At 41.5% G+C, this 117,747-nt stretch overlaps 3 protein-coding genes across 6 annotated transcripts; 1 reads left to right on the top strand and 2 right to left on the bottom strand.

Moving 5' to 3' along the window:
- Positions 1-2,147: 2,147 nt before the first annotated feature.
- On the bottom strand, positions 2,148-5,802 carry igfbp6b (insulin-like growth factor binding protein 6b). Its single transcript, XM_085444212.1, has 4 exons — positions 5,201-5,802; positions 4,314-4,348; positions 3,447-3,566; positions 2,148-3,094 (listed from the first exon to the last, which is right to left on the bottom strand). Exons 1-4 carry the CDS (start codon positions 5,535-5,537, stop codon positions 2,981-2,983), a joined length of 606 nt encoding a protein of 201 aa, XP_085300338.1. The 5' UTR covers positions 5,538-5,802; the 3' UTR covers positions 2,148-2,980.
- Positions 5,803-8,245: 2,443 nt separating this feature from the next.
- Positions 8,246-93,250, top strand: spryd3 (SPRY domain containing 3). Of its 3 annotated transcripts, none has more exons than XM_085444887.1 (11): positions 8,246-8,317; positions 13,631-13,758; positions 15,144-15,219; positions 19,524-19,648; positions 20,374-20,509; positions 20,601-20,789; positions 42,452-42,601; positions 55,585-55,642; positions 79,416-79,535; positions 80,734-80,882; positions 91,939-93,250. In XM_085444887.1, the coding sequence occupies exons 2-11, from the start codon at positions 13,631-13,633 to the stop codon at positions 92,062-92,064; spliced, it is 1,257 nt and encodes a 418-aa protein (XP_085301013.1). In that variant the 5' UTR covers positions 8,246-8,317; the 3' UTR covers positions 92,065-93,250. The 3 variants fall into 3 exon arrangements, with proteins under 3 accessions (XP_085301013.1, XP_085301012.1, XP_085301014.1); XM_085444886.1 differs by lacking the exon at positions 91,939-93,250 and adding an exon at positions 88,313-90,016; XM_085444888.1 differs by lacking the exons at positions 42,452-42,601; positions 91,939-93,250 and adding an exon at positions 88,313-90,016.
- On the bottom strand, positions 93,184-116,982 carry lima1a (LIM domain and actin binding 1a). Of its 2 annotated transcripts, XM_085444884.1 has the most exons (11): positions 116,803-116,982; positions 114,212-114,398; positions 111,979-112,024; positions 107,303-107,722; positions 99,465-99,522; positions 97,456-97,550; positions 96,408-96,473; positions 96,219-96,270; positions 95,951-96,015; positions 95,631-95,764; positions 93,184-95,268 (listed from the first exon to the last, which is right to left on the bottom strand). In XM_085444884.1, the coding sequence occupies exons 2-11, from the start codon at positions 114,334-114,336 to the stop codon at positions 94,209-94,211; spliced, it is 2,121 nt and encodes a 706-aa protein (XP_085301010.1). In that variant the 5' UTR covers positions 114,337-114,398; positions 116,803-116,982; the 3' UTR covers positions 93,184-94,208. The 2 variants fall into 2 exon arrangements, with proteins under 2 accessions (XP_085301010.1, XP_085301011.1); XM_085444885.1 differs by lacking the exons at positions 111,979-112,024; positions 114,212-114,398; positions 116,803-116,982 and adding an exon at positions 108,541-109,336.
- Between the last annotated feature and the right edge of the window lie 765 nt (positions 116,983-117,747).

The following is a 117,747-nucleotide window of genomic DNA, read 5'->3' as shown; positions in this document are numbered from 1 at the left end:
TTTCAGTTAGTTTTAGTCCTCAGTGTGTATACTCACTGAGTACTTTATTACATACACCTTTCTAACACTTTTTTCTTCAGAACTGCCTTAGTTCTTCATGGCATAGATTCAACAGATTCAACTGCTGGAAACATTCCTCTGAGATTTTACTCCATATTGACATGGTAGCATCACAGTGTTGATGCATTTGTTTGCTTCTTGTGAACTGTTGGGGCCATTAGAGTACAGTGAACTCAAAAAATTGGTACCTATGGTTATGGAAAACTTGGGCCCTCTCGCTACATTTGCCAAACCTTCTATCAGGACCCTTGGTGTAAATTTTGACTCATCTCTGACTTTGGACACTCATGCTAACTTACTGGTTCACTCCTGTTTTTATCATTTAAAAAATATTGCTAAGCTGAGTCCCATTGTATCACGCTCAGAACTAGAAATGGTCATCCATGCATTTGTCTCATCTCGTTTGGATTATTGTAATTCTTTGTTCACGTGTTGTGTGAAGGCTCTGTGGATCGTCCGCAAGTTGTTCAGAACGCTGCCGCAAAGCTTCTGACCAAGTCTTCTAAATACTCTCACGTTACACCTCTTACTTTATGTTCAAGAAATCATTTTAAGATGATTAGAGTTTTGTGAAATGCTGGAAGCATGCATGTTGTATATGCCAAAGTCTGTTCTTAGCTGACAAGAGTGGGACCTGGTGTGGTCTCTGCTACTATAGTCCATCTACATTAAGGTTTGACATTGTACTTTCAGAGATATTCTTCTGCATATCTTTGTTGCAACGAGGGGTTATTTGAATTACTGCAGCCTTCCAACCAACTTGAAGCAGTCTATTTACTCCCTTCTGACTTCAGTCATCAACAACGTATTTTTACCCAGAGATCTGCTGCTCACTAGAAATTTTCTCTTCTTCAGACCACCTTCTGTAAACCCCAGAGATGGCTGTGTAGGAAAATCCCAGTTGTTCAGCAGCTTCTGAAACACTAACACCAACAACCATCCCATGTTCAAAGACACTTAAATCATCTTTCTGCTCAATTTTGATGTTCAATTTGGATAATAAACCTAAGATGTTTGTGCAATGTGATTGGCTGATTTGATATTTCCATTGATAAGTAGTTGAACAAGTGTACCTAATTAAGTCTTGATATACACAGCACTGGCTCTAGCTATTATCAGTAAACAAATGTTGGTCCAAACACACATTTGGCTTTAGCGCTAATTAGTCTTAGTTTTGCATTTAAATGCTACAAACACTGGCATTATGCAGTCATACATCTATGTATAATTTATAGTACACATAGTGTATTATTATTTCTTATAGCTTGAGACTTAACTTCAGTCTACTGTAAAGTGTTTTAATCAGTGTAGCTACGTCCTTTTTAATTACATAATTGCTTGTTCTTGTTGTGAAAATTTGAGCCTAAAGAAATGATCTTTACAGCTGTTTTCTTCTCTTGGTCACTCCCTGGGTGATTAAAATTGCTCTCAAATGACATATTTCACAAAAGAAACAGACACAACACCAGTTGTTATATTAATATATGTTTTATTCTTCTCTATTTTTTATTATCATTATGTTTTATTTTCATATTTGCAAATCTTACAGGTCCTTTGTGCATGGACCTTTCATCACGGCACACACATTGGCACAACAAGATTGGTCAGAAATAGATAAATTCTAATCACACTTTAATAGCACACAATTTCATGACTTTTGCAAGGACTCGGGAAAGACATACTATAACAATAACAAATTTGATCTTTTTTTTCTGTACTGAAATCATAATTTTAAAAGTAGGATGTGCCAAAAGAAAACATAATAGTAACATGGACATTCTTAAATTCTCAAATGAACAAAGCATAAATAAACAAAAAGGAAAATTAAAAACATGAGATCTAACCATAAGATGTACAGCAGTTGAATAGAGCTCTGATGAATGTGATGAGTTTTGCCATAAAAGTGCCTCTAAAGCACAACACTTCCCCTAACATGAAATAAAATAATCTCTGTCTTTAAATAAGAAACTGCTGACAATATAAAAATACATGGCATTGTACTGTAGTTCATTAAATAAACCAACAATTCATATATAAAATATTATATTGACGTGTATAAAAATATGCCTTACAACTTTTTGAAAAGGGTAACAGCCGTAAGCTTTTTGTCTGCCACTTCAGAACACACAGTCGACCACAAAAATCCAACATATGTACAAACAATCAACCAATAAGCAGTCAGAACGCTATTTTGACAAAGAAAGTGAACAGAAGCTTCCAGTATCATATTAGTATGACTTTTTTTTTCTCTCTGACTTGACATATATATATAAGATACTGTGAGATTCAAGCAGTACTTGATGGAAATACTCAAAAAAAATAAATTAATAGAAAAGAAATATTCTGTCAATTATAAGTATGTTGATGTCAGTGTATCTTTGGAGAGAGGGAGAGAGGACGGTGAGGGAGACACTTTTTTTTCGAACGTTTGTGTCACATCACCTGCGTAACAGTATTTCAGCCCACTGAGATCAGAACAAACACAGGCAGTGTCAGCTATCCTAAAGTGAAAAGGGAAAATAAAAATCTACCAGAAAGCCAGGACAAGAGCCAGGGAATATAGAGATCATTCGGAGAGATACAGCTTGGATCACTGAGGCAGTTCACGGAGCAATAATGTGAGCATGCAGCGCGCCACCACACGACGCAGAGGACATTGCTGCAACTGTTGAACATTCAGGCAGATGTTACTGTTGCTACTGCTGGACTGTGAGAGTGTGTTTGTCTTGCTTATAGAGAGGACATTAACTGGTGTGTATTTTCCATAGGAAGTGGTTTATCCCTGCTCCCTCCTGTCCAGGCAGTGTCTAGCACAAGCTAAAGCCACCCCCTCTCCCCGTGCTCCTGCTCCTCCACCTCCTCCTCGCCCTCCTCCTTCTCCACCTCCTCCAGGCTGAGAGCAACCAGGCGGACTTGTCCCTCACTCGCCATCGCATGGTATGGTACCATCTTCGCTGGCACGTGAAGGCACGGGCGTGCCGAGCTCGTCTACGCACCAGCAGTGGCCACGCTGCATGCCCTTGGAGGAGCGGCACTGTGTGAAATTAAAGGAAAGAGAGGGAGATTTTTATAGGGAAAGAGCGCCGAGATAGAGGGTAGGAAAGGTGGTGAGGGAGGCAGAGAGAGAAAATGATATGTCATCATAGCGCAGTAGTGATTCTCTGAGCCCACAGCTGAGAGGCTCAGAGAGAGGTGTCAGTTATTCTCAGCCCCTGTGGTCACACACTAATCTGTGGATGCACTGAACAGAAAGCTGCAGTGGAGTGCAGCTCTGACACATGTACAGTAACACCAAGTCAGTGCAGCAACGAGACATTTTCCCATCACATAAGCTCAACAAAGTTCCACTGTCATGCCTCACGATAGCTCTACTGATAATGCTCTACCTGCTTTTTCCTGTAGAAGCCACGAGTGTCACAGTTGGGTATATAGATGTCGCGGTCAGACTGGAAGATTGTCAGCTCAAGACCCCTCAGGACGCTATTGAGCAGCTTGCGACAGGGTGCCTGAAAACAGCAACGCAGAGTGTGACTTCAAACACCGCCAGAGGCAAACAGAGAGAACCTGCCTTAATATGAAGAGTGGCAGTGGCAAGCTGCTATCCCCCCTCAGGTGATTGTGTTGGCAGAAATCCTCTTTGCAGAACACATGTCGATGTGAATCACTAAGGATTAGCTACGGTGATGCAGCATTCCAGCCAGAAGCAGAGAAAATGCACATTTCTATATATATAGATCAGATGTCACATATTGTATATCATTATATAACCATATTGTTATACAATGCTTTTGATTTTCAGGTCACTGAATGGTTTGAAGTGACTCTGCGTTTTTGTGTCACTTTGAGAAATTGAACTGTGCAATAGCCACCTAAATATGACCATTTAGGTGGCTATCGCATTCTACTTATAGCATCCATACTGGCTCAGACACTGCACAGCAAACCAGCTCACTAACTGAGAAATCTGTAGCGGCAGCGGCCGGCTCGAAACTTTCCTGATTCACATCATGCTCAATTAGTTCTGCCGCATAGCAGCACACACATCATGCACCATAATGCATGGCTTCAGAGCAGTGTGTGCGTGTGTGTGTGTGTGTACATGCCACTGCAACACCCCAAACGACAGAGAATCTATGGGAAGAACTGTGTAGATGCAGCTCAACATACAGCCATAACAGGGTTAGAAATGTCAGATTTTTAATGATTTAGGTGAAGATGGAGTAGCTTATCTCACAATAAGAGGATGAACTTACTTTTTCAATGTCACCACTGTGTGAAGGATGTGGACCTGAGAGGAAATGACACGCCGACATGAGAACATTGAAGCATGATACCGGTAAAACAGCACCCATTGTCAGATCATACACTATATACTTAAAATAATGCACTCACACTTTGTGATATAGCTTTGCTTCTTTTAGCGTAGTACATTAATGAACCTTCAGTAAGAGGACATGCATGTGTGCTGGCCATTTAATGAGAGACCTAATTTCTGTCAGTACGGCTCCTTTTCAGATAGTTAATCGCAGTATCTCAGTTTGAACAGTAGATGGAGATCACTGCAATAAAAAGCAGCTTGATCAGAATGTAGGTGACACTGTTACAGTTTTCACATTCATTCTAAATTCTCTACAGAGAAGCCGGCTTGTTGGACAGATCATTGTCATGCACCCTGTCACTGAAATGGATGGTAACAATAACACTTCATGGGTGCATATCTTCACTTACAGATCCCCCAAAATTGAAGAAAGCTCACACAAGGTGTAGTTTTCTCTTTGTTAATGTGATTGTGGTGATTTTCCACCATAAAAGGAACTGACATTTTCATCAACAGCGAAGCCAGAGGTGCTGCGGAACAGATGCCAGAGGTCTGCAAATTCATTAGTGGTGCACAAAATGCAACCAGGCTTAAATGCCACATACTAATTGTCCCTTCTTGTGCTGGTAAGTGACACAGCATCACATGCAATTTATAGCAATACTGGGGGAGGCACACTGTATATACACTAATGTGTGGCTGTCGCCATATATCCCCTTCAAATCAAGCCTATATGCAGTTGCCGTGCAAGCCCCTGTTTGCATCTGTAGGTGCGTGCCTATGTGATTTCATGCACGTGTGTGTGTAAATACAGTATCTTACCTGTGGGGTGGGGCCTCTCGGTGGGACTAGTCTTGCTGTACTTGGCGCAAATGCCCCTTCCCTGCAACAGAGCCTGGAGGGGGCTGTGCTCCCTTGGTGGGGGAACACAACGGAGCCCCTTGGCACAGGTCAGGGTGTACACACCACAGGGCTCTCCTTGGGCCAGCACTGACGTGCTGCCAGCAGCATTATGGTCCCTGGGGGGCCGACCTGCCCCCAGTGGATCCTTGCAGGAAGGGCAGACCTTGAAGGGACCCAAGCGGTTCGCCCCGGTCCATGATCCGCAGTGAGCAATGAGCAACAATACAACGGTTGTTAAGTTAGAAAGGATAGGCATTTTCTGTCCAGGTCTCAGGTTCTCCACACTGTCACTCTCTGTCAGTTAAATGTAGCTGATGCTATTTCTGGATGTATATTTCTCTCTCACTCTTACTCTCTTTCCCTTTCTCTCCTCTTTCCTCAGTCTTCCTCCCGCTTCTATACAGTAGCTCTCCTTGGTGCTTTGCCGGTCGAGAGTCCCCTGCAGTGCCAGATGAGACAAATGGAGATCGTGAGAGACACGGCAAAGCACCAGCTTTTAAAGATCTGAAAGGCGGTGATAGAGAGAGAGAGTGAGAGAGAGAGAGCACAGTTATGACACCTTCAGGGGCTGGGACTCAGAGAGAGAGAGGGAGAAAGAGAGAGAGAGAGGGAGGTGGCAGGGAGGGAGACAGAGCAAGTGGGGGGTGGATTATGTTCCTTTCAGAAATTATCAAAATCTCCCCACCCTTTCCTGGTATATACGAACACATTCATCTAGTCCTTCTTCTTCCACTTATGTTCAACATCACCCATGCATAAACAGTAGAAGTCACGTTCAGCCATTTGCACTTTTTCCAATGTCAGAGACCTTTCTGGAAGAACATTTGCCATGGTAACAAACACAAATGTATAGTATGAGCTTCCATCGGCGGCGCTGCCACTGCATTGTCATTCGCCACGACAAATGCACAGCTGTGTGTTCGCTCCTGCTCGAGTTCGGTTTGAGGTTATGACAGAATGTTTCCTGAGCAAACATGTAATCCTAAAACTGAGCTACACACCTGTAATACTCCGTCTTTCTGTCACACGTGTCAAAGTTCACAGAATGAGCTGGATTCAGAAGAAATACACCAAGAAATCCAGCGTGCTCATACACTGATGTAAGTTTACTCCACGCACCAACTGCGTGCATCAGCCTAATCACTGCCATGTCGGATATTGCATTACATCTAATCCAGTCTTTCATAAGCTGTTAAACCTCTAGATTATATTTCAGTAGCTATCAGATATTAAATGGCAGTTGGAGCTTTTGCTTGCCAGGTGTTTGACTTGGAAGAGTAATCATCTGGATAATTAGAGGGAGGAGGAGAGGGACAAATGCACAAGACCAAACTGAATTATGCTCCACTCAGTGAGGATTTTCTTCAGCTACTGATTCCTCTGCGCTTCTTCTCAATGTACAACACTTGACCGTGGCATAATAAAATGGACACCTCAGCCCAGTTATGTTAAATATTCTCATGTGATTCAGATTATTCAGTGTATCTAAATGATGTTTTTACAGCGCACAAAACTGTAAAAGGCACAAGTCTTGTTTTCTTACAGGCATATGCAAAAAGTAACTTTGCAACTACTGCAGTTGAGAGAGTGAAGTGGTTAGATCAGACCTCTCATTCTTAGTCAAAGCTGCACTTTTGTGTATAGTCATTTAGTTAGAAAAAGCATTTATGTTTTGGGAGCAGTTCTTTCTGTTTTGTTTTTTTTTGCCACTCTTGTCACTTATGCCCAACTATCCCTGCAACATATCACAGGATTACAACATCACTGGTAGAGGTTGGCCTAATATTGATTGAGTCTGCCAAAACAGCTCTTATCCATCAGGGCATGGACACGGGAACTCTCTGGATGTCCATTCAGCTGATCCTTTGGGTGCTGTGAGTTACAGGGGTGGGACCTCTGTGGTTTTGGCTTGTTCTGGCACATCATTGGGATGTTTGATCAGACTGGGGGAGGCCAAAACTCAACACCTTAGGCCCTTTATTGTGTTCCTTTCAGGTTTTGTAGTCTGGTAGGAGCTTTGTCCTGCTGGGGGAGTCTGCAGCCGTCAGGGAGTGCTGTTTCTCAAACAGTGCTTATGCGTGATAATAATCAAGGTTATAACTTTACCTTGCCTTTCACTGGTCCGCATACAGATGTAAAAGCAAACAAACAGGGCATAAATATTTATATTAAGCCAACAACGCTGAGTGGTAATGACATTTCTCACTAGCTTTTTTTTTTTAATACAGTGCCTGACCTTAAGACATTTAGTTGTTAAAACGTGTGCCTGGCTCCCGCAGTAGCAGCTCAGACTCTGCAGAGCATACAGACATACCCACCGGCCTGTACTGGCTGGAATTCAGGGCTACATGAGGCCAATTTCGGCCTTGCCATCAGCCGCCTGCTGTTCTGATTAATCTTGGCAAGAAGGGCAGAAATCACCTGCCATCTTGTGTTCCCATCAGCTTGCAAGCCGCAGCACTTCTAGTCCTTTTCCACATATTAGGAGAATGTTCCAAGACACTTGCCAGACCGACGGGGGCTCTGTTTTCCACAGTGCCCTGGATTATTCATTTTTCCTCCTTCGGGCAGGCTAAATACAATTTCTTCCTTCTCTTGATTCCTCCATAAAAGTTCAGATCTGTCCCAACTGGCTCAGAAAGTTTCTCTCTCTGCTGCCACTTCTTCTTCTACACAAACCCTGTGGTGGGGAGTGGGTCAAATCCCCTCTGGACCCCTACTGAGGTAGCCAACTGCCTAATTCATATTTATAGTAATGTTTCAGTTTGGGATAATGAAACAGAACCTGTGAACAGAAGGCGAGGTTTACAGAGTGTAAAGTGTGTGGTGAGGGATTCATGAACATAATGAATGGTGCCAAATACATGGCTGATATATACATCGCAGAAGCGGGATTGGCCAAGTGGCTTCTCACCACTTCTCAAACCTCGCTGCAATTGGCCCGTTCAGCGGAATGGGGCGTGACGTCACTGGGAAGCGCCGTTCCCAAAGTTTACACAAGTGTGCCGCTGATGGATGGATAGCTGATGGACGAAAGTGAGTTTCTGCCTCATTTACTGCCTAGATAGCAGGTTAGCGAGTGAGTTATCGGAAATGACGGCTACACTGACGCAAAACTCGGCTCTCCGGCTTTAGGGAACAGTCTCTCGTTGTTCTCTTTGCTTTGCGCTGAAGCATAAAGAGGCTATCGCATTAGCCGCTAATGACGCTAACCTGCGTTTAGCTCCCTGGCCAAATTCAACCGCTTTCTCCCCCTCTTCGTCTGGTGAGCTGATGTTTGTAATTTTGGAGGCTCGTTTAATCATCCCTTAACTGTAACCTTCAGCTAACAATACACAAGTTACCTGTTTGACCATCACCTGAACTTAAAACTAGCATCTTCGTTAGCACGGCAGCTGGATGACAGATGTAAACATCGGCACGCCCCCTTCTTGCGACTGTGACGGCGAAAGCTTTACGTTTGTATTTCTAGTGTACCGTTTCTCTTATGCCTTGGGGTCATTGGAAGCAAGAATTTTATAGAATTTAAAACTTTAATAAATGTCAATAACTATCATAACTATGATTTATTCTGGCTAGCTTCAGTGTGTGTGCGCCACCTGTTTCTTCGTGCTGATACATGTTTAATAGTTCATAAAATGGTTATAGAAAGTAGGTGACGATTAAGACTGAGATTTATTTAGGAACTCATCTGTATGATTGACTGGCGGTTTATACATGTTATTAAGTGTATACAGTTCTCTGAAAAAGCAGAAAGGCTATTTAAACCTACCTGGCCCTGTGTGAAAAATAAATTCCCCCTCGTTAAATCACGAATGAACTGCAATTAATCACATTCATTTTCAACTGAAGTTCACTATATTTGCCATATTACTGATTGCTGCCAGACTTTTTGTCTCAAGAATTCTGTTAAATAGAATCTGTCTGATGAAGTGAAACAGGATAAAAGCAACACATCATGCCACAATCGAAAGAAAGAACAGATGAGAAACAAAGTCATGGAAAGGATTAGAGAGGCATTCTTGAGGGTTTGGGACTGCAGTGAACCACGGTGAGAGCCATTATCTGCAAATAGAGAAAATTTGGAGCAGTAGTGCTCTTTCCCAGGAGTGTCCGGCCTTCCAAAATTACTCCAAGAGCGCATCTACGACTCTTGCAGGAGATCACAAAAGAACACAGAACAACATCTACAGAACTGAAGGCCTCAGTTAAGATTCAGTGTTCATGATTCAAAAATAAGAAAGAGACTGCATGTCATCTATGGGAGTGTACCAAGGTGAAAACTACTCTTAACCAAAAAGAACATAAAGGCTTGCCTTACATTTGCCAACAACATCTTGATGATTCCAAAGACTTTGGGAGAAAAAAGTCTGGGAACTGATGACAGAAAAGTTTGCGTCTTGTTACATTTGGCGTAAAACTAACACAGCATTTCATAAGAAGAGCGACAGCTTTTGGTCTGAAGTTGCTTTGTTGCTTCAGCGTGACTTGCTGTAACTGATGGAAACATGAATACTGCTCTCTACCAGAAATTCCTGAAGGTGAATGTCTGGCTGTTAGTTCATACCCCAAAGGTCAAAGTATGTCTTTGTGCCCCCTTCTCCCTGTTAATGCCCTATCGGCCCCCCTGGCTAAACTTTGCTAGATCCGCCCCTGCACAGTTACCAGCTGTCAGCTATGTAGAAAAGGATCCTGGTCTAGAAAGTAATATTAAATAAATTCTAACAAAAGATTATCAAGCTTAAACGTGCTGCTGTTGTTCAGCCGCTGGTTTCCTCTTTCTGGCGCGAAGTGGGCGATAAACAAAGAAGAGAGACGGACTTGCGACAGAAAAGCCAATCAGCTGATCATTGATCAGTTTCACGTTTTAAGTAGCAGCAGGAGAGGGAGGAAGAGAGAAGAGGCAGTCGCTCCATATATCGGTTGTTAAGCTTAACGTGGGAATGCTTTACAAACATTCAGAGATGAACTTACACACTTGCTTTACTTCTCTCTGGGATCACTTCCTCGGAGATAAAATGCTGGTTTGGTAGCGAGGCTACAAATACACACAGCCGCTCTATCACGTGACACATACTGCTCCGACGTGCTACGGTTATGAACCGAGTTACGCCGTGTCGCAAGTTTTGCGAGGTGCTTTTTTGATATTTAATGGATCGGATTACATTTTTTATTTCTCTCCGATATCTGATCCAGGAATTTACGTCAGTATCGGACCGATACGTAATATCGGATCGGTCCATCTCTATTAACTACTAAATTGTTGGACAGACCCCTCAGAATCCTCTCCCAGAGTTCTGGGAGCCTCTGGAAGAGGATTTATATAATTTGAGAGGTCTGTCTGACTTCCTCGACTTCTCTTAGACTGTTTCTCAGCTATTTTCTTTCCAGTTACTCCAAGGAATAAATAAGATAAACAGTCAAACTGTTGCATTCGTCAGTGTGAGAAGGGGCTTAACTGAAAATGGGAGGCTAGAGTTGATCAAATAAGCCTTCAAGCTGATGTCTGTTAGCTCTGTAGTGTAGTGGTTTACATATTTGCCTAACCAGCGAAAGATCCCTGGTTCAATCCTGGGAGGAGACAGGGCAGGGCAGGGATAGCTCAGTAGGTAAAGTGGTCGCCCCATGATCGGAAGGTCGGCGGTTCGAATCCACTTAACGGCTACCCTGAGGTACCCCTGAGCAAGGTACCGTCCCTACACACTGCTCCCTGGGCGCCTGCTTAGTGGGCTGCCCACTGCTTCACTGAGTGAATGGGTCAAATGCAGAGAAAAACAAGTAATTTCCCCATGGGGATCAATAAAGTATCCATTATTATTATTATTATTATTAGAGCAGGGCGATATGGCCAAAAATATTTATCACGATATATATTTGAAAATTTGCGATAACGATATAACTGACGATATAATTGATGCGAGACAAAATACAACTCCACAACATTACTAGCGCAAAAAGACAACCTTCCATTTATTTTCACTTAAACAAGAAGCTGGTTTTTATGTACATTAAAGCTTTATAAAAATGTAACAGTGCAAATGCAAATTCCTTGCTGAAAGTTTAACCAAAAGGCATTTCCAGTAGAAATGGGCTGACATATCCTGAGCATAACCATGTATAATATCCACTGAAGTTAAAAAGAGGTGCTTTGCAACATTAAACTGCAGTGTGCAGTACGTATTTTTCGGACCATAAGGTGCACGGGATTATAAGGCACATTAAGCGAAACAAAGCAGTCAGATAAATCAAACTTTATTAAACTCATTCTTCTTGCTTCCTCCACTTCTGTACCATTGATTCTTTAATGTTGAATTCTCTGGCAGCTGCTCTATTCCCATGTTGTTGCAGTATATTAATGACTAACCTCGTATTGTGGATGGATTATCTCAGTTGTTCTCCTGACTGAAGATTGGTCCTTTTACAGCATCCTGCCATGCGATTGCATTTGTCTCTAACCATGAGGAACCTTAACGTTAACTTTTATAAGTGGAAAAGTGTTAGTGTTCGTCCTCCAGCTTCACTGTTTATGTTATGCTAACATAGCTGTGTCGCTAGCGATCACGTAGCACATCATTATATACTAGCTAGCCCAACTTCAGTAACCCTACAAACGTCACTGCTGTTTAGTTTCCTGTCTTCATTTATGTTGGAAGTGATAGCAGAGCTGTACGTTTGATTTTTTTCAGAAATCTCTCAGTCAGAACATGCAATATCATGCTTAGGTAACTAGCGAAACTAGCGAGCTAACTTCCGCTAGCTTCCTGCTAGCTTCTAACTCCGTTAAATGTAATACATTTTGTTTTCATGGATGCCTGGAAGTTAAACTTCATAGTTACACCTGGTAAAGCAGCAATGCTGATCGTTTTATTAAAGATGAAAGAATTTAGACAGTTTTTAACTCTTAGTGATGCTGCAGTGTTCGTTTGACCTGAAGTTTACGGAGTTTAGGACCCAGATTACTCCCAGATTTAAGGGCATCTTAGTCCGACGGCCGCTTGCATGTTCTGCAAAAAAATGTGCTTTGTCGTGTATCTGACGGACAAACACCAAACCAGTTCCACATCACTGAAGTTGCACCATTTTTACAAACCAATTCTGGTTCATCTGTTTCACTCAACAATCGGCCATGTGCGTATGAAAACAAAGGCACTGCGCATGCGCGTTTTACTCATATTCTATCGCGATATTTCATTTTCCTATCGTAGCCTAACATTATACCGGTATTACCGTGAACGGTATAATATGGCCCAGCCCTAGTAGCAACTAAGGCTACGTTCACACTGCAGGCGAAAGCGCATCAAATCCAATTTTTTTGACCCTATGCGACCCATATCCGATCATGGTATGAAAGTGTGAACGGCACAAATCCGATATTTTCAAATCCGATCTGGGTCACTTTCGTATGTGGTACTGAATCCGATACATATCCGATGTTTCAGAAAGCGACTGCTGTTTGAACGGTCATGTCGCATTAAATCCGTCTTTTACGTCACTGACACAAGACAGACGCCAATTATCAGCGCCAGAGAAGACATCGTGAACGCTTCCTGGCCATCCGGTGAAACTGCTGGGAAGACAACGTTGGAGAAACGTTAACATTTTATTTGTACTGCATAACCTGCAGGTTCTGACAGAAATCTGCAACTATCCTTTGAAGCACCGCTCCTCTAAAACAGCAATAAGGATCATTATTAGGTTATCTACATTATTATGTAAATAACAAAATAACTTAAAGCAAAAATCGGGAAACATGAAGTCCGAAGTCTTTATATTAAGGCCATCAGTCAAACAACAACAGTTTGTTCTGGGTCTAAACAGAGCGCGTTGTGTATGACGTCTTCTTTTGCGCATGCGGGCCGCTTTGAGGGTTCACACTAGAGAGCGTTTGCTGTCGCATTTTATTTGTAGTGTGAACGAGCAGACAAAAAAATTGGATTTGATCAAAAAATCGGAATTGAGCATTAAGACCTGCAGTGTGAACGTAGCCTATTGAGCAGTGCTTAGGTCAAGTGCAGAAGGGTGAGACATAAATTGTCCTCACTCTTAGATTTGTTTGACCAGGCACATGTAAACATCACTCCAGGTTGTGGCTATGAAGAACAAAGAGTTTGGAATAATTTGTGGAGAACATAAAGAATTACATGTCTCAGAATGAAGTCAATTCATCATTAACCGGAAACCGGACATGCCCCCCCCCCCCCCCCCCCCCCCCCCCCCAAAAAAAAAAGAAAAGAAGAGAGATTAGACAACAGATTGGCCTGTGTGATTTGATAGTAAAGATTACAGAGCCTGCTGTACATGATCATAAAGTGCTTATTTTGTTTTAACAGTTCCATTTTCTTTACTCAGATGGATGACATCAACGTACTACACCACAGATGCCTCCTGAATCTGAGGCGTCGTGTCAGAGACATCGGTGATGGTCGACCAGCACAGGAGCGATATATGAGGCTGCAGAAGGATGGAGACACACTCAGGTCAGCCTGTTCTTAAATGCCACTGTTTGGGGATTCACTTGAAGAGATCATTTGGCTTTGTTGAACAGGGTGAAGAGAGGACTGTTTTGTTTTGTATTGCTTAGACCTTTGGAGCCTCTTGTAATTACTGATGCACATTAGGAACAGTTATCAGTGCCATGATAAATATTTTCATTTCCAGTAACAGTCAGTTTGGCAATTTATTTTTTTGTCAGTTTATTTATGTAGAACATAATCCTGGGAAAGGTTCCATCTCCCGTGTGACTCTAAGATGGATAAGTAGGGAAGAATATGGGCCAGTACAACCATCATCAAAGCAACACTGGTGATGGTAGAAATTTCTTGACATGAAGGTTTAACAGGCTTGGAAGTTCACACACTAAAGATGTACAGGAGGTTTTCTGGTTGAAATCTCTAAACACAGGGTTTTTCTATACAAAATAAAGTCACCAGACACTTCAGTAGATACAGAGGCCACTACTGCCACGAGCTCACCAAAATTGGACAGTTGAAGATTGGAAAAAACGTTGCCTGGTCTGATGAGTCTCCATTTCTGCTGAAGCATTTGGATAATAGGATCAGAATTTTGGGTAAGCAACAAGGAAAGCATGGATCCATCCTGCCTTGTATTAACAGTTGAGGCTGGTGGTGGTGCTGTAATGGTGTGGAGGATATTTTCCTGGCACACTTTTTTCCCCCTTAGCACTAATTGAGCATAATTTCAAAGTCACAGCCTATCTGAGTATTGTTGCTCACCATGTACATCCCTTTCTGACCACTGCGTACCCATCTATCATCTTATGGCGGCTTCCAGCAGGATAATGCACCATGTCTGGAAGCTCACTCCTTGCCTTAACTACTGTATATGTGGCCCCATTGTGCTTATGTGTGCTATTTGAGCCAGGAATAGCGACATGTCTAATTTATTTGCATAGCTTAACATTTTTGTTCTCAACAAATTCTTCTTATTTCCAAAGAGAATTGATTTGAGTCTGCACAAATGTATAGCTGTCTGCAGAGACATTTCATCATGGATATATTTATTTATTAATTTTCAAAATTGAATGGCAAAGGAAATAAAGCAGCAGTGATCTGCTCCCCCGATCAAACACGCAGCAGACAACAGTCTCAAAAGAAAGTCCACAAAGGGCAGAAACAATTGCAATCATTACACGTGTGTGGTTTATTTGAATTATATAAATCTGCTTTTGTTATTATTAGCATTTTAATGTCCATCTTATTTCTCACATCTGTTGCTGTGTCGGTGTGTGCCTATTGATCAAAATCAAGAGGACTTTGTGTGAGATGAGATGTATTCTTTCTGACTGTGCATACAGCAATTACTAGAAATCACCCATTGTTAACCTGTAATTTCTCCTCTTTAGTTACCAAGGGAACTCTGAAGAAGTGGGATGCTATGTGGCTGGCCGGCCTTTATCAAAGGGAAATTGCTACTTTGAGGTAAGGCACATCGATAGTGATGCTGCATGTCAGCATTGTTTTATTGTATTCCAAGTACCAGGATTTATTTGTTCTCTTGCTTCCTCTTTGTAATGTTTAAGTCCAGCAGAAGTGGATGAACAATATGAAATCAGTGGATCGTTATTCATTATATGATAGCCCACATACCACCATCCTTGGTTGTGCCCGCGATTGCTTTTCCATCCAGCCATTTTATCCCCTGGAATCCAGTTGCTGACAATTTTCTCAACTTCATATTAAATTCTCGGTGCCCCCCTACAGCCTCAGTTCACCAGTGCAAAACCACTACCTCAAAAATGTCCCAGCTGCTTTGGAATGAGGGATGGGGTGTCGGTTAGGTGGTTATCTGTAAGCGCAGAGATTAGTCTACCACACCAGTGTTTTTCAGCAGACAGGAAGGCATTCAGACTAGCAGCAGGAGAGGTTATTATACATTTATATAGCAAAGCTGATGCGTCAGTTCCTTCTGATAGTTGTTATCCTTACGGACACGGGCGGAGCCAAGGGGTAGCCTGGGGTGGACACAGTCACCACAGATTATAGTCTGAACATCCTTCTCACTACCGCACACAGCACTGTTGTAGCCAGTTAGGCAGTGTCCAATGTTTTCCCCTACCAACCCACAAAAAGCAAATTTTCATCACTACATATATATACTGGGAATCTTAATCTTTAATAATAAAACATATTTTATTAGTAGATTAGATTTAACATTAATACTCACACGTATCTATACTCCTAAATCCAGCATCCACATGGGTAAGTTAGACAAAAAAAAATCACCCTTGAGGGACTGTAGTTCTTCAGGGAACTACTGAGCTGGTAGTCACCTTGAGGCCGTTCCAAGAATTTGCTGGTCTGAAGTTACTGGTCCTGTTTGAATACATGTGGTAACCAGAGACCATGAAATGTCAAAGAATCTCAATGGCCTGTAGTGAGGTGAAAAAACTGGATTTACAAGCCCCGAGTGAACCTTAAAATCAGCTTTTAGATGAGGCATTGATGCAGCGACCGATTCACTAGTAGGATACCGATGATTGGCATGTGAGGGGGGTGGTACATATGTTACAGGGTTACTGACGCAATGGGGAGCCTGGAATGTCCACTAGCAACCAAACATCAGCCACAAAGCGATGCATTACGAGCAAATCGTTTTGAACGGGGCTTGATATCTACTGAACCAGTCTCTTTCTGCTGGGCTGCAAATATACTAAGACAGGACCCTCCAGCAATACCATACTTCTTCAAATGATTCACTTCTTCTAGTTTTCTTTTCACATCTTTTCTTCTTGACATGAGAAGCATCATTTCAGATATATGTTAAAATATTCCTCTACTGAGACTCTATGCAGGCTGGCAGCATGCTTTGACATTATTTCTTATAGCTGTGAGGTGTCCCTGATATGTGCCAGAGTTGACATTTCTCTTAAATCTGATGTCAAACTCACATATGACCTCTCTTCTCTCCCCTGCAAGGAAAATCTTCACAATAATAATGTTTATACTGAAACAAGAATCACATTTGGAGGATGGATTTCTTTGACATTTAGTGGATTTTACGTTGGTCATTACCCAGTGGTTTGCGCTACATTATTCTCCACTCTGTGACGCACATGCTGTCAGTTCCCAGGATATCTCAAAATTCGGAAGAATTTATTCTGATAAAGGTCGGGGTTCTGTGCGCGTCTGCGTCACCGCTATCCTCGTGTTTCCCCATCTTTCAGCTTTCACAAAGAATCCATTTCAGCTCCGTTGTCAGTACCGCTGCTCGCTCTCCACTTCTCCTCCTCATCGCTTCTTTCAGCCCAGACTGAACATCTGCAACATTCCACTTGTTTTAATAGATTTATTTGAAAAAGTCAAAACTATCATAACTTAGTTGTCACACATGTTTTTGTAACTTTTATTTATATCATACAGACACAAATGATATTTCAACAGCACAGAAGTGGTATTGTGCCTCGGCCAAGAATGTACTTTTTTACAAACCAGTGATCTACACTATAATCTCTCAAATGCCAGATTGGAAAGGAATCAGACCAGAAATCTTTAGTAAGGGAAACCCAAGAAGTTTGGTTTCACATGTTGATATACTTAGAGAGACAGGTGGGATGAAGGAAACCTAGAGAGGTGAGAAATAACTTGGAGTGTTCGCCAATAACATAACGGAGCTGATACAGATTTAAACCGGATGGGGCCATTTTCCTGTACAGGATTAGGATTGCATAACCTCTGACTAGTGCTGGGCAATATCAGCAAATCGTTGTAGTCATATGAAAAGAAACTTTTATTAATGATTTTTTTTTACAAGACTGCATCGAGTTCTGTGAAAAACTAAGTATACCTTTACTGTTTCAACACCAGTTGGAAAAAAGCAGGTTTTTTTTGCATTTTGCAGGTTTGAACATTCAGGTGTGTGTTAAACAAAACCACAGTCTTCCCAGGATTAAAAGTCCCAGCAAATTCTCTCCAACAGCAGACTGTGCAATGCTCAGAGAACGTGCAAAAACCCCAAAAGCTGATTCTGCTGAGCCCAGTTAGCGTGTTATCCCTTTATACCCAAATACAAATGTATTCTAATGTTCCAGATTCCTGAACAAAAACAGAATGTATCAGTTATCAGTTATATCAGTTTTTTAAAAACTATACATAACCATTTAAGATTTGTACATTTATATTTTCATCAGTTTTTCCTCCTCCTGTTATCTCTTCCCTCATCTTCACCTATCCTCTTCCTCTTTTATCACAAGCCTCATCTTCTGAGCTCAAGGCAGGGATCTAATGCAAAAAACTGCACATAAATATGCTTATGTAATTACTAATACCATCAGCAGAACAGACATGCAACTCTCTCGTCTCTGGATAGCTGCTACATAGAATATATATAAGCTATATAACAGACATAGCTGTTGTTGTTATAGCTGGCTAACATTATGCTAGCTAATGTTAGGCTCGAGTGTTTAAACATCACACTGTTTTGATAAACAGCTTCATTACATTCTCATTTCGAAATAGAGCTTATTTGCTATGCTTGAGCCTGACAATGTTAGATCTAAAGAATTCAAAGAAAGCTTCAGTAACACCAGTTAACAGTGGCTAACATTGGCAAAATATTGCAATTAACCTGTAATTTTTGTGAAGTGTTGATATTCAGAAGTGTTGAGGTATAGTGTGTACAGAAGTGTTTTGTACACAAACAGTAACAGTAGAAAATGTCAACGGCCATTGTGGGGGAAACGAAAAGCAGCTGGCTATGGCTGTTATGGTGTAAACAACGTTAAGTGTTGAAGCTTGTGACTGAAAAAGACTGAACAAGTATGGTTTGTTTGGAAAGATTGCAAGGAGAAAGCCTCTTCTATCTAAAAAGGTCATGGCAGCATGGTTTACATTTGCAAAGTTGGGTCATGATTGGGTGATGGGTGATGTGGGGTGAATGTGATAAACTGAAAAATGAAGAGCCAAGCTTTTGCAATGGCTCCAAGTCCAGACCTCAACACGATTGAAATGCTGTGGTGGGACCTTAAGATAGCTCTGCATAAATGGATGCCCACAAACCTCAATGAACTGAAGTGACATTTTAAAGAAGTGTAGGACAAAATTCCTTAACAAAGATGTGAGAGACTGATAAAGTCATACAGGAAACAATTACTTCAAGCTAGTTATTCTTGCTAAATCCCCGGTTCGAGACACAAACGTAGCTGGTCCCTAGTGCCAGTCCCAAGGCTGGCTAAATGGGAGGGTTGCGTCAGAAAGGGCATCCGGTGTAAAATCTGTGCCAAATCAAACATGTGGTCCATCCACGGTGCTGACCCCTTGGGAAAATAGGGAGCATATGAAAGTACCTTTGTATTTTTTGAGAGTATATGGAATATAATATCCCAATGCAACACAGCAAGTTACTTGTATATCAGAATCAGAATCAGAATACTTTATTGATCCCTGGGGGAAATTATTTTTTGGAGGACAGCGTGCAAACACCATCTCCATTGGTTTCGTACTAACAGTTCTTTGCTCTACATAGCCAACTACCTCTGCCAGCAGACACTGCAGACCACCAAGAGACGTGGTGGCACTGAATTAATTTAATGTGATTGTAAATGACCTGGATACAGTTAGTTCAGGCTGTGGATTTCATATCTGAATATTATACCCTTACCCTTGCTTCTGGCATTAGACACTGACTTTTATCGATGTTTTAGGCATTATTGGCACTGTGGCTTAAATGAACTGTAACTGATGCCACTGTAGTGTGTTTTCAATATAATGTGTGTGTCTTTGTGTAGGTGACCATAGTGGACACAGGAGTGAGAGGGACCATTGCTGTGGGCCTGGTGCCTAAGTTCTACAGGCTGGACCACCAGCCGGGCTGGCTGCCATACTCTGTAGCTTATCACGCTGACAACGGCAAGTAAGTCAAACTGGAGTTGCCTATACGCTACAGGGCAGTGGTGGTTTCTTGCATGGTTTGGCTGCTGCATTTATATATTGGTTCGGTAGTGTTAACTTGCTCATTTCCTCATTTCTTGGTTTGTTGATATTTTGTTTTGTGTGACTATTTTAATAGTAGCAAAAAGGAAATTTAACAGAAGTAGTTTAAGGTTACTTTTTCAGAGTATTTTTTTCTTTTTGTTTGATGAACAAGTAAATAACCAGTTCATCAACAGTTAAATATTTTACCTTCCAGTTTTGCTTGCTTCATCCTATGAATACTGTGTGTTGGATTTATACACGTGACTTACTTTTCAAAGCAATACATTCTGCCTCAGGAACTGATTCATATGTCAGCATCTAATTTCACTTGATGATACCAAATTTCAGCACCAGACAGATGTGTGGCCAATTATCAAGCCAAAGTGAGCTGTAATTATGCGCTTCAAAGTAATTGTGTTTACATATTTTTAATTTCCTTTCACGTTAAGTGAGATAATGGAACGTTTCGTCTTGTCTGGCTGCGTTTACTGAATATTTGAAATAATTTTTGCATTCTTTTACTTGTTTTGTGGTAGAGTGCGACAGCTGTAGCAACACAAGGTTTACGTAGTGAAAGCTGTACAAGATTACAAAGTATGCGGTTGTAGTTCAAAGAAGCTTGGACTTTTCTTAAAAGGATTTTTATCTCCTCTTTCCATTTAGGTTGTATAATGGCACAGGGATAGGGAAGCAGTTTGGCCCGAAATGTGCTCGTGGTGACCGCATGGGCTGTGGAATACACTCAGAAAATATAGAAGCAGGTATCACAACAGTCTTTTTCACCAAAAACGGGAAAGAGGTAGGTATTTTTGTTTTAATAATAACACGCTCATTTCAAATGGGCATGCAGGGTTGTTTATTCAGGATTTTTACATCCGCTTTCTCTCCAGGTGGGTTCAGTAGAGGTTCCTGTGTCGGCAGAGGGGCTGTTCCCCGCTGTGGGGATGCACTCTATGGGGGAGGAGGTGAAGGTCGACCTGCAAGCTGAGTGGTTCCTGGAGGAGGATGATAGTATGATGATGGTTGACAGCCACGAGGACGACTGGGGACGACTTTATGACGTCAGGGTGAGCGGCACGGTAAGAGCAGGTTCTTTTTTTCCTTCTTTGCTTGATTAAAAGGGATGTTTGGAAACATTGGAAGTTCAGTGCTTTTGGTTATATATTAGTGGAAAAAGGTTATCGTAGGTGTTAATTAATTTGCTTGGGCTGCCTCCTAAACATTACTGATCAGTCACTCAAGCCACATCGAGAAGGTGAAGGAACTCGTGTGCTGCTTCTCCGACTCTCTCAGCTCTGATGTTTAATGTTAGTGAAGATTTTGTAAAACCTCTTTTTTTTTACTTAATTTCTGTGTAATTTTTGTTGTTATATCACAGTTGAAGAGCAAAGCCATTAATTATGGGATGAACAGTGTCAGAAGAGTCCATTATGGGATGGCTGCCCTGCATTTTTTTTTGTGTTTGTGAGACGTAGTGAAGAAGAAATGTTAACCACCAGACCTAAAATCAATTAGTTGAAAATATTTAGTAAAATATTTGTTCAGTTCAGTGGTTCTTTAATTTTATAAGGACGATAATTATGAAATCCCCTTTATAATCCTTTATAATAATAGGATAGCTTATGTTAAAGCATATGTTAAATGCATTTGTCCTATTACCTCAGAAGACTTCAGTGTCAGTGTGCCTGTGGTGTCACGTTTTTTCGGTTGTGTTTTGACCCTCAAATGACAGGAGGAGTAGAGCATATAGGTCAGCATGTGACTTAAAATCATGAAACTTTACCTGATTCTCTGTGCTGTGGATGCCTGCAATGTGGCTTGATGCAGATTCTATTGACAGAAAATAGACCTGGAACTTTTTATGTTGATACAAAGGGATGTTTCTTTGTATCAACATCTTTCTTGGATGTTTCTTCAAATTAAGAGCAACTTACAACCAAATCACAGAGACACCAAGTTTGTGTTAGTAGTCCCAGGTTTGGTGCCTGTCCAACTCTGGCTATTGTTAGCTTACCTGTCTTTTGAATGGGACAGATTATAGTGTGGCTTTTCTGCAGCTTGCTCTTCTGTGCAGTTGTTGACATTCCACCATGTTTGTTCTGTACTCTTACAAGATCCTTCAACTGCCTGTTCTTTACCAAATCCCTCTTTGTTGACAGCTGTGCTTAATGCTCTCTAAAGTTCGGGGAAAGCTCCAGACACAACCACTTCAGTTTGAATTATTTTGTCTCAGCCATTGTATCATCTTGCCGTGACGGGATTTGGGTCACCTTTGGAGGGGTTTTGCAGATTGCTTCATGACATCCGCTCAGGAATTTTCCTTTGAGTCCTGCACACATCACTTTCATTAACAAGATAAACAGCCGACTTACAGTAAAGGAGTCGTGTCTGCTGTGCTTTCTCTGCCTTTCTGCTGTATCAGAGTCTGGGGTGATGCAACAGTTTGCCATTTGTACCCTCAGAGCTTAAGCATGCAAGCAGGGCCGTATACCAACTTTTTATCTGCACATGAATCTGAACAGGATCTACCAAACTTCCATTAGGTTGCTGGATGTGGCAGAACGCTTTCCACATGGTAATCATTTAACTGCCATCATAATAAGCAGACATAATAGTACTGTGTTAGCGGTCTAACGAAATAAAAAAAACAAAACCCACTCATACAACACTCACAAAACATTTGGTGTTCACATTTTCACTCAGGTTTACAGTCACAAAAAAAAAAAAAATTAAGGCTGCTTAAAGTTCAGACTTCTTTTTAATTCTTGGATTCAACCACCCCAGCTTTGAATGACTTACCGTTTAAAAGTAGCCCTTATTTATCTTACACACGGCTACTCAATTCATCCACCATCTGAAACAAGCCATCTATTGCTGCCTGAAGTTGATCTATTATGCTAATTTTTAGCTCTGTGTTTTTATTCTAGCTTTGCATCATTTATTATTCCAAAGTCCTACTTTATCTTACCCTGGGCCTCGCTGCAGATCGGCCAGTTATTCGCTGTCTGATATAATCAGTTTTAGGTTTTATGCCTTTTAGACGTTAAAGCTTAAAAAACAAAACAAAAACGTGAGGGCTATTCTAAAACTTTGATGTTTTATGATGTTTTTTTTTTATTACTGACATCAGCCTGTTATGGCGTCACACTGTGACATCATAGGGCGAGGTATTGAAAAATTAAAAAGGGGGTTTACAGCTCTCTCCATGGATTACTCGATATGGTTTCTTTACATTTTTTTCAAGGTCAACTTTGACCTCGGGTGCTAACAGTGAAGGTGAAGGTCAAATGCTTAGCCAACCTACATACTCATGTCCCCCGAGGCCTAGTATATTGTTTGAAGGTAATCCATAAAAAATTGCAGGTAATGATATTTGGTTAACAATAATATTTGACATGACTGATTTTCACAAGATTAAATCATATATATAACGATATATATCGGATGACGATATAAAAACATCTATCGTTTCCTATCACGCTATCGTTTGTTTCGTGGTGTTGCAAAATAAACTGTTTACAGCAATATTTTTTCATAATTTTGATGGTCACTGTAGTGGCTATATTAATTTCTTAAAGTTCTCTCTTTCTCTTATATTTAATATAACCACACTACGGACGGACAAGCGCCTGTTTTTACGTGTTGTCGTTAGCAAAAATGATGGTAAAACCATTGCCTGTCTCCGCTGTCCGCTTGTTTATTTTCCACGTAAACATTTCACAATAAAGCTCTTATTTTGAAAAGATCATGTTGAGGCTTTTCAAAATAAACTAAAATCATGTGAATGAGTATGCCGAGTGTTTGCGAATGAGAAGCAAAAAAGAGCTGTCAGGTGCTAAAAAATAAATGAACAGCCTTTTCCCCACAGCATGCCGTGTAATAAATACAAAGAAAACGGCGGCTGTTACAACTTATGTCTAAAAATGTATAGTTAAACGACGCCCAGCTGGAAACACTAAACGCAAGTCGAGCTGCCCGAGATTCACAGAATTTACAGAAAAATGTTAAACTTTTGTGATTTATATTGTTGTCTTATATCGGGATATGAGATTTTGGTCATATCGCACAGCCCTACCAACCATCATACAGAAGTGATTGAAAATGATATCTTGACGACTCTGAACGTTAAACTGCTAACAAACAGACAGACAAACAAACAAAACTGAGTACTACACGATGAAGACTTAATTGTTAAAAAGAATATGTTTAAAGCATTACAAAGCATGTTGACAGTCTGATATGTGGCAGCTAACTTATTAGTCTGGATCCTGTTGGGCTTAAATTAGATTATTGGCTGCTTTAAGATAAGGTGAGGTAGGGTAGTTAGTGCCTCAGATTGGTAAAGTGAAATTGTTTTATTTTCTTAGCCAGGTACGTGTATGTCTGTGTTTCAGCCATAAAGTTTGTGATGCATCTTTATAACCAACCGTGCTAATGTTATCTGATAACTTGGTACTCCACACCCTCTCAGATACGGTAACTTCTGGCTGCAAAGAGGGTGACGTTAATGTGGCTACCTCTTATATACAATCTGATTATGATTCAACAGTTCGTGGTGGCGGCTTGAATGGAACTCATTGTTGGCTCAACTGTGTCATCAGAGGTATCACAGATCTTTATTCCCACCTGTTTACAGTGGAGGTCTATAACACCTTTGTTCTCCTTCAGCAAGTAGCCACAGGGCTACAGGTAGGTCTGTCATTGGCACAGGGGAGATGAAGGCCAGTGTGTGGGTGAGGAGGATGATTCAGCCAGCCGTCTTGCTCATTGTCTCTCTTTTCTGTTTTTCTGGACCGCAGAGTGGCAGTGGCACAAAAAGTGTTTTTGGAGCCAAGTGCCTGGCAGCACACCAGGTTGTAAAAATTCAATAAGTGCAGGAATGGGACTCTAAGGAATCTTTTACTTTTTCTCATGTGGTTGGAGGTTTTCACAGCTGGGCTGGCCTGGCCTGGCAGTGTGGGCTGCTCGGCAGTCCGGCAATAATTTTTTTTCTTTATTCTTCCTCCCTTTCTTAGTCTCTTTCATGAAGAAACAGACATTAGCCTTAAAGGGACAGTTCACCCAAAAGTCAGATGTATGTAGATTCCTGGAGTATGGAGTGCTGTTTTTCCCTTTACATTATTTTTGGCGTGTCTTGCCCGGTTTTGGAGATATGAGCTGCATTGATTTTTACCTTTTATTGATTATACTGCAACTTAATTGCACTTGACTGATGGTGAGGTTTTTTGGATATATCCTGGGAACAGATTCTTGGAACACTCAAGACATGCTGGGGAGATTATGTCTCTGGTCTGACAGAGCTGCAGGTTGGGCCAGGGAGGTCTGAGTAGACCTGGATAAGTAACTTCTGGTATCCATATTGATGTTGGGTTGTTGGTCCTTCAGTTTAGCTTGGGCCAAGGAAAAAAAAAGACTGTCATCGTAATAATAAAAAAACGTATTTGTAGTAAAGTGGAATGGAATGGTAAAACAACTGAAAGTGTCGCCTCCAGCTATTGTTTCCATTGTGTGCTTTTTTTCCTTCTTCATCATTGTTGTTTCCTGCCTGCTCAAGATTTAGAATATCCATAATTCTTCTCCTTTCTCTCTCCCTAACACAAGAATTATACAAAGGACACAAACACAGGATCTTAAATATGGCTTCCCGAAAAGAAAGAGCCCTTTCATCCATGAAGACTTGCCTTACTGTGGCAGGTCTCTGTAATATTAGCTAGCTGTATTCTTCTTTTGGTTGTATCTCTCCATCCAGCCAGCCACCTTCTTCTTCTTATCCAATTCAAGGTTGCAGGAGGGTTTTAGCCTATTCCAGCTGCCATGAGTTAGACGTCGGATACACTCTGGTCTGGCCAGTCTGCTGCATGGCTAACACAGAGAGACAGATAACCATTAGAGTCACCAGTAACCCAAACATGAAAGTCTTTGAACTGTGGGAGTAAGCCGGAGGGCCCACAGACGACACATACAGGCACACAAACAATGTGGAAGCTCTACACATAAAGGCCCCAGCTGGTGGATTCAAACCCGGGATCTTTTTTCTATGACGCACAGAAAGGAAACTAGCTCCTACGTGAAGGTGGTCACAGCAATTTGCGAATTATTTTTAACTGGAATGGTCTAATTTTTGGGATGAGCTGTACCTTTAAAATCCATTATGTGATCACCGTTGTGAGGGTTTAAGTGAGTGCTAATACTCAGACTGATAACGCTGTCAGGTTCTGACATATACAAGGATTTTGTGTACACAGTGAAGACAGTGAAAATTTTGGTTTAAGGGGGAAGCAAGCAAGAGAGAGAAAGGGAAAGTGTGACAGAGGAAATGAAAAGCTCGTCGGAGAAGTGCAAAGTTTTGTCTTGATCATTGGAACTCTTTGCGTAACAGGATTATGCTTCAAAATTATGTCAGCCACAAGGTGGTCTCATTTAATCTCTTTGTTGGTTTTGACTTTTAATTCACTTCATTGTGCGGTTTTAACCAGTCTCAGTGTGCCTCAACTTTTCCAGCTGTCTTTGGACCTGCTTTTCTCTTCTCTACCCTTCTTCTTTATTCTGCTGTAGTCAGTCTGCTTTTACTCTTGTCCATCTCCTCTTTTCATGTTTTTTCCACTTTCCTTTTTATCTCTCCTCCTGTCATCTGCCCTCATTTTTCTCCTCTACCATCAACTCCTTTCCTGTCTCCTTGTTGTTCCTTCTCTTATCTCCTCCATACATGTCTCCTGTCCTCTCCCTATTCACTCATTTTTCACCTACTGTACCGCATACCCCCCTCTATCCTTGTCTCCTGTCCTTGCCTTTACTTTTATCTCCTCTTTACTGCCCTGTGTGTCCTCTTTCCTTGTTCCATGTCCTCCTTTCTTCTCGTAGTTTCTCATCCTAGTCTCCTTTACTTCTCCCATCTCTCCTCTACTCTTGCCTGCTTTGTTTCTCCTCTTCCTGTTTATTCCATTTTTATTATAGTCATGTAGATTTTAAGTGCAGCCTAAAGCTGTGAGGTAAATTTTAAATGTCATGGGATTTTTTCTTTTCTTTTTTGTACATGTGGCTATGCAACAGACATTTCCAGTGTCTGTGGTTTCTGAAGACTTGCGGATCTACCGTTACGTTGCCATAGATGAATTAGGCATCAACACCTCACCAACATTTAGTCAAAACGGTGGAATAGTTTTTACATGTTAACTATTTAGCAAGTATGGATAATCACTGTTCTGGAGGATGGTCATCCTTGGTGGGTGGATGGGTGGCGGGGCAGGATGATGGAAAAGACTGCTGCAAGATAAATGAGTTATTTGGCTGGTATGCTTTTGATGAGAAGTGCAAAGCCGCAGAATGCACAGAACACAATGGCGATGGTAGTGACTTGTCTGCAGCTAAGTCTTTGCCTTTGTGAACTGTTTATTTTACAGTAGGGGGATGGCCACTCCTGTTTAAATAGGTGGGTTTCTCATCCTAGAGCACTCTTCATACCTACCTTGCCAAATATGTAGACCTCTTGCTCTCTTTGATGCAGTCACGTGTTTCTCGCTGTCTCTCTCTATCTCTCTTTTATAACTCTTTCCATTTTATGTCTTTTCACCAAATATTACACTTGCATAATTCATCTTGCATGTCCTTGAAATGGCTCAGATGTAGCTGGTATAAAAGATATTACTGCTTTGGCTCTGGCCTCTTTCTTTCTGTTTTGAATAATCTTTATTTTGATGCAATCTTTGTTCCTTTCAAACTTTTTATCACTCATCTGAAGGCCATTTGTTGAGGGTAATAAATGCTCTCAACTCATGCTTCTCTTTTAATGGAAAAAATGAAGTAAATCAAGTGACTTATAGTTTAATGGCTGTGTCCTTGTGGACATGAATTTAGCTTTAAGGAGTTTCAGTGAAAGCTTCATGTGGCGAAAATAGCTTTGTCATTAAGCAAAATGTAAACTTGGAATGTTTTCAACAGATGCAATTGTTTCAGTTTAGGAAATATAACAAAGACCTCTCTTTGCTACAAGCCTTTTTATGCACAGTGTGATCATAAAATTCTGCTTACAAGGAATGAAAAACGTTTCTTTTTTTTAAGCCTTTTAGGATCAAAACCACAGAATGTGTAAAACACAGACAAATCCATTGTGGTATCACAGGAGATCATAGACACTGACACTTTTTTTTGGTACCTGTAAGTTACCATGTTTGAACTAGAAGGCGTAGTGCTAATTTATTAGCTAACATTTGCTAGCTATGTCTATAAACTATGGGTGTAGCACTCAAACCTGCGAATAGATGCTAAAGCTTCAGTCACACAGGCCCAGAGACCAGTTGGAAACCCTTTGGGAGCCAGTAGCTGCAAGGGAAAATTGTGGTTAGTTGCTGAAGATCGCTGCCAGTCTCTGTGAAACCCATACTTGGATAACATTCGAGGACCGCTTGGTAACCGCAGAGAGGTATAAAACTTTGCTATTGATTTGGTTGGTAGCAGGTAGCCAGGTGGTTTGTACCACACGATAAACCATAATATTAGTCAGATAATGCCATTAAAAATGCTCCAGAAAGCACCAACATCACAAAAATAGTCCAGAAATCCAGTCCAGTGACTCCTGTTAGTGGAAGTGAGGCCTTGCAGACAGTGCCTGTGATGGGACCGCACTGACTCAACTTGAGCCAGACCTGAAACTTTAGAGTCCAGTGGGTTATTGGTTTTGAGATGTATGGTACCTCCTTCAACATTGGAACTGCAAACCTCTGCAGATTGAAGTTGTAGCCAGGGACCAAGCTCTAATTACCAGTGATGATCCCCAGTCCCAAAACTTTGAAATCAATGGTGATATTGCCAATGAGCATGTGTTTCTGTTAAGAACGGGGAGTTTACAGATTATGGAACCTTCTAAAAATAACAACTTTGGAAGTGGGACAGAGGTGCTTAAGGAGGCAGACTTCAGCTTTTTAGTTGGTTACAAAAACATTGATCTCAAACTAGAAAAGATTTCATGCACTTGATTTAGCAACCAGTTTACATCTGTAGACTCTGGAAAGGTATGTGCAAGATTAAATAAGCTATAAAATAGAATTACATGTGCAATACAGAAGGTACAAGTTGAGTAAGTACATAGTAAATATGCTTACAAAGCTTAAAAACCCTCCTGACTCACTCACTCTAACAATTTAAAAACATCCATCCATCCATCCATCTTCATCCGCTTTGTCCGGGGCCGGGTCGCGGGGGCAGCAGCCTAAGCAAAGAGGCCCAGACCTTCCTCTCCCCAGCCACCTCCTCCAGCTTATCCGGGGGAATACCAAGGCGTTCCCAGGCCAGCCGAGAGATATAATCTCTCCAGCGTGTCCTGGGTCTGCCCCGGGGCCTCCTCCCGGTGGGACATGCCTGGAACACCTCACCCAGGAGGCGCCCAGGGGGCATCCTTGTCAGATGCCCGAACCACCTCAGCTGGCTCCTTTCGATGTGGAGCAGCAGCTGCTCTACTCTGAGCCCCTCCCGGATGGCCGAACTTCTCACCCTATCTCTAAGGGAGAGGCCAGCCACCCTTCGGAGGAAGCTCATTTCTGCCGCTTGTATCCGCGATCTCGTTCTTTCGGTCACTACCCACAGCTCGTGGCCATAGGTGAGGGTAGGGATGTAGATCGACCGGTAAATTGAGAGCTTCGCTTTTACACTCAGCTCCCTCTTCACCACGACGGACCGGTGCAGCGTCCGCATTACTGCAGCTGCAGCCCCAATCCGTCTATCGATCTCCGGCTCCCTTCTCCCATCACTCGCGAACAAGACCCCGAGATACTTGAACTCCTCCACTTGGGGCAGGAACTCATCCCCGACCCGGAGTGGGCACTCCACCCTTTTCCGGCTGAGAACCATGGCCTCAGATTTGGAGGTGCTGATCCTCATTCCCGCTGCTTCACACTCGGCTGCAATTAAAAACAATACAATCATATTCTTGGTATGTGAGCTATTTAACTATAGTATAAATCACGATGCTCAAGGGCAAAACAACACCAGATTTGAAAATGTTGACATGATTGGTTTCTTAGAATCTGTTTTATTTGTACCCTGAGAAAAATTATTGAAAAAGTACAAAAAACAAAATCTAAGGAGAATTTAAATCAACAGTTGGTTTTAATAGTTACGTATTGGAAATCAAGTTCAGTTATTATTTAGATTGTTTCAAATTACAGAAAGAGTACAAATCATGACATTTATAGTGTTAATAATCTTATCAGTTTCTGGGAATTAAAACATACCAGTGGCACGACGTACATTCTAACATCTGAAAAAAGAGAAATGTGTCATTGACAGTTATTTTATTGAATATGGACGTTGCAACCCACAAAGGGTTTTTTGCAAGTGAGCCTTGTCCTTACTATGATGACAACTGTCTTAAACTGACAGAGCTTTCACTAACAAAGCTGCAACTTAGAAACGTGTTCTAATAAACAAGAACAGATGTGTGAAAATGCCAGTCACTCAGGTGTGCTGATGTTGTGACAACCCTCTTTCTGTATTTTTGCGATGGGGCGTGCAGCGCACTTACAAACGAGGCGATATTAACCGGTATCTCAAGGACTAGAATGGCCGACAATGTTACCACCTGTCCTCGGCTTTTTCGTTCATTATCTTTCTTATGTCAAAAAACCTTCAGTTCTTCTTTGGGAAGCAAATGATGTGCCTTAGTTCAGCAGATGTTACCTTTTCAGTTGAGGTTATGTACATCTTTAAGGATCATTTGCCTGATGGATAGCTTTAGCTTTCATACAAAAGATATCTAGGCTTTCAATAAAATGCAAAGACAAAACAAAAACTGCAGCATGTACTGGTAAAACTATGACTCAAACACGTGATAAGTTTTTGGCTTTACATGGTTACACGTACTTTTAAATGTAACACATTTCATTCACTGTTGTTTGGGGAATTTGTCTGCTTTACTGTTTGACTAAAGATGTTTTCATGGCATTTGTCTTTATCAGTAAGCACATATCTGATGTTTATACTGTACATGCAGGGTGCAACATATACAGTGCAACCCTTTTGATAAATAATGTAATGAAAACTTGTAGAGTTTACAGTTTTCCTTTAATGCCTTGACTGAAAGTACTCCCTATTTAAACCTATATTTTAAACCACTAGCAGGTGACGTGAATAATATTGGTCATCTCTAACCCACAGAACTAGCTGGTTATCAGGGAGCTTTTAAAATAAAAGCAAAGGTTGCTAGTAAACTGATTGCAGAGGGTATTTTTCTTTTAGCAAGATGAGAAATAAAATTGAAAAAAAAAAAAAGCCAAATATATCTGTTCAACCTGTTCAAGTAAAAGTTAATATGGGAACAATGAAATAGAAAAGTGTTGCCTCCAGTACCAGATAATTAATATTAATAAAATAATAATATTTTTTATACATGTCAGATTTCTGATTTACTGTGAAAGGTAGTGAGTCTCTACATTTTCTCTTCTTCTCTCAAATAATATAATATTTACTTGATTCATTCTTAATTCTCATAACTTTGTTTAATGATGGTCTTCTGTCACGACTAAATCGTATTATGAGACAAACATTCAGCATAAACCTTTTAGTTTCTTTTCCCTGTGGGTTAATGAAGGTGTGAAAGTGATTGGATTACCTGACATTAACAAATGAAAACAGCTGTTTCAAGCACCGGCTCGGGCCCTTACCGCTGTTGAGAAAAGGCTTGATTGATTGTTTAGCTTCAGGGTTCCTGTTTTACACTGGTAAATTTAATGTACCTTTGAAAGTGATCTCAAGTTCTCACACATACATCGGGAGATTTATTTTTTTCTACCTTTCTCTTGACTGTCAGCAGCTGGTGTCTTAGGCAAACACAACATGTTTAATACTCTACATGAATGATGTTTTTTCGCTCGCCACCATGCTTCTGCTCTGCTGTTTTTTCTTGAGAGGAGGCATTTGGCTGGCTTTCCACTGCGTACGTGCGGCTCAATGCGAACATGAGCCTCCAATCCCCTGCCTCCTGTTGTCACAGCAGTCACTGTGCCCACCAGCTTAATCCCCTCAGCTGCGGATGAGCGGGCCGACAAGTAAGTGGACAGCACCTGAGTCTACAGTTATCGGTTTTCCCAAGTGTACCGTCACCCCCTCACAGCCCATATCTCCCTCCACCACTCCCCGACATGTAGAAATTGGAAAAATATTCAGGCCGGCATTTTTTTGCGCTGTATTAGTGCACAGAAGTTTTTCAAAAGCAAACAAACTTGTCGACAAACTGCAGTATCCTCACAGGAGCATCTCCTCGTCTGCCACGCAGCAAAGTGTATGTGAATGTGAACCACTGTCCTCCATCGCTGCTCCATTCCTTGTTTTACCTTTTCCACTTGCCAGAGCCAGCTGTAATACCAACGCCCCTCAAAGGTTGCCTGCTTCCTTCCTTCCTTCCTCTGGGAACAATAGTCATGAATCGCCACCATGACACTGCTCCTGGATGAAAGTTCACAACTTTCCCATCAAGTTGTTGTAGTTGCAACCTGATGATGGCACCATCATGATCGCCTCCCATTCTTTGAACTGATCAGCGTGAGAAAAGAGGAAACTATGAATAACTTAATCCAGGCTGGGCAGAGTGAAGCCTCTTCACACAAGATAACCCAGCTGGATTTATAGCTGACCCACAGGATGTTGTAGATGATTATGAGTTAGAGATGGGTGTCAAATGGAAGGAAAAGCCAACAAAAGATGTCTTAGTAAGGCGTTGGTCCGTCAAATGTTGCCAGAACAGCTTCAGTGCGGCACTGATTTTCTGAATCTATGAAACTCTTCTAGCGGGATGGGATCCTTCTTTCAAAAGGTCGTTCTTCATCTGTTTTACAAGGCAGTGCTACATCCCTGAACCCAATGTTTTGACCTGGCCTCGAAAACTCTTGAAATCTTTATCTGATCATGAACCTGCCGGAAGTGCCACAAAGCCAGATCAGTATCCCACCCCACCACACCTTAAAGTCCTGGTTCCAGACTTTACAGAACACTGCAGAAATCCCACATCAGTGTCCTGAAGAGTCTGTTTTTGGCACAAAGAGGGATGTGCGCATTATTAGGCAGGTTATTTTAATGTTGTGGCTGGCCAGTCATCACCATATTCACAACGGTCGTCTCAAAGCGCTTTATAATGTAAGGTAAGAACACTGTAGTGCTACAGAGAAAACTCCAACAACCAAACAATTCACTGTGAGCAAAAAAATTGCCAACAATGGGAAAGAGGATTTTGTTGTAACAGGAAAACACCACCAGCAGATCCATTTTCAGGAAGGCACAGCCATATGCTGCAGCTGGTTGGATGGTAAGGGAAAGCGAAGACAAAGGGAGAGAACAGAGAGAGAAGAACAAAACTCTGATCAAATCTGATAGCATGTGGTATATAAACATATGAGATGAAACAAGATATATACAGAAGGTGCATCATGGGAAATTCTCCAGTAGCTTGAGCCTATAGCAGCATAACTAAGGAATGGTTCATGTTCTAATGAGAGACCTTTATCAAAATGTAAAGTTTAGAGCTTTACCTTAAAATTAGAGGTAGTCTCTGTCTCCTGAATCCAAAGTAGGAGCTGATGCGACAGCTTGAAGGGTCTGCCTGCTGTTGTAGTTTTGGATATGTTAGGAACCACGTGTAAGCCTGCAGTCTGAGAGTCAAGTGCTCTATCGGGGCAATATAATACTGTAACGTCTTGAGGATAATTCAGAACATTACGCATGAGGAGAAGGATTTTAAAATCAATAGTTTATTTAATGAAAAGATGTAACAAAACATACATAGCATATCTCGCTTGATCTAAATGCTGTACAATTCACGTCATTTTCACATCAATCAAACCATTCAATGACCCCTTGTGTCCTTTAGATGGGGATATTTCCATCCTGCGGTGGCTTTTGTAGTCATCACATCTTAAACCCACTTAAACACCTGTGCTTTGTTCTGCACTGATGTTTTAAACAGTGCTTTCCATCACATCATCAACGCACCAGATCAGGAGATATCTTTTGGACAGGTGGTGTTAATCCCGGTAGTTGAGCTCCAGAGACGTGCCAAATTCCACTAAAGATTGTGGAGGTGTCTTGTGCCTTGTCACATGGCCTGGGCAATTTACGTTGGTTTTTCTTTAAATTTTTCACTCATCTGAAAGTAATGAAGTTTAGCTGAACTAAACTCATAAGCGAGAAAATGTGTTTGAATGTTTGCATTTGCAAGTATTGCTTTGCAGTAATGCTTCTGTACTTACTGATAACCTAAAAATATGAAATGTACCTAGAGGGCAGCCTAACGCATTTGCAGATTTCAAGTGCAAATGTTTCCTATATATGCATTTATGTTAGTAAATCTATTTCTCTTGAAATATTCTTGGGGAATACAGTTTGGCTTAGACCTTGAAAAGGTGTAGTCTTTGGACAATAGTGTTGACTTGGATCCTCATCCTGTTATAAAACACCTTCCTCATTGCTCTGAATTGTGCTCTTGTTTCAAACATACAGCAGCAGTCTGGCAGCATGAAGTGTTAGCACTAAGAATTCATTATTCTAAACCTATATGTGTTGCCATCTTTTCATGGCATCCTCTCTCGGGCGCTATTTATTCCTTACCCAAGAGTAATGTTGAGGGTTTTTTTGGGGGGAGGGGGAGGGGGGGGGGTTCTGGCAGTGGCAACCATCCTGTGAAACTGTTAACTTTTTACGACTTTGTCCAAATAAATCAGCACTGGTGGCAATACCTGCTGGCACTGGAGCCCCGAGTTAATTTGGGCAACATCTTCTCAGCAGTGGTAATGGTGATAATAAATGGAGTGTATTAAAAGGTGACGAAAAGCTCCGCGTGGCCAGTGAGCAATGAGGTGTCAGTGAAGGGCAACAATGTGGGTCTTTGCTCGCAAAGGTTTCAGCTGAATATTCTCAGGGATGACTGATTGATTGAACCGTCAAATCACTGCGTGTGCCTATTGTTTTCCTGTCTTGTTTCATGAAATAACTTGTGGTTTGTGTTCAGGTTTCATGCGTACTCTCTCACTGTCTTGGGTGTTACTGCAGGTGGGCATGTTGCCTTTAGGCATTCTGCATGCACCCAGGCAAATATCATCTTGTCTTCTGACGGTAAATGTTCACATTTCTTCACCTCGCTTGTTGTCAGTTTTGTGGTAATTATAGGTTGCGTTTAGATTTTGCGTATAGTTGGTGCCAAGTGAACTTCTGAAGGCGGTTTGAAAAAAAAGAAAAAAAGTTTGTCCTAAAGGAACATTCATGAGATGTTTTTCTGCAAAAATGCAAACAAGATATTTTTTCAGATTGAGCGGGAAACCTGCTCTAAGCGTTGTTTGGGCATGTTTGCAGTGCTTTCTAATGAGTAGGTTGTAGTACGTTGTAGTAATTTTGTTCAGGTAATTTATTCCTAGGTAAAGTGGTGCGTTGTGCTTGTAATGTAAACAGAGTCATGACATGAAGAAGACAGAGTATCTTTTAACTGTTCCGTATCAGTGGCTGCATTCAGTACTCATAATCTGTTGGCTGGAAGCCCATTAAAAAGCAGCAATGACAGAGTGGCTGTGACCAGCTGCAGCATAATGGCAGTAGTTTTCATCTGGGATACCTCATGCATTAAAAAAGTGACTGATGGACAAGTCAGATTTAGCTACTGGAGGCCATCCAACCCAAGTGAGAGATGAATTAGAGCAGGGAATCACAGCCTCTGTTCCAAGGACAAGGCCAGCTCATATATTTTCCAAACCAGGGTGCCACTTTTGGCCTGGATCAGTCAACTTTCTATGTCCATATTTTTTTAGTTTTTAAGCACACAAATGGCGAGGATTTATTTTAAGAAGGATCATGAACAGAAGAAGAGAGTAAGAGGGCACAAAAAAGAAGGTGAAACAATGAGAAATGGAGATGCTCAGATATTGATAATGTTTTAAAATAACAATTTAGCTGATTCCAAATGATTTATATGTATTTATTGTAATTGCCCCTTGTATATGTGCCACCGTAATTAAATCTTCATTATAAATAAAAATGGAACTAACCTAAGCTTTTAGCCTTTTATCATATTACACTGTTTCCAACTAAATTTATTGAAGTAATGCAAGCAGGACTTTCCAGCCTCGGTGTAGTGGCATATGAATGGGTTCTCTGCCTGTAGCACGCTTCGGTTAGCATGCTGCAGAACTTCCATTGCTACCTGCAGTCCAAGAGGGTGCAATGGGAGTTACATGTCACTTTCTGGGAAGACCCGATCATCTGGTCACCCTACATTCATATAGGTGACAGTACTAAACACTGCACCATCGTGATGTCCATAAGTTAGCGCATATGCAATAAAAAGAAAAGCAAACAAATCCAGGAAAAACATGTTCAGAATGAAAAGAATAAAATACATAAATGCAGTGAAAACCCAAAGAAGTAGTAAGGATGTTTCAGCAGGTGATCAAACTGTGTTGACAGTATCAGGGCTGTTTTAACTTTTTGTAGCAGTTAACAACATCACAGAGCATTGCTTTGGTGATTAAAGTGTTTTACCCAACAGAGCTCTTCTTTGAAGAGTCTTGATGCATGCTCAATCATTAAGGTAAGGAAATCCCAAAGAGTTGATTCTGTTCATCTGGACGTAGCGTTTTCAGTGGGAGAAAAAGAAGTCACTTGGATGAGTGAGCAGTTTGAAGCGAAAAATCAAATCTTACTTTAAATATCACTGACATATGTGGAATATTGCAGTATTGTTAGGCTTACCAATCCTCTCATCTGCAGACTTCTGTTCTCAAACTCAGGGAGTCGTGAATCGCTTTTGTTGACTGTGTATTTCTGTTTTGCTCTGACAGCCTACATAAAACCACTAAGTAAAGTAAAAACATGGCAGAAGTGTGCTGGTTTGTCGGTCTGTCATCTGCTTTGCTTTCTATTTTGACGGATACTGAGATCACACAGGTGTTGTGTTTAATCGGGTTAAAATTTGGTCTTCAGATTTGATTCACATGATAAAGAAGCAGTCTCCTAATTTCATTTTCACCTTCTACTTAAGTTTCCCTGTTAGCTGTGACAGGAAGCTGGCAAGACCAATGTCTGGGTGTTACATCTGTTTCCCAGGCAGCAACTCAACAAAACATGGCCTTGCACACCAACATTACCATTCTCACCGCTTAGAATTATAGGAGTGAGATAGCAAGAAAAAAGAAAGGGAGAGGGAGGCTGTCAGCTGTCTCAGTGAGGCATGCTTTGCTCAAGGCTACATCTCTCTTTTTCTGCCCGCTTGTCTCTCTCCTCCTTCCATTACTCAGCAGCAAGAAGCAAAAAGAGGTGTGACTGAGTGCTCATCACACCGAAACTCTTTCCTCCTCTCCCAAAGGAGAAGCAGCTGTCCAGGCATGAACTGCAGCAGGTTAAGGTGGAGGCTAATGTTGAAAGCTATCCATGAACAATTAATCAAGACGGTATTACAAAGACTAAACAAATGAGGCTTTGGCACCGGTTACTGTGGAGATTTCCTTTGTGAAAGGGAGAAGAAACTATTCAGCCTTTAATACGGCGAACAATCTGCAGTTACTGCTTCTCTGTTGATTGCAAATCACTCAAAAGTATAAAAACTTATAGATGTTAAGCAGAAAAAGTAGCACTACAGATTAAGTTTGCGTTTAATCTTAATATTTTCTGCTACTCAGGCACATACTGTGCTGTTAAAATGTTGACAAACACACATTACACACACATTTCTGCAGACAGTTACAGTTAGCGCTTAACAGTATTGTCAAACTATAAGCAGACATTTCAGTTCAGTTCAGTTCAGTTCATTTTTATTTCAAACATTTCAAACATGTGCCTTCACAATCATTACAAAATATCATTCCATTATTTGTTTGAAAAGGAGTAGGCTGAAGTATTTACTTATTTGTCCCTACCCCCTCAACATTAGTTAATAATGAGTATTAAAGCATACAAAAATATGTTTTTTGTGCAACAATATTTCCAGAATATAAGAATAACATAAAAAGGTAATTGCTGGGCACAAAAGATGATGTTTGACCATAATTGGTATCCACTGTATTTGTGATGTCAGAAATCCTGTTTGTTGATCACTTAAAAGCAGATTTTTTTTTTTTTAAAAATAATTTTTTTTAGTGAAGACAGAACATGTACACTTTAATTGGTGATGTCGAAAATTGCACCAAGTGTCAGACTCTGCATTTAAAAATCTAATCGAATTTAAAAACACTAGATGGTAAAATTCAGATCTAGTGCTGGTGGCGTTTTGATTGCTGTGGAACATGCGTTAGAGTGAATAATTTATTTATTTTTCTTAATAGTACACAACAGTGCATTAATGAAAGAAACAAAGTAAATGTACCTGGAAGGTTAGAGATGAGAAATTTTCAGTTGCGATAACTGTTGTTGTTGTTACCCTCATTTTTGTGTCTGGACATAGACTTTATATAAAAATGGTCACTGTCACCCATTTGGTTTGTGGACTCTACATTTTGAAGCTTCAGCGTGAGCATCTTGGCTCCTGCCTTGTTAGATTTTTTTGGGCCTAGAAGTGACCATATTTAAATGAAACAAAAAAAAGGAAATAACAAAATTAATAAAGAGATTTTTATGACGATAGAGACCATCAACAGAGAGCCAAAACCATTAATCGTACCAGACTGTTAGCGTAAATTTTAGTGATGCAAAGTTGGACATTTTCAAATTGGAGTCGTTTTTTGGAGCTAGCCTCTGGTGGCTTTTAAAGGAACTGCAGATTTTGGTGTTGGCTTTATCTTTCAGCACAAGAGGAACTTGGACAACAAAAACAACAACAAACACAAGTTGGAAATACTAGGACTGGGATGGTGACCCTATCAATGAAACAACAAAAAATAGCCTTAAAGTCTAAATACTAGTTAACATTTCCATGTATGTAATATAGTAACTTTAAAAAATTGGCATAAAACCAAGCAAATATCACTTGATGCTGATTCTGCAGAACAAAAGAGGAAATATTTGTTGCCACTACTAGGCATCTATCACACAGCAAAGCAATATGGAGAAGACTGCAAGAAATAAAAGACAAGAAGATGATGGGATGTTACATTACCAACTGCTGGCTGGCTATTAAATCACTTCAGATTTTCTGCATACAGAAAAACTCATGGAAGGTATGTCAGGGTTTTTCCTGACTCAAAATAGGCCTTTGGCGGATTGACTAAGCACGTAGGGGCGATTGGCCCAAAGATTGTCTGTATTAGCTCACTTAGGGCAAATTCATCCCCAGTTGTTTAACTTGTTTAAAATCACAGTCCTGGTAATTTTCCTTTGGGGGACGGCCAAAACGTCTTTGGTGGGCAGCACATTTATCCAATATATAGGAAAAACCTTGTGTGCAGGACTTCTGCAGTGGGTATTTATCCCCAGGTAGCCCCCAAAACTGAATGCTTGCTGTGGCTGTCCTTGTGTATGGCAGTGGGGACCAAAAATTTATTTCAGCTTGTGGCTGGGCTTCAGGCACAGGTCTGTGAGCAGGTTGGTCTCCACTGGCATTTTTACATCCTACATCAGAGAGAGCGAGTGCTGGGATTCCCAGATGGCACAGGGGGAAATTGCTGCAGCAGTTGGAAAACATGGGTTCTGCATAAAACTGTGGAAAAATCTTCACTACTGATATTTTTTTGTCCTGTTTCTGCTTGTTCGATTCCTCTCCCATCATTGAATCTGTGATTTCTATAACTTTTTCTGAGCAGCCAGGAAAAGACTGCAGCGAATGAAGTGTAAATGTTCATGGCACTATGCTGATATCACAGTCCTCAACCAGTGATCGATGTGTCCACTGACTGGTCGAATCATGAGGTGTACTTAGTTTTTTTGGCAGAGAGTCGACTGTATGTCCCATAAGAAAAGTAAGTCCTAGGTAGTGATCGTTAGCACTATAAAAAGATCTTGAAATCAATATCCTGCAATCTATTACATTGGTTATCTCATATAACAATCTGATATTGGTTGTGTGGTTTCCTTAGTCTCTGCATACTTGGAATGCTGCAATAACTCTTGGTTTTTATGTCTGTTAATAAAATGCGTGTAACTACATGAACTACACAAGTACAGTCCTATTCAACCAGTTTAATCGCCTTCGATTGCCTCAGCTCCATTTCTGAATCATTTTCAGTTTGACAGATCGCTAAGCAACAGCAAATAACACAGAGAAAAAAATTGTAATAACTTAATTGAGACACTTGACTTTTTTGACATACATGTTGAATAGCTTTTCCCACCAGGTGTGTCGTTTTAAGTGGCTGGCTACTGAATCGTAGCACACCCAGGTGGTGTTGCACGCTCAGAATCACAGAGGCTTAATGCAGAAGTAATTTTGTCCACCCCCACCTCATCTGTCATCCTAGCCTTTCAGCCTGGGGGTGTATTCTTCATTGCGCACATGCTCACACATTCACTCACATGACATGGAAACTCCGCTCAGACTAAAGGCTTTGTCCACCTACTCACCTGTTCCCACCCATCTTCACCTGTTTAGATGCTTAAGACCAAAATAGAATTGAAAGTAATTGTATTACCATCAAGTAATGGATCTTCAGTCTGGAGTGGCTGTTCGTACTTGTAGGATAGTCCCTGTGGGCGATTCAGTGAGGGTTTGACTGGGTTTGGAAGTGTCAATCTATCATAATGCCCACTCACTTAGGATACACTTGTAACAGCTAGTTGCGTGGTTAATTAAGTCCCTGGCCTCTATAACAACACTGGGTCCTGCCCAAGCTTGATCAGCTGTGTTTCCTATCCATCCTGCCTTCACAGAAACAGGTGAGACATTTTTGAACGGTGTCTCCTCTAAGGCATTCATGGTTTTGTTTGTCAGCCCTACCAGTGGAAAGTCTAGGGGATAAGTAGAGTTTTTATTTATCTTGAGGGAAAGATGAATACCTGTTGGGATTTCATGCTTATCCATTTTAAAGTTAATTCATTTAGAAGCCGAAAGCTGCACAAACAACAAGAGCTGGTACAGTTGAGGATTATATGGACATTCAGATTCAGATTGCAGAGACATTTCCAGTGAAGTGCAAAATGAAACTCCCACGGGTCTTGATCATCTGCCCTTTCCGCACCTGCAAAATCTTTCAGCAGAACTTCCAATGAAACTTTCACAGCGGAAACGGGATGTTACTACACGATCTTGGGCATCTTACGGTGATTCTTTCGCAATGAACGATGAAGTTCACTAGACCAGTGGTCCCCAACCCCTGGGCCACCGGTACCGGTCCGTGAGTCGTTTGGTACCGGGCCGCGAGAGTGTGAAATTCATAGTTTTCAGGGTTTTATCAGTTTTTTGCGTTATTTTGTTAATCGTTTTTATTGTTAACTCGATTTCCATGGTTTTTTTCCCCGTGTGTTATGAATAAATTGTATTTTTTTTGGTACCGGTACTGGTTTTATTTTGTTGTATTTATCCGCGACACCTCATAGGCCGGTGAGTGAAATTATTGTCGGACATAAACCGGTCTGTGGTGCAAAAAAGGTTGGGGACTGCTGCACTAGACCACTGAAGAACGCAAAGGTTTATTTGAAGATCAGTGAGGAGAAGAAAACTCTCGTAAGATCTGAAGGACTCACCAAAACCATCTAACAATGAACCGTCCAGGAACAGTGGCACAGGTGAAAACAAAGAAAACAATTCTCTAACAACACTAAAGACTGGACAGGAGGGACCTTAACAGAAATTCACCTAACACCCAAAACCTGGAGTAAACTGGTGTCCTCTTTGTAAAATCTGGATATTTAATATCAAAGGGATTCATTGGTGTGGAATCAAGAATATTTGTACCATATTTCAATGCATGTATATAGATGATATTTAGGATGAAGCAGACAATTATAGTGCCAATAGCAAGTTATGGGATCAAATATGTTGCCAGTTTGACACGATGGATATTCAGTACCAAATTTCATGGCAGTCACCAATAATTGCTGCGATATTTAAAAAAAACAAAAACCTTGATAACCTCTTTGTACTGCCAGAGAAAACCTCAGAAGATGACCAAACACTTCATTATACAGTGGCCATGAATGCTTACCCAAACATTATTTGAAATACATCCAGGGTGGACATTATATTGCACGTTCACCAAATATGGTGAAATTTGAAAACCACAAAAGAGCATTGGTTACACTAAACTATATATGATGCCTGTGACTCATGCCGAATAGGTGTCTAAAATCTTGTGCCTTTTGGTCAATGTTCATTAAGAACAAGTTAGTGTTTTGTCCAAAAAATGACCCAGTGGTGTGGTTTAAGAAACGTAAACGATTGAAGCTAAAAGTCTGTATAAATTCAAAGAGGCTGAAGTGGTCCTCTGCAAGGACTTGGTCATTAATACAAACTCTTAAAGAGTTGAGAAAGTAAGAGAAACACAATGACAGCAGTGGCTGAGCTGAACAAACAACGGGTGCCCGTTTTCATGGAGATTACATGTATGTGCTTTGAAAACATTACCACAGTTCCCTGCTTGCCTGCAGCTGTACCTTTGACAACCATTACAAAAGTAATGGTAGACCTCAGCTGCATATTTCTTTATATTTTTCCCCCTAGTTGCACCGCTACAATGATTCAGGGGCTAATACTTGTGTCATAAATACAGTTAGTTGCAGAACGGAGCCAATCACGCGGAGTCTGAAACCCTGCAGTCTTTTGTTGGTAATGTGAGTCTGTTGTTTATTTCTCAGCATATTAACCTCCATTCTTCTTCTTCTTCTCTGCATGTTTTTTTTTCTTTCTCAGCTTTTGGAGTATGTTGGCAAAGGAAAGAGTATTATGGATGTGGGTTTGGCCCAGGCCCGACAGCCACTCACCACCCGCTGTCATTACTATGAAGTGGAGATAGTCGATGCTGGGGAGAAATGCTACATTGCCCTGGGCTTGGCAAGAAGGGTGAGCTTTCTAAGAAAAGAACAGCTTTTGACATTTTTACACCTACATTCACTTTTTTTTCTTTTTTCTTTGGGGGAGGGGGTGTTCAGCATTTAGCCACCATGCCTATTTTTCCACATTGTAATATATTAAAAAGCATAGCTTAATGGTTTCAGAGCATGTGGACTGCATGAACACGTCTCCCACTGACTTATTCTTGGATTCTACTCACTCATACGCGCCCTTTCCGTTCCCCATAGTTCGACAAGTGGTCGAGGTAAAAACATGCTAATGATGGAAAACTTTGACAAAAGCCTGAATTGGGAACTAGGCAGATAATTACCATGTACAAAATGTTCCTCAGGCCCTGTCTTGGGAATGTTGTAATGTTGGCCTGATGGAAGAGCAGCGGCACTCTTGTCCTTTTATAAGTTCTTTCACATACATGCAGATCCCAGTGAATTGAGAAAATAGGATGAGTTGCTAAGCTGGTAAAACTGTTTTTAGATTTTGGAGCATAGTTCAGTAGTAAATGTATTGGTACTGTGCCTTTATAATTGATTTTTATTCCCATTATCCAGCAGTTTACCCATTCTTTAATGGCCTACTTTGGGGAGATGAAACACCTTTAAGAGGAAAATACAATTAACGAAATTTTAACACTCTCGTTTGAACCCCTATTTCTTTTTCCAAAGTATGCACATGCGGTTCCAATTTCAGCATTAGCACCGCCACTTCGAGTGCTGGCCGGCTTTAAAGAACAAAACAGGCAGAATATAGTGAAACTGATAGACAAGAGATGCTGAAATTGAATAAATCTACGATCAATATGTCAAGACCTTTCAATACACACCTGCAGAGATTTAAAATAAAAGGAGTAATAGGTTCAAGAGAGCTGTTTTAACCCTCCTCATGAAAGACAAGATTAAACTCCGATGACTCAGGAACTATTTCTTCATCTATGTGGGTTAATGATTTGTGAGTTTTTTCCCCACCCTTTAAGTGTAGCCTTGAGTGTTATGGATGTGAAATATTAGTAAGTGCCAAAGCCAAGGCCTACAGAGAGCTGCCAGCACTGTCTCTCCCAGGGTCAAAACTCGGCTCCTTTTAATAACAAAAACAAAAGATGAAACTTCTATAACATCTTTCAAGGTTTCACAGGGAATTTATATAGAAGAGAAACGAGGGGATGCATAGGTCACCTTACTGGATGACGGGAAGATATAGAGCTATACAGATGTATAGGAGAAGGTGAGTGGAAAAAATAGACTTGGACAGCATATGCGTGCTCCACTTACACGTTTCCTTCGTAGCTATGGAATTCTTTAAAATTGGCAAATTAATAAAATTGTTTAAATGGACTACGTTGTGATATTAGCAGAGTTTCTGCACATGTACTGCAAGCCTATCAGCCTGTCAGGTGAAAGCATTGGGGAATTTTATAAGTTAAAGATATTTTTTAGACACAAGCTGCAACTATTTGTTTAGTTGGCCTGTCTTATGGCCTACTGTTACTGTTAAGCTGTTGTTTACTCACAAAAGAAAGGCATAGGACAACTCGAAAGAAGTTAAAAAGTTGACTTCATGACTCAGTTGTTTATCCAGTGCCTTTCCCTAATGATATTTCAACCAAAGGCATCAGGTATGCAGTGTAAGACAATGGGTAAAATGCCTTAAATCTACATTCTTTGTAATCTCCAGCAGGGGGAAGATCATAAAAATGATATGGGAAAATGATGCTACTTTTCTCCATGACCTCTTTAAACACTTTTCTGATGGGTTTATAGTTACTGAACATGATGCTCATTTTGTAAATTATGATCTCCAGTAGAGTGTAAAAGAGGGATAAAGCAGGGTATGTGTTAGGTCGGGCCTGCCTTGTGACTGGAAAGGTAAGAGCGTGGAGTATCACAGTTTATTGCTTTCATTCATTCGTTTCACAATCAGTGCAATAAGTAGTTCTGTAACAGTTTCTACAATACTCAGTGAAAGTAACTAATGTTTTGATCCAAGGAGTAACAAAATAAGTAATTATAATTTTCATTTTAGTAGCATTTCAGAATCCACAAATGATGATAAGAACTCTTTTTTTGTTTCAGCCAACACTGATTTTGCAACAAATACACATGTCAAAAATGTTAGTTGACATTATTGTTATATTTTCAGAATTATTTTATATGCAGAAAAAGATAAAACCAGACAAATGTCGGGTTTCACACATGTAAGTAAACACATACAGACAGTGCTGGGTGAGGAAGCGGTTGAGCGGCGATTACTTAAGTCAGTTTGCTTGCTTTCAGGTTCCCTCACCTTTTTTAAAATGGCTGCATTACTTTTGTTTGTTGGGTTTAATCAGGGTTTTTGGTATAAAAGCTTTAAGCCTAAGTTCAGGAGCGATGCCAAAGCAGCTTTTCCCTTTTTAATACACGTTACGGTATCAACAGCAGCCCCAAGAATCCTGTATTATCCATTATTATGACTTTTACTTGAGCATCACTATCCGAGCAGATTTTCAGAATACCCCTGAAGCTAATAACATTCCTATTAGCCTGCGTTGCACTCTGTGTTAAATGCAAATTAGTGAAAGTTAGCATGCAAATGTGCTAAACAAGCACACGTTGGCTCAAAAATGAAGCCAGCATGGAAGTGCCAAAAACTGCAGTTCCTCCAGTGGCCACTGAAGGATGGCTCCAAAAGTGAACCAGTCTCCGTAGACTCATATGTTAACATTGCCAAAATTTAACAGAAGATAAAAACATGTTTATAGCCTGGCATTTCTCGCTTTTTTAAACCTTATTAAGCGTTACGTTTAGGGAATTTTTTTAAGCTTTAAAAAAACACTTAACAAATCAAAAGAAAAGACGAAAAAGGAGGCGGGGGTGGAGTTAATTTTTCAATCCCCTAAGCCACTATTGCCAGTTTCCTGCAAAAGGGAAAGTCTGAAGAATTTGGGCTATGTGATAAGTCTGAGTTCTTTGTGTGTAAAGTAAATGCTGTTGTTTAGCGTGTTTCATAATCTAAGATCTGTTTTGACCCCGCTGCCATTCCTAGACCTGTCATGACCCCCTTGCTTTCTCTCTCATTCCTCTGAAGACGGAAGATAAGGGTCTTTATGAATGTACAGCATGCATACGCTTGGTAGCACAGTTGTTTTTCATCCGGTACACACAGCGGTTGCTAGGCTGTGGGACAAAGAGATCTAGGATTAATTATGGGGTGGAAGAGTGTAGAGAGTAGATGGCAAGGTGGGGAAGCTAGGTAAAACGTCAAGAGCTAGAAAAATCAAGGGAAAGGGAAAAACACAGGTGAAAAAAAACGAAGCAGGAAAGCCCTCATGTTTTAAAAAACAAACAACCGCCATCTGCTTAAAATCCTACAAAAAATGACGGTAACCCTGTGGGAGTATAGATGCAGCTGGGAGAGAAAAATGGATATGACAGAGGAGTGAACGGAAAGTATTTGATTGAGTAGCCATCAGTGTTTAAAAAAGACAGATGGTTTTCTCAGTTCACCCTTGACCCTCTTGTATTGAGTCTCTGGTAATGTACAGCAGCCCAGTCATAAAGCTACACACACACAGCAAAGCCTACACGCTCGTACACACAAACAAGAAATAAAACGGTTTCCTCTGTCCTGGTGTGCCCCGGGAACAGGTCCTGGGAACAGCGCTCTTCCTTTTCCTCTTGTGATGCAGCAGTCCTTCTAACGGGTTTTTTGTGCTGCTCCAAGAATCTCTTTCTAGCAGGGTCAACTTAGGATAAAACAAAGGATCAGTTACTGTGCCAAGGCCTCTGATCACAACCAGTGCAACAACAGTGTCAGGGATGCTACTTAGTATAAATTCCGTTTTAAAGAATCATTCGTTTATAATGCAACAATGCTAAAACAATCACTACTTCCACTTTCTAAAACTTGACTATTTTATGCTTTCATAAATCTACTACTTATCTGGGTCTAAGCTGTGGCCACCCAGCTTTTCCGATGGGACAACAAGGCATTGCTAAGCCAGCCAAGCTCCGTCATCTCACAGCATCTTCTGGGTTTGTTGTGGGGTCTCCTCCAAGTTCAGCATGCCCAAAACATCTCAACAAAGAGTTGCACAGGATGCATCCCCGGCAGCTCGACTCTGAGTCCCTCCTCAATGAACAGGTTCCTCACCCTATCTCTAAGGCTGAGCCTAGACAGCCTTGGGAGGAATCTCATTTCCACTACTTTTATCCAAGATCTCATTCTTTCGGTCACTACCCGCAGTGTTTGGCTTTAGTTGAGGGTTGAAGTGTAAATTGAAAGCTTCACTTTCACTCTCAGCTCTCTCTTTACAACAGCAGATCAGTACAGCGTCCACGTCAACACAGATGACAATCCATCTTCAGCCTCCTGCTCTACTTTCCCCTTTCTCGTAAACAAGTCTCAGACATACTGGGCAGCAGCTCCTTCATGAATGTGGATTAAACTGTGTATCTTTTGGGTTTTGGACGGTGCCTAGATGTAAAAAGATGTAAATGATGTCTGAAGATGTTAACTTGAACTATGAAAAGGTATTATTTAAAATGGATAGATTTAAAGATGAAGAACATCATATTCTTTCAGTCTGTCCTTTTCTTTTGTACATTGGCATGTGGAATAGTTTCTTGGCCACTGGACAGAAACAGGAAGCTCTTAGGCTGGGAGTCAGCTGATTGATGAGCAGTGTAAGTTGGATAACTAAAGCAGAAAGAGAAGTGGAAGACGTCAGAGCAGAACTGGACATGAAGACAAGCATAAATACAAGTTGAGAAGCAGGTTGTAAACCCAACAAATGGTACACATAAAACCCAAACTGGAACTTGTTTATGAAAACCGCTGTATGAAAGCTTTTTTTAAAAAAAATCTTCTTATAACAGCACAGTGATTGCAAGCTGTACCAACATGAGCAGTTTGACTTTGAACGCATGAAACTGCATTAGGTAGTACAGAAGTGATGGCTCCTGAAAGTGGGCCTATGTAGATACTCCACTAAAAATCACTAACTAACTTATGAACATTTCTGATAATAAGACAATAACTGCTCTAAGTGACCCCAAACTTTTAATGCAGTAGTCTAAAACATAGGTTTTCAAACTTTGTCCCCAAGGTACACCAGAAGGCAAGTCTGAATGCATTCCTGCAGAACATTTCCTCTGTTATCTGTGTAGTGGCATAGCGGGAGCTCTGATTGTATTGACAAATAAAGGTGCTTTTAAGTACGATATCTGTAATTTATTTGCTTTGCAATAAGCTCCACTAACATATAATTCTGTCCCCTTATCAGCTGCTTTCACACAAACCAACAGGTCTGCTGCCTCTGACTTATATCTGGTTTTCTATTCTCTCAGAGGAGATGTTTTGGTTTCCTGGTGCCTCCTTGGCACCATTTGCAGTAGTTTCCAGTAGTATTTGTAAATAGACTTTTACCTCTGCCTCAGTCAGAGGCTTTAGTGTATTGTACTATTTGGTATTTCTTTGGAAAATAGCTATAAATTTTGCGACACACTCCTGTCTTAAATGAAAAATACGCTGCCACGCTAAACATCAGCTATGCACTCTCTCTGGCACTCGTTCAATAACAGAGCTAATTTAGCAATTTATCTGATTTCATCTTGCATTTGAACTTGCATCCATAAAAAGTGATGGACATGCCCAAACAAATACACACAGATAGGCTGTTGTTCTCTTCTCTCGAGTCACATCAATGGCTAATGACAGACAGTTGCTGTTATGTGGGCAGCTGGAGGTTTTAGCCTGATGACATGGGGTTAAACAAACAGACCTGCATTAGTTCCCTACACAGCCTGTGTCCAACCCCTATAGGTGAGGCACGTACAAACAGAAACAGTACTTTCCCTTCCCGCAAACTGTGACTTCTTCACACACGTATGCACGCAAACACTCGTACATGCACATCTGCGGCACTTCATGGCTTGAGTTATATTTTTAGACAGTGCTGTGATATGTCAGTGCGATAGCAGCAGTAGGTGATGGGTATCTGCTTCCACATGGTTTTCCTTTCTGCCCGCACCTTCCCAGTCATACTTTTTCAGACTTGTTTACTCTGCCACAGTGTGGAAATGCAGGCTGCTCTGATAGCAGCTGTGGATCTGATATCGAAGGCTTTTGCTCTTCCATGCTGTGGATTCAAGTCTACCGTTTATTATTCTTTCCAGGAGCTTACAGTTCTTTGCATTGCTCTAGGCAAACAGGGGTAGTGACCATGTTTCAAAAGTTTGGGTTTTGTGAGAGTAAACCACCTGGTTAATTAATCCAGTCATCAATAGAGGAGTGTACATGTGATTACTGGCACTATCACTTATTGAATACCAAAATTGCAGCACTGCAGAGAGAGTACATATCTATGGATGGTTTCTAACTGGGGATAAAAACATGTAAGAATGCAAACGCTGTAGGAGAATATTAACACAGGAAGTTAAATAGTTTATTAATTTACACTAAAAAGTGCAGTAAACAACTTTTAAATATATCTGTATGTCGTATTCTAGACTGGCTCTGATGTTGATATCAAGGCTCAGCGTGAGGCCAAACCAGCTACTCCAGGACTCCCTGTTGTTATATGTTTAGAGCATTTTCATGTATTCATATATATAGGATGGTTTTAATGAAACTTGGAGAAGTGGGGCATCCTCAAGAGAATAATGCTTATCTCTTGGCTAAGTTTGAATTATACAAAGACTGTGACTAAAATCATTCATTTATCACTCATCGCCAAAATGAAGGGGAACTAAACACTATCAGGCTCTGCTCAGATTGTTTTCTTGGCACAGGTTAAATGTGACACCAAGGTGCAATCCAAGAAATAAATGTGAAGCAGGAAATGGGGCGAATACAGCCCACTGTCACGCTAAGAGATCCAGGCTAAAGTTGCATGACCAAACAAAAATTCAGCACCCTTCTAAAGGAAATAAAAATATTCCTATTATCATAAATTTGTGATTATTTTTTAAAACATTACATTGCATGTAAAAGGCTGCCAGAATATGGAGTGTTTGGCCAGCTTAACACTGTTTCTGGATAACCAAACATCAACCTTCAGGGCTAAAAAAAATGATTGGGGAGATGCCAAAAACTGGTTGGTTGAGGCTGACTTCAAAAACAAATCAATCCACAATGACTCCCATATTAAAACGCTTTTCGTTACATAATTTTATAACTCATACACCTTAATGTGGTCTAGTTTGAGTCTTTAAAAGTATTTGTGCTGTTGGTACCTTCTAATAGATTATCTAGAGGGAGCAACCAAAATAAGTTTTTATCTGACTAATATGATTTGATAGAGACTTCCCAATCAGTCTCTAATACAGTTTTTATTATTGAATTCATCCATTCAGTTGATGGCTACAGTTTACTAACTAATCTTCCAAGCATTAGTTGATCACTCATCCCAAATATGGTCACTTCGAGCTAAAACAATTGCACTAAAACAATAATTTTCTTTAGGGGTCACCACAGCGAATCATCTGCCTCCATCTCACTCTGTTCCTAGTATCCTCGTCTGTCACACCAACCCTCTGCAAGTCCTCCTTCACGACATCCTTGAAGTCTCTCTATGTTCTTACTCTTTTCTTCTTGCCTGGAAGCTCCCTATTCAACATCCTTTGTCCGCTTTATACCCACTTTCCCTCCTCAGCACGTCCAAACCACCTCAGCCTTGATAACTTTGCCTCTAAAGCGCTTGGTCTGAGCTGCCCATCTGATTATAATGAATCCACGGTAGACCCGACCATATTTTAATGCTTTTCAGCATACTTTCTTTATTCCTGGTTGCTGTGTCTTACAGACATGGCTGCAGCTTTTCAGCCGCCAAACGAACACACACCAACAACTTTCAATTAAATTCAATTGAGTTTATTTATATAGCGCCAAATCACAACAACAGTCACCTCAAGGCGCTGACGTCAGTCTTTAAGTCTGACGTCATTAGCCGTGCCTGGGCCCAAACTCTGCTGCAGGTCCCTAAGTCCAACGATCACTGCAGCATCACTGAGAGTTAAAAACTGTCTCTTTCCTTTCATCTGTAATAAAATGATCAGCGTTGCTGCTTTACCAGGCATAACACTTAAGTTTAACATCCAGGCATCCACAAAAAACGAATTTATGAAGTTTAACGGCGTTAGAAGTTAGCAGGAAGTTAGCTCGCTATAAATATAATATACCATGTTCTGACTGAGAGAGTTCTGAACCAAATTAAGACGTACAGCCCTGCTATCATTTCCAACATAAATGAAGATAGGAAACTAAACAGCAGTGACGTTTGTAGGGTTACTGAAGTTTGGCTAGCTGGTATATAGTGATGTGCTACGTGATCCTTCCGATCACAAGACGAGCTGCCAACTCTTGAGCCACGATCGCCCTAGCTATGTTAGCATAATATAAACAGTGAAGCTGGAGGATGAACGCTAACTTTTTTCCACTCAATAAAAGTTAACGTGAGGGTTCCCGAAGGTTCGGTACAATTGCAATCGCATTGCAGGATGCTGTAAACGGGCTGAAATTCAGTCAGGACAACAACTGAGAAAATCCATCCACAATACAAGGTTAGTTATCAATATACTGCTTTAAAATGATTAGCGGTAATAAAAACTGAGAGAGGCCGACAGTGATCACTGACTGTTTTTAGGGGCTTTCAATAGAACAAGATACAAAGCATTAAAACATGTAAAAAACACAAAAGCCTTATTAAACACAGAGTAGTTTGGGCCCGGAAGCAGGATTCATCATGTCATCACTTAAAGACCGAATATTGTAAGGTAGACCCTACAATAATGAACCAGGCTCAGGGAGGGGCGGGGCCATCTGGTGCGACCGGTTGCGGTGAGAGACGGAAGACAGGATAAAGACATGCTGTGGAATAGAGCCAGAGATTAATAACAAGTATGATTCAATGCGAGAGGTCTGTTAACACATGTTGAGTGAGAAAGTTGACTGAAAAGGAAATACTCAATGCATCATGGGAATCCCCCAGCTAATCCCCCCTAAATGACAGACAGAACCCAGTTCAGACTTTAAGCCGGCGAGGCGTGATTGCAGATGCCGCTCAGGTGCGTCCGCCTCCCCTGCAGCGGCACCGCAGACCTTTCACTCCACACTGATATGCTCATTTCTAATCCAGTCCATCCTAGCACCTCCAGTGTCACTGTCTCCAAACCTTACACCACAGTGAGCCTCACTAGCATCTTGTAAACTTTACCTTTCACTCTTTCAATGCAAAGTCCAGAAACCAGTGGATGATGTCACAGTGGCTACATCTATTTTTCATATGCAGTCTATGTGGATGACATCAGTTGAGGTTGCTTTTTCTGTGCACGTGTATGTGCAAACTTTTCCACATGTCAAAGGTTTTTGATTATAAACCAAAGTGTTGGATTAATTAAATCTTTGACCTAACAAATTATGATCAGTCGAGCCACCTGAGTTCACAAAGATGACAAATGTCTTTATTGAATTCCCTGATAATCCATCCAACAGCTGTTGAGACCTTTTACTCTAAAAAGTATAATTTTTTTATCCCGTGCGGATAATTTTCATCGATGAATAAAATGTGTGGTAGTCTAGCCAATAGGCATTATTAAATCAGAGTTAGTTAAATCAGTAGGTTGTGGAAGGGACACCATATTTATTTTGATGGATGGAATACACTGAGGACATGTTTTGAATTAGAAATGATGGACACAACAATTACCACAAAGACATCTATGAGAACAAGCATTTGGTTGATCCAGTTATCAGACACATGTCTGCGGTTTACATTAGAAACTCTAAATCTTCCCCTTATTTGCTTAGCTGTTCCTAATAGGGCCTTATTTTAGAAATCACTGATCAGGCTCATCAATCAGGGAGAAAACACCCAGACGTTCCTTTCCTTCTCGGGGAACCCACATGCCAGTCAGCTGGAGGAATCCTCAGGCTTGTGGTTGAGACGAGGGGGAAGAGGAGCAGACTTGGCGGATCAAGGGGTTTCAGGCTTGGAGCGGTAGCTGCATTCCTCCATGTCTCTCTCTTCTTCTGCTGATGTCTCACTCTCGTCTTCTCTCGCTTTCCCCCCCTCCATCCATCTCCATTTCCTGTTCCTCCAGCCCCAATGGGGTTGTCAGATGGGATCGTTGATGTTTCCCTGATGTCGTGGCCTCCGAATGCCTGTCCTGGCCAAGCTGTCTGTCTGCACTGTCCCCGTTGTTCACCTCTCATCCCACACAGGTGCTAATAGTAATAATTTCATCTGGCTTATATTGCTTTGGGTAATGTATTACCTATTCAGTCTGCATCAGTCATCAGTCAGAGCCTGTTTGAATAAAAGCACAGCTCCCTTCACAGCGTCTTGCTAAAGGCTGATTTGTTTTTCTTTTCTGGACGTCATCCTCGTCATATTTGGATTTCTTTGACAAGATGAAAATGAAAGGTCTTCAGGTTGCCTTTTGTGTGCTAATACTATATGAAAAGAAGTGCAGTGGGAAGAATTTACTTTAGGGAAAAAGAGAGGATGTACAAGTAAGCATTTAGAAGATGTTGCCCACTGAGAGATAAAAGAAAACCATAATGTCATTGTGGCTCTTTTCTCTCTTGCTCAGTAGTGTGTTTCTACAGTAATGGATGTGCAGCCTAGAAAACAGATAAAAATCTTTAGTAATTACCTCTGAGTCATTCTGTGATCTTATCCAAAAGTTGGCCTGATAGTTATTACCGTTGGCATGGTGAAACCTGGAGAAAGGCGCACACACTGTACATGCAGACAGATGGAAAGAGAGAGAGAGAGAGAACACAACACACCCTCAGCAGACGCTGACAGGTATCCAAAACAGATGATCCTCACACCCATTAGCATGTTAACATGGATAAAGAACCCATTTCAAACTCCTCTGGAAATCTGAAGGCTGGCTTTGCAGAGCTGCCTAGATCTAAATCTGCCACTGTGTGTGACGTGCACGCTACCTGCCAGCCTGTTTAGCATAAATGAATTATAAACGGACATAAAAAACTAGGATTTGCAGCCTATTAAATCATTTTAACCTTGTTATTATAAAGTGAAATCATTTTTTTTCTGTCTTGGTGAGAGACGAAGCTTCACATCCAGCTCAGTCTGAGTGGAGCTGCTGTTTCGACACAGGATGGAGCCGGTGAAGCTGTGGCTGAATGCCATTTAAAAACTCCTATTTGAGAAACATATACCAGTTCTGATGTGCTCATGCCATAGATGATATATAAAAATAGACGAGTGGAAACTCTGCATTTACGACGCCGTCCTTAAGCACGCCTTCTTTCTAATGACCAGCAGGAGGCGACTCTTCTAGCTTGAAAAAGAAGTCCAGTTGGGTAGAATTGGGAAAACAATCCTTGGTTCTGCTCCTCTTTGGCCTCTGCACACACTTTCCTGTTGAATTATAGTCTCATTTGTTACTTTGAAGTCTTACTTAAAACAACATGATGTTTAGTGTTTTTAAATGTAATGAGGCATGAAAAAAGTCGGACAAAGACGCAGACTAACAGCCCCAGCTATGCACAAAAACAGCAGAGCATTCATGCAGTCGAGAACAACCGGACTCTTCAATATTTCCAATGTTTTTCATTGTCTCTGCTGTCTGAAAAAGTATGACCAAAATGGGTTTTGTCGAGCAGTTTCTGGAGCATAAATGGCAAATAAAGTACGCACTGTTTTACCTCAAACCCTTATTGAACAAACCTCTCAGCTCTGAGGGGATAAGTGACACTGGAGGCATTTCTGTCATTGGCCCGTGGCGATAGCAGTATCTAGGTGGTGACTGATAGGCGGCTGCTTATAAACCGAGTGGTGTTTTTTCCCCCTCAGAAGTTTCATTGTTTGAGTTAAGTGAGCTGCAATAATTCAAAGAACGGAGACAGTTTGACATTTTCAAGTTAAGAATTCATAGATAATTACCAGATGGATAGATTAAATCTGTTTTTTGCTTGGTAATGTAAACGTTTGGAAATTTTAGGATATTAAAAAATAAACCATTTTAAATTTTGACTTTAAAACTGATCCACTTTAGAGTCACGTTTACAAGGGAGGTAATCATACCTTATACAGTCTAGAGTTCGTAGTCAAAGCTTAAGCAAAAGTCTTTCAAGTATTTGAGCTGTGCAAATACATGAAAAGTGGTCTGTTAGTTTGGAGCTGACACAGAGTAAAAGTTCATTAAATGTAAACATTTAATAAACATCACCAGAGTGTCACAGCACCGAGGCCTTCCCAAGACAGCCCAGACATGTGATCTTTCCAGCATGTCCCGGGTCTGCCCCAGGGTCTCCTTCTGGTTGGAAATACCCACACACCTAACCTAGCAGGCACCCAAGAGGCGTCCTTGTCAGATTCTTAACAATATCAACTGGCTCCTTTCACTGTTGAGTGATTGCTGCGCTACTCTGAGCTCTTCCCGAATGACCTATCTGCTCATCAAATCTCTCCGGCTGAGCACACCCTTTGGAGGAAGCTCATTTCCGCTTTTTGTATCAGTGATCTTATTTTTTTGGTCGCTACACAGAGCTTGTGGCTGCAACTGGCGATAAGGACATAGATGGAGCATTAAATTAACGCCCAGCTCTCTCTTTACTGCAACAGCTTTGTCATGACTGCAGACAGTGCAGTTCATCAGTCAGTTCCTCCCAAATGCCTCAATTTATTCCCAACCTTGAGCACTTCATTCTGTTGTAAATGAGAACCGTAGCTCTTAAGTTCTGAGATGCAAATTCTTATCCTAGCCCGCAGGTGATGAGGCCAGCAGGACTTCGTTTAACAGACTCAGCCCATGAGTCTGTTTTACCTTTATTACTTTGAAGTCTGTGTATCTATCTGTTTTTCTGACCGCTTGAAACTCCAACTGTCAAAAAAAACACATGTTTATGTCGATGTGAAGCTGTTTGTGCCGTTCATTAGCTCGTCTGTTAATCTGTTATCTGTTAGTCACTGAAGCTACCTGGTGCAGATATCTATTGTGACCGGTGTGTCTGTGTTTGTGCAGGACTACCCCAAGAACAGACATCCGGGGTGGAGCCGAGGATCAGTGGCCTACCATGCAGGTGAGAGATTTTAACTCAGTTTCCTCTTTTTTTCTTATTTCCCCTTAGAGGGTTGGGTTTCACAGAAAGAAAGTCATGTGTTGATTGTTTGTCTTGTTTTTTTTCCTCTCGGTGTGGAATTACCCCCGTAGAATACATAAATTGGATTTACTTCCTCTGAAGCATCTTTTGCTGCCTTTAGATGCCAACATCACAGAGGGACAACTCAGCTTAATGTTTAAGGTGCCTAACACAAACAGAGATCAAGGAGGATTGTAGACACAAAGGCTGATAAAAAATACGGTGACAGCATCAGAGAGATAAAACGGACCAAATCTCTGTTTCTCTTTATCTGCTTTTCTGTGGGAGTTCGGTCAACTTTGTAAGTGATGAACCAAAACCCGAGTTTAGTTAAAGTTATCTTTATCTCCCTTTGCTTCCACACACACACGTTCAGTCTTGATTGTTTGTGACAACAAGCCTGTGAACATTATCTATCCAGGCATCTGCACAAACCCCCACAGTTCCCATTCCAGGCCTCACTAACAGCGCTAAGAGATTAGCTATCAAACGCTTGTGCCATGATATGGGAATAGAAGCAGCTAGGTAGGTGGTTGTTATTACTTGGTGAAGCTACTGTGGGTAGCCAGCTCTTTATCTGAAAATCCAGTGTCACAATTCAGATCTTGTTAGTCCTTATCTGACCAAAGCAGTTACGAGCTAGCTGGCTTTTATCTGCTTTATTTTGTTCTGAAGCATCCCATTGTTATTCTTTCTCAAAGGGGGGTTTCTGCTGCTCTTATTCTGAATGATTCACCATAACACACTATAAATGTCACTTTCCGTTCATGTTTTTCCACCACAAAAAGGGTAGGATTTTATTTTTAGAGGAATGTTTATATACTTTATTCCATTTGACCTCCAAATAAGCTATCAAAACACATTTTCTTGTTCAGTCCGCACATTCCATTTATGTTTTGAGTTAATGTTTATAATCTTAAATCCCCATATCCCTTTGCAGATTCCATTTATACTTAGGATTTATTAATAATAATAACAGTTGATGCTATGCATCCTGCCGGGGTCTGTGGATGATGCCTCATTGCTGAGTGACAGACGAGGCCTGTCTTTCACAGAGGCTCACTGTGCCAGTCCCAGAGGTCTTGCGCTGCGGTCTGCCTGGTTTGGCTGCTGTGCATTGAACACCACAGCAATGTGCACGCCCCAGTAGAGCTCGCATTAATCTTATTTGTTACAGACTAAAATGATGTATGTGGTTTTCCACGCTGTGCATATGAGGTTTGCTTTCCATGCTTCGGTTAATGTGTAGACTCTGATCCAGCAATTCAAAATCAACAGTCAGAGCCTTTTCTTCATGTCTCCACGCATCCAGGATTTTCACTGAAAGGCTCGTCAGTCTCAAGAATTGTACATGGATGCGCTTTGGCAGGGTGACAAAAGTAAAAAAGCAATATTTTTTAGAGTACGTTGACGGTTTTTCGAACATTTTGTTTCTTAGGGATACCAAACTACTCTTACTAGCATTCTTTGCTAAATGTGAGACATAAAGCTGCAAATGTTTGACCTTCATCATCCGCTCTAGTTGTTTGTGGTCTGCCTTTCTTCCTCTTCCTGATTGTGTCCATCTCAGGGCACACTCTTGGTCTGAAGATGTTGCATATTCAGTGAAGACACCCATTGCAGAAGACCTTGATTGGTTGGTAGAACTTCACATCGCTGTTGTAGAGGCTTAGATTTGTGTTCTGTGTAAGCTGTCTAGATTTCCAAATGGAGCTGAGCCTTCTGAAAGCATCCTGTGCTTTATCTAACCTATCCTCGATAATAAGTTCCACCTTAAAGTTCAGGGTACACCTGTATTCATACGTGAACAGTTCTTCCTTTAACTGTCAGATGACACGTTACAACAGCCTGACTTGGCCTAGCATGAACCTTCAGTGAGTGTGTCACCACTGCTTCAGCATATGCCATACTACGATCAACTTATTAAACTCATAGTTTTGTCTCAGTTTCAGATCAAGTGATCATGTAAAGAGATCTTTGGTTTCCTGTTGTCCTTTTCCAACATCGGAGTGCTGGTGGCCAATGCAGGGCCAGTTGCATACATTGCAGTTTTTCATTGGACATTGGCTGCTTGTCCACTCATTTCAGTTCAGCCCTGACCATTTTCAGAGGAGTTTTTCCCCCTTTCTTAAGCAACTTAACACTGAACTATGAATCATACATAAAAAACAAAATATTAAACATAAAAATGCATCTAGCTTTGTGGAGTCACCCGTATTGTGTATTCACATAACAGCTCGACAACTTAGGAAAGAGCAAATTTTAAATTGTATCTTTTGGCACTTTGCTACTAACAGCCTGTCACAAAAAACAGAATTTGCTCCAATTTCTTTTGTTGAATCTATGAAAAATGCCAAAGATAACCAAAGTTTTATGGGCATAAAATAGTATTTTTGCAACAACAAGGTGATTTCCAAATGGCTGTTAGCTGGAAACTTGGCATATCTCAGAATGTGTGCAAATTAAAGAAACCGGGGAAGTGGAAGACCTAAAAAAAAAACCTATCTACAGCAGATTATCAGTATCTGAAAGTCATGAAATAGGAAAACAATCCAGCAAATATCTGACATAGGACCAGGTATACATCAGTTGTTCCCTGCTTTGCTTGCTCATAGGGGGTCATATGATTGTTGGGTTTTTCTCTGTGCCTATGAAGCGCCTTGAGGCCACTTTTGTTGTTATTTGGCGCTGTATAAATAAAATTGAATTGAATTGAACTTTTTACTGAAACCTCATCAGAAATGGTCTCAGTGAAATGGTGACTGTAAAGAAGCTTTTCTCAACGAAGGGAAACTGGCTGAGGTATGCCAAATTACACAAGAATTGCCCTGAAAATCAGTGGTGATGGAGGCTTTGTCATGGTTTGGGGCTGCATTTCTCAGTGATGTTAGGGGCCTTGTCAGAACAATAGTTGTGAATGTAGAAAAGTACTGTCAGATTTTGATCCACCATTCAGTGCCATCTAGAAATTATTGTTTACTGCCAGTGCAGTAAAAGCATAACTGTGTAGAAAAACACACAATGTAACATCATCAGTCATGGATTCGCCTCTCCAGAGCCCGGACCTCAACATTATTAAAGCAGTGTGAGATCATCTGGACAGAGGACAGAACAAAAGGCAGCCAGCATCCAAAAAGGAGCTTTGAATGTCCTCCAAGACTGGAGAACTATTTACGAGGGCTACTTAATGCATGATTTTAAACATTATCCATATAAATATAGCATTACATTTTAATTACATTTTCCTTTAATGGAATCACTTTTTAAATGCTTTGCATAGCTTTGCACTCGTGCAGTGTTAGATTAGTATGAACAGTCTATCAGAACGTACAGAACATAGCTACAGCTGAGTGGATATATACTGTATCAGTTTACTCTGACAAAGCCGACACACTTATCTACATCAAAGTGCTGCAGAACAACACTGGTTTGCACAGCTATCATCTGCTTTCTTTCCACCTTGCTTATTTAACCCTTTAAGACCTACCATAGAACCAAGTCCGCCAGAGCTTGTATTATATTTTTACATGCTGTAGTGCCATTTTTGGGAGCATTTCAAGTTGCTATACATAAATACAACCATTATAGCCCAAATTTTAATAATATGTATGCATTAAGTGCATAGTAATTACTAGAGATGGACCGATCCGATATTACGTATCGGTATCGGTCCGATACTGACCTAAATTACTGGATCGGATATCGGAGAAAAATAAAAAATGTAATCCGATCCATTAAATATCACGAAAGCACCTCGCAAAACTTGCAACACGCCGTAACTCACCTCAGAACGTTAGCAGTCGGAGCAGTATGCATCACGTGATAGAGCAGCTGTGGCATGCCGGACCTGTCGGTGGTCTGGATAGCATGTGGAGCTTCGCTAGCAACCTGGCATTTCATCTCCGACAAAGTTATCCCCGAGAGAAGTAAAGCAAGTGTGTAAGTCCATCTCTGAATGTTTGTAAAGCATTCCCACGTTAAGCTTAACAAGCGACTGCCTCTCTCTCTCTCTCTCTCTCTCTCTCTCTCTCTCTCTCTCCGGCTGCTACTTCAATCATGAAACTGCTTAAATGATCAGCTGATCGGCTTTTCTGTTGCGAGTCCGTGTCTCTAGTTTGTTTTTGGCCCACTTTGCACCAGAAAGAGGAAACCAGCGGCTGAACAACAGCAGAACGTTTAAGCTTGATAAGCTGTTGTTAGAATTTATTTAATATTTCTTTCTACTCGAGGATCTTTTTCTACGTAGCTGACGCTGGTAACTGTGCAGGGGCGGATCTAGCAAAGTTTAGCCAGGGGGGCCGATAGGGCATGAACAGGGAAAAGGGGGCACAAAGACATACTTTTCTTTCTTATTCTCATTTAAAATGTCGAGCTTTTAATAAATAATTATCTGACACCCAAAGTTTTAATTTGATGTAAAATGAATAGAAGTCAATTACTGTATATAGTGACTATTAAGTCTAATATACCCTAGTAAGCTATAGTACTTTTTACTTTGGGAAGGTACCATCTGTGCAGTCTGCAATTTTGTTGAAGAAAGATGTTGAATCTATTTAATATTTCTTGAAAAATAATTGATTTCTGTGCATTTTTTTTCACACTGCATCAAATTAAGGTTGATTACGTCGATTAAGCATCATGAGGTGGCGCGTGAGGGGTGGTTCCTTATTTTTTATTTATTTATTTTTGTTGTTGCTGGGAGTTGGAACCCTATTAGTTAGGTTGCTTAATATTTACGCTAAGTACTCTTTAAAATACCAGAATAGGGAGGATGGTGTAGGTTTAAGTTTATTAGATTGATCAGTATTGCTGAACTATGAAATATTTTTTTTGTATACAGGTATAACAGAATAGCTTTAGTGTAGTTGTTGTTTTAAACTTGAGTATGAACTTGCAGACTTGCAAAATGCAGCAAGATATTTTAAAAAACAGTTTTGTTGATTAAAAAACACTATATCGGATTCATATCGGTATCGGCAGATATCCAAATTTATGATATCGGTATCGGTATCGGACATAAAAAAGTGGTATCGTGCCATCTCTAGTAATTACATAAATTGCAAAAAAGTGCAATAAACTACAAAAAAAATTGAAAATTGTTTTTGTTTTTTTTAACATACATTCCTAGTTAGAGAAATTTAAGAGGCTTATCCCTCAAAACTGTAAATACAAAAAAGTTGCACAAAATAATTTCCCACCACAGGAAATTTATTTTGAGTGTCTTCATAGTTTTATTATTGAAATACACCAATTTTTATATACTGCAGGAAAAATGAAAATAAATATTATAATCAAATTTGCAAAAAAACAGCATGTGCATCAAAATAAACTATTTCCAGCAGTGCAATTTGAGTCCTAAGCATAAGTCATAAAGTCAAACATAACCTTTAAAGACACCAGTATGCTTGTATAGGCCCTGAAGGTAAACAACCACATTTCCGTGTCATGACGTCACTTCCAGTTTCGGGCAGGTCATGGCGGACATGCGATAGTTCGCGCTGACGTCTATTCCAACGTAGGAAGAGTTACGAACAGCTGATCGGATCAGCAAAGTGTGTTTCTGGAATATTATGTTTTTGTTGCTGCAAGTGCTTTTTATGCAATTTTTGCAAAGCCATATGTGGAAGGAAACCATGACCTAGGACAAGCTGATGACATGAGATGTAAGTACAACTCCTCTGGTTTCATATGCAAAAAAAATTATTGCGCTAGCTTATGTGGTTGCAGTGCTACCGGGATTTAAAAATAGTTACGCAAAACGGAGCGTGCCCGCTCCGACCGGCTTTAAAGGGTAAAAACGTCTTCTCACAGAAAGAAGGCAGGGGTTGCTGTAGTTGCATGTTTCATTGTAACATAACATAAAACAACAGAGAAACAACTGTTAACTTGTGGTGTACATTACAAAAAAAAAAACAATAATTAGTTTAAGGCCTAGTAACGTTTTAATTGTCTAGTTACTCGTCACACGTGTCTTTACTTTTAATCGAGGGTTGTTTTCATCTTCACGTTTCTTTATTACCATTGGACTGCTGGAGCATTGTTCTGAGATAAATTTTTGTAGATCTCTTGGTTTGATATTGAATTTAAGTTTGTAGCGGGCAAGAAGGATGAAGGTCTAACAAAATAGGGTCTGCTCAGTTCCACAGAAGGGCATGTTTCTGCACAGAGGTGTGTCTGTTATTTTATGGTTGTGTTTTTGTATTAGCCCTCAGTACCTGAACCAGCAAATATCTGCCAAGTTATTCTTGGCAGGTCTTGGCTCCAAATAAACACTTAAAGCTGATATCTATACTTTGATCAGTGCTGTTTTTCTCTGCATTGGCAGTACAGGAGTTTATCATTAGCTATTAAGAAGAAGGTAACGCAGTAGATTGTGTGATTTACAGGAAAAATGGCAAATTGCATCACGCAGGGTGACATTTGTCCTTTTTGTATAAACTTTTATAAACAATTTGTCACCAGAGCTCTGTTTCTTTTGGCCTGATTTATGGTACATAGCAGCGGACACGCAATCAGTGCTGAGCTGCATCACATTTGATGCGTATTATTGACTTTTGAGGCTGTTATTTTAGTCCTGATAAGTTCCAGGTATTTACACAAACTGTATTTCCAACAATATCACTGCTTCTTTGTACAGCTTGTATAGTCTGAGAGATCTTTGCCCGACGCTGGTGTTACAACGAGTGTTTGCATTGGAATTTTGCCCAGTGTGGACCTCCATCCTTCGTGCTTGCTCCACACATTAATGGGCCATGAGGTCCCTATGCTGTTGGTCCCTGTGGGCCCTGTCAGGAGTAACCAGCCATCCAACCAGTGAGTGCTCCTCAGCAAGCCTCATTAACCCAATCAACCCCCCGCCCCAAACACACACACACACACACCCCTCTTCCAAACACCCCTCCATCAGTGACTCACACGTGCTATGACTCAACACCCGCAGCTGAAGGTTGTGCCCGACCACCACAACCACCATCCATCCCGCTCAACCACGCCGACCAAGATAATAGGACTCAGTCTAACTTCAGTGACAGGGTTTAATCTGATTCAAGCTCAAGTTCTGCAAAAACAATTATTCAATAGCAACTTGTTACGTAAGGGAGATAATATCACCCTCTTACCTTGGGACAGATTAGTTTTGGATGGCATTGTCTGTACCACTTAGGGGCACAAAGAGAGGCTGGTAAATACTGTCTGAATCTAGGCTTTGTGGCTATAATTCATTTCAGTTAATTTCAATTTATATTGTGCCAAATTGCCAAATCACAACAACTGTTGCCTCCAGGCGCTTTACATTGTAAGGTAAACGCCATACAATAATACAGAGAAAATACTATACCACACAGTGGAATTCATTTGCAATAATTTATCTGACATATTTATAATGTTACGACCCGAATCTGCTAGAGTTCAGAGGGGGTAAAAACAAAAGAGAGTCTCACTGGGGAAGAATGGAGTCGGAAAAGTTTTTTTTAAAGAAAAACCTCAGCGAACTGAAAAATAATAGCGGCATTGACTACAAACAACCAACCAATACAAAGCAAAACAGGGGGGGGGGGCGTAATAATAATAACAGTCTCTGATTCTGCTCATTCCAGCTTCATAATTTTATTCTTGGACTCTCTTAGAGTAGTAAAGTAATGAATCACTTTTCAAAATAATCCTTATCCTCGACCTCGGAGCAGCCCGTCAGGCAGAACCCGCATGTCGATGCTTCAACTACAGCGGGTGTAGCGACTTCCACAGTCGCTAGAGGCCGGGGATGAAGCCTGCCTATTTGCCTGACGCGCTGTCAACTTTACGCAATAATGCGAGAGGTGGAATTGTTTGCTTGTTTATTAAAGTGCTTTGCGATTTTTACAGAGTAGTATCATCGGCTCCTGATTCAAACTCTTACAACATCACAGGCTCTAATATAACGAAGCGAACATGTTGTGCAGCGGTCAACAAAAACTACGGCTACCCAGCCCTCGTCTCTGTCAAAATCAAAACCAGTGAATGACAGACTGACAACGCCCATTTATGTCACCGCTAGCACCCACGTGACTCCCATAACAACCAAACAAATAAAAACCCAGTGATCATCAAAATTCAATACATTCAATTATGGCTCCTACACACCAGCCCCTAATTATTAGGATCCCTTCTAATAATTACCCATAATTAACCAAGTAGGAGACATAAAACATGCAGAGAAAAGTCAAGCATTTACTGTATTTCAATATTACCCACAGGAATCCTATAGGTAATCTTAAAGTCTATCTTAAAAGAAAAATGAGAGACATTTTATGTCCAAATACAATCAAAGTCTGATAATTGGACCCAGAAGTCTTTAACTGTGATCTGCCTCCAGCAGTAGACACAGTTTGGTAATAGGTCGATCCAGGCAACTAGTCTGAGTTTTAATCCGAACTTGACGAACGAATCCTCTTCGGTCAGGAAAAGTCTTTATCACACGTCCCATTGGCCAAGAGTTTCGAGGTGCCGAACTGTCCATGATGAGAACCAGATCTCCCACGATGAGGTTCCTTTTTACTCCAATCCATCGCTGACGTTCCTGTTGCTGTAGTAGGTATTCCTTCACCCATCTTTTCCAAAACAAGTCAGACATGTATTGGACTTGTTTCCATCTTCTGTGTGTGTACATATCAGTGGAATGGAATACTCCTGGTGGTAATATCGGTGAGGTCTTTAACAGAAGAAGATGATTAGGGGTCAAAGCTTCCAGGTCGTTAGGATTCATTGAGGCTTTGGTAATTGGGCGGCTGTTAATGATGGCTTCAACCTCACAAAGTACAGTATGAAGACCTTCTTCATCCAGGTTTTGTACTTTCATTATGGAATTAAGTACTTTGCGAACCAGTCTTATCAGTCGCTCCCAGGTTCCTCCGTGATGTGAACCTCCAGGTGGATTAAAGGTCCATTTAACTCCCTTTTGCAGAAAGACGTCATTGATTTTTACCTGGTTCCAATGTTCAATGGCAGTTCTAAGTTCACGTTCAGCACCTACAAAATTGGTTCCGTTGTCAGAACGCAGTTCTCGAACCTGACCTCTTCTTGCATTGAAACGTCTGAACGCATTAATGAAAGAGTCAGTATCCAGTGATGGAGCAACCTCAATGTGAACAGCACGGATAGCAAGGCAGGTGAATATAACACCGTATCTCTTCACCACGCTCCTCCTACTTTTTACACTGAAGGGTCCGAAGTAATCCACTCCCACCCGCGTGAATGGAGGTTCATCTGGAATGATTCTTTCATTGGGCAAATCCGCCATCTGTTGATTCACTGGTGGAGCATTAAGACGTCGACAGATGACACATTTAGATAACACTTTTCTTATTGCTGTACTAGCTCCAATCAACCAGTACTTTTCTCTTAGCTTAGACAGCATGTGGTTACAACCACCATGTCCAACTTCCTGATGTATGTGTCTAAGCAAGAGCTCGGAAATGTGTTGATCCTTTGCTAGTATTATGGGATGTTTCACCTCAACTGGCATCAATGATCTACTGAGTCTCCCACCCACTCTGAGAATTCCATCTTGCAGCTGTGGGCAGAGTCTTCTTAGAGGACTTGATTTTATAATGGGTTGTCCCTTCTCCAGATTCACAAGCTCCAAGGAAAATCTCCTCCTCTGACAGAACTTGATAATGACAACCTCAGCTTTGTCCAGATCTTCCACTGTAAGATTCTTAATCACAGATGTCCTCTTAAAGTTCCTCAGCTTTTCTTCCACAAATGATTTCTGTTGCTCTTTGGTGACCACTGGCTGTGGTAAGCTTGAACACAATTCTCTCCTTTTCTTCACAAAGGACAGAAGCAAGTCCTTAAATTTTAACAGCCATGCCACTGACTTCTTAAGATGTGTCCAGGTGGAAAAATGTTTAAACAAGCGAGTAACAGAATTTCTCCAGCTTGCTCAACACTCACTGTGGCAACTGTTTTTACCTCAGGATCATCAGATGCAAGCAGACTGATGTCATCTGGGTAGACAGGCCATTCACTCCTAGATTGTAGAAGATACTGAGGCCCAAACAACCATTTTGTATTCTTCATAAAAACATCGACTTTCACTCCTCTTGAGGCCATATCTGCTGGATTACTGGCAGTGTCCACATATCTCCATTGCGAGGAAGATGAAACTCTTAAGATTTGTGAAACTCTGTTGGTCACAAAAACCTTGAATCTTGAAGTCTCACTCCTGATGTATTTAAGAACAGAAGCACTGTCTGTCCAAAACACAGAATCCAGAAGTTCCATCTGCAGCTCTTTCCTCCAGAGTACATCCAATCGACTGGCCATGGTTGCTGCAATGAGCTCCATTCTCGGGATGGTAAAGGATTTAAGAGGAGCGACACGAGCTTTTCCCATAACAAACGCACAGTGTCGTTCTGAACAAATGTTTTCAATCAGCAGGTAGGTCACTGTTCCATACCCATCCTCACTGGCATCACAGAAATGGTGCAACTGAGCACTCGTGATTTCTCCAAATCCATCAGGTTTCAGACAACGACTCACTTCAAACTTGCTCAATAGCTGGAGCTGCTGGAGCCATGTTAACCATCTTTTGGAAAACAGTTCTGGTACGTTATCGTCCCAGCCGATTCCTTCCTGGCATAGATCTCTTAGGATTTTCTTAGCAGTTAAGACCACAGGACTTAGCATTCCAAGAGGATCGTAGATAGAACTGACAATTGAAAGGATTCCTCTTCTGGTGAGCGGTCTGTCCTTGAGCACAATCTTGAACTTAAAAGAGTCTGATTTTATGCACCACTCCACGCCCAAAACTCGCTCGATCATTGAGGAATCCAATTCCATGTTCAACTCTTTCATTCCTGTGGCTCTGTGACTTTCAGGAATTGATTCCAGCACTCCAGGCTTGTTGGTGATCCACTTTTTGAGCAAAAATCCTCCTTTGGCACACAAAGAAACCAACTCGTGGTACATTAACACTGCTTCCTCATCAGTTTCAACGGACACAAGACAATCGTCCACATAAAAACAGTGCAACAACTTCTTCACAGCTTCCTCACTGTAGAGATGTCCAAAGTCATCCGCACACTTTCTGAGTGCAAAGTTGGCACAACTTGGTGACGAAGTTGCCCCGAAGAGATGTACATTCATCCTGTATTCAGATGTTGGTTGTTCCAGATCACCTTTAGGCCACCAGAGAAATCTCAATAGATCTTTATCTTCAGCTGGAACCATGACTTGATGGAACATGGATTCAATATCTCCCATAATTACAACTGGCTCCTTCCTGAATCTTGTGATCACTCCTATTAAAGAGCTTGTAAGATCAGGTCCTTGTAAGAGTTGGGAGTTTAAAGATGTTCCATGATAACTCACTCCACAGTCAAACACAACTCTGAGTTTCTTCTTGGTCGGATGGTAAACACCATGGTGTGGTATATACCACAGCTTGCCATCATTGCGATTGATCTCCTCTTCCGGGACCTTTTCAGCATATCCTTTAGCCAGAAGCTCATTCATGAACACTTTGTACTCAGTATGAAACACTGTGCCTCTCTCAAATCTCTTTTGTAGAAAGCGCAGACGTTGTTGAACAACTTTCTTATTGTTTGGCATACTGATACTGGCATTCCGAAAAGGTAATGCTATCTGGATATGACCACCCACATATTTGGCAGAGTTAGTCACTATTTCCAGAAATCTCTGATCCTCTCTTGACAATCCAACCTGCTCATCAGCTTTGCTCTCAGGAAAGTCATTCTTGAACTGTTGCTGCCAAAGCTCCTCCAGCGTGACAACAGAAATTCTGTTGACTGTAACTTGTGGATGCTTCTGATCACTTGTAGCTTCACAGTTTCCTGAAAGTGGTCCATTGATGGTCCAGCCAAGCCTTGTCCTTACGGCATACGGTCCTCCATCAACACTACACACCACTTCCAGAGGTTCCAAGGCTTTGGGAATGTTTGTTCCAATCAGAAGTTCGATTCCTGCATTTATTTGAGGCAGGGTTATGTGTTTTAAATGTGCCCATCCTTCAATATCTCCTGGCGTTGTAATATTTCCTTTATGTACAGGCATGGACTCCTGTGTGTACACTTTTGGCAGTTCCAGAAATTCGTCACCACAAAGAGCGGCAACCTCCAGTCCTGATAAAGTGTTGCTGCTCACAACTCTTTCCTGGCCCATGGTTCTGAGGAGGATGTTTCCTTTCCTTCCCTCAAGGTGAAGTCTGCGCATCAGACTCTCAGTGCAGAAAACTGCTGTGCTCCCTTGGTCCAAAAAAGCATATGTTGTAATAATGTTGCTTCCTTTCTTTGACTTTACTTGGACAGGCACAATGGGCAGTTTACAGTCCTGGTCTCCAGCCCCTGTAAGACCACTCGACACCAGTGTGCTCACATGCGGCTGCATGTTCCTGTCGGTCTTTTCAGAAGGTGAACTTTCTTTGTGCAGGATGGTGGGATGTTTCCGGCTGCATTTGGAACAGGAAATCCTCTTACGGCAATCTTTACTGATGTGTCCTATACACAAGCAGCCAAAACAGATGCCATTTTCCTTTAAGAAGGTTATCTTCTTCTCATGAGCCATTTTTCCCAACTGTGCACAGACGTCCAACATGTGTCTTCCTCCACAACAAATACAGACGTTCCTTCCAACCTGATTATTTTTCATTTCCATTTCCGCAGGCTTAGGGGTACTCTCCACAACTTGCATAGTGGTGGCAAAGCTTGTTCCTTTATTTCCAGGTCTGCCTTGATACTTGGCTTTACTCATTCCTTTTGTTGGTAAAGAAAGCGGAGAATCTTGAATATTACCGAATACAGGATCAGTTAATATTCTTATTTGCTTCTCCAAAAAGTCTGCAATATCCATAAATTTGGCTCTTCTTTTATGCCTTTCTTGCAGGTCACAAACATGGCTTCTCCATTTGTCCCTAAATTTATACGGCAATTTTTTAATAATGTTCACCATATTAGAAGGCATGTCCAAATCACTCAGATGCTGCACCTCCTCCATTGCATTACAGCATCCCCTGAGGAACAAACTGTAGTTCTGAAGAGCTTTTACTTCCTCTGTTTTAATTGATGGCCATGAAAGTGCCTTGTCCAGATATGCAGCTGCGACCTTCTGTTCATCGCCATAGTGCTCCTTTAACAGTGATTTTGCCTTGCGATAACCACAATCTGAGTTCATTTGTTGACAGCTTCTCACCAATTCCTTTGCATGGCCTCTTGTGTACTGTTCCAAAAAATATAAACGATCACTGTTATTCTTCGTATTGCACTCAACTGCATTCTCAAATGCTTTAATAAATGAATAATATTGAAGTGGATCTCCATCAAAATGAGGTATTTCTCTCTTTGGTAAAGAAAAGAGGCTTTGTTGTTGGATTAAGAGTGTTGTTATTTCATTTTGTTTAGTCATTATTCCAATAACATCATTTTGTGGTTCCAGTTCCACCATACCATTTGTATGACAGTCATTTTGTCCATTTGCATCAGATGGGTTTGAAAGAATAACTGAATATTGTCAAGGATGCTTATTTTGAGAGGATTCAGTCAGCACGGCTTGTTGCACGACACATTCCTGGGTTTTATCTTTTCTCCTGTTTTGAGTTTCAGCATTAGTCAATGAATTTTGTTTTGCAGAAATGTGAGGTATAAATTCCAATGCATCAACATTAAGGGTTTGTTTAGATCTTTCATGGGAAATGTATGAATTCATTCCATCTGAAACTTTTAAAGATCCTTTTTTGCTTGTTATACTTTGAGCTTTAAGGACATTTATTGTAGCCATTTTTTCAGCAATTTCAGTGTCCAATTTTAGCCTTTCCTTTCTTTTACGAAGACGTTCCTCCTCTTCTTCCAGTACATGTTTCTCATCCAATGATTTCTGCTTTATCATTAAAGCTGCCAACTCTGCCTCAGCTTTCATACGAACAGATGAAGTTGAAGATCTTGATGAAGAAGTTTTGTGGCTTTCAACATTTGAAACACTATCACTTGGCTTGATATCATCCTCCACTTCTGTCTCAGTATTTGATGCAACATTGTTTTCCAATAAATTGATTTGCTTTGGACGAACAGCAGGATTTTGTTCTCTTTGATTTATCCAGTTTTGAATTTCATTTAAAAACACATTGGTGTATTTCATGATACTTGAAAACCATTCCTCTTGTTTTATTACTTCTTCCTCTGGCACCAAAGACAACACCTCAACATGTAAACTTGAAGCCTTTTCACACAGTGCCTTTAAATCCACCAAATACTGCTTAATTTGAGAAAGATTTTCATTGTGTTGCATGAGCGCTTTCATTTTTTGTATTAGTCCTTTCATTTTATTGACATAAATTTTGCATTCATTTTGTAATTTTTCGATTTTATTCAACAATGTCTTTCCAGTCATTTTTCTTTCTCTCTTTCCCCTCAAATGATTAGAGGAACAATCATCACCAGCTGTTTGACTCATGATTTTCCCGTTTGTTTGTTCGATTTTTTTATTTATTTATTTTTAATCTTCAGTGATCATCCATTAAAACATATATCCACTGGAAGCCACAATAGACTTTGACCAAAAAATCCTTTCAACGTAACGGCACTTTAATTGTCCATTTGAACGTCATCCAAGCAGCATAATTAATAAGACGCAGCGCAGACATCATTCCAAGAGCGCAGCCAAAAACGTTGCACATTTAACCAACATTCATTCCATTCAGTGTCTCCTCTTGAACATCTCAGCACTAATGCAATGTGGCTTCCTTTTCCACAACCAGACATGCACAGGTATTCTTACCTGCGCTCCTCAGAATTGCGTCAGGTGTGTCGGTGCTGCAGGGCTCACTCATTCAGATGCGCTGCACTTACTTGGCGTCTTTCAGGTTCCTTGATCTGATTTCTTTGATCCTGCTTGCGGCTGGCTTTTCCAGAATGCCGTTTTTTGTTGACTAAAGATGTAGCGACTTCCACAGTCGCTAGAGGCCGGGGATGAAGCCTGCCTATTTGCCTGACGCGCTGTCAACTTTACGCAATAATGCGAGAGGTGGAATTGTTTGCTTGTTTATTAAAGTGCTTTGCGATTTTTACAGAGTAGTATCATCGGCTCCTGATTCAAACTCTTACAACATCACAGGCTCTAATATAACGAAGCGAACATGTAGTGCAGCGGTCAACAAAAACTACGGCTACCCAGCCCTCGTCTCTGTCAAAATCAAAACCAGTGAATGACAGACTGACAACGCCCATTTATGTCACCGCTAGCACCCACGTGACTCCCATAACAACCAAACAAATAAAAACCCAGTGATCATCAAAATTCAATACATAGGTTGGACTAGTTAGCTCCCTCTTACTAACTTTGTTCATATAGAGCAGGCTTATTACTAAAGCAAAGATCAATGCCTCTTAGATTTTGATGCTGAGCTACACAAAAAAGCCCACCGCTCTCCCATGATAGTTTCATAATGTGATGTGATTGGCTGAACTTTTTAGTGTGAGCAGTGCAAGCATAGTGTATGACATCACTCCATTCACACTGACTGAGAAGTGAGAGCACTAAAGCCTGAATAATGTACATTTAGAGGTTGACTGAATTCCTCCTATTTGAAAGAAGCTGTTTTAGCTCATGCTCCTTTAACTCTTTCCCCCATAAAGACAACATTTTATGACCTCCCTTGCACCCATAATGACAAGGTTTTATCCTCAGCATATATTGATAAAGACATGGTTTTCACGACAACTAGGATAGTTTCCAGGCTTTTCCAAAGGTAGCTGCATAGATCGAGACAACCCTCACTAACCAGACTGAGTCATTTTGTTCAATTACCAGGCCTGAAATATATCAGAAAACATAAGAGAATGGGACACAATAGAGAACAAAATAGTTCTTAGTGCTTGGAAGTAGTGCAAAGAAAAGACTTGGTCTACATAGAGTCTGTGTGTGATTGGCCAAAGTGATGGGGGTTACTCATACCATGGCTCGGATTGGTGAGGTAGGTGAGCAGGGGTGGGGTGTTGGGGGGAGAGTGTTTAATGGCATTCTGAATGGCCCAGGGACAGAAGCTGTTTGTGAGATAAATAAAGAAAAGAAAAATAAGACAAAGACAATTTTACAAAAAAATTGTATGTGTTTAAACGTAGGACAATAACATTTTTAGGCTCATCAGAGATGGTTGAACAGATAATACTCTAAAAACTTTGATGATTTGAGATGGAATGACCCCATTAAATATTAGGGAGAACCCATCTGTGAGATCATAGAGATCCAAGACCAGAATATTACCTGAAAACTGAGCCTTAAAGAGTTGTTATGCTTAGTATTACCATCTACCATTGTAACATTATACATTTTAAAGAAAATTAGGAAAAGCAGAATAGTCATTTGCTCAGTCAGGGGATTATTAAAGTTGTTGCCATCTTTCTCTCAAAGTGCCTGAACTAATTAATTGACTGACTCATGGTTTTTGGCTGTAAGGGGATTATATTCCTCAGTCAACCTTCCAGCATGTTTGCGCATGTACAGTATCTGCATTATGTTCATGCGGCCATGACTAATTTTAACCCACCACATATCATCCACTTTTTTCAGATGTTGTTTTACTTCGTGTGTAAAATGTCATAAATATTGAAAATTTTCCAAATTCTTTCTTTTTCCAACCAAAACCCAGAGAGAGTCAAACTGGAAAAGATTTAGCCACATAGTATTTGAAAAGGTAACCTAAAAAATGAAAATATTTGTTTAAATCTTGATCCATTAATCAGCTTAAAAACCACCAAAATATTAAACATCACATTAGTACCACTATATATCGTAGAAACACCTGAAGATGTGCTGGTGTTGATGATGTTGTCCCTACAACGGTGTCAACAACAGCGTTGCTACAGCATCGTCACTGGAACTGACTGATCACGTTTTGCAATGTCATAGCTTTGCCGATTGGGAAGAAACACCACACGTGGGAGAATTTTGCCTTCAGAGCTTTCTGCCTGAAAGCCAAGCCAGAAAGGCTTTTTAATACATGGGTAAGATTGTGAAAGAGTCTATTTTAATGCAAACCCATGAACTTTTCCTAAACAAATCCAAGTAGTATTCGTGCTTAAGCCTAACCAAGCAGTTTTTTTTTTTACCTAAACCTAACCATACTCATTTGGCAACAGATTTTTTTAAAATAATAAGTCCAGTAAGTCTAAAAATAAAAACTCCACGCTCACTTTTAGATTCACATGGGACACAAAACCCAGACTCATTGGTAAAAGTCCCATGTTTGATCCCTTCACACACAGCTTTGTCTTTATGTGGACTTTGTCACTTTACATCATTAGCTGTAGTTTCTGTGAGATTTTTAGTTTTTATTAGTTTCTCACCAAATGCCAACTGGGAGAGCCTCCAGCCACCGGTGACACTCGCAGTTGTAGCCATGAGAGCATGTCCCATGTTGGGGGTGCTTTAGAGATGATGCAACATGTGGAGTTGAGACTCTCACCACCAAATAATATCTCCTGTTAACTGTACATTGGTTATTAATGGTTTAATAGATGATTGTTGTGTACAGTAGGTGGGTACTTACTTTGTATCTTGTATACGGCTCTTTATTTTATACCTTTGAGGACTCATTTGGAGTTGGGTATCCTACCCAAAGAGGACTCAGGCTTGTGGAACTGGAGATTGAGCCACCAGCCTTATGGTAAGACAGCAACGTGCTCTACTTCCTGAGCCACAACTGCCTAAACTGATCTGATAATAAGTGTACATGAAGTACATAACAGTTATGCAATAGCAGCTATGCAGTGAAGGAAAGATCTAGAAAATACCTTCATGATAAGAATCCACATCCACAACTCACACTGTTATATTCACAAGGAAAACGAGAACATCAGATCATCAACTGACTGTTGTTATTGGACTTTGCTGTACATTAAGGTGTACAGTAGGGCATAGAAATGGGGCTATGACATATATCTTGTACTTTTCATACTCAAAAAATGGTTCTTTTGCTCATTAATCACACTTCTTGTCAAAGAATCTGGGCTACCATCATATTTTAGCCCTGTAATAGACTGGTCCAAACTGTGCCCCACCTTTCTCCTTATGATTAACTACAGGGAGTGCAGAATTATTAGGCAAATGAATATTTTGTCCACATCATCCTCTTCATGCATGTTGTCTTACTACAAGCTGTATAGGCTCGAAAGCCTACTACCAATTAAGCATATTAGGTGATGTGCATCTCTGTAATGAGAAGGGGTGTGGTCTAATGACATCAACACCCTATATCAGGTGTGCATAATTATTAGGCAACTTCCTTTCTTTTGGCAAAATGGGTCAAAAGAAGGACTTGACAGGCTCAGAAAAGTCAAAAATAGTGAGATATCTTGCAGAGGGATGCAGCAGTCTCAAAATTGCAAAGCTTCTGAAGCGTGATCATCGAACAATCAAGCGTTTCATTCAAAATAGTCAACAGGGTCACAAGAAGCGTGTGGAAAAACCAAGGCACAAAATAACTGCCCATGAACTGAGAAAAGTCAAGCGTGCAGCTGCCAAGATGCCACTTGCCACCAGTTTGGCCATATTTCAGAGCTGCAACATCACTGGAGTGCCCAAAAGCACAAGGTGTCCAATACTCAGAGACATGGCCAAGGTAAGAAAGGCTGAAAGACGACCACCACTGAACAAAGGGCAGAGAGCTCCAGTCCGACTCAGACGCCAGCAAGGTGGAGGTGGAGTACTGGTTTGGGCTGGTATCATCAAAGATGAGCTTGTGGGGCCTTTTCGGGTTGAGGATGGAGTCAAGCTCAACTCCCAGTCCTACTGCCAGTTTCTGGAAGACACCTTCTTCAAGCAGTGGTACAGGAAGAAGTCTGCATCCTTCAAGAAAAACATGATTTTCATGCAGGACAATGCTCCATCACACACGTCCAAGTACTCCACAGCGTGGCTGGCAAGAAAGGGTATAAAAGAAGAAAAACTAATGACATGGCCTCCTTGTTCACCTGATCTGAACCCCATTGAGAACCTGTGGTCCATCATCAAATGTGAGATTTACAAGGAGGGAAAACAGTACACCTCTCTGAACAGTGTCTGGGAGGCTGTGGTTGCTGCTGCACGCAATGTTGATGGTGAACAGATCAAAACACTGACAGAATCCATGGATGGCAGGCTTTTGAGTGTCCTTGCAAAGAAAGGTGGCTATATTGGTCGCTGATTTGTTTTTGTTTTGTTTTTGAATGTCAGAAATGTATATTTGTGAATGTGGAGATGTTATATTGGTGTCACTGGTGAAAATAAATAATTGAAATGGGTATATATTTGTTTTTTGTTAAGTTGCCTAATAATTGTGCACAGTAATAGTCACCTGCACACACAGATATCCCCCTAAAATAGCTAAAACTAAAAACAAACTAAAAACTACTTCCAAAAACATCCAGCTTTGATATTAATGAGTTTTTTGGGTTCATTGAGAACATGGTTGTTGTTCAATAATAAAATTATTCCTCAAAAATACAACTTGCCTAATAATTCTGCACTTCCTGTATTTAAGTGGATGGAAAATGTGTGGATAGAGCCTAACAGGTTCGTTTTTTAATTTTTGGTTTAGTTTTGGTTGGTTATAAAAACCTTGAGCTACAGTTCTTTCACTACAGTATTAATAGTTGAAAAGCTGATATGCTGTTGTTATTGTGTTATAGCATATGCAGTATAACACTCTGTGGTCCACATATTGACACCTGTGAATGACCAAATCGAAAGCTTTGAAAGCTACTGACTTGCAGGCACCTGTTTGAAACACAGCAGGAAGTGGCAAGACCATCCTAGAGCCTGTCACTATCTTATAAATTCCTGGCAGCATGATTAAAAAGTGTGATTTGGTAGGTTGCCATGGGTGCTCAGTTTGGATCCAGGTAATCCAACAGCTCACCAAACCATCAGCTGAGCTGTACATCCCTCTGAGGCTTCCTCTGCCTCAGATCTGGACCAGACCGTAACAGGGGAGTTACCTGATGGAAACTTTACTTTAAGTCTTATTTCTTTGAGAACATTTGCCATCAACCACCAAGGTTGATGGCAAATAGCTTCACTGGTGCAGAGACTCTGCAGCCCTGCCTGTATTGCTTAATTGTGCAGTTTCTCTAACCAAGGAAGTATATTGTTCACATATGCATCAACTGGGGCCTCACTGGAAAATGAACCCAGGATGTATGTCATATCATATATCATCATCACACGGCATCTGCCATGCGGTTTTAACACACGGCAGATGCCATGTGGGCTTATCGCATTTTGTTTGTGATAAACCCACACGGCATCTGCAAATGGAATTTGAAGTACATTTTTAGCAGCATGTGCACATGCATGTGTGGGATCACGAAAGAACATAAATATTTAGGTTTAATTTTTCATGTTTTTGGAATCAGTGAAGTCATTGTTCCCTGGGCAGGGAAGCCCGCTCTTTTCCGGGCAAACTCTAGTGTTACCAGAAAGTTTTTCTCTTCCCAGCTGGTCTCGGTCGTCAGCCAGGCGCTCTTAGTCGCTCAGGAGCCACAGAGCCTGAGCTCTCCTTCTGAGGGCCCAGCGCCAAACCCTGAGCCCAGATCCATTTTTCACCCTCTTGTTGCTCTTGCTGTAGATATAACACCTGGTGGTGATGACAGCTACTGACAGTCTAAATCTATTATCAAGACTTCCAGTTTAACAGCATCACCAATCTGCTGCTTCGTTTAGCTTCCTTGGTCAACACCTCTATGCTAATTTTAAACTGCCTATTTTCCAGCCCTTTTTTCCCCTTTCCAGTATAGCAGTTTTCATCCTCTTTTGCACTAAAACACAGCAGATGCAGTGAAAGGCCTGCTATAAAATAAATAATCATTTTGAACCGTGAATCATCCAAAGCTACTCTTTAAGAATCCAGGAATAAAAACATGGAACTGGAAATGAGCAGATGAGGTCCCCTTTAAGGGTCATTAACTTCCACTTACACCCACCATAAATTAGCTTTGAACTGGTTAAAAGCAAATATATTAAAGGCCAATAAAAGGGATGTGAGCATCGTTAGTTTTAGTGAAACCAAAAAGCATTTTATCATTCATCAGGCCATCAATAGAGTTGCCCGTGTGCAGATCCCGCAGGAAATTGAACCTCATAGCTGAAGAAAGGAAAAACAAAAAACATCAACAGTCACTTCAGAGGTCAATAAGAAATATCAGATACCTGAAAAACTGAACACTAATATGGGCAAATATAGGTAATAGTTATATGTCTATTATTTTTATTATTTTTATCTGTGTAAAAGTCACTTTTTCAAGAGTGACCTGATGAAAAGATCTTTTAACAATGACAAACGTAAACAGTCACACAAATACAATGACACACAGTACAAGCGACCACAGACCACGGAAAAAGACGTTTGTTATGGCCAGTAAAATAAATAGTGGTTTACTCCATGCAGCGAAAGTAAGGTGCAAACAAACTCAGTGACATTGAGCGGCTTCAACCAAGGTCATGTGACATAACTGCTGATGACGCAAAGTAGGTTCAACTTTTCATTCCAAGAGTTTGATGAACTACCAATGGGTGCAGCTGGTTGGCAAATGAGGGGACAGTAAATGCGTTTAATGGTTACCTGAACAACCAGAGCCTTTAAATTTGCTCACAGTAACTAATTCTGATTGCAGTACTTTTGAGCACCTGTATTTTTTGCAGCAGAGCTTTTTGGGGGGCAAATATGTGGAAAATATAGTAAGAGTGATGGTCATGTTGATTATGGTTTTTACACTACAGCCGTAAAAGCCTCATGGGGTTTTGCCATCACTCTGCTGGGCGGGCGGGTGGCCAGGCAGCGTGGACATCCAAGTTTATGAATGCAATAACTTGAGAATGAGATGACGTAGGAGTTTCAAATTCATACCACACAGGTATGAGTCTCAGTGACCTTGACCTTAAGGTGTGTCACAGGTCAACGATTGTTACACAGGTGTAAGACTCTATGGAGAAGAACTGGACTGAGGATATGAGAAAGGTGTGAGTGTTGATTTATGGGGCTGCTTTTGTTAAACCTTCATGATAATTATGAGGAGATGCTTAAATTCACTGGGTAGATTTTTGAACTTAAATGGCTGCAGTTACACTGGGATCCGATGACTTTGAAAGTCAGAATTTTTCCAAATGGCGCCCAGCCGAGTTCATTGTTTTATTTCAACATGTTTGTCCTTACAACACATCCACATAAAGTTCACAAGTATCCAGATTATGATATCTTGGCGTCTGCTGCAGTTCCATTATTTTTTTATGTTTCTTGTGGATGTGCAATAGCAAATCTACTAACTGCCAGCAAACTGTGAGCAAGAATATATAATTTGCTGTAGGAAACATCCCTCCAGCCACAGCCCTTGATGCTCTGCCAGGCTCTTCCTACCTTTCCTCTCCCAGTCAGCTAGCTCCAACCGTGGGCCCCAAACCTGGACTTGCACACCCGAGCTCACCTCTAGCGCCAGTCCTTGTCGCTCTCCAAAGCCCTGCTCGTCTATTTTTAGCTGTGCTGCGCCTCATGCCGGCGTGGCTCCACTGTTTGCCTAGTGTGTGGTGTTGTGACAAGGGCCCGCATGGGAGCCGTAATGATACAGTGTCTCTGTCTGCCTCCCGGTGCTCAGATAGAGATTGTTTAAACAGTATCCTGAGCCGGGGACGGGTCCCATGACAACTCCATAAATATTTACCAGCAGCAGCCACGCCGCTTCACTTGAGGAAAGCTTGTCTGCAGGCTACCTCTGCAATGTTTTTCTTTTGCCCCGTTTTTCCATTGTCGCTCGAAACTGTAGTGTGTGTTGTTTTGGTGATTTCCTTTAGATGTTGTTGATGCCTTTTTTTCCCCCTTCTTTTGAGAAAAGTGTTTTTAGTAGTGGCTGGTTTTTTTTCCGCCTTTACACATCATCATCCTGCTGGAATGTCAGGATGTCCTGTATGTTAGCGCTACGCTGGATGTGCACACGTTGGCCTCTGTGGTAAACACATTAAAAGAAACACTGCGGTCCAGTTCACTCAAGTTCAGCCTTACAGCTTGAAACTTTGTTGCCTATGTTACAAATACTTCTTCATTAAACACCTACAAATTAAAAGCATTTCACCAATGAACTGCTGCAGTCAGCCCTGTCAGGATGCGTCACACAAAAGTTATTTACAAGGGATTGCAAACTGTGGCGGTGTCCACAAGTGAAAGTTGGAGATACATTTGAGAGCAAGTGCTCATGTATGCTCATTAGTGGTTGTTTCTTTGGGTTACTTAAACTTGTCTGGTGTGTGAAGGAAGCTAAAATCATGTTACAAGCTGCAGCTTGCATGTTTAAGGGTTGGAGTAACAAAGCCAGAGACGCTAAAAGTTCCTTTGCTACTATTACTCCTGCTGCTACTAGTGTCAGTTTTTTGCTTAGATTTAAGTGATTGTGCAGTATTTATTGCTTTTTAATGAGTTACCCGTCACGGTTCGAGTCACGTTAATTTATTTAAATGTTTAGAAAGTGCTGGATACTGCAGGAAACTGCTAGAATATTATGTAAGAAATAATTATAGGCTGTATTGTTGGTGCTGGTTTCACATCATGCTTTCATAATTTGTCATAATGATTGTGGTTTGAAAAAAAAGTTCAGTGTAATTAATCCTGCAGAAATCCTGAGCACAAATAAACAGAGGAACAAATTCTTAATAAACTGGTTAAATGGATAGCTTACAGTTTATTTCTCTCACTCTCTCATAGATGATGGAAAGATCTTTCACGGCAGCGGAGTCGGAGATGCTTTTGGTCCTCGCTGCTTCAAAGGCGACATCATGGGCTGCGGCATCATGTTCCCACGAGACTACATCCTGGACGGGGAAGGTGAGAGGAAAGCTGCAATTACACTGTCACTCATTAAAGAGGTTTGTTTGTCCTGAACACACCTCCGTGATTGTATCGATGCCGTCATCTAAGCTGGTTATTTAAATAAACTAGTGAAACAATTGCTTGACAGTATTTCTTAAGGGCAAGAATCAGGCGTGCAGAAGGCGACTGGTTCACAGTCGTGTACCTGTTCCAGTCTTAAACATTCCAATTTCGTGCATTTTTTAGGTAACAGAATGCACGAACAAATGCACTTATTGCCACTACAGAATCAGATCTGTTTTTGATGTTTTAAGGCAGCGGTCTCCAACCTTTTTTGCGCCACTGACCAGTTTATGCCCGACAATATTTTCACAGACCGGCCTTTAAGGTGTCGCGGATAAATACAACAAAATAAAACTAGTACCGGTACCGAAAAAAAGAAGATTTATTCATAACACACGTGAAAAGACCCAGGAAAACCGCGTTAACGATAAAAACGATAACAAAATAACGCTGAAAACTGATAAAAACCCTGAAAACCATACATTTCACACCTGAGCCTCTACTCTCGTGGCCCGGTACCAAACGACTCACGGACCGGTACTGGTCCGCGGCCCGGGGGTTGGGGACCGCTGCTTTAAGGGGCTCAGGATCTCAGCCAGTTAGTGTAACTGTTTGGCAGACAGAGATTCATGTTGACTGAATCTTTTAATGATATTATGAACTGCTGCTGATGAAATCCCATATTAGATTATTTTCCCACACAGGTTTGAATGGTGAACCCCTCTTTGTGTCTGTTTTTGCACCCTATCACACTGTTGATCTTTTGCAATTTAATTTCAAACATTATAAGATTTCTGCTGTTATTAGTTTTACAACTTCTATATTTTGTTATATTCTCAGTTCTTCTTACTGTACCATTTTCATGTAAAAAATATCAAATTATTCTTTTTTCTAAACTTTGCATTTAATTTTTATTTACATTTTGTTCAGTTTCCCAGGATTTTTGTATTTACTGCTATTAAGGAATGTGTTGCACGTGAAAGAAATAATGTTCAAACTTACAAGTGGCCTCAGACAGCAGCTTATGTCATCTAACCATATCTGTCTCATCACACTGTGTTACCTGACCTTAGGTTTTATTAGGGAATGACTGTGAAGTACAGCAAGCTGCAGCCTCTTCTTAACCCCACAGTGTGTGCTTTGTCGTCAGGGGACACAGATGACTGGGATCGACTGGACATCCGCCCAGGTCACGCCAGCGTCCAGAATGTTCTGTACCTGAATGACGAGGCGGAGGAGGAGGAGGGGGAGGATGGAGAGGAAGCGGGAGAACAGGAACAGGAGGGCAGGAAGGTCACGGTGAGGAACAGTTTTAAACACAACACAACCTTGTTTAATTTTTGCTGTATATATGTAAGGTGAGGTATGTGTGTTCAGGGTCTTTGGCCTGGGGCGGGGGGGATATTCAGTGCTGCCCTTGGTTAATGAACCCCAGTGATACTTCTTGTGAAGAACAGATAGAATAGCAGAGCTCTGTGCTGATGCAGGTGCAACAAAAAGCTTTCGCGTTTTTTTCCGGTACCTTTTGGAGCAGTTTAAGTAGTAACATCCCCGAGGATTGTACCGAGGTTTTGGTGATTGAAGTGTTTTTAGAGCTCTTCTTTGAGGAGTCTTGATGCATGCTCAATCATCCAGGTAAGGGAATCCCAAAAATTGATTCTGTTCATCTGGAAGTAGCGTTTGCAGTGGGAGAAATGTTTTATCACTCATTCAGTCTGAGCTGACTGCAGGTTTCCCCAACCTTATAAACAGTACATTTGCTCAATGACTGAAACTAGCACCACTGACGAAGAATGGGCTGTGAGGTCAGTTTCTTGATCATTAATATGCAAATTGTCATGACCTTTGATCAACAGCCACTGATCAATGACAATTGACTAATGGCCATGAGTTGGGGAATGGCTGCAATCACAGCATTGTAAGATGGCGAAAGATGTACCCTTAGGCCCACTCCTCGATTCAGAGATGGTCTTTCCCTTTTCCTTGACTCTCCGCTCAAACCAGCGTTCCTCCCTGTCCATGATGTGTGCGCTCAGAGTGTCCACTGTCCTGTAGGTGTAAATAGACTGCAGAGTCCTGGCCTGACGAGGTAGCTCTTCTGTGTAGTGCCATCCGCTTAGCCAGAGGTTGTTTGGTTTCCCCGATGTATAAATCACGGCAATTCTCCTGGCACTTAACAGCGTACTCTATGCTACGCTGTTTGTGTCGGGGGGACCCGATCCTTGGGGTGGACCAATTTTTGGTACAGTGTGTTTTGGGGTTTAAAAGCCACAGAGACAATGTTTAGAGAAAATGTGTCTCCGTGTTTCAGGAGTATTTCATATGCCATTAATCTGTGGTTGTTGATCAGTGGTCATGACAATTTGCATATCAAAACTGACCTCACAGCCCGTTGTTCGTCAGTGGTGCTAGTTTCAGTCATTGAGCGAATGTACTGTTTATAAGGTTGGGGAAACCTGCAGTCAGCTGACACTGAAGAAGTCACTTGGATGAGTGACGAAATGTTTCTCCTACGTCCAGATGAACAGAATCAAGTTTTTGGGATCTTTGAGGAGCACTTCTCGTGCTCTGGTTTCTCTGACTATTGACTAACATGTTAGGTTAAAGCTGCCTCTATCAGCCCATTAAATTCTTGCAAAAGAGATTATTAATCCAAAGAGTTTCACTTCCTGGTTAAACAAATAATAAATGAAGTACAGGTCAAGACCTTTGCACATAGACATTAACTAGCTTGATTTGAGCCTGCAATTCAATGGAACAACAGGCTCATTTAGTGCTTTTACAGTTTTTCGCTTCACTTTAATAAACAATCAATAAACATTTCATATTACGTTCTTACAAATATTGTAATTTACCCTTTTTACTTTTATCTCACATCCATGCGTGTACTTGTACAGAGTATATTTTCCACTTTCTTTTTCCACTTCTGTATTTTCTTCTCAAGTTTGCTCTTAAATGCCCTAAAGTGTTAAATTGAACTTGTTTATACCTGCAGACATCCTTAAGTACAGTAATGGAAGATGACCGTGGGTGCTGGGAGGAGTTTTTAGATCATGAGCTCTGCTGCAAAAGCTTGGTATTGTGCCTGTGATTGCCTGAGCATTCATGCTGCTATACATGATTTATCACAGCTATGATGTTTTCCACTTGCCAGCAAGAACCATAGAAGTCTGAACAAGTATCCAAAGTCAGCATTGTTGCAGTAAGATCTAAATTAATGTTGATTCTGGGAATTAAGAAGGCGGTATATACTTGTTTGCGTCTGATTTCACATGTCAACCAGCCACTATGGGAAACCAACTGAATGTGTAAATGTGAACACTGAGGTGGTGACCATCTTTGAGATAACGCATGACCTCTCACTAGCTAGACTTGTGGCAGGACTTCCTGTCCCAAATTCCTTATGTAAGTGCAGATCCCGAGTCATAAAAATCGATCTTTTGGCAGCATCACGAGAGGCAGAGAGAGCTGCAGCAGATAGTTTGGCTCCAAATGGATTACATGAAGACGCAGAAAATGCTGAGACAAACTAAAACTTCAGAAGAGTTGTGACAAACTCTCCAAGATGCTAGAGGAACAAACAACCTACCCTCTTATACACTGAAAAATGCTCGTCTATATTGAAGATAACTGATTATAAATTAGATGGTGGCCACTGCAAATATTGATTTTCTTTTTTCTATTTACAAGAAACCGAGGTACTTAAAATCCTCCAGTCGGAAAGCAACTCGTCCACGACCCGGGCACTTCATCCTTTTTCCGGCTGAGGAAAAGGCTAGGTAGTGACCGAAAGAATGAGATGGTGGATACAAGTTGAGGAAATAGGCTTTCTTCTTAGGTTGGTTGGCCTATCTCTTAGAGATGGGGTAAGGAGTTTAGACATGCAAGCAGAGAGAGGCTAAGAATAGAACCGCTACTCCTAAACATCAAAAGGACTCAGTTGAGGTCGTTTGGGCATGTCCTACCTGGAGAAGGCCCGGGTTAGACCAAGGGCACGCTTGAAAGATTAGCTGGGCTTCTGTGCTCAGGCTGCTCCCCCTTTGACCCGGGCCCCTAATAAGTGTGGATGGGTGTGGGTAGTGCAATTCCTTTAAAGTAAATTGGCTCTTGTTCTCCAAAAACCATGAAAGGTCAGTAAAATGAAAGCTTTTCTCAACTCTGAGGCGAGTGATTGATCTGCCTCCTGTGGGGTTCCCTTATTCTTCGCCGCCTTCTTCTTCCCCAGCCTTTTCTTTATTGCCACCTTCCTCGCCACGACCTTCTTTGTCTTCTTTTGGTGCATTGCTGCCTCCTCTTCTTTGGTGGTTGTCACCAAAAATGAAGGATTCTCCACTTCTCTGCTATTTTGAGGTTGCTCAGTATTACAGCTCCTCCTGAACCACTGCCGCCCTGCCAAAGTTATTATGGTTAAACTAAACTACTAAACTAGACCGTTGAAAAAAAAAAAAACTGAAACAGTTTTGTGAACTTGAAAATACAAATAAAAAAAACTAAAATTATAGAGGAAATGTTCTGGGATTTCTGATTTTTGTTATTACAAACTAATTGGGGATTGATGGATCTTGTGATTGAGGCTTTGGATGTCTATAAGACAGATCTTCACTGGTTTTCTTCAATATACAAAACTACAAAATACAAAACTATAATAACTCTGCCGTCCACTTCAGTAGACTTTCTACATTGTGTTTTTGACCTAATCTCTCTTTCCATAACATTTCTTTCTTTTCTTTAATGAATTTGCTTCATAATGAAAAAATGCTTTACTGATGTTTTCTTATCATGAATAAAGTAGTCTCTATGTCCAGTCCAGAGTCTGCTAATTACGAGTTTGACTCTTCTATTGATCACTATGTTTCTTGATATTACAAAAATTTTATTTTGCACTGAGTATAAATTCCTCCCTGTTGTACTGCTGTCCCAGTTAAGTTGACACTCTCCATCTTTGTCCTTATGGATAATTTAATATTTAATTCTGTGTGAGCTTTTTTGATCGTGACTTTTACCAGTTTGTTCGACCTCTCGTTGCCCGGAATCCACACATGTGCTGGAACCCACATAAGTGCTATTCCCTTCCTGTGTCCTTGGCACCGGAGCGCTCCCCTCCCTGGCCTTGAGTACTCTGGCCTAATTGCTGAGGAGAATCAGCTACATAGAAAGGTGGCACCTAAGGCTGGGAAGAGTTGAAGACACACCCACAAAGGCAAAATCACAGCAGCCCCTGCTCGAGCCGTATCAGTTAGGTTTTTTTTTAAAAAAAGGTAAAAATGGCAGCTGCCACTTCTTTAAAGAGCTGCTTCCTTGCTTAGCTGACTTTTCCCTGGTGAATAGTCTGAACATCATATGTGCTACAGACACAAAATATGCTTCCAATTGAAATATATCCAGAGTCACAAAAAATGAGTATTCAAGTCCATGAAAATAACATATAGATTGCTTTTTATTGTGTGTGTGCGACTTCTTTACATTTTGCTATCAGCCCTGGCGGCCCTGCTTGCCATCTGGGAATCACTCTAATTTAGCATAAATCAGTGGCTCTCAGTTTTTGGGTAGCGGACAATGAGATGGAAAAAAAGGAGGTGAAACAAGGGGAATAAATACGTGGAGCGGTGGGGGAAGTGAACTAGTGATTGAGACCACAAAAATTTCAGCAAAGTGTTTAACAAACCCATAAAGCAAATGAGAATTAAGACTACACAAACTTCTTTTTGCCACTAGAAGAGTCACCACCTGCTGGCCACTGGAAAGAATGCAAGTTTATTTAAATATACATTAGGTGCACTTTTCAGACCCTCAGGCTATTCTTGTCTCTGTATAATAATTGAATACAGCGTTGGAGAATTTTCTTTAAGTAACCGAGGCACAAATCATGTGTAGTGTTTTGGATTGTTGATTGTTGGTGAACTCTTATAAACAGAAATTTCTGTGCATATTTTGTTAAAACCTACCCCGAGGACTTCAGCGTGTATATCCGTGAAGCTTAAAAAATGCAGAGCAGGTTTACATATTATAAGAGTTAAAGCATATGTCCTGTATTTTCTTCTCGAATGTAATCCTCCTCGTCTCCTCTGCCCTTCACTCTCCTGTTCGTGACTCAATGTCCCATTTTATGTGGGATTGATACAGAAAAAATGTCCCACATTTTGATTGGTTCTATTTTTAAAAGTTTGAACACATTTTACTAGAAATGGGTGGCGCAAAGACGACTAAGAGACAGAAAAGACCCAGAAATACACTCATCTGCCACTTTGTTGCGTAAATCTCGTCAGGTTGTCCTTTCAAAGCTGCCCCAATTCTTCATGCATTCCTGGGAGATGTTGGTCCATACAGACATGATAACGTCACGCAGATGCTGCAGTTTTGTTTGGTTGCACATCCATGATGCGAATCTCCCATTCTACCACATCTCAAATGTGCTGTATTGGATTGAGAACTGGTGACTGCGGAGGCCATCTGAGTACAGTGAACTCATTGTCCCGAGCTTTGTAATACATCATCCTGCAGGAAGTAGACGCAGACGATGGGTACGCTGTGGTCATGATGGAATGCAACAACGTTCAGGTCGGCTGTGGTGTCTCCACCATTACAGCATCAGCCTGAACCGCTGATAAGAGGCAGGATTGATTTCATGTTGCTTTTGCCAAATTCTGACCCATCCATCCAAATGCAGAAATCAAGGCTCATCAGACCAGGTGATGTTTCTGTTGTCTACTTTTTGTGAGCCTGTGTGAACTGTTGCCTTAGATTCCTGTTCTCAGTTGACAGGAGTACACCCTGCGTGGTCTTCTGCTGCTGTAGCAAAACAGCTTAAGGATCAGTATGTTGCACGATTAGAAATGGTACTAACAAGTGGTTATTTAAAGTTGCTGTTGCTATCTTATGAGCTCAAAGGAGTTTGTTAATTCCCCTCTCACATCTGGCAACAACAAGGCTTTTTCATCAAGATAAATGATGCTCACTTCAAGGAGGAGCATCACTATGGCATAAATGCAAGTCTGTTAAATAGTTAAAGCATCTAATATGTCAGTTTTTGTTTCTGGGTACAAACGTTTACGTTTTCCCTGTATCCAAAGAATTTTTATTTTTTTGTTAGACTCGTTGTCTTTTTTAATAAGGATTACCAAAGGTTTATTAAACCTAGCAACAATCATGATGTGTAAACATCTGGTCAGCGGTGTAAGGCGGTGCATGGAGGAGATGTATGTGCAAAACCAAATCAAGAAAACAGTGGTGCTGCGGCAGTAGACGGCACAGACACCGTCACAGGAGCGGAGACGGGGTGTGATTTGAGCCCCGAGCACTTGCCAGGTGTTCCTCATTTCCTGTAGTCTCCACCATCACACAAGAAACTCCTGCAAAAAGCCCTGGAACCGTAACAGCACGTCTCATGTTGTCCCACCAAAACGTCCTCTTTGTCCCTCGTTTGTGTTGTATGAATCTGGCTGCTCAACCTCTAACCTGCGACTCCATCTCAGTACACCATCTCGATGATGGTCGTGTTCTGTTTTGGTTCCTCTCCCCTCTGAGTGCATCTAAGGAATTAAGACATCCTTCAGGATGAGATTATTAGCGCCACCTGTTGATCAGTCGAGCAGTGTGAACCAAGAGAGAACCGTTAGAAAACATTCCTGAGGAGAAAAATATCTCTCCTCAGCGTTCAAAAAACTCCTCGAGGTACCTTTAACCTATTTATTTTCTGGCAGCTTTTCACGGAGCGCACTTCGCAGCGGGATCTCGGTCATTATTTTATATTACTTACAACAGCAGAAACCGCAGCGACTTGCCTCACAATGATTACTTTCATATTCGTGTGTAACACGGCTCCTGTGGGAGCCATCGCCGCGGCCTGCATATTGCAACCCACACGCGTGCGCCGTCTCACCACGCCTCACTGTAATGTGCACCCAGCAGCTCTCTGTACACTCTAACCACTTCATGTTCCAACTGTTGTTTTTTTTATTGTTTTAATTACTGCAGTTCTTTACTCTGTCTTGACTCGTAGCTGCTCGGCTCGCTCGCCTGCACCGTTGTGCAAGCGGAGGCCGAGAGGTCACCGAGCGGGTGTGAGCACGGAAAACGCAAGTGGGTGAGAATAGAACGGCGTAATCCATGGATCTGTCAGTGTTTACTCAGCAGGACACGTTTAAGTCTCAGTGCACCGCTCCTTAACGTTACACTGCACCGCCACGCCGCTGTTGTTCAGGCTAACGAAGTATGTTTCCCTCAGCCTTCATCTCTAATTAAATAGGCTAAGCCGTTCTTTTTCGAGTGGGTGGTACAGTAAATGTTTGATATGTGACTCAGTCTGATTTTTAGAAGACGCAAACTCGCCAGTACTTTGCTTGTTGGTTTAGTGTTTCGGTATTTGCTCTCAGACTTGGAAAGAAGCCCTCGGTATTAGGATTGAAAAGCTTGTTGATGTTCTTTTGAGAGCAGCTGGATAATGTTTGATCACTTGCTGATTTAGTACAGACATGTACTGTAAACACTGACACCCCCCCCCCCCCCCCCCCCCCCCCCCAATCGAGAATCCAGACATTACCCTGTCACCCATTTGTTTAACGATATTTCCTAACTGGACATAATTCCTGTTTACAACTGGCACACTGCGTGCTCTCAAATTTTAGTATCGGCGATTATGTGAAGACTTTCGTTTCACGACCAATTATTCGAGCGCTCCATCAGCAAAAGGCTCATGTGTGTGTGTGTTTTAACTGTTTGATGCCCTGCAGGTGTTTTTCACGAGGAATGGGAAGCTCATGGGCCGGAGGGAGATGGTCGTCCCTCCTGGGGGCCTGTACCCCACCGTGGGGATGCTGAGCAGCGGCGAGAAGGTGAAGGTGGACCTGCATCCCCTCAGCGGATGAGCCTGGGACTCGTGACGCCTTGCAAACAGCCGACTGCGCTGTAGAGCTCACAAACGGTAGCCTAGCATGCTACTAACACTCAGAACGCACTCACTTCAGCTGCACTCATGCACATCGCTGTCGTCTTCCTTCCCCGACTTTTATTTATAAGACTTGTACATTTCACAGCCGTCACGGCAGACGGCCAGCCTCGTGGCTGTAAAGAAGCAGTGACAGGTCCTACGTGGGCTGTGTAGGTTACAGAGTACTTGCTGCAGGAATACACGGCTGCACCTCAAAGCGAGAAACTCCAGAGAGACATTTAACTGTTAATTGTATGCAATCTGCACTGCTGTCGTCCTCTCCTCTAACCTCCTCCTGCATGCAGTGTGTGTCTGTAATACTGAGCTGTTAAATCCCTCTCATGAGGTCTGGCACACTTAGTTTATTTCATTTGTCACAACCCCAAGCAAAGCAGAGCAAGGCCAACAGTTGTGCCGAGTCAGAGCTCGTTCGCAGTTTATGTGTCAGGGAATAGACACCCCCCCTCCTCTTCACCTCCTCTCTCCTTGCCACTCTCCTTTTCTTTGTGTCTCTCACTCTCTTTCCCAACCTCTCCTCATCCTCTCTCTGGGTGAGGGTGCCCTCCTCTGAGCGATCGGAGACCTGCTGTTGCCCCACCTCGCTCGCTGCTCTCCCAGAGCTGGCTGCAAGTCAGCAGTGGATCTGTCTCAGACGTGCATTAACATTCATTTTTTTGCTTTTTGTTTTTTTGAATCTGGATTATTGCAAGTACGGTAAACACAACCAAACATAAGACGCTGCCACTGAGCAGCACAGACGTTTCCTCAGAGCGGACGAAGAGCTTTTTGAGTGTTTTGTAGTGAGATTACAAATGAAAATATATATAAAAAAACATGTCAGGTATATTTTCTATGAGGAATCTGTGAAATATACTTTTCAGTTTATCTTCTATGTCAGAAGTTCAGGGAATGCGATTTGTTGCACTTATGTGAAAGGGAAGCTGTTAAGGGAACACATGCACACAGCGGGTGGACAAAATAACAGAAATAAACAGTGAAATGCTGCCTGATGCGACACAACACACTACAGCCATAACAATAACCGCAAACCTAACAATAACCACAAATAAAACACCTCTGAAAGGAAAAGCCAACTCTGCAAACCTCACACACAAGCATCAGGCGCAGGGCTGTTGGATTCGATTGCATCACACTGTACTGTAATGTAATATTTTTGTACTCCTTCTGCATGTTTGCCCACTACATGAAGAATTATTCAGCATCTTCATTTTCTTTCCCTCAAAGTTTTGAGTGATATCTTTCGAAACAATCTGCTAGTTTCTCTCCCTTTGTGATGTAATATTAACTATATTGATGTTTATTTGCCGTTTGTGCGACATGTCAGAAGAAAAATGTTTTGTCTTTGTGTTTGTGGCCACCAGCACTTTAACATTGTGTTTGTGTGACTGTGCAGAGAGCAGAAGCAGCACCGGGAGTCTGTGTCACAAAGTTCGATTCGATCACTTTTTCTAATTTTGTGCATCCAAATTGTTTTTTTCCCCTTCCAGTCACTTAAATTGCTATTAAATGTAATTTAATTTCTATCCTGCTAGTAAAAAAAACCCGAAGCAGCAGCTTGCATCAGTTGCTCAGAGGGAAAAAAGGTCGCACTTCAGCAATATTTTTCAAGTGATAGAAGGCAGATGTGGTGGCAGACCCGACAGAGCACTAAAGTTAAAATCTGAGTGAAAGATCACTCCTGGCATTTCTTTCTTGACGGCTTGGTGCAAATCCAGGAGAATTCACTTTTGCAATCAGTTTTTGCCTCGAAGCTTTAAAAGTGTTTGTTTATCCACACACTGAATCTCTCAGACATCATAAGAAAAGAAGGGTGATGTCAACGGTTTGTCTCAGTTTATCTACTTGATAACGAAATCCTACAGTAGGAATTGAAAGAAATCAGTCAGCACAACCCTTTGAGGTTAAATTGTAAGAAAGAAATGTGTAAAATTACAGAAAAGAATGTCCTGTAATTAAAAAACAAAACAAAAGAAGTTTTATGTAATTTAATTGTTTATCTATCAGTTAATTACTTTGATGTAGTATGAATGGCTGTGAGGGAGGTCTTTATCAGTCGTAAAAGTCTGAAAACAAAAAAGAAAAAAAGGATATATAGTCCAAAACTTTTATCCTCCACTTCTTCCAAAGAAGTACAGACGGCCAGATTGGAGTTTTTGCCAGGCCGAATCTGGCCCCCGGACCTTATGTTTGACTGGATTAGTAAGCGCTGGCTATCCAAAGAGAACGAGACCCAGGTTAAGTTGCACTTTGGGACACAGACTCCGGAGCTGAAGCAATCTGTCGAGTTTGTCGGAGCTGGTTTCCACACATTTCTAATTTATGGTTAAAGGGAGAAAAGTCATCATTGTTATTCTGTATCAGCCAAATCAAACTGAATTCCTCTGCATCTTCCTATTACAACATCTGCATCCCTGTAAAATAAACATTCCTCTGCGCCTTCATAAAAGGTGCAAGCAGCAGGTTTCTTTAGCATGTACACAAAATCAGCCACAGGTCACTGCAGACGGTGATGCTAGAAATCTAATGTGATGTAAAACTAATACACAGGGTTACCTATTAAATCACATCTGCTGGAGAGTGCGTGTTTGTATTTAGTCGTCACGTGTTTGTTTGTTTTAGAGCCAATGATATAAAAATGTAATCAGATATTTGTTTTTTCCTTCACATGCAGGGCTGGATAGAGACTTATAACTAAAAACTGTAAAGCTAGACAGCGCAAAGATACAAATGAGACACCGATGTGGGCGATGTTAGCCACATCTCTGTCCAGGGTTTTGAAGTCGCTTATACTGACGTTTACTCAGTTCATCAGTTTACAAAAAAAGTTATGCGGTTCAACCAAATTAGAGCTAAATGCAGTGAGAGTTTTTGTAGCGTCTCCAAACGTGTTCACCAAGAATTTATGTACCAGTTTAAAAAAGAAAAAATTCTTTGCCTTGTTGAATTGCACTATAATGGCCTTGTTCAAACATGTTTAAACGTCAATAAAAGTTTCAGTAATGTAACAAAGTGATTGTTTTGATTTCTACGTGGTGGTGGTCCATAAGTGGATTTGGTGTCACTCTCAGGTAAGTCAGTGTTTAATGAACAAGGGTAAAAATGTAAAATGTTAGTGTTACAATGAAGGGAAATGTCCTGTCCTGCAAGTAATTTTACTTTATTTTTAAGTAGTTTTATATCATGCTTCCTGCAAATGTTTTGTATTGCAAAGCTTTAATTACTTATTTGAAATATGAATCTAAAACATTATGTTGTAGTATTTCAGCTCCAGCTCCATTATTACAGTGATATACACGTTATATACATGAATCAGTAATTATTACTCCAGTAATATAATGTTTAGTACTGTTAAAGAATCTCTCACGTGAATCTTGTGGAGGACGTTTTCTTTTTATCGTTCGTTTGCAGACCTGCTGCTGTGCTCGGGATCTCTGTCGGCCCCGTTTTGGCCCAGCTTTAGCTGTTGGACTGATCTCCTCACATTCGACTCTAGAATGTTTTGGTACACAGAGGAGTTCATGGTCGACTCGATGACTGCGAGGTGCCCAGGTCCCGTGGCTGCAAACCAAGCCCAAACCGCCACGCTGACAGCTGGTATGAGTTTGTGCTGATATGCCATGTTTGGTTTTTGCCAAATGGGCACTGAGCATTATGGCCAAACATCTCCACTTTGGTCTCTAAAGAGGCATTGTTCCAGAAGTCTCCACTAAGCCGTGCTGCCGTGTTCTTTTTTTCCTCCTGGCAGCCACACTTGTAGCTTTTGCTTTTTCAGTTTTCTGCTCCTGGGAAGATTGACAGCAGTCTTGAATGTTTTTCACTTGTTTCTCAGCATAAGATGATGCACTTCAGATTGTTTGGTCAAGTGACTGATTAGTATCTGACTGCTACTTACACTCTTAATGGGAGCAGTAAGATGTACTTTCCTCATAACTGCATATGATCCTGTATAATGAGAACCTTTGTGCAATAAGGCTGCTGCTTTAGTTTAGATTAAAACTTTCATTTAAGAGTCTAAATTCCTTGTTTGACCACTTGTCAAAAGTTCTTGTAGCGTGCTGCTTTTTCACGTAACCTCAGGGATGCACCTGGAGCAGCTGCACTGCGTTATGGCTCTAAAGCAGATCGCTTGTAGTCCCACCAGACCCACCGCAGTGAGTTTCAGACACTTCCCAGAAGTGGCAATTCACACTGCACCACTTTAAACGGTGCCAGGTCTTGTTTATTTTCCCCCCCAACTGACGCCAGGTCACGCTGCAAAGAACAGATGAGGAGGGTCCAAGGAGAGTCTGGTCAGATTTCAAAATAAAAGACCCCATGAGAACTTAATGTGTGTGAGGTGCACATAAACATGAAAATAATACCACAGTTTTTAAACAGTGGTCCCTTTTTATTTGTGTATGTATATATTTCTTTTATTGTGTTTCAGTGATAGTTTTCCTGGACAATGAACTCCTAATTCAGGCTAGTGAAGTCATTCTTGCATGATTAGGATCTTAGCTTTTGGTCTGGGGTACAGATGCAGAAGACTGTAGGAGGGGAGTTTCTCTAGCCATTCCCATCTGCCTCTGACACTGCTTTGTCTTTCCCGCTTATAGATGCCATTACAAGGCTAACTAGGATTTCTGTGATATGTCTGAATAATATGAAACCAAATAAAACATCAGCCAAACTTTAATGCGAAATTACAAAAGTACATCACAGTTTTTGAAAACAATCTTAAGCAGTATGTCAAAAGATACTCAGAGTTTATTTATACAGTAGCGGGTCAGGCTGTTTGGTCCCCTGGCTTAAAATGTTACAATAATTTTGTCCAGTTTTAACTTGTCAGAAGTGGAAACAAATGATCATTAGTCTCTTACAGTTCAATGCGTTCATGGTTACATATGTGACAAATTAAAGGGAAAAAACAAAAACCTAACCCACGCAGTGAGAGGTGGCTGTGTGCTAGTCTGGGTCCACCTGTAACATTTCCATCCTGGTGGAAGTCTTCTTCTGGGTGACAGTGCCTCCACCTGGACACGAGGGCTCACAGTGGTTTGAGGGTGAAAATAAAGTTACTCATAGGCTGCGGCTTTCACAATCAACACATCTCAAGCCAAATGAACGCCTATGGGAGATTCTGAACAAGCGTTTTAGACCGTGCTCTCAACTCGCTCACCATTAAGCTACCTGAGTCAATGCCAAGGTGCATTAAAGCTGTAGGTTTTTCCTTTAACTGTCATCCATCTGTGGGATCAAGAACTCAAAAGTCACAGCTGGATTCTTCTGAGAAAAGAAACCAAACTTATTATTTTCTACTTTGTCTTAATTCAGAAACTTTTCAGTCACAGCTGAGCTGCAGTCTAATAAGACCGTGCAGTCGGTTTCTCATGACAGCAGTTTGATAATGAAGCATCCGATGAAAATACAAAATTACAAAAGTCGCGTACACAAAAAAAAAACCAAAAAAAAAAACATCTATTCTGTGACTCATAACATTTGGGTTAAAAATATTTATTTAAAGGGGAATCATTTTAAATATCTTTTTAAAAAAAATTTGATTATTCTAAATGTCGTGAAAGAGGCTGCAACTTTATATCACGAAGAGAAGAAGAAACTGTCTGAAAAAGGAGGAATGGCAGAAGATCAGTTAAGCGTCCGTGGATGTCGTCGTTTTGGCCGAGAGCAGAAAATTCGCTTTATACGTCCCCTTCTTCCTCCTCTTCTTCCTCCTCGTAGTGTCGGTTACGTTTAATCAGCTCCTCCACCGTCAGCTCCTCATGCTCTTCCTCGCTGTCCCAGAAGCCCACGTCCTGAGACGACCGGCTGGCCTCCACCTCTGCCTCCGGAGAGGAGACTGCAGTCGGCTCAGTTGGAGTCTCCTGAAGTTTAGCATCTGGCATGTCTTCCTCCAGCACGCCTCCGTCTTCCTCCTCCATCTGCTCCTCCTCTTCACCTTGTCCTCCTGCAGCGTCATCGAGATCCTCCTCTGTGGGGAGATGATGGTCTGTAGCGTCTTCGCTCTTCATCTCCTCTTCCTGTTCTTCCTCTCCGGAGCTGGTGTGCACATCTACACAGCTGTCCTCGGTGGGGGTTTGGCTGTCTGACGACTGGCCGCCGTGCTGGAGGTCCATGCTGGCGGGTTCAGGACTCGGCTGCCGCTCTACCGGTGCACTCTGCTTTTTGGGCTCAGGAGCAGGAGGGCTGTCAGGTTGAGCTGCCGCGGTGAAGGGCATGCTGCGCTCCTTCAGGGGGGTGTTTCGACGCAGAACAGGCGAGCCCCTGGCTTCCTCTGGTGGTGTGGATGGGGAGTCTTCCTCTGGAGGCCACTTGGCTCTGATTGGTTTACCCGTGGAGACTACCTCCGTGTTGGCGGCAGCTCCACCGCGGCTGGGCGTGTCCTCAGGCTCAGTTTTTGGTGGCCAGGAGATCTTCAGCCTGCGGGTCTCTGTGGGTTTGTCAGCCTTCTCTGAGGAACCTTGTCCCAGAGCCTCCATGGTGGCTGTCAGGACGTTGACTTTAGCCAAGGGTGAGTCCTCCACACTGGGGCTTTCCTGGTCTGAGGGTGTGGCCGGGCTCTGGGCTGTTGGCTTGGTTACAGATGTCGGCGAGGCCTCAGCGCTCTCGTTTTTGCCCTCCCAAAGTTCCTTGTGCGGCCGGTGGCCGAAGCCCTCGTCGTAGTTTCCTTTGGCCTTGAAGAGCTGGGAGAAGTGCGGCTTGCAGTAGACGCTGTTGTGCAGGGAGGCATAATTTGCCAAACTAGACCAAAACAAAGGACAGTTTAGAGAAAACAGATCTCTTCTAAAAAGAAGTCAAAGTCTTGATCAGGAATGGTTTGAAAGAGATTGTTAACGTGGGTTCATAACAGGTTAAAATGGTACTTTTGAGTAGTTTTGAGAAGGTTATTGGATATTTTTGATGGAATAAATAGAATCAAAATAAACAGCAGAACATATCTTTAAATTCTTTAGATTACTGGGAACACAGGACCTCGAGATAAAGTTTAATTTAGAGGGGTTTTTTTTCTCCAAGTAACCCTACAGAAAAGCTTTAAATGCAGTAAAATCCTTTGTAAATGTTTGCCTGGGTGTATTGTCTGACCCGATCTGCTGTGGCCTCACCTGAGTTTGGTGTTGCAGTGTGAACAGCGGAAGCAGGAGCTGTGGTAAACGTTCTGGTTGGCCACGAGCCTCTCCAGAGGATAGACAGTCTTCAGGCACGATGCACAGGTCTCCCTCACCGGCAGACGGAAGTTCTGCACACGCATAAACATGATTTCCCCCCATTTTTAGTCACATATGGGCACCAACAATGACTGCTGAGCCCATCAACCCTCCCCAAAGCTACTCTGTTAAAGTCTAAGAATAAAAATAAGGAGGTGGAGATTAGTGTAGGGTGCACAGGTGTGTGTGAGGTGTAAATGTTTGTTGTGAGGGCTCACCCTGGGAGTCTTTGACTGGGACGAGTCTTTCTGATTGGAGGACGCAGGAGTGCCGGGTCCTGAGCCTGAGAGAGCAAAATAAGAAAAAAAATTTAAAAAAAAAAAAGAAAGGCAGTAATGCAGAACCAACACTAGAGGGAGCCATCTGCATATTTGATAAAGCCCTTCCACTTACAGGATTACAAACTAAAGCCAAGGACGGACAGTTCATACCGAGACGTGAGAACCTCACTTCAACTTTTCATCACGAATTATCTGCAGAACTTACCGTTGGTCTCTGAGGTGAAAATTCTCCTGGTGTTCGGTTCAGACTCTGGACTCTGAAACGGGAGAAGAGATGTGAAAGAAACAAAACAAAAAAACATCACACACTGACACACGTTTAGATAAATGCGTGTCGAGATGAGCCGAAACTGATGCACTGGAACAAAAACACCTTCAGGCTATAAACTCTCACCATGTCCAGAGTGCACGGGGGGACGTTCTCCTTCTGCTTCCCACTGAAACCATCCAGCTGATCATCCTGAGCAAAACAAGAAGGACGAGTGGAAAGTTAACAACGGAATATAAGCCATCGGCATCACCTGCTTCATAAGAGATAAACCTACTGGGTATCACCTGTAGGGTTATTGTTAGCAGAGCATCCACAATGCTGCACACTGTGTGGGACTGCAGTGTCTTAGGTATATGTGCCATTTGGCTCCAAGTAATTTTTAAGTATACAAAACAGATGTTTAAACCTATATCAGAGAGAGCAGTCACTGCCTGTTGACCAATAATGCAGCTGGTCAACAACTCCAGGAAAAAGTAGGTCCACAAAAACACAATTACTACATGTGCATCTTAATCATGCAAATATCTTTGCTGGGATCACATGTAAGGAGTCATTTTGTTTCAACTTGCTTCCATTAGCTAGTTTGTCTCCAAAAATCATCCTAGAAAATACAAAATTCCCCAGTGCTCTGCCCCACGGGTGTCCATTCAGGCCTGGAATAATTCAGGAACATCGGTGTGGTGGTGATGGCACAGAGTTCACAACCCAGCTCGGCTCCACAGAGACCGATTTACACTGTTTGTTTGGAAATACTTTAGCTTTTTGTCAGCGGGCAGTGTGATTCTGCAATCTTAACTGCGCTGTCTAAATAATAAATAGGCTCGTGTTACAAGCGTCATGCACCCAAAGGTCATGCATGATTCATTTCCTGTTTCACGTCGAGGAAAAGATAACAGCTGAAGCATGTTTTTCACAGCAGGGCTCGCTCAGGCCACTGAATGTCCATCCTCTGTAACTTAACCCAATTATTTTATAATGTGAAGGTATGCAGATCTTTTAAGGGCACATTTTTTAAATTCTCTGGTTGATTTGTGTTATTTCATATTCAGCTCCAAGACAATTAAATAGGATTATTTCAAATTCACTAACCATGAATACTCCACCAATCTCACTTTTATTAGAAATTTATAAACCAGAAATGAAAGTTTCCAGTAAGGCACAAAAAGCTCACATTGACTGAAGCAGGAGGGACTTCCTGTTTGGAGATGGCTGCTTGATAGAGGGCCATCCGATCACGGAGAGGCGTGGACTCGGCGAGGCTTCCATCTGCAAAAAAAAAAACACACAACACTAGAAGTTATTGCCTAACAAACACTTCAGCTATTTTAACTCATCTTTGTGGGCACATCATGTCTGAACAGTGTTTTCTGTGCTTGCTGTAACCTGCAGACGCCACTTTTTTTGTTACAGTTCATTAATTGCTGTGAATGCAGGCTGATGACGGGAACACGGGGTCAGGAGCTGCGTGCAGTGTGGAGGGAAACTGTGGGTTTGTCTCTTCCTGTGCTCTCTTAGGCAGTGGGCTGATCACAGCGCTTACACAGCAGCCCGTGTCGTCACTTCTGAGCTTTTTCATTTCGGGGAAGGATGTAATCCATCCAGGAAGATAGCAGGAAGAGACTCTTTGTAAAGAAAAATCCCAAAGACTTTGTAAATCTGACACCGTTAACGAAGAGCTCCAGTTTACCTTTGACATAGCAGATGTCTTTCCGTTTGTTTTTCCATCGCTCATGTTTTTACTGTATGTGGTTAAAATGACTGCATACGCACACGAGGTGCCTTTTTTGGCTGTCATCACAAAAGTCAGACAGCTGCTGAGACCAAAACTGAGCTAAAAGAGGCCGAACTCTGCATTTATATCACATCAGGGGACTCAAATGTGACTCCAAACATTAAAACCGAAGTATTATTCACCAACTGACTGCTCTTACTGCAGACCTTCACTTCATCATTTTCCTGATACAAGCTGTTTAAAGTCAGCCTCTTTTTAAGCCAGACAGCATGATGCTCAAGAATAAAAATAATCTCTGTAAACAGAACTCAAAGGGATCTACTTGATTCTGTTTGGTCAAAACTGCTCTGCCTAGAAAGTACATTTGAGCAGGCTTGCATTATATGCAGGTAAAGAGATTAAAATAGAGGGAGGGCATTTGCCAAAATGCGCCAGATACCTAACAGCTATTGACAATAATAAAGCTTTAAGCTCAGCAAAACAATGTGCAAAACAAAAAGCCTGGGAGCAAATATCCAAGTATTGGCTGTTGCTTCATCAGGTCACTTAAGCATCTACTTTATTTGGTGCTTATGTTACTCAGCTACAAGTAAATATCAAAACTATCACGATCGTCTCAGAGTTGACCAATTTGTTAGCAGAGAGCCACACTTCTGGTTTATACCTGAATTCTAGGAAATTAATCATCTGTGCATTTATTTATTTATTTATTTCTACCGTAGCCGTATACAAGATTGATAAGACAGCTAATCATGAACCTAAACAATGAGAAGAGCAGCAACAACACGCTTCTATAAAGCTGAAGTGGACCGCAGAGTCAGCAGCTTTCGCTCTACTGAGGAGGTTATGTCACGGATTCTGGGTTTACTAAAAATGAGCCCTTTAAGGTCACATGCGGGGGCTCGTTTTCTCAGGTTTCTCCTCAGTCATTTAAAAAAGAAAAAAAAAGAAAAGAAAAAAGGATGACCTGCCTCTTACATGTCAAAGAGTTTCACTTCCTCTTTAAATTAAAACCACCATGAACCATTAGCCAATGAAATGACTGAGTGCGCCGTCTGAGTCGCATGTGGTGTGGAGGATATTTTAAGATTCGGCAGAGGTGCGAAGTAGCGCACAGCTGTCTTTTTATCCACCGACAGCAGTTTTTGAAGATGAAGCCATTCACCGACTTACATTCAGCTGAGATGTGTATTACAGAAGGTTTCCATTCTGCCAATAATAAAACTGTCGCTTACTTTTTTGGTATTTGATGACATTAAAATTTTGTCCACATCTAAAAAGAAATGCGAGGCTCGCTCATAGATAGAATAAAGCACATAATAAGAAACATGCAACACTAATTTCACATCAGCCGTTGCCGTCTAGGTCATTTGGTGTGTGTTGTCGATCACCTCTCAAACAAACTGCCCCCTAAAAACCCTGAAAGCACATTAAAGAGAAGCATGTACCTCCTAGTAGTTGGTCCATGCTGCCAGTGTTTCCTCGGCCTGTCTGCTCTCTGGATGCCTGCAACGTAAAAACAGACAGATGAAGAAAACAAACCGACATAAGGCAAAGAGATGAAAACACATGCAGTCCTTTGATGCTCACATGTTTCACCTGGTAGAGCCAACAGGCTGCAAGCTAAAGCCCGGCCATCAGAAAGATCAAAGAGAGACCGAGGAAATGCAAAGGTAAGAGAATCACAGAGGTCAAGAGCGGCACAGTGTTTGTGCAGTCCAAACCACTTTAATCCCCTTATGAGCTCAGTGTCTGAGACAAGACACCCCGTCTGTCCTCAGCCACCAGCCAGAAAACAAACCGATCACCTCTCTGCTGCAGGGCAGAAAAGAACACCTGCTGCTTTATAACAAAGGAGCATCTGCCCAGAACGTGGGGAATTCCCCAGTCGGACATCTCCCCCAAACTTCAGGGCACAAAATCATCCGTCTCATGCCATTTAAGGTACGGCTTACGCAACGGGACAAACAGCGGCACAGCACATTTAGCCTTTAGGCTGCAGGGGCCACGGGGAGGATTTTGGCTTCGGCCCGAGTCCTGACAGGCTCGGAGCTCTGCAGGCTTCGGCAAGTCGAGCTCAGGAACATTTCACAACATAAAGCTGAGGCAGAGTGGCCTTACATCATGGAAAAAACTGGATGAAAGTATGTTTGAGACAAGTTAAACCTCATTTGTGTAACACATTATGCATTTCCACTTTATCTTCTCTAAAAAAATAAATGCATGAAGGTGAAAGAAGAATTTATTTAACAAGCGTTCAAACCTCCAACGAGCATTATCTGTACATCTTATCTGTTATGTGCCACAGAGTCAGTGAGTGGGAACTGTGCGTATTTTGAAAAGACAAGAACAAGTTTTCAGTTAGACTGACCGTGAACCTGTGTTTGTGTAAAGATGTTTTAGAACAAAGTGCTAAACGCCTGATATGACAGATGCGTTCCTTAAACTACACACTGGAGAGTTTTTGGTCTTCAAAGACTTTTTATATGTTGGTGCAGCGTCTGCAGTGATCCGTTTTGGTGAAGAGAGCTGAACGTGGAAGTGACGCTTCGAGTTACCAGTCGATTTCTTTCCCACCATCTATGGCCTCGAACTGGGTGTAGAAGGAAAGATCGCTGACAAGTGGTGGAAATGATCTTTCTTTGAAGGTCGTCTGGGTTCAGTCTTAGAGATAAGGTGAAGAGCTCAGTCGTTCAGGAAGGCTTAGTAACGCTGCTACTCCTCCACACTGAAATGAGGCTCAGGTGATTCTCATTCTCATTAGGATGTCTCCTGGACAACTTCCAGGTGAGGCATCTCTGGCATGCACACCTTGGATGAAACCCCGGAGCGCACACATAACATGCTTGAGAAACTTAGTCTTTTAGTTGGCTTGGGAATACCTTACTGTGCTACCTGCGGGAAGCCTGAGCATCTCTGCTCAGACTACGGCCCTGTGACGTGGACCCAGATGGATGTTTACATTAAACACATAAGAAAATTTCATTTTTGAGGTCAACTCAGTGCAAATGTCCACCCTGTCTAAAGTAAATGAAAGTGGAGACAGCGTCCACAAAAAAAAAAAAAAAAAAAAAAGTGTTGCACTGGGAAAGTCCAGCCTCATCCTTTAAACTTTCGTGTTCCCTCTTTGTGGGAAAACCTTCACAATGTTCAACTGCTGCTCACTAAATGGTGCCAGAGAATGTCACAATTACAAAAAAGTGGTGAGAGTTCAGCAAAAGGTGATAGGAAAGGTGTTAAATCCTCCAGCAAAATGAGAGAAACTGCAAAATCAGATAATTCTCTTCACATTGAATAACTCACATGACTCTAATAAAAAAAAAAAAGATTATAACAGCTTAAAGAAGCAGGATTTCCAAAGCTCGCACCTCTAGGCTTAACCTCTACCCCTTTAAAAACTGAGCAGTGACAACCAGATCATCACAGATGATGTAATCTGAGGGCGGGTAAGGGGCAAATCTGAGAGTCTGAGTCAGGAGTGAGTTCAATAATTAATAATGCACATTATGGTTAAGAAAGAACTGAATCATCTGCTGTGAACAGGAAAACACACCAACACTCAGGCCCTAAGCGGGGCGTTAAGAACAGAAACGAATCACAACAAAGGAAACAGTCATCTTCATAAGAATGGATCTATTCCCCCGGGTGGATTAGCTTCCACAGACCGGAGGTGCAGCTTTGTGGATGAAGGGGAGGATGAGGAGGAGGGGGGTCCGAGACTGGTTTGCATGCATGTGTGTGCATGAGGGGTTGAGTGGCATGTAAACAAGCATACGAGGCCAGGTTGTGTCTCGAAAGGCTGGATCAGTGGGCCAGACAAAGAATCTGATGCTAATCCTGATACTATTAAAGCTCCTAAACAGACAGACCGAGCGAGCTTCAGTTCCCCTCATGACCCCACCTCACACACACCAGAGTCTACCAGAGACAACGACTTCTTCTTACACTAAGACTTACCCAAACAAAGAGCAGGAAGGCACCTGCGGCATCAGTTAACACCCTTTAAAGGTGTTAATATACCCAGTTCAAGCCACACAATAACACTGTTTTTAAAGTGAGCTGACACAGTTGAAAGGAGCTACTGATAAAGTCCATAAAGTGGACTCTGAGAAGCCTTAAAAGGCCCCTTTCAGCTGCTGCGCAAACATCCTCGTCCAACACAGAAGTCAATAAAATAACAAGCAGGGAAAGTAAAAGTGGAGACTGTCTCAGAGCCAAACAAAGAAAGCCACAAACACCATATGTCATAGCTACCTCTCGCGAAGACAAATGAAGAGGGAGGACAAAAAAGCCACAGAGGATGAGGAGTCGGCGGCGAGACCGAGGGGAAGGCGGTTCTCACGGAGTTTGATCGTGTGTTTGAATCCAGCACCGGCAAGACCTGCAGCTCCAGAGCGGGGAGGCACAGACTGTGGCTTATCGCAGGGGAGATGTGGGGTAGGACCCTCTGGAGATGGCTTTAGGGGAGGGGGAGGAGGATGAAGGGCAGGGTGGGTGGGAATATTCGAGGCGACAAGGAGCAGGTGTTCCTAGGGGGTGCTGCTCAAAGAGGGGTGTGGTCGGATGAAGGTGGGGATGATGACGGGAGTGTGCCGTGGTTTTACAGATGGTCTTTCTTTCTTTTCTTTTTTTTCTTGTTTAAGTGTTTCACAGCCCCCCAGCATCAGAATAAAGCTTTGGGCCTACAGAGAGGAGCAATGTGGGGCAGGAGGGAGGCGGAGAAGCAGCAGCTGGTGCAGTAAGGGGGGGTGACTCAGGGAGGTGACTCAGGGAGGATAGGGAGGCTGGGGCTGAGCTGGGCTGTGTGGGAGGGAGGAGGGGTGAGGGTCAATTAATTTCAGAGTGCATGGAGTCGGCCCAGAGAGGGGAGTGGATGTAGAGGGGGGTGTTTAGATAAGAGCTGGAGGAATGAACGCAGACAAACTCTTTACCGATCTGTTAGTGCGTTTAGCTTTTAGCTCAGAGAGGCCAATGTGAGCATGCTCACAGTGATGATGCTAACGTGCGTCACACAGACGACGATGAGGCTGGAGAAAGTCGATTTTGTTTGAGTAAATCTTCCTAAATATCCCCCAAATTATAGGTAGTGAATATCGATTCTGTTACTAAAGATGGTATAAAAAAAAAAAAAATAGGCGGAAACACCGTGATGTCACATATTGGCTAATTAAATCTCAGACTCAAAACTAGTGACCGAGCCCATAAAATCATCAGGAAAATATTTACGGGGGTTAAATAAAAATAATGAAAGCAATTCCACACTGGCTTCATTTGTCAGATCCCAAAGCTACGTCTGTCTGTCACACCATCTAGGACTCCCAGTAATTCACACGATGGTGATATTTTTTGCTAATGTGTGTCCACAGTTGGACAAATGCAGAGGTTTTTTCCATTTTATTATTAGGCATCCCCACCCCTTTGATATGAGGCATAAAGCAAGCAGCAGCAGACAATTTCTACAAAAATCAGCCTGCATTAGCAGAATGCTAGGACATGCATCAGGTTTTAATTAAATTCAGACTCATTTACTGGTAAATGGAGTGGTACTTATAGAGTTAAGCACTTAAAGCACACGGTTTTATCTACGCCCATGTGTTCAAACATCCACTCACACCGATTCAAAAGGGGCAACTCCAAGAAAACTTCAGCATGCAGAATGAAGGAGTCGATTGATTGGCAGACAATACCATATTTGCAAAAACAAACTTATCGTGCATCAATTTACGCAGAAAAAGTACTAAATACTAATTTTCGCTGAGGACCACCTCATGTGCAAACATCACAACATCAAATTTCAGCTAATAGTATAGCAGTACTAAAAAAAAAAACCAAAGGAAAGTTAGGTCCAAGATAAAGAGCGCTTAGCATCTCCATAATGATCTGAGATTTATCCGAAATGAATCCAAACTTGCCAATATAAGCAGTCTTATCACTTGGGGACTTTCCGAGTCCAGGAGCATTGGGATTACTCATTTTGCTGCTTGTTTGAAACACTTTCTGTGCAAAATACACCACACGTCATGCTTGGCCGAACAGCCAAGTTTTTGTTGCTTTTACACTTTTCCTATGTCAGCGCCAGTCAGCACACAGTGGAAATTTATAATATATGTACTTAAAAAAATAAAAATAAAGTAACACTTTTAAGACTGTAAAAGGAGAGATTATGATGATGATTTTGACCTGGACCTGAATGCTTAAGTGCAAAACTGACATTTTGGTGTCCGGAGAACACATTTTGGTCAAAGCTTTAGTGATTGCTGATATCAGTCCATGATTTCATACCAAATATATTCAGTAGTTGTTATGAAAATGCTCATGACAGTGCGAGAAAAAGCCAGGGGACATTAGGGGTATTAGACCATTCACCTCAAAGGAATTGCCATCCAAGATAACATGACTTCAAAGAAAAGAAGGGTGGAGGTCTTTGATGGGTGGCAGTGAGGGTTAAGAGAGAAAACAGGGGCGAGGTGGAGCTGAGGAGCAGAGAGTGGAGCACAAGGGTGATTGATGAGGTGGGGAGGGGAGGCGGAGAGCTTTGACGGCCTTGGGGGGAGACTGTCTGACGAGGCTCAGAGTGCAGATCAGCTGTCTGCAGTCATGAGTCTGCCAGCCTGCTGCACCATGACATCATCTGCCCCGTGAAGGGGAGCTCAACAAAGAAGCAGAGAGCCCGCCTCGGCCCTACAGTGGAGCCTATTGTACAAGCCCCGGACACTGTGTCTACAGAACTGTATAGATCCTGTATTTCAGCTCGAGGATTTCCCCAAACAAGCCCTCCTTTGGAAGGACAACTATGCAGCGAGCAATAAAAAGACTCCTTCCCTCCAGCTCCCCAGAGTGCTCCTTCATCTCACTTTTTAAAAGCCCACATAGGAGGCGGGTGTGGAGAGGAGAGTGGCGGATGTCTTTGTTTAAACGCCACGTTTTACTGCACATTTCTTCATCCCATGTTTCCTTACAACCCCTTCTTTGTCCTTTGTTAACAAAAAAAAAAAAAAAGTTTCCATGAAGAATCAGACTCTTAAGCCAAAACTGAGAGAGTCAATCCTGCTCAGCATTATCTGTGCATCTTCCTCCTCTGTGCCACATTAAGACCTTAATATCCAGGTGCCATTCATTTGTATTAATGGCACCTGGATATTAATTTAATCTCTTCCTGGACTGAAAACCAAAGCTGCACTTCCTCAAATTGCCACTTGAAGGTGGAGTTCATCCCCACTGACCTACATTATAAAATGTCCAATTTCACAACAGAATTAGAATCAGTATATGGAAGCACCTTAAAGCAGCGGTCCCTAACACCGGGCCTCGGACTGGTACCAGTGCATGAATCGTTAGGTACCAGGCCGCGAGAGTTGAGGCTCGGGTATGAAATTTATGGTTTTTAATCTTTTTTTTTTATCGTTTTTATCGTCAACTCTGTTTCCCTGGATCTTTTCCCGTGTGTTTGAAATAAATCTTCGTTTTTTTGGTACCGGTACTGGTTTTAATTTGTTGTATTTATCCGCGACACCTTAAAGACCAGTCTGTGAAAATATTGTCGGACATAAGCAGTTTGGGGACCGCTGCTTTAAAGCATGTTAGCATCAGCTGAAAACTGAGCCGTCCACCTGCTCCTCCAAACATTGGGAGCAGCATGAACACGAAAGCTGAAACTTGAGAGAAAAAAAAAAAAAAAAAAAAAAAAAAAAAAAGAGCAAACACATGGAGATAAAGGGAAGGAAAAACTGGAAGAAACCTCGGGAAGAACCAAGCCTCTTGGGGTAACCAAGATGACAAGAAATAAACCAAAGAAAGCCAACAAATTCACCATTTTCACCTTTTTGTCAACAGTTTATCCTTTCTGGCCTAATGACAATTTATACATTTGTAACATTTTTAAATACTGAGGTCTTCTTCCCACTGAGCACCACAAACATCAAACAATCAAATTTAATAATAGAAAAACTGAACCTCTGTCAAAACTGAGTGAAAGTGAATCAACAGTAAGTGGAGTTGTTGATTTTGTAGGACTGAGAAGAACTGCAGAGCACACGTCTTTCACTGGGTCCCATTATTAACGCCCATTTTATTGTTATGCTGATGACTCAATTATTTTCCCAGTAATCTAAATCAAATCTTATCTCTCTGATATTTAGAGCCAGATGTCTCAAAATTTCCTATGTCCTGGTGTATTTGCCCCCCCGGGGAGCTGGACACAGCTTTTATTTCCAAGTAAGCCGTTTAATCATACCGTGTCTAAATGAATTTTTTCCTCCCTTTCTAGTGGCGTTCTTGAGAAGGTCATACATGCTTTCATTTCCACATCTTTATTAATAAATATTATGTGGTCATGTCTTAAATATTTAACTCACCACTATTAAAGCACTCATTAGCTCACACATATGAAGTTTTTTTTCCATATTTAGTGTCTAATCACCACATTTTTAATTACTGTTCCAGTTTGTAATGAGCCCTTTAACTAGAAGTGTTTTTGTTATATTAGTATTTTTATTATTTTAACCGTTTTTTTGTCTTTTTTAGCATTTGTATTTTAGAATTTCTAACTATTACTTTTATTATTGCTGGTGTATTTATAAGTGGTCATGTTTATTTCAGTATTTTTACATTTACATAACTGGGAGGTCACGGTAGTTAAAGGCTAAACCCCAAATTTAAATTTGTAAAGCACATCGAGTTCGGACTCATCAGTCCACCTCTGAAAGCCTCACAGTGGCTCGTCATAAAATGGTCGCTCTCTATTGAGGAAACAGCGTGGCTCTTGTTAATGTGCCACACTTTGGAGTACGAGCACTTTTCATTTTACACGCCTTGAGCTGATGCATGACTGGACGTCAAATTCCTCGACTTTTATGCTCCACAAACAACAATTAGCTGCCTCGGGGAGCACGAAGCAGAGATCTCTCAGGGATCTTTGCAGAGAGAAATGTGCGAGTCAGCTGAGTGTGTGTTTCTTTTAAAGGAGGAGGATGTGAAGTGGGGCTACACCATGTGACTATCAGCATGACGGCACTGGGGGGGATCTGACTTCTTTGAGAACAAGTGGACAGTTTTAGGAAGCCCAGACTACTAACTTATCTTCTCAATTTCTGATTCATTTTAATGTATGATGCTTCATCAGAGGAAGGCACACGAAGCTAAACTAGGTACTCATGAAGATTTTATTCCACAGCTTACTCTACTTACAAAGTTTCTATATTAAGACTGAAAATAAAAATATATTTCACTGAAACAGAAACGCCTAAAAGTTGAAATGAGGGCAAACTCACAGAGAAGCAGTACTTGCCTTTTCTGGGCTTTCTCCTTTCTCGAACATCATCTTGAGGCTGTTGAGGGGGATGCTGGGCTTCTCGCACTCGGGCACTTCAGCTGCCGATGCCGCCGCTCCCTCCTGCTCCTCTGAATCTCTGCTGGGCTTCGCCTCCATGTCCGTCATGTCCTGGCTGGTCTCTCTGGTTACTCTGTGAACCTGGATCTCTGTATCCTGGTCCTGTGAGAGTACTGTAGTTTTTAGGGAGTCTTGCTGAAGCTTGATTTGGGATGAAGGTGCAGATCTGGAGCCTGGTAACGTGCTGACTGGAGTCAGAGGGGCCTGAGATTGGGATCTCTGGATGGACGGCGGTTCCTGCTGTTGCTGCTGCTCCCAGCGTTTCTTTAAAGCACTCAGGTTCCCGCCACACAGTGTCGAGGGTAGAGCTTCCACAACCTGAACAGGAAACAGTCACTCGGTTAAATTTTTTACCTCTGTAGCATCAAAGGTGAAACAGTTTTATAACTGTTAGTTTCAATAAATCTTAAGACTCTTTATCTCAATGTCAATTTAATTAACACCATCTAGGTTCATTTTCCTCCCATCCTCAAAAAACAAAACAAGATATGGACATAAAAATATTGGATATGCAAAGACTGAAACATATTTCCAAACAATACAGAGCATTTCTGATTATACATCCAAAACCTTTCTGCTGTCATATTTTGTTTGTGTGTCAGGAAACAAGAAAAGATTCATATCTGAAAAGACAACTCGATGTGGGTCAGATGCACAAGTCTGTAATGCGCTGCAGTGCAAGTGCAGTTTTCTGTTATTGTAAGAAAGTCCTGGGGAAAAAAAAGTCATCTGATGGTAAGCTTCAAGTGTAATTTTTGTCCAGATAACCATTCAAAACAAGTGTAGCATCACATTTTTAGAGGGAGTACACGCTAGAATACGTCTGATGTTTGTGCAAATTAATCAACTGTTAAATCACCTGACGAGTTTGGCTTTAAGCCTCCAGGTCACAAGAGCCTAAAAAACTGATTTAAGCATAAAAAGTCTATTAATTTATATTATTTACTGAAAAATGTCACAAAAACAAATATAGACTCTATATGTTAAGAATCTTGAATCAGAAAACCTGTTGAGTGTCTGCTTAAAAATGAATCAGCAGTAAAGATGTTTCCACTCAGTAAATAAATCACCCAATGAGCTGGACTTTAATGCACGAGAATGAAGAGATACAAGAACTACAAGAACCTGGGACTGACCCGACTGTAGCTGTAGCTTTCTGTTGTTTTGGTCATTTAAGACTCAGATGCCTCGTTTATCTATGACGGTTGTTCTAAACACGAGTTAGTCCAGCTCTTATCTGTCATTTCAGACGTTTTTATCGTCACTTTGGGCACCAAGTATCTGCCTTCAGGCTTCTGAAGCAGGAAATCTTAATACTCCATGGTTCACTGCAAAACATTACAATGCAATCTAATTAAAGTCTGCATGCATACATTTCACAAAACCTCCCATCCATGCCTTGCTGGTTAACTTTGAGAGTTAACCAGCTCTAGTTTTGTGTATCGTGCAGATGCAATGAGATGAAAAGGTTGCTGGGTGAAGAATTCAAACACAGCAGAGACCACAGAGAAGAAGATAACCCTCATTTTTACTGCCAACCACACAAACAATCACACAACAAACTATGATGACTCACAATTTCTGAGGCTCTGGCAGAGGAGACTCCCACTGAGGGATGCTAGCTGCTCTCAGTCTGTTTTTAGTTTAGTCAATAAATTCCATCAATGCTGGACACACGCCACTTTGACGCTCCGATTTCTGAATGACGCTAAAAACATTTAAACTAAATCAAACAGCATCTGCACTGACATTAAACTACATGTTCGCATTCTTGCAAGCAGAGTGTGCACAGTCTGAGCTAGGTAACAAAAGGAAAAGACATGAAAAGGAAACAGGAAGTCCTGCATGAAAGACAAAAGAGCCGTGAGTTGCTCTGCATGCGCATCTATAAACCTGGAGCTGAAAAGAAAGCTAGAAAAACTTTTTTCCTTTTGTGTGTGTGTGTGTCAAAAACCTGAGAGTGAGGCAGACGACCTGGCTGTCCAGTTGAAAATGCTGTGAAAGTGTGTGTGTGCTGGTGTCTGCTGACCGGCTGGAAGTGCTACAGGCTGTCCCAGATGTGAGAGGCTTGAGAAGTGATCAGAATGAAGCAGAATGAAGCAACTAGCCCCCCCCCCCCCCCCCTTTCTATGACACAGAGGAAAGGAAGGAGGGAAGGAAGGAGAGGGAGTGAAGGGGGCGAAGGGTGAGGGGGCGGGGAGGTAAGGAAGGAGGGAGAGAAAATCAGAAACAGACAGTCGATGAGGGAAAGGAGGGAAAATAAAGACAGGAAATGTGAAAAAGGTAAAGGGGAGGGAGGTGGAAACCTTAAAAAATAAAAACTCTCACAAAGAACTGCACAGAGCCTGAACCTGGATAAATACCAATCTCCTGATAAGCCTCCCGGGCTGGTATCTACATCTGATGTTTAGTTTAGAGATTGGATTTGATAGGAACACCTTTAGCTCCAGTCTTCCTCTCAGGAAATGAGGGATTGCCAGAGAAATTCGACAGAACTGCCATTCAGCATTTACACGAACAACAACAACAGATTTGACACCTTGAGAAGTTTGACGTGGGGAAGGAATGCAAGATTGTCTTTAATGATGAGATGTTTTGCAACCTGGTAGAAAATACCAGGGAGAGGGGGCGGGGTTTGGGCTTTACAAGGCAACTTCAGGTTTAAGCTCAAGTTTTCAGGGTTAGGAAGGTGTGAGAGAGGAGATCAGCAAAACCCACCACCTACGGACTGATCACTTCTCTGGACCTCATCGCACAGGAGGGTCTAAGGTTTTAGAGGCAGCAGAGTTTTCTTTGTATTGATGAGGATCAACAAGAAAACTTTGCTTATATAAATCCTCTGGCTGCACGTAGTTATAAAGCAGTTTCACAGTCGTGGCCCTAACATAGTGACCATGTAGTTGGATCCACTTTTCTGATACTGTTTACAAGAACTTTAAAACAAAAACAGAAAAAAAAGACCAGGTAGCTCAAACCAAAGTCTTGCAGAACTAACCCACATGATATACACAGTAACTGAGACCTGCTGTAAAAAGTGGCTCTGATTTGATATTTAATGAGCCTTTAATTTGGTTAAGAAGTAAACTCAAAGCAAAGAGTGACCGGCGTATAAAGCCGCCCGTTTAACCTGAAGCTACGTCCACAGTTACATCTGTGTTTTCCACTTTACTTTCTAAAAAAAACATCCCACCTACAAGGATACATTGTGAAAAATAGCTCCATCCACATCTAAACAAAAATTACAAAGCAACAGGTGATGATTTAACCAACTCTACAGAAATGTTGGCCAATCAGAAGCCTAGTTTAATTCTATTTTCTTTATATAGTGACAAATCATGACGACAGCAGCATCAAAGCTGAGCAAGAAAATATTATCAGGCCAACTAAGACAGCTGAGAGGGGAAGAAGTGAGTGATGTTTGGACAGGCAGTGTGGTGCTACTACTACAACAACAACAACACGTGTGCGTTTGTGAGAAAGCATGTACAAACTGCAGATAATAAGATTAACAGAAACAATATTTGGTTCACATCCACCACTACAGAAAATGCCCTTACACTAAAGAGACATACACCTCTGATGCTGCAAGAACAAAAAATGTCAGAGTTACTTAGAAGGTTTTTACTTTTTACTTCATTTTCAATGACTTAAAAGAAACAAAGGGGTCAAAAGTGTAGAAAAGGCTTCCCGTGTGTGGAAAGGGCCCGAGTCACCACGCTGACCAGGTGTGACGGAGGCTCCTTGTTATCAGTGCAGCAGAACAGCTGATGCCCAAAGCAATAACAGAATAATTTCACTGCTGGAGCTTGCTGCATGCTGGAGATGTTTCCAAGATTATCGTCTCCAAGCAGTTATTTGAGTCTCCGCCAGACTGAGAGCAGTTTAGGGTTTATATTTTAACACTGCATTTGAAAGGCCAAATATTATCCTTTCAACTGCTCTGTTATTAGCTGACAGCTGGAGTTCCCTTAATAAGGCTTTTAATCAGCTTTCAGAATGAGTCACATTACTACAGTCGAGATTTCCACACAGAAACGGAGTAAACAAAGAGCAAGTGAGGTCACTGAACTCCAAATTCTGAGAGAGAACGAGGGTTTGGTCTGTGCATGTCCACATAGTTTTTGGGAAAATGTTAAGAAATGATGCAGCAGAGCATGTGGGTCTACGCAGTAGTTTATACTCGTATGAATATGGGGAATGAGATGCTGCTGATGGGTGAAGTTTTCCCCTCTGTGAATTAAAAATAGAAAGTGTCGAAGCTTTTCAGATTAAAAAATGTGGCACGTTTGGGATACAGGACTCACTGAATGGAGTTCGACTTCTGTGCGTCTGTGTTAACGGCAGCAGCAGCATTAATTAGCAGGTCTAAACATGGCAGCAGGCTGTGTTTTAATGATAGATACTGGTGGTTCTGGTGCAGGGACTACTAGGGTGGAGAGGGTGAAGCACTTTGTTTTTAATTCTGAAATTTAACTTGAGGCCAAGTATTGAGGCCATGATAGAAAACACTTCTTCCACCGCTGGGAAGCAACGAATCGTCACAGACATACAGGAGTGAATTTGAATGTACGCACCGTTTTCTTCTTCTCTATGCTGCCCTCTTCTGCTGCCATCTGGTACCTGTGGAGGACAAAAACTGCTTCAGATAAACAATAACTGAGAGGATGAGGCCCAGTGAGGAAGAAGCAGAACCGCTTCCCAGGAAATTCGTTAGAAAAATAAATAAATGTTCCCGCTTCTCTCCAAAAACAATAAATTAGTTAATGTGTTAAAGTAAAACTGTTTGGAAAAACATCATCACGTGTCGTCTTGCAAAAAGTACACAGAGGGAGTGGATTCATTGTTTCAGAGTGAAACAGATTTTATTGGCCAGGTTTTATTTAAGATAAAGTATTTTAATTGATTGAAGATTCATTTCCTGTTTTGTTTCTGAGACCCCGATAACCAGCAGGAATTTACAAGTCTGGATGGCAGCAAAAAGTATGTGACTTGTATACATTAATATAAGCCATCAATTAATAACCCACAACTAATCCTTTCAACAGAGCAAACATCATCACACAATTAGTGAAACTAATCATTTTCATCTTCTCATCATTTGCCCTGTTAAACAAAGGGAATTATGGTCCTTAATCTCTGTCTTATATTAATGTGTCTGCTGCTGAGAGGTTTACAAGTTTTAACAAGTGACTCGTTCTGCTTAATTTCTCATTTCTTGTGTGTGTCAGGAGAAAGTTGATTTGTTGACAAGCAGGCAAGAACAGGGAAAACAGTGGCAGCGGATTTCGCTGAAGTTCAAATAAAACATCAAATATGAATAACTGTGGTATGAAAAATACAAAATTCTCCACAGTCGACACTTTTTATTGTTCAACGCTTCAGATCTTCAGCCTCAGACTGGCTGCACCACACATTTTAGCCCCAAACTGACAACAAACACGGCCAGTTCGTAGCTGAACCACTGCTGTCCTTCACAGGTGTTTCTACCCGGAGACAAAAATCATGTTTGGGACAGTGAGTCCAAATTAAGTTTGGCTCAAAGCCTCTCAGCTGTGCTGAGGAAACATTAACACTAATAAGCCAGATGTGGCTGTTTCTGCACAGAGCCAACAGCAAAAAGAGACATTGTATCTAATCAATGAGGACAACAGCCAGCTTTAAAGACCGACTCTTGAGTCTTGCACTGAATATTTAAGTTTTGCTAACAGAACCTAAAGACTAGATTTTACATTGCTGGTTATGTGGGTTTGTTTGTTTTTTCCACTCCTACTTGGTAAGGAAAAAAAAATGAGACACTGCAAACATTTATGGAGAAATGATAATGCCATCATAGACTTAATTTGGATGACATTCTTCATTTCCAGCTGCCAAGATAATAGGATAGCTCATGTAATATGAACTTTTGCTTTCAAATCGAGGCAGGTGGTCGGACTTATTCCCAAGTGGGTCTCCTCCGCCTGCTGCAGAGCAGATTTCAGGTTTCATTTACCTGCCAACCCCTGATTATGTTCATTTTTTGTCGTCATGGCTCTTGCAAATAGTGAAGTTCATTCGCATGAAGATTGTCAACAACTTGTAAATGCACTCACTTCCTTATCTGATCTGTGTCTACAGTGTCTTCTTTTTCTTTTGACCCACTGCACACACAAAGGGCAGCTCTAACCAAAAGCTTCTCCCATTTCAGCTGATCAGCAGTTTTCTTCATGTAAATTTACACCAGCAGCATGATGGAAAACCATCTCAGGAGGTTGTCGTAAAGAGTGACCCTGCAAGGTCTCCTGTCTTTAGATGTGAGAGGGCTGCAGAGTTCAATGGCTTAAAAGTTTGTTTTTGTGCATAGTAAGGATAAGTGTTAAATACACAATTAATGTTAATCAGGAAGAAAAACACAAAAACCTGCATATTCCCCACCAACTGACAGACTACTACTATCACCTAGTGGTCAAGTTGATCAACTACCGTGCATTGTCTCATTTTCCAAGTTAGTCACTTGATATGTGGTAAAGGGGGATGCCCTGAATGGTGAGGGGCCTCCATAAAGAATCTGATCCCGTTTTACTCTGTAAAGTCTGAAAACCAGACAGGATGAGTGAAACTGGAGCAATTCGTAAAAGGTCGACAATGTGATAGTCACATCTTTCAAGAAAACGGGAAACTGAGAAAAGCTGAATGGCAAGAAAACGTTGAGAGGAAACCTATGACCTAATTTGTGCTCATGACGAGAGCAGAAAACTCTGAAGTGTAAAAAGTCAAGACAGATCTGCTGAGTGGCTGCTGGTAAATTATTAAACTTAAGGTTGGACTTACTTGGAGAAGCGCTCTGCGATGGCGGTGTTTTTACCCCGGGCAGAGACGATTGACAGCTCTTTGGCGGTGACCCTGAGCGACTGGGATGCCCACTGCCTGCGGCTGAACGGTGCAACGGAGGCCATGTTTGCTGTAGGTCTGAGTGATCGGTCTGCCTGTCAGCTTTCCAGGAACACAAGTCGTACCTCTGAGAGGAGGGGACACAAATAGAAGGAGCACCTTCAGCCAATTAAACACTGAGCTAAGGCAAACGAGCGCGTCGTCTGGTGCCAGCTTTGCTTCCTTTCGCCACTCTAAATCAAGCTCAGAGGAACACCCTTCCTGTGCATTCAAATTTTTATGACACTCATCTCATGGTGCTAAAAACAGTCTGGGTCTGAGCATTTAAATACAGGCTTTTATATCAAGGGAAGCAGTTTGTTCATGTGTAAAACTTCACACAGAATCAATACATTTTGTCACACTGCACAGCTGGTCCATGTTACCACTGCAGCACGGAGCGGCCTCTGCATCTGAGTCAGAAAGTCAATAGACCGCGTCACACAGCCATTGACCATCTGTTCCCTGCTCTGACTGAACGCCAGGGGCGACTACCAGCAGACAAAAAAACAACTGATACGCCTGCAATACAAAAAAAACAAACAAAAAAAAAAAAAAAAAAAAACCCTCTTGTACACACGCTCCCTTTCACAGGAAACACAGACACACACGTCTATACCTGCTTGCCTCTTCTGCAACATCACAGCCTGAAGGCCGTGGGCATGTGACTGCATGCAGCCGTAACGGCACCTCACCGCTAATAACAGTCATCAGAGAGAGCTATCCATGCTCTGGATGAATGAAAGAATGAGACTGGTGACGCAGCCCCCTTGGGGGTCTCTACATCACTCAACAGGTGGACTATAGTGGGATGTTGCCACATTAGGAAAGGTTTGTGCATTACTGCAACACTGTTGAGTGTAACTGGAACTGTTAAGCAACACCCAAAGAAACCTGGGATTTGTATATAAACACTAAGGGACACTAGGCTCAACTCACTATAAAAGAAATTAGAGGTAAATGGTACCACCTTTACAGACAGACACAAACAACCTGCCCGAAACCACATTATGAACCAGTATAAATACATAAATTCACGAGATGTTCATACCAAATTTGTTTTACAAGTTCCAAGTGAAAGAAAACTGAAGGCCCTTTTCAGTTGTAGACGCATTTATATAAGTGAAGACAGGAGTTAGTGCGACTCCATCACTGTCCTCCTGCTGCTACAACTGGTGCAGGTGCTCCAAGATGCAACAATGGGATGTGGGTAATTATCATTTTCATTCCCAAATCAGCTTAGACTTAAAAACCTGTCGGAATTCAGCAGTGACTGCTTGGGTCATGCCTGGCCCATCCCATAATACTGATACAGCGTGCATCGTTTCCAATCATCCAAAAACCCATTCAGGTTCAAACCATCAAACTTGTGACATCATTACCAAAACATGAGTCACCTGTTGCTTCTTATTTAGAATCACTTGTTTCATTTCCCCAGTCATTATAAACTAAGAACTTTCCTACATTTAATGATTCAATGATTCAGATTTTATGCTAATATTAACAAATAATTAGATTAATAATTAAACCAAAATTTTTAAAAAAATGTCACATAAATGAAATGAATAAATGTAGGGCAGCTTAAATATGGCAAAAACCCACCAATCACATTGATTTTGGTCAATATTAAAATAACAGTAATGAAAAAAAAAAAAAAAAAAAAAAAAGGAGCTTTATTAAACTGACAAAAGAAAAAAAAATATTGATGATTAAGTGAATTTCCAGTAACTTTGATTATAATTCTCTGATCTAACCTTGACACAGTCTGGTGTGAGGCGATTTAGACTTCTGAACGAATACACTGAAACAATTCCACAGCACTACATTAAAAAGTCAGAAAAGTGAGGGCGACTATCAACCTGATTTAATTCAATTTTATTTATACAGCACTAAATCACAGCAACAGTCACCTCAAGGTGCTTTATACTGTAATGTAGACCCAACAATAACAGGGTCGACCTTATTATGATGTCTTTAAATGTCATGTTTTGCCCAGCAGTGACTCAAAAACTCAAAGACACCCAACAAAACAGTCCAAAAGCAGCATCCCGCCACCCTACTGAGGTGATAACAGTCAAATGTTAAACCACTGGATTTAGTCTAGCCTGATGCTGCAGTCACGTCATGTGATCACAGCGCTCCCTGCTAAAATACAAATGAGGGGCGATAGCGACTCCAGAGCGTTTCAGGTCACCACTGCTGCTGCCAGATGACAAACAAAGCAGCTTGTAAAACAGAGGCGGCCCATGCAAAGCTGAACTTTAGCAATAAAAACAGTTGAGAACAAAAAAAAGAACAGAGTTAAACTGAGGTGAAAATAAGAGGGGGGCCAGATGTCTGACCTTAAACTTCACAAGTACAAAGACCACAGTGATGCTCGCCTTTAAATTTGATACAGAAAGTTGACACAGTTTAATCTGCCATTTTCCTTCCTAATCACTGAAATTGTAGAAAACTCAGAACAAAAATAGTTTTAAAATAAAACCACCAACCTGTGACTGTCTGCGTTTTGACTCAGCTGTTTCAGAAGCCCACTGCTTGAAAATTTCCTTCTTTTCACTTCCCAGCTGCTTTCATTCGTGCTTTTGAAAAGAAAGGGAAGTAGGAGGAGACTAACCACTCCTATTTAACTCCTCTCAGCCAATAAGAAGCAAGATTCACTTCCACCTGGCAGGTATGAGCTTCCCCTCCCCTGCTGATCAACAGCACTGTGTCAATGGCAGTATAAAGCAAACTGAAGGTATGTGAAACCAGCAAGGCTGTGGGTCGAACGACAAGGCAGACAAGCTAGAGGGAGGAGGGGGAGGAGGAGGAGGGGGGGGATTCCCACACTGGATTCCTGGAATCTGAGTGACTCCTGGCTGCCCACTTTCTCACAAGGTCAAGACATTAGAGGATGTGACTCATTCACATTACTCGCTGACTTCACCGAGGAGGAAAAGGAGTATGGAATGAAAAAAAGGAAGAGATGCATCAAAATAATAAAACGAAAAGGAGAAAGAAAAACAAACTAACATGAGTAGAAATGTTGTTTGGGAAGAAAACGATCTGCGTCTGCATCCAGCTGTCAGTCCAAGCAGCAACACCAATAACAAATAACTAAAGCTTGAACACAAACAGGAGCTGTGCACAGAGCAGCAGTGAGGCTGGAAAAGGCAGAAGACGCCTTTAATCTTCCTTCTGTAGATCTGGAGGTTTTAACACAGCAGTCTGTGGAAGCTGACTCACTTCTGCAGCCAGCCTCTGGTGGCCATTTGAGGAACTGCAATTTCGGGTCTAGAGGATGGTTTAAAGAACTTTAGATTCAGGGAGTCTGAATGAGTGAAGACTTTGGGCTCTTCATCTTCCTCTACATGGTTTTTTGAATATTTTAGGGTTTTGGTAATACTAAGGGAGACTGTTGCCATTGGTGATTGCAACTGCTTTTTTTTGCAGCA

This window comes from Copadichromis virginalis, linkage group LG20 (assembly GCF_057382275.1).
Source record: "Copadichromis virginalis isolate Kocher_CV1m ecotype Utaka linkage group LG20, C_Virginalis_male_GT1.1, whole genome shotgun sequence".
NCBI classification, from domain to species: Eukaryota; Metazoa; Chordata; class Actinopteri; order Cichliformes; family Cichlidae; genus Copadichromis; species Copadichromis virginalis.
This window is presented reverse-complemented; position numbering and strand designations above follow the sequence as displayed.

What these genes read in the sequence shown, in the direction of transcription:
- spryd3 (XM_085444886.1), top strand. Translation starts at nt 13,631, where the DNA reads ATGGATGACATCAACGTACTACACCACAGATGCCTCCTGAATCTGAGG. An exon ending in CCCTGGGCTTGGCAAGAAGG is followed by an intron (nt 42,602 to 55,584) that starts GTGAGCTTTCTA and finishes GTGTTTGTGCAG; the next exon opens with GACTACCCCAAGAACAGACA. An exon ending in ATCAGTGGCCTACCATGCAG is followed by an intron (nt 55,643 to 79,415) that starts GTGAGAGATTTT and finishes ACTCTCTCATAG; the next exon opens with ATGATGGAAAGATCTTTCAC.
- lima1a (XM_085444884.1), bottom strand. Translation starts at nt 114,336, where the DNA reads ATGGCCTCCGTTGCACCGTTCAGCCGCAGGCAGTGGGCATCCCAGTCG. An exon ending in CATGGACCAACTACTAGGAG is followed by an intron (nt 97,551 to 99,464) that starts GTACATGCTTCT and finishes TTTTTTTTGCAG; the next exon opens with ATGGAAGCCTCGCCGAGTCC. An exon ending in CACTGCAACACCAAACTCAG is followed by an intron (nt 95,269 to 95,630) that starts GTGAGGCCACAG and finishes GTTTTGGTCTAG; the next exon opens with TTTGGCAAATTATGCCTCCC.
- igfbp6b (XM_085444212.1), bottom strand. Translation starts at nt 5,537, where the DNA reads ATGCCTATCCTTTCTAACTTAACAACCGTTGTATTGTTGCTCATTGCT. An exon ending in CGAGAGGCCCCACCCCACAG is followed by an intron (nt 4,349 to 5,200) that starts GTAAGATACTGT and finishes ATTTCCTCTCAG; the next exon opens with GTCCACATCCTTCACACAGT. An exon ending in GCTTCTACAGGAAAAAGCAG is followed by an intron (nt 3,095 to 3,446) that starts GTAGAGCATTAT and finishes AATTTCACACAG; the next exon opens with TGCCGCTCCTCCAAGGGCAT.